At 46.2% G+C, this 144,179-nt stretch overlaps 1 protein-coding gene across 2 annotated transcripts; it reads left to right on the top strand.

Annotated features, from left to right (window-relative positions):
• The first annotated feature begins 13,020 nt into the window (after nucleotides 1-13,020).
• On the top strand, nucleotides 13,021-112,123 carry YTHDF2 (YTH N6-methyladenosine RNA binding protein F2). 2 transcript variants are annotated; one of them, XM_086957565.1, is made up of 6 exons: nucleotides 13,021-13,267; nucleotides 14,271-14,298; nucleotides 16,462-16,541; nucleotides 20,768-22,342; nucleotides 110,263-110,298; nucleotides 111,091-112,123. In XM_086957565.1, the coding sequence occupies exons 1-5, from the start codon at nucleotides 13,241-13,243 to the stop codon at nucleotides 110,275-110,277; spliced, it is 1,725 nt and encodes a 574-aa protein (XP_086813691.1). In that variant the 5' UTR covers nucleotides 13,021-13,240; the 3' UTR covers nucleotides 110,278-110,298; nucleotides 111,091-112,123. The 2 variants fall into 2 exon arrangements, with proteins under 2 accessions (XP_086813691.1, XP_086813690.1); XM_086957564.1 differs by lacking the exons at nucleotides 110,263-110,298; nucleotides 111,091-112,123 and having other exon boundaries at nucleotides 20,768-22,516.
• The last annotated feature ends 32,056 nt before the right edge of the window (nucleotides 112,124-144,179 follow it).

The raw sequence follows: 144,179 nt of genomic DNA on the forward strand, positions 1-144,179 counted from the left end.
TTTTGTTTGGCCACCCTGTGAGGGGTCCACTATGTTTGGTGAAGGAAGGATGGGAGTTACCTCTCAAAATGCCTAAGCTAGATGTTGTGGACTATGTACTTGGTCTCCGCTCCAGTGTGGGTGAGTATATGGAGGGAGCATCCAAAAACCTGGAGGCCAGTCAAGAATTACAGAAAGCTTCGCATGACCAAAAGGCTGTTCTGGTTGAGTTCCAGCCAGGGCAGAAGGTATGGGTGTTGGACCCAGTGGGTCCAGCAGCACTCCAGGACAAATGGACTGGACCCTACCCTATTGTTGAGAAAAAGGGAGAAGTCACCTATGTGGTTGACTTTGGAACCCCTAGGAGCCCCCACAGGGTGCTCCATGTAAATCGTTTGAAAGCATTTGTGGACAGGGAGGAAATGAGCTTGCTCATGGCCACAGATGGGGAACAGGAGGAAGAGAGTGACCCTCTCCCAGACCTGCTTTCCCAGAACCCTGATGATGGTTCAGTTGATGGAGTAGCCTTGGCAGGCAGCCTCACTGAGCAGCAACAGATGGATTGCAGACAGGTTTTTCAAGCCCACAGACACTTGTTTTTACTCACACCCAGACAAACTAACTGGTGCACCCATGAGGTGGACACTGGTGACAGTCTGCCTGTCAAGAATAAGATCTACAGGCAACCTGACCATGTCAGGGATTGTATAAAGGCTGAGGTGCAAAATATGTTGGAGCTTGGAGTGATTGAGCCATCAGAGAGCCCATGGGCTAGCCCAGTGGTCCTTGTTCCAAAACCTCATACCCAAGATGGAAAGAGAGAAATGAGGTTTTGTGTGGACTACAGAGGTCTCAATGCTGTCACTAGGACAGATGTACATCCCATTCCAAGAGCAGATGAGCTCATTGATACATTGGCTTCTGCCAAGTTTCTGAGCACATTTGATTTGACAGCTGGCTACTGGCAGATCAGACTAGCTGAAGAGTCAAAAGCCAAGACAGCATTCTCTACCCCTAGTGGACATTATCAGTGTGTGGTAATGCCCTTTGGTTTGAAGAATGCACCTGCCACCTTCCAACGGTTGGTGAATCAAGTCCTTTCTGGGTTGGATGACTTTTGTGCAGCATATCTAGGTGATATTGCTGTCTTTAGCTCCAACTGGGAGGATCACCTGATCCACCTGAAGAAGGTTCTGGAGGCTCTGCAAAAGGCAGGCCTGACTATCAAGGCTACCAAGTGCCAGATAGGGCAGAGCAAGGTTGTGTACCTGGGCCACCTAGTAGGTGGGGGTCAGGTTCAACCACTGGAGAGCAAGATCCAGACCATACAGAACTGGGCTCCTCCAACTACCCAGACACAAGTCAGAGCCTTCTTGGGCCTGACTGGGTATTACAGAAAATTTGTAAAGAACTATGGGTCCATTGTGACACCATTGAATGACTTGACATCCAAGAAGATACCCAAAAAGGTTAAGTGGACAGTTAGCTGTCAAAAGGCATTTGATGACCTGAAGAAGGCCATGTGCTCTGCACCTATCCTGAAGAGTCCTGACTACTCCAAACAGTTCATTGTACAGACAGATGCTTCTGAGTTAGGGGTGGGAGCTGCGCTTTCACAACTTAATCAAGATGGTCAAGACCAGCCCCTTGCTTTTATTAGCAGAAGGCTGACCCCTAGGGAGAAACGTTGGTCAGCTATTGAGAGGGAGGCCTTTGCTGTGGTTTGGGCCCTGAAGAAGTTGAGGCCATACTTATTTGGAAGTACTCACTTCCTAATTCAGACAGACCATAAGCCCCTCTTGTGGCTAAATCAGACGAAGGGTGAAAATCCCAAACTGCTCAGGTGGTCCATTTCCCTACAGGGGATGGACTTTACAGTGGAGCACCGCCCAGGGACTGACCATGGTAATCCAGGTACTTCCACTTAGAACATGAAGACTTATCTGGTCAAGGTTAAGTTTAATGTCCCTGCGTTTGGGGGGGGGGGGGTTGTGTAGGAGAGTAGGGGCTGCTATCCTATGGTCACCCCAAATTTTTGCTTTTTGCTTCACTGGTTTTCGACTTACTGAGGCTGTGGGCCTGCTAATCAGACCCCCAGCCTGCTGTTCTCTCTCTAAATTCGTAATACATGTGCTATAGGTACATACCACAATTGGAAATGGACTCCTTGTCAGGCCCGGTACCATGCACTACAGGTGCTCAGGGCATAGGAGCTACCAAGGCCTACCAGGGGCTGCAGCATAGCTTTTGCCACCCCTGGCTGGTTCTTAAATTGACACAACTGGCTGATCACTCAGCTGGGGCAAGTTGGTGTAATCACCTCTTGCTTAGATATAGTATACCTATATCTAAACCTATATCTGGACACATATAAACCTGTGAGCCACTCCTATGGAAGGCCTTATCAATCCTGGAGGCAGAGTGTGTGGTTTAATGTGAGATGGAGCTCTAGCATGAGCTGAGCCTGTCTGCAGCGGTTGGGAACAACTCCCAAAGCTGTTCTGGGATAATGCCATACCATATACTATTAAGTGCATTATAATCCTCGCGGTTATATAGCAACTTTGGTTTGGCTTTATCAAAACATGTCGTGTAAGGTGTCATACGATTTGGAATACTATCCCCTCGACAGTCCTGTTGGCGGGGATAGCATTCCACCCCTCTAGAGGGAGAAGACATGTTACTTTACTGAAACGCGGTTGATTTTTAAAAGACACAAAATGGATGCTTCTGCCACAGACACGAGTCTGACCTCCTGCTGCTGACCGAAACTCAGCAGAGGAGGCCTGGACAAAGGCTTTCCTGTCGCAGGGAGGTGTCACACCACCCCAGACAGGAGATAGTGGATTGTAGCAGGGAGGTTTGAAAGAAACCAGACACTGCCTGGGGAGCACAAGGCTGCCCCTTGCATAATCTGGCCAAACCGGTTCTGGGGCACACCGCCCCTGTCCCAGCGCGGCCTGGATCAAAGGAAAGGGGTGTACCCACCCCCTTCCTGGGTCCCACCCATAGGAGGGGACCTAGCAGGTAATCCAGCCCCCTAGATTGGTATAAGAATGGGAGCAGTGCCAACGCACTCAGATTATCCTGATGAAACATAAGAAACGAAACTCTGGACCCTTTGACATCCTACTCGACGTAGAAGACTGAAGAATCTCCCTTGTGGTCAAGGAACGACCACCCTGTGCAAACAGGCACCATCCAGTACCTCGACGTCTGCTTTGTTGCAGTTCCCGCCGGAACTCGAGCGACAGAGATTGACGAGATCAAGCTTGCCTGCCTTCTTACAGCCCGATCCACAGTCCCTGCAGAGCTGGGACCCGTGGAGGCGACCGGAAGCGTGGGGCACGCCATCTTGAAAAGGCAGCCCACGAGGGACCCTCGAAGCTTTATACCGGGGTTTGAGAAGCCCCAACCCTGAGCCACTTTTGCACCAAAGCCCACCCCTCTACACTCGACGAGTGCTGCGTGGGGCCCTTCTGCTTTTTTTGGCTCGACGCGTTGGCCCGGTCACTTGGCAGCTGGCTTGTGGCCACTGTGCCGGCGAAAACCTAAAATACGACTTGCAATTCTGGTTGCTCCAGACTTGCACCAGCTCCTCTGAAAAGGAGCACCCGCTCTGACCCTCCTGGTCCGAGTGAGAAGCAATCTTCCAGTCCTGCGTGGATTGCTCTTGCCAAGTGTTGTTTGCTCCGATCTTGAAGCCGACAGCGCCGACGGTGAGAGCCTGCGTGGGTCAGCTCGTGACCCGCTCCTGGACGTCGCAGATGCCCCAGAGCCCACGTGGCAGCGGAGAGAAGCTCCTCGACAACCACCTGATTGCGCCCGACATTGCCTGGTTCCGTCCTGGTTCCACCCTGGTCACTGCTGAGTGACCCAGACTCTGTCCCCTCTGCTTTCAGGTACTTTTCTACTCTGATCCACCCTTGGATCACACCGGACACTTCTCCTTCACATCGCCTGCAGCACCTTCAGCTTCAAGCACCAAGAACCTGCGTGACGAAACCCGACGCCACTTCGACCCTATGCATCCGCTTCCTGTGGGTGAGGTAACATTGCAACGCCGGTGTTCCCACACTGGTACACACCTCTAGGGTCTCTGTCTAAAGTAAAACAGCTCTCTAAAGTTTTGTCCATCTAGGTTCAGCGGAAGTATCCTTAAACTCTCTTTGTGTAACTTTTATGCACCATTGACTTTGCATTGGTGCATGCGTGTGCTTTAAGCGCTGCACCCGAATCCCGCGGGCTTTTCCCGTCTTCAGCATTGCTTGTCCCGACTGCTCCCAGCGATTCCCTAGGCCCTAGGCCTAACCACTGTTCGATTGGTATCTCTTATACCACTTTCTTAATATATGGTTTGAGTGGCCACCCGCCCTCATCCATAATTGTGCAACTTTGTATGTTATACTGTGCTTTTGATTTAACGCTTGTGCCCCTTTGCTCATAAAGAGTACTGGGGATTATTTTAGAAATAAACACATATATTTTTATAATATATACTTTGTGGTGTCCTTTCATTTGATATTACAGGATTGTGATTGGTAAAACAGCTCGCTTAACACGACCTCTTGAGTTAAGCCTTTAAGGCTGCTTAGTCCATGCTACCCCTTGGATAACTTGTCTAATAAGGTTGACGTACAACCAGACACCATAAGGGATTGTTTGGACTGATACAAGATGGTTCCAGAATTGGAAACATCATATATCAGGCCAACTTCTCACATTGTGGAATGTGTCAATGAATATAATTCCACTTTGATTTAAAAGATTAGATCAGACTCCTCTTTATGGAAAGTGTCGAAGCGGTCGCGTTTCGGCCTTCCAACCAATCTCGGCCTCCTCAGGACAGGGTGATAATAGAACCTACAAGAGTACATATAATGAACAAATGCATACCTTCTTACAGCAACCTGTCATACTCTCTGTGCCGCCATCATCCCAATTAAATGTTTGTCACCAGCAAAAAAGGAAGAAGTGAAACAGCAGCTCAAGTAGCCAAGGGAAAAGGAAACTAAAACAAAACGTAAGAAAAAAAGAGTCACAGACCCTCAACAACAACATGGTCTCTGCCCAAATATTGAAGTGAGTGTAGGTACAGCAGTGTACTACGACTATAAGAAAAGTGCACTCTAAAGAAATCAATCACGCACTAAAAATAGGACGTCCAGTGGCCACCGTGAAGCGAAATTGGGAAGGACTAACACCCGGCCTAAAAGTGCTTACAGGCATGCGGTGTGAATCAAGCAGGCTACCAAGTAGCCACTTGTGATCATCCGATCAGGCTAAACCCTTCGTGTAATCACATTAGAGAGGGGAATTCTAAGGAGGAGAACATATATAAAAAGGCTTAAAACATCTCCTATACATATGTCAAACAAGTCACACTCAAAAGGTAAACCACATCTCCGTTGTTTCCTACCTTCAAAATGGAGAAACAACGCCTCTATGTAGCACTGTCACAAGTAGCTCTTTGTGGGTAACAAATACCCCGGAATCAAAACTGCAAGAGATAACGACAAGAAAGGCAGGCGTCAGCTCCGACCTGCAAACAACGCAGAGGCTGATAATCTCCCCTTCGCAAGGGCCACAGGAATAAATCATCTGTGGAACACCTTCTCACCTTCAAAGAAATTCACCACAAGTCGCCCAGTCACTCCGCGGGGTCTTCATTCAACACGGCGGTTCACCAGAGTCCAAACGCTGTTACATCCTCCATAAAAAGCAACGTACCGCATCCCACGTGACGTGGACGTGCATGCGTCCAGCTCTAACAATTGAAAGCGGACTCACTGCACATAGTCAGGCTGGCCGTCTCCCCCTACTCTGTGAAGCGCCACAGAGCAAATACAGATCGCTCCATATTTTCCCTCAGCAATGCTTAGAAGTGATGCATCCACAACCCACTCACGAACACGAACCCTATTCCTTAATCAGCCAACCATAAAGAAAAACGCCAATTAAAACAAAGTGAAGGAACAAAAAGTAAATGAAACACAAACCCTAGAAGTGAAATCTAAAAAAGAAGAAGGATCAAAGTCCGGGTGATTTCGGGGGTTAAAACACGAATTCCTCTGTTTACCATCACCCTGATACAAATAGTTCTATCAATAACCAAACAGACAAAGAACACGTATTCTTTTACACTGGTGACAAAGAGGATCCGGAGTTCCAGGTGAGCACAGAGTTCGACATACAATCTAAAAACATGAATAACAGTGTACACAAGCCTCAGTCAAAAATTTGGGAGGACCAAGACCACTCAACAAATATATACATAGAACATTATGAGATCTGAAATACAGTAATATATTCTTAAAACCATACAACAACACTTATGGGGGAAAGAAAGAAATAGTCCAGCTGAAAGTACAATGTAGTACATATTTACATACAGTTTCCGACAACCAAAATGATATGGCTAGAGGTAACACCTCGCATTTTACGATCCTATAAGTGCCCATATTACATCACGGTCGTTCAAACCCACTCTTGCAGTTTAGTATTTTTCAATCATCCGTGCCTCTAATTTGTTAAGGGTCATTTGTAGAGTCACTTTACTCTGGGCTTTCACAACCAGTAGCACAGACCACCTGATATCATTTCATTGTGGTTAAATTCAGAATAGTGTTGCACCAACGGAGCTCCCTGTGTTTTGCACCTGATTCTTGACTGATGTTGAATAATTCGCATCTTAACGGTCTGAGATGTCTGTCCCATATATGCTTTATCACAAGGACATGTGATGCAATACACCACATTTTTGGTGTTGCAGTTCAAGAAACTTGTTTGAATGAGTCTCTTGCCGTTCAGCATCACAAATTTGGAATTCGTAGTATGTGTATAGACTACACAACCATTACATTTAAAATGTCCTACTACAGGCGGAAGACTTAGCATGCTTCTCAGGTTCCCTTTCTCTGGGCCAAGTTCTACCTTTCACTTGATGTTTTCCGTTTACCGTTTCATGCCATTAGCGAGACTCTTACATCAGCCACCCCCCCCCCCGTTTTTTCCTTTCAGATCCGCTTATCACGCCACTACAGGTAAACCAATTTACCACTACTAGGACGCAAATTTTCCCCTTCCTTGCTTTACCACTCCTGTGTGCATGTGTATCTACTGTCTCCCTCCTCTTTTCAAACATCATGTTTTAATTAGCCATTTTAACCGCTTATCATGTTTGTCAGCACTAAATGAATTACTGAAGTGCATCCAGTCGTACCACTTTGTTTCTTGCTAGTAACAGAGCATAACACTAGCATTAATATTGTCACGGTCCGGAAGAATAAGTAGCTTTTAATGTGTTTGCGCCGCCTGTATTTTGAGTCTTCTGACAACTGCCTGAACCGATTGTTTTTGCTCTATCCATAATATGTCCTACTTTACATTACAATTCTTGCTCACACTGTTGTTAGCATCAAGAAAGATTTAGAATATAGACGGTACCATTGTCTTCAATCTTGTACTTGGTCTTGCTGAGTTGTTCTTCATTTGCCTATTCGTATATTAGCAGGAAGCCAACAAGTTTTCAATTAAGCACTGTTTTTGTACGTTTGAAAATTGAGCTTTCCATTCCAAAAAACAATTTATGCATCTAGATGTTAATCCTTGTGATGATTTTGGTGACTTTTTCCTTTTTTCCATTCTTTCCACTCTATGCAATTGAGGGGTTGCATCTTGTCAGCAACCACCTCACTCCACCATCACAATATGGTTTCTTCTTGTGTTTGGCTTATCCACGCGTTAATAGGGTGTTATGTTTTTTCACCTTATGTATCTATAGGAACACTATGTACACTAGCTAAACTTTGTAAATTGTATTATGCATATACAGTCTGTTTCTGATTTCATGATATGATTTACAGCCCTGAAGAGTCACAGACATTGCCCTGTTGACGAAACACATGTCGGCTGGCATTGTTTGTTCATTCTGAAGAATACCATCTATATAAACAACCTGTTTATTGTACCACCGGTGTCAACCTGCTTTTATGTAATCTCGCTGTATCAATACTGTTTATTCCTAAACGTGTGTCCAGTATCTTTTGTGCTCTACACATATATGCCAAAAATAAATGCAGATATAGTCAGCATAACCAAACAGCATAGCACTGAACACTTCAAAATAAATCTGCACTGAAACATTCTGCCTTATGTAAGAGAATGGTCCTTAACCCTGGTGAGCGACTCCTCACCTGAAGACCCTCTCAACTCCCATGCTTTGCCATATCTACTCAAGCAGAATGTAGTACCCAGAAGAAACCCATGGTCCTTTCTACGGTGTCAAACTGACACTCTCATTTGAAGTCGACACAGGGTAAAACACCTCTGGTGAACTTGACTTCTCATGCAGAAGCAGGAAAATGTTCAAGCAGTAAGATATTTCAGTATGAATTTCGATGCTCAAAAGGGGTGAAACTGTAAAATCAACCGGTCACCTAACGAACATTTCCTCACATAGAATCGGAAAGGCACGCTAATGCAATCCTGTGCCATATATTCGCCAGAGCCCTCCTTCAAAGATGATGCTGCCCGTTCAGCGCAATGACGTGCTGCAGGACACGCACGGGTCAGCCATCCACCACAAGGTAATTCCACGTACCAATACAAAGATGGCGCCACCAGTTCAGTGCGATGACGTGAAGCAGGGAAAACGCACAGGTCAGCACTCCAGCGCCTAAGAATTCAATGCACCAATTCACGAGAAGCATACATAGAACCTGACAGTACCCTTAAGTGTGACATGCACAAGACAAGGCATGTCACACGTAGACCAATCCAGGGCCTGCGAAGATTGGTTGCAGGCTCACCAGCTCCCAGCCACGACTCGACGTCAGAGCTCACACCAGCCACACTCGAACACGCGGACAAAGTGAAAACCCCCTGATCGAGCCGAGACGTTGTGGTGAGATAATTGGAAAGTAACACGCGTACATAGTGCAAACCCCCTGATCGAGCCGAGACGTTGTGGTGAGATAATTGGAAAGTGAATTCAACTGAATGAATGAATGTATTTTATTTTTGCATAATTACTTAAAATCTTTGCAAAATTGCAGTACATTCAACTGCGCTTGGGCTGCAACGATGTATACACTTCAATAAAGTCCTGAGATTTGAGGAATTACCTTAAAACGTAATTGTCCATATAAGTGCATCGCTGCACAGGCTGCTAATGTCCCCTTGTCAGAACAGTTACTGCTAGATCTGGAGGCTCTCATCCTCATTTGTAAATAACAAGTACAAAAGCGCTGCTGATAACTTTAAATTCTACCAATGAAACACTGCCAGTCCAATACAATTAACACAGCAGTGAAGTCTTGTCTCAGGCTGCTGCCACTCCACTGTCTCCTTGAAATGGAAACTGTCTCTTGACATGTGCTGAATGTGAACCCTAGAAAGGTTGAAATTAAAATTCAGGCGGACAAGCACATGCCCTGCCGAAAGGCTGTCTGAATGAGACAGGACACTGGTGGGGCTGCAGGGAATTAAAATGCTTTGTGCTGTCTCTTGTCTTAAATTCCCAAAATGTTTCTTCAGTAAAGGTTCCTTTATAGTTACTCGGAGTTGATCCTCATGCATAGTTTCTGTAGAATATTTTCAAAATCGTCGCCAAAATATGTTATGATGAAAGTAGGAAATTCAGTAGCTGAGGTAAAGTTATAGATGAAGGTTTTATTGAAATTAGTTGTTAAGGTCTTGTAGTAAGTTCTGTAGTTGGCCCCACCAGGAGAGGCCTCCCTGCTGCTCAGCCCATACTCCAACTGACACTCCACACCACAGGCATCCTCACATTCCATTACATCACCATGCACACCAACATTCCACACACGACATTCACACTGGCTAAGAAGCAGGTGCAGAGAAACAGGAAAGATGTATAATACCATAATCCAGATACAACAATACGGCTGGTCACTGAGACGTAGTGCCTGAGGGTTCTCTTTCTAGGGGAGATTGTGGAAGAAACTCGAACCAATGCCAGCCTCAGGAGGGTCAAGGAGGCGTTGAAGGGACATCGGTGGAAGAACTTCCCGGACGACATTTTGGGGCTGACAGAGGATGAGTGAAAAGCCTTGATTAAACTGTGGAGATGTAGGGATGAGTTGAGCGAGAGTGAAGAAAGACTCATTCTCCGATGTCACAAATAGTCATCCTGTGTGGGCTGTGGGCATGTACCATGGAGCTGGCCCATCAGGGCCACCAAGGCAACGCGAAAACCAAGGCCCGTCTGAGGAGTAACGTATGGTTCCCAGGAATGGACCGGCATGTGGAAGACTGGATGCAGATCTGTCGATCTTGCTTCCTCACCAGTGGGGAATAGCTGGTGGTCCCAGTGATCACTGAACATCCCAGCACAACACACTGGGTGACTATAAGCATGGACTTTGGAAGTTTTCCTGACCACTGCTCCACGCTGGTATTCATGGGCAGCCACTTCAAGTTTCCTGTGCTGGAACTTGCCAGATTTACCTCATATGACTGCATGAAGCCAGCTTTGGACCAGGAGTTTGCATTACTGGGACTGTCCGATGATGTTAAGACAGACAAAAGACCCCCATTTCAAGGCCAAGACTACCTAGCCAACCTCAATATCTGAGGACTCTCAATAAAGTTTTCCAGATAGAAGTAGAAAAAGGAGAAGACCAGGAAGACTGCTTGCAACAATTTCTAAGGGCCTACTTCCAGACTCCACACTGCACAACAGGATGTGCCCCCAGTGACTTGATGATGAAGCATTCAAGACGTGATGTGCGGCCAGCAGGACCGTTATGGACACAGGCAGTTGTGGATGTGACGGCTACTCAAGAAAGGAGGCAATACAACAACGAAAAGGTCAGCCTCCATCGAATGGCTGTCGAGCTCAGTATCCAGGTGAGAGATAGAGTTATTATCAAAGTTCTGTGGAAAAAGGTAGGACCGATGACCTTTTTCAGAGTTGCCCGGCGTTAACCGCCTCTATACCCACTCAAGTTACCAAGCAAAGAGGCAGGCGCTGGAGACTGGAAGGCAGGAAACAGAAGTTTTATTCCGACGGAGCAGAACACATCAAATCAGACAACAGGGTATCTTCTCGAGGTGCTCTAACCGCATCTCTGAGGCCTGGCCTCTTATACACAGGTTTATGATCTTTATTGCATGTCGCACATTCTTGCAATGCTTTGAATTATGAAAGGACATCCTCGGAATCCCCGCTTCAGGCCCGTTCCCACACACATTTACAGTTGAAGTCCCCACCCCGGTCACAACAGGTGATGATTGTCGCACAGCTGGACATTCCGCTGATTCACGGAATGTATGTGGTTGATCGGATCTCATGGGGTGGGGGCTTTGATCATCTCGTGGATCCTTTGGTGGGAGAAGCTTCCTACTGTATAGGGGGCAATGAACAGTATCCGCAGGGCCAGGTGGCGGCCCGGGAACGAGTAAGACAAACGGGCACAGAGGAAAGGGGGTTTTATCAAAGGACCCGGGATCATGAAAGGAATGAAGGGAGGCGTCGCGTTGGGAACAGGATGGGGTTCCGAGGCAGAGTTGTGCTGAAGAGGGGTTTATGGCCCAAGGCATGTGAGAGCGGGGGCTGTCAGCGCGCGGGGGATGCCTGCAAGGTCAGGAGAGAGAGAGACGCGCTGGCTGTCGGCGATGGGCAGAGAGGCCATGGTATTTAAAATGGCTGCCACTTACGTGCACGAATGGGCTCGAAAAGGGGGCAAGATGGCGCCGATAATGTTGACACTGCAGTCTAGGTTTTAACAGTTCGCCACCCAGGGTGGAAGTATCGCACCCTGTTCGAACTAGACCTGGGAAGTCAAAGGCACAATGATAACTCCGGTGAAGGGAAATGCAGAGGTGTCCAGAAATGTTTCCTATTTCAAGAAAGTCTCCGACCAGGAGACAGGGGCCGCCGAGGAGCTGGAGTTAGAAGAGATGAATAAGTGTGTCCCGGAGGCTGATCTGGTGAACAGGAGCGAAGGTGCCCCCGCGGCTGGTGCGAGGAGTGACACTAGAAAAAGGACCCCGTCACCCGGAGAGAACAATGTGCAACCAACCCAGCGGCCAGAGGAAAACCCTTGAGGTCACCCATACCGACTAAGGGCCAACTCTCAACCCATCTAGAGACTGAGAAACTTAATGAGCACTTTACAGTTATACACTGTCTTGTGTAGTTCATTTGATCCTCTCTATAGGCTTGTCCAAGGCCAGAGCCTTCGTTAGGCCACAACTTAACAAAACACTTCTTCGAAATGCCAAACATTCCTCAACCACGTTCCAGCATACAGAATTTAGAACGTTAACAGGTCAAATTAAATAAACAGATTACGGTGAAACACACAGGAACTCTGCACAACATGGAGCAACTAATTTCCTCCCTACTTGTATTAAGAGTGAATGAAGTTTAAAGAGAAAGAAAGGTTACAAGTTAAAGGAGCATCATTTTTTATTTTTTAAACGTTAAAATCTACGATTAACTAGTGTTGGTACTTCACCTTTCAAAGGCAATCACAATGTAAGGCTATTGTACACACGTAGAAGTGGTATGATAAGAACCCGGTGCAGTCATTCTTAAGTACCGGGGACAACGAGGCCTAACCTGGAGGCCCAAGCCACAGGCCTCGGTGCTGTATCATTGGGCCTGCGGAGCACCCACCCATTGCACAATACAAAGAAAGAGTCTTTCTTCCTCTTCTGCACACGACTCTTTCTTCATTCCCTGTTATAAACGTACTTCCGCTAAGAAGGTACGCGATAGCGTCACGGCGTCTTGCCTCCCTTCAGATTTACGTGCGCGCACGCGGTTTTCTCCTTGGCGGGGGAGGTGTCACGCGCAGCTCTTCTCTGGCACGCGCAAAGTCGCAGAGACGACCGAGGCGCTGCGCGTACTAGCAACAGAATTCAATGAACATTTCTGTTTGTAAAATGTACCATGTCGAGACTAGTAAAGACATAAATCCACGATACACGTACAGCGTTTCGGAATGCCTGGCCCCAACATGTCCTCCAGAGTAGCCTATTCTTCTTGGGAATTAGGGGCGAGGCAAAGGAGGTAACACAATTGTGCACGAACTTACGTAGGGACGCACGCCCTTGCTGAAGGAAACGTGCGCGAGACCGTCGCTCGAGACGCACAGCTCCAGGGCGCGCGCACACCAAGAAGGAGCCAGAGGAGACGGAGCGCGAGGCGTCAGCAGCAGCGCGAGCTACAGTGAGAGCGCGAGGTCTTCTCCTTCCGCTGCCGACCCTCCTCAGCCGCCCTCCCGCCGCCATGTCCGCCAGCAGTCTACTGGAGCAGGTGAGGCCATTCAGCCGGCTTGCCGCCAGCACTGGCCGGGACAGGCCGCGCGCTTCTCTAGCGCGGGAGGGCCGCGGCTCGGGCGGAAGCGTGGGCCTTCACTGTCACAACCCTTACCCCTTCATAAGTCCATTTCTCCATTGTATACGCAGATCTCACACTTCGTGACTGCTTACAGGTTAGGTTGGTAAGGACCCCTCCGCACAGGCCTCAGTCACATTTCGGGTTCTCTTTCCTTCCTCAGTAGAGGCCCTAAATCCTCAAAGACTCAGCCTGGCTTCTTTCTGACTCACCGCAAAGGCCTGGTACTCAAACTCCTAGCCAAACGGCCCACGGATCTTTCCCTTCCCCTGTATTCTTTTCCTTTCCCAGGCATCGGATTTCTTTTTATTCTACCGCCTTGGTTTCCACCCGCCACTCTGCGTGCTTTCACTCCCCCCATTAAGAATGAATTCCTGCGTAGACCCCCAGTCTTTTTCTCACGAGCCATCTTGGCACTCACCCCTCTCTAGCATCCCTCTATCCCTTATTGACCTAAAGCCTAATTGCCTTCACTTTTTCGGTTGGGATTGCTATTTTGTTAGCATATGGTTTTGGTTTTATTTACTTTTTTGAATCCTCTAGTTTGCATAGGCTTCATTGATTTTTCTATGGCGCCCCCTTCCCAGTTTTCCCCGAGGACCTGGCATTCCAGTTCCACCAATCCGCAGTGTTTTACTTGTGCTTCTCGCTATGCACGTCATGCTGCTCAGCATAAATAATTTCAAGTGTTTCCATATCCGTAAAATAAAGGCATATTTCCGATACTCTGATTAGTACTACTTGACAGTCGTGGGTGGCTCCATGGTACCAGTTCTTTTTCAGCATTAGCACCCGCTTCCCTTAATGCTTAAGCTGCTCCCTAATTCACAATGCAGTCTTCATAGCTCTTGTAATGCACTTTCTCTTAACTATTTTTTTTCTTTCCCCGTTTCTAATGGAATTTGCTTCGGACATGACGCAGAGACCAAAAGGCAGCCAGGGAAACAAAGGTGAGAACCTCTACCGATTCCCGACCGTGGTCACTGGCAATTGATGCTTTATTATGTCACTTACGTTGATTGATTTTCACGTGAGGAGTTTTATCTTTGCAGATGTCAATTGTAACTTTAAGGGCGGCTTTCTAACATGAGTCTAATACTTTCCGAGGGATTTGTAGTATATTAAACTTGTGATGGCCGATTTCCCCGCGATGCTCTGTAGACCATACAGAAAGATGGATAGTCTGTTAATATAGAGCGTCTATCTTTGCACAGGAGAGACTTAACACATTATGCAGTTCTCTCCTGCGAGAAAGCCCTGCATCATGCTGTTATTACGAAGCGTTACTACAGTCTTCAGCGGTTTGCTGGTTGTTGATTTAACTGTTATATCTAGCTAATTCCACATATTGGCCGCGATACAATCAGTCTTTAACAGCCGGTAATAATTGCCATAAAGGAAGACATTGGTTTGAAGGGGTATATGGCAGCAAAATGTGTCTTTTATGCATGCTACAAACTGTTACTTATTTTAAAATGTTGCTTTTTTAATTGTATTCGTATCCCAGTTGCCCACGTTTTTGCTGGAGAAAGATCAAAGAAATGGCTACTATTGTCATATCGGTAATTAACTGAGTAGGACAGTAATTAGCAAATGTCTTTTTAGTGCTGTTGAACTTGGCTCTCAGAAAACTTGTCAGGTTTAGCCTCATGTCTGTCATCGGTTACTTTTGGCCCTGGCAAAAAAATAGGTCTGCTGTATTAATCTTTATTGCATTGAAGATTCTGTCATTCTACACATGGACTTCAGTTTGACTTCCTTGCTACTCTAAAGGCACTTTAAGCATAAAAAGCTGCAACTCGATATCTCCTCCCTGCCGTTTCGCAGTACCTGTGTGACTTCAGTCAGAAGGGACTACGACGTTCCAAAGTCTGGTTCCGAGGGTAAAAGCGGCTGATGAACGAACCATCATCCATCCCTTAACTGTTTGCAGCGATGGGGCACCTGAAACCATGTGCTTAACGGCAGGGCCACAGGTTGAATGTAGGGTTCGTCTTTAGCATATGCAATTTTCTAGGAAGTATTTGCCAAATTAACATTTAAAGCAACTAGTTGTGGCCATTTTGGCACCCAATCGATATATATTTTTTTCTGGGGCCACAGTCAGAAACCACTATGAGGAGGTCCTCGCGAATTGCATCAGGTTGACAATTCTGTTAAATAACTCCCCTGCCGTACTTGTTTTCAGAGCACATTTATTTATTCCACTTTTGTGCATTTTGTTGTGTTAATTTAGCTTATAATGCACATTAATCGCCCCCAGAGGGGTATTCAGGGCAGCAGAGACCAACAAGCGAGGCAGCATAAGTGTTGGAATAGCTGTTTTCTGCAAATGTGATCAGTGCTCTTGCGTATGTGAGTAGGAAGCTTATTCGAGTAGCCAGGGGCCAAATAGGAGAAGGCTCTGCCCCAAATACAAGTTTTCCTGATTCAGGGCACTGTAAGAAAATGGCTTGCCCATCGATCTTAAAGGGCTGGCTGGCAGGTAAGGGGTGAGTTTCTCCGCTAGGTATTTGGGTCCCTTGCAGTTTAGCGATATATGCACTATACAGCAGATCTTGAAAATGATTCTCCAGCTCACGGGAAGCCAATGGAGTGAGTGCAAATGGGGAGTAGAAGCTGATCCGGCATATTTTGGATAAGGCGGACAATTGTTTTGAACCACTTGAAGTTTATCAAGTAGACTCGTTTATGACGGCTAGGAGAGCATTACAATGGTCCAAGTGACTGATCACCAAAGCCTGGACTAAGGTTTTGCGCACTGAAAGTGGGAGTAGAGGAAAGACTGCGCAACACTCATTGTATGAAAGCAGGTGCCAAGAGAAGCCCCTTTATTTTCAAAACATTTCGGTTTTGACTACATTAGGTCAAGTTTAGTTTATTTCACCAACATCTTGATATGCCACACCACAACTCCTAAACTGCTCTGTAATCCAAACTATTTAATCTCTGCTTTTCCTCTGCTCTCACCACCTTCTTTCTAGTTTGGTTTCCTCTTTTGGGGGGAGGTGTCAACCTACTTATTTGTATTCACAATAATATTTTTTTCTTCTGTAGTACATATGTAGGCACACACTTAAATGTGCTTTAATGCTTCGATTTGTCCTTCCCAGTGCAAAACGGAGCAGTGCATCCCAAGGATTCTTTGAATGATGACGACTACGAGCCTTATTTGAACCCCCAAGCTAGACAGGTGAGCCAGACTTTTGAACTTATGATTGAATGCGATTGGTGATACTCTGGTTTCCTCAAGTTGACTGCACCACAAATTTGTTTTTGAATCTGAAAATTCTTGTATTACACTGGGTAACGCGCTTAATACATACACTACGTGTAGTCCGATTAAAAGTAAGGCTGTCAAAGTATTGCCTTGATGATGATTTTTGGGGTGTTTTCAGATAACTGGAAGCTAGAATTGTTAATATGAAATGTTTTGTTGCTGGTTATGGAAGATCCTTACAATTGCCTGGTCAGGTTGCAATGTTCCTGGGGTATTTCATCAGGTGACCGCCCCCTCCCACATGGAAACACCCATGAACTATAGTTCAGAATGCCTAAAATAAGCTTTCCTGTGAGCTTTGACCACATGCCTTACTTCTGTTATGCTGTCTCCTCCAACTCAGGAAGGACCATTAGGACCGTCAAGTGAATCTTCTCCGTTAGTATGTCATGCTGTGTTAGAACTTGAGTAATTTTTCTTAGTACTGCTTTGAAGATGTTTGCTTGCTTGTCTTCGGTTGGAAGATTAATGGGAATACCTGCACACTGTTGCATTTTCAGCACTTCTTTGCAATGTGTGGGGGTGTTCTAAGCTACAAAATAAAGTCCATGGTAAGTAAAACCTTAATCATAGGCTGGAGCAGCTATAATTTGTTGAACAAGTTCCTCTTTAGTTGTTCCCTTACAAAATTCGCAGAATTGGCTGCACTATCAAAGAACTGACACATTTAAGGCAAAGGCTAAATCTGCCAAAAGTGCCAGGTAATCGCTGACTAAATGATCTTGCGATGGGGAAGAAAAATGGGTTCAATCGGCTCCCTGAAAAAGGTGCAGGTGGCACATTTGTACATATTCTTCGCTGATTTTATTTTTTTAACCACCTTACCTATCTATCCACACAGTTATTGGCCTGGCACTTATGGCAAAGTGTGTTTAGAATTACTCAAAGCAACGAATTTCCGTTTTTATCCACATTTAAAAATAGTCAAGAAAATGTATTTGTAAACAGGGAGCCTCAATTATGAGCAGGAACACTTAGTTTCTGTGATGCATGAGTGTATTCTGCATAATTGTGAACTTGCTGCATTTGCCATAAAATATAACGTTTGTTGCATAATTTCCACCACCCCCCCCCCCCCTTCCAAATTGCCACACTGACCAGAACTTACTAAAGCGTGATACTGTGTAGTGATGGACCATTTATAAAAGTCAATTGATGGCCTTTCGGTTGCTTATTGCTATGATAAATTATAATAACGAGGCACCACTTTACCCAGACTGTGTTAATGGGTGTTGAAATTTCAAAATATTATTGTGACGTGTTGTCCTACATTATACCTCCATTGTCCCACAATTCACGAGGCTCTGTTTACGGAGAATAGTTCCATTGTAATACTAGTTGAACGGTAAACCGTATTTTAGCTATAGTAAAAAGGTGCAGCATTCTCTTTGGCAAATTGATAATGTCAAGTTTGATCTGTAGTTGATCTACTACCAACTGTTAATACTTAATGATTCACTCTAGTTTTCCATTTCCTGACCTTAAGGTCTTGTGTACAGGGCATACACGTAGTAGTGCCCAGCCTAGAATATTTAAACGCTGTCCCAAGCATGTTGCTCTTAGTCTGATCCATGTCGTTCTGTCCAGGCTTTCATCTCCTTTACCTATATTTTTGTTTGCAAACACTCCAGTAATACAAGTTTTGATTTTCTTGTCATGTTTGTCACACTTTTTTTTTCCTACTTCCATTACCACCTCTTTTTTAGATGGGTCACAAGCGAAACTGCTAATCTCAAGAACCATGTATGGAGTTAACAAGTAAAAAAGTAGTCATCACCAAAGATTATTAAACAATGAATGAAACCAGCAATTGAAATTCTCCCCTCTTCTCCATAAACCACCTTTGCATAACCTGCTTTTTATCCCGCAGTTTATTGTGGGGCTCCCGGTCCACATTATTTAGACATTACAATATGTCCCAAGTGAACTACTAGACTCTTTGCCTAATCTCTGTGCCAAGATCATTGGCATTCGTCTGGGTCCATATATTCTTGCCCCTCATAAGAACCATGCATTTTTTGTAAAATGAGTAGTTTTTCTACTTAAAGTATCTTTTTAGGCATTTTACAGTTTCATTTGGACTTTATCAGATTTTATTCATTTGGGCCAAAATGTCGAGCTAAAGGGCCCTCTTGTCTCCCCTCTGCTAACAGCAATGAAAGCAAAATTATTGCCTACAATACCATATGGGAGTGTTTTGCACCACGGGAAAAGCGCCACCCTCCTGGATAAAATACAAACTAAAGTCTACAAACGGGTCTTCTTGTTACCGAACAATTCTTCTCCAGCGCAAGTTAGGCTTGAATTCGGATTACAATCTCAATTTTTGCTAAAAAAATACGAGGCCATTAAATTCTGGTACAATGCCTGGAGGAACAAGGAGAATAAAACGAACGGTGCACTCTGGGAAGCGATCCAGATAAGCCCAAACTCGGAGTATTCAAAATACCTAAAGTTCTCACTAGAGGCAACTGAGCTAGGAACATTATGGGAAACAAAACTGCCAGTTCCTTCGTTTAGCCAGGTGGTTAAAAGGATTGCTAAGAAACACTCGCTCCTCACTGACAAAATAATTTTTAGTACCCGAACCCACGCTTGGATGATTATTAAATCGTATACAAGGCCTGCCCCAGCACTTTATTTAGACACGGCATTCTCGTTGACCCTCAAACTTGAATTTCTCCATTTAAGGCTGGGCATTTTGCCCACAAGACTAGACCAAACTAAATGGAGACCTCATTTATTATTCATTATCACAGCCCTAAAAGTTTGTTTTTAAATGCTGCAGAATCCTACATATTGTAATGGTTTTAATTAACCGAACAATAAAGAATTGACTTACTCATTTGGGCCAAAATGTAAGGATATGGTAAGGATGAGATCAGGGCACTATCTCCAATAGAATGCGAAAGTCTATTCTCTTTTCACAACACAAATTGTGGATTTCAGTTAAGGGGTGTGGGGGGTGATAAAGCAAGCAGTATAGAGTAAGCTAGGCTCAGACCTAATGGACTTGGATCATGCCAACTGGTCTGAAGAGAATTGTTCAGTTGGGAACCTGTTAAACTTGCTCGGGACTGGAGAGGGCAGGCCACAGAAAGGTAAGGAGAAGGGGCAGAGTTTTGATTAATGTGAAGAGTATGCCAGCAGCACAGGAACGAGAACTTTTGCTAAACTCAGAGTGCTTCAAGCACAGTCTGCATTCCACTGTGGACACACTTGTCATTGAACAACGTGTGGGGGGGGGGGATGGGAGGATCGTATAGGAAGAAGGAATGAAACAGTGTAAATTTGGAGAGGTAAAACAATGTTGTAGCCAAGTCCGTAGCATACCAATAGTTACATTTTGTTTTTGAAGAGGGGCAGAATTGTGAAAGATCTAAGGAATTGTCAGCTAATGTATGGTGGAACTTACGTGCTATCAAAAAGGCAATATTCCATATTGATGCCTACACAAGATTCTCCCCGCAATTGATTCAATTTGCTGAATGCGCCCTCTTCTGACTAGACTAATATGTATTTAATTTTTTTTTGTGAGGAGGCATTTTGTGCAGTTCTTGAAGCCTTTCCTTTATTGCTGGGTATAAATGTGTTCTATCAACTGCATAAAATGTCCCCATGCTTTAAGTCTAATATTTGTTGGTGTTAGTTTTTGAAACTAGATTTGCAGGTTGTTCCACAGCTTCGACGTTAACTTGCCCCATCTCCTCCACCTGCCTTCTGTACTTTGTTCTAGAGCATCTTGTGCTACTAGGAGCAGATCTGTTTGAAATGCATTTCAGGGCGATATATAAATTGTGTCCGAAGCGGTTTCAATCTATATAAAAACCAAAAATTATTTAATCATCCGAGCAGGGTAGTTTGAGTGAGGTGAAGACTTGTTTGAGTATATAAAGTGCTTGATAGCAAGTTTTAATTGTTAAAAAAAAATGTATTTGGTGGTTGGGGTGTCCACATTCTGGTTACGTTGTAGTTATCGTTGTCTTGGGCTGTTTTGACTCTAAAGCTACTTTTTGTTAAGCCAATAATTTGCAGCAAATTGGCATGGCAGGCACGAGTGACCCTAATGTCTTGTTACTGCTGTGTACTTCGAAGTGTAACTGTTTGATCTGGCTAAATTTTGTCTTTCTACCTTACAGAACAATGCATACACTGCCATGTCGGATTCCTATCTGCCAAGTTACTACAGCCCATCCATTGGCTTCTCCTATTCGCTGAGTGAAGCTGCTGCCTGGTCTACAGGTGGGGACCCACCAATGTCCTACTTAACTTCCTACGGACAGCTCAGCAACGGGGAGCCACATTTCCTCCCAGATGCCATGTTTGGACAGCCTGGAACCCTGAGCAATACTCCTTTCCTTGGCCAGCATGGCTTCAACTTTTTCCCCAGTGGAATTGACTTTTCGGCCTGGGGAACTAACAGCTCTCAGGGTCAATCCACTCAAAGTTCTGGGTATAGCAGCAACTATGCTTATGCACCTAGCTCCCTTGGTGGTGCCATGATTGACGGCCAGTCTGCATTTGCCAATGAGACTCTGAATAAGGCTCCTGGTATGAACACAATAGACCAGGGAATGGCTGCACTAAAATTGGGCAGCACAGATGTATCCAGCAACATCCCCAAAGGAGTTGGCTCAGCTGTGGGCAGTGGATCTATATCAAGTAATGTTGTTTCTAACAGCTTGCCTCCAGCTACCATTGCTCCTCCAAAACCAACCTCTTGGGCGGATATTGCTAGCAAACCTGCAAAACAGCAGCCCAAGTTGAAGACCAAGAATGGGATTGCAGGTTCAAATCTTCCACCCCCAATAAAGAACAATATGGATATTGGAACTTGGGATAACAAAGGGCCAGTGGCCAAGGCCCCTCCGCACACTTTAGTTCAGAACACTGGGCAGCAGCCTCACCAAATCTCTCCACAGCCGGTGGGACAGCAGATGAACAGCCAGCCAGTATCGCAAGTTTCTTTGGGCCAGCAGCAAAACTTGCCGCCTCCACCGCCACAGCCCACTCAATTGTCTGTGCAACAGCAAGCCCAACCTACTCGCTGGGTAGCTCCCAGGAACCGTGGAAATGCCTTCGGGCAGAATGGTGTGGACGGAAACGGGGCTGGCCTGTCGCAGGCCAATTCTGGCTCTGTTCCTTCAGAGCCTCATCCCATCCTGGAGAAGCTAAGGTCTATTAACAACTATAACCCCAAGGATTTTGACTGGAACCCTAAACATGGGCGTGTTTTTATCATCAAGAGTTATTCTGAGGACGATATACACCGCTCCATCAAATACAACATCTGGTGCAGCACAGAGCATGGTAACAAGAGACTGGATGCTGCCTACCGCTCCATGAATGCTAAGGGTCCTGTTTACTTGCTGTTCAGTGTCAATGGAAGCGGCCACTTCTGTGGGGTTGCGGAAATGAAATCTGCTGTGGACTACAACACGTGTGCTGGTGTGTGGTCCCAGGACAAGTGGAAGGGACGCTTCGACGTCAGGTGGATATTTGTGAAGGACGTTCCCAACAGCCAGCTGCGGCACATCCGCCTGGAGAACAACGAGAACAAACCGGTCACCAACTCCAGGGACACTCAGGAGGTGCCTCTGGAGAAGGCCAAGCAGGTGCTGAAAATCATTGCCAGTTACAAGCACACCACCTCCATCTTTGACGACTTCTCGCACTACGAGAAACGCCAAGAAGAGGAGGACACGGTCAAAAAGGTAACTCTCTGCCCCGACTCCATTCCTTTGTAAGGTGGTTGTCTCTGGGATTGCAGAGGACTATCCAGCATAGGCTGAGGGCACAGAAGGGATTTTGCGTTGGATTTCATGTTTATCCTTTAAACTTTTTCCTTTTAACCCCTCCCCTCAGGAAATATGAACCTAAAAGTGGTGTAATTACAAAAGTAAATGTTCAGGCACTTTGAGTGACCTTCCACTGCTATTGTGACCTCTGCGCCCGATGGGTGAGGTTAAGTGACTTTTCGACCGTCTGTGGTGGAAGTGGACCCAGGGCTCCCCCTTTCTGCAAATCTTTGTGTACGACCACTGCACCAGGTTATCGTCTGGAGTGAAGTTTGAATGTTCGTTTGGCTATTCTAAACACTTAAAGCCATGTAGTCACATCTTAGTTGGGCTTAAAAGGGGCATATTGCGCTCTATAATGCATGCTGGAGTACTCGTCAAATAAAGATTTTGTTCCGAGCAGTGGTTAATTTGTTACATGCACCCTTTGTTGTAAATTTACATACCCTAAGGACTGGGCTTCAAGTCCCCTGCATTTTTCCTCCTACGCTTTTGCTTTATATATATATATATATATATATATATATATATATATATATATATATATATATATACACACACATCACACACACATACTGCCCAGGACTCACTGGCGGTTTTGAAGGGGAACGTTTTAATTTTACTGGTAAAAATACAACTAATTCTGCATGCGTATCCTGTGGGTAATTAAAAAAAAACGTGGATGGTATGTTTCTAGAACAAATCATTTCACAAGAAAAGATCCAGAGTGGCCTGTGGCTAATTGACTTCTACAGTAGACTGAACAACTGAAATGCAAGTATGCTGATTGATCTAGTAAAGTTTTGCCTCTATTAGTAACTGTGCCCCGTGATCCACACACATCTGGCTTTTGATGCCCATTACTTAACTACCTAAGTAGTCATTCTGTCTTTAGCATAGGACGCATAAAAGTAGGAGTGACTCAAGGGGTGGTCCATTGGTGTCCGAGCCTCACCAGTTAACAAGATATTCACTTAAGACCATCTTACATAGAATGTACAAAATTAACTGTTTTACGTTTGTAACTCTGGTATAATATCTATCCAGCTGCCCTAGGGGCACACTTGAAACTCCCGCTTTCAGGAGCAGTTCGATCATGCGTGTAATTCTACTCTTCAGATTTTCTAAATAAAAAAACCTAGGCACAGGGTACTCTCCCAGGTGAGTCTTGCACTCTACAAATTCCCCTAACATGGCAAGTACCGTTTCGTTCCTTGTACCGCTTACAGCCGATTTACAAATTCGTTTTTATCCTTTGCTGTTTTGCAGATAAACTGCTCTGTTTCACCCAATGAAGGGGCTTTTCAAGGGCCTGATGGTAACAGCTAGTGGCATCTCCTAACATTCGGTAACCGCGCATGTTGTCAAACAGAACTTGTGATGTTGGCCATGTGGTTAACCTGGAACTTATTGTGCGTTGACATGCATTGCATTTCTGCCCTCTTGGTGGTGATGGCATACAAGCGGGTGATTATGGATTGTTGTGCCTGGCTATTTATTAAAGGACTGACGTAAAATGGGGAACGTCAAAACCTTGATTTTAAATGCCTAGTATTTAGGTGCCACTGTGTGATTTCTAAGATATCTCCCACAAATTGATGTTGCTGCAGCAGCAGGAAAACCTGACTTTAGGGTAAAGTTGCGTTACTGTAATCTCTGTTCCTGCAGGAATGCACATTTCTTTCGTGATGGGCAATACTTAGTTGTAGCCCATTACGAGCATCTATTTGTCTTCAGTCTCCTATACGTTTTTTTCAAATGAATTCTGGAGCTATATCTACTTGCTTTTGTGATAGCTGAACAGAAGTTTGACCCGCAGCTGATTTTTCTCAGGTGAACCCCGTATTTCATTAGGCTGATGGAGGCATGAGTTGGTCACCTTTGAGGCAAAGAAACCGCACTCTTGGGGGTGTTTTTTTTTTTTTAACTCAGTTTCCTATTCAGCGAAGCCATCCCTTGGAATGCTTTTCGGGTGGCAGTTTGGAGCTTGTGAGCTAAGTGGTATATAACCAGCTTTCCTAGGGGTGCCTAAAACTGGCACGTCCAAGCCCAGTCTTTTAAGTTGTCACCAAGTCGTCTGTTTTTTACATCGCTCTTTCCTCATTAGCAATCCTCTGTTCGTTGCCCCTCCATTTTCACTAGGTCCCACTTGTGCCAAATATCCAAATACGACCACTATATTTGAGTACGCTATTTTTTAGGGTTTTCACACATACATTTGAGTAACGGTCCCTTACGGGAAGGAATTCAGGTGTGTTCCCTACTGCATGTCATATTGTATTGCAGAATTTATAGCGCGCCATACTCTTGATGAGGCTGCAAAGCACGTTTGCATCTGACTCTTAGTTAAACCAATAGTTGTAAGGATTGCAGATGGTGTAGTTCCCTTGAGACAGCATTTCAGGTTTGAAGACTTGCTGCTTCAAACCTGAAATGTTTGTATAGGACGCTGTTCATGAGTCGTTGGGCAGGGTGTGAGGATAGTAATTTGAAAACTTACTTTCATTTTAGTTAGTTTCTTTCAATTAAGTGAATGGAGAGAAGCCAGGATTTTGGTGTACTAGATTTTTTTTATACTGCAATTGATCACATTCAGTAGACTTGCTGTCTAGACTTTGGATTTTAGTGGTTGGAAAATTATCATTATTTTACTTGCAGTGCAAAGGTCCTCTGACCTGCCTGGAATGTAAGGGCATTGTTAACTGATAGGTGCTCAATCTGTGTAGTGGTCCATTCTCCTGGATTGCTTGATTGGCGATGCATATTACTTTGAAGGAGATGTCTACAGGCTGCCTGTGTGAAACTGTTACACGAGGTGCTCAGAGGTTAGTGTTTGCACTCTGGCGAGAATGTGTGAGGCTCACCTGGACTTTCTTCAGCCTTTTGTTCTGGGCTTGAGAGACCTATCCTCATGTAGAACCTTAGTAATCCTGGCGGAGTTACTTCTTGCTGAGCTGGTGGACCTAGTTATGAGCAAACACAAGGGGATGACGTGTGGAGTGCTGAAACTTTTCAAACCCCACCCAAAATCAGATCTGGGTTGAATCAATCCTCATTCTTTAGATCAGTTCGCCAGCCCATACCCAGCCTTATGCAGATGTGTCTTGACCCAGGTCACAGGATGCTAGTTTCTAGTAAGACGTGGCTTGGAAGTTTGGACTGACTCTTCCCATGAGTAACCGGGTCAAGACTGATTTTTTTATGGTTGGGTCTAAACTGGGGTGGCAAAGTGAGCTAAAGAACGATGGATTCAACCCACTTCTGTGACTGGGGGTGTGTCTGAAAAGTTTCAGTGCTCCATCCATCTTGTTAGCTTTGTTAGGAACCTGGTTGGGTATACCCAGATGTGGGTCCCTTGCTCACTTTGCCACGGTATTCAAGCTAGCCTTACTGGTGGGCGGGGTGTTACTCCAAAACTGTTCCCAGGATGCTAGTTTCCTGTTTAGGGAAGACCTGGGTTGGGTGAAGAAAGGTGATCGGTTTGACTGTCTAAAGTTTCTGGACACACGCTGCTCCTCCTTTCCGACACTCGCTGACATTATCTAGAGCCCTGTTGCGCATTGCAGGAGCGTGGGGTTGTGGAAAATATTCTGATTTGGAATAGGTAAATTGTGCAATTCCACTGTCAGTTTGGCAGCAGGTGGAGGCTTGGCTTCTGGCATTCTTTGTGGCTGCTTAGGTTGGCAGGACTTATGCTTTTAACTGGTATACCCATTTCCTGTAAAAAAAATAAATTCCTCCCGAGGCGATGTTTGCATGCCCAGGCCCAAAAAAATGTTCTCATGAGACCGTAGTTGGGTAAACATTTCAGACAATAGTGTACAGAAGGAAAGAAACTTTGCATATCATATGTATTAAATGGGGGATTAAAAGGAGTCGAAGTAGTTGTGAATACATACTGTTGCGTTTCAGATACATGTCCTCAATCTACCAGCTAAATGTTCGTGCGCACGTCTGTACCAATGCAGCTTTTTACAACTTTGTTTCAGTGATGGTCTATAGTTCTTACCTTATGATCCCATTATGACATTTAAGAATTTTTTTTGTCATTAGAGTGAGCCCGGTTATTGGGCGGCAGGGAGTTCCAGTGGATGGGGACCTAGGAGGTAGTGACCACAACCTAGACACTGCTCTAGGTGGCTTGGTTGAAACAATGTTTTGGTGGCTGAGTACAGGTTCCTGATTGGGAGAGAGTATATAGTGTCATATTAACGCAGCTCTGCCGAGCATCATTGTCTAACATAGTCCTAGTCACTTGTGTCTTGAGCTTGAAGCGAATATTCTTGCACTATTGTGACGCCTTTACTGAAAGTACACGTTGTGGTAGGGAACGTTTTGCATCCACCCTCACCAAACAGTGTCTAACCAGGTACATACCCAGGCTGGCAGTTTTGTGGCCGGATCTGTATACCTTCATGAACCAGAAGTATATCCGAAGCGGAACTGATGCTCTTACTGGCGTAATTTGATACCTGTAACTAATTTAAACAAATTGTCATTTCAATGGACATTTTTTTCAGTATATGTCGAAAAAATGGAGTCCCTGCTTTTGCCGGTTTCAGAGGACTTGGGAAATTGTTTCGTGGCCAATCGCTGCAAAGTGGTGATTTACACTTTTATTTCAATATCTAATACCCTCCGGGTTTATGTTTTACTTTAGAAAAAGAAAAATCTGTGGGCCACCTTACGGCTGCTTAAGAATGCTCGCACTTCAAGTATTTCGAAACTTTAAAACAATGTGCTATTTAGACTTCCGGTGAGCGGAGTAAGCATTAAGCACCAACGGGTGTGCAATGATCTCCCTAGTCTCTCGGGTCCGCCACCCCATGAAGGCTGCCAGTGACTTGGTGCCTAAATGTTCAGGGCTTTCCGATCGGAGGATCGCTTTTGAAAGTTGTGGAGTATCTGTTAAATTGACCAACCAAAATTGTAATTTGACGTTTTTTAATTTGTTAAAGCTTCTGTTTTGCTGCTGCCTCTCTTGTAGTCTCGGCACATTCTGCTCGTTTTGCTACACGGCACTTGAATTTAAGGGCGATTACCCCATGTTTGTAGGTCATTAGTGATTCACAAAGCGCCGTCCTTCCCTTTCCTAATTCCGCTGTAGGCTTTCGGTTGTCCTGTTTTGCTGTAAGCCTTCCTGGCTCATTTTAGGTGTCAATGGGTGGGGAGCAAGCTGGGAGTAACCGCCCTGGGGTTTCTTCAAATGTTTACACCACACTTGCTAAACAGGTTTTTCAAGCTAGGTAAAATAAACGGTGCACTGTGAATAAATGTGCTCGTTGTTATGTACTCAGCGTGTTGGTGATGCAGCAGAGAAAGTGGCGTGAACAGTCTAGCTCTTCCGAGCTGCCTGGGTCAGGAAGTGGGTACTCCCTAGCTTGCGGATTTGAATTGATATACAAGTGTGTACGATAGATATCCTTCAAACCACTTTCCTAAACTGGCAAATTAATTTAGGAAATCTTTTGGGCAGTTAGAAAGTTAAGTTCTGTATACTTTTAATGCGTCTGCTGGTTGAGCATGATGTTACGGTCGTGTCTCCTATGCCTCTTCAAGTGTGATAGGAACAGCTTATTTCGCCCCTAACACTTTGTTTTGTCGATCTTCAGAAAATGCCTCTAAAATTAAGTCTGTGCACTTATGCTGCTATGTAACTAGTTGTTGTCATTAAATGAGTTTCTAGCAACATAATTGGATGGGGTGGTGCACTTGTAGACCCTAGCTGCAAAGCCTTCACGTGCTCCATCAGATTTTGATAAATTAGAACAGTTCTTTAGACTGGTGCTATAGAACAACCAGTATGCACGAACAATGCGGATTTAACTCTGTATTTATTGGACCTCGGTGACAGTGTGGGATAAAATGCTGCCATGAAGTCGTGGCTGGGTTTGTTTTTCCTTAACGTCTTGCTGTGTCTATCCTTTACTTGCTAGATGAACTGAAAGCATGCGGGACATATTCTACAGATAAAATGGAGCGGACCTTTCTATCTACAAAGAAAAACCATGCCAACTTCAATTGCACATGAAAATCAAAGGGGTGGGTGCCGCATGTTCCTGTGAAGGGCAAAAAGCAGTAGACCAGCACAAATTGAACATACAATAGAAAAGGCGTAAGCTTGCACCTTTTCTATTGTATGTTTAATTTGTGCTGGTCTACTGCTTTCTGCACTTTAGTGGGGCAAGGTACCTGCCCCACCCTCTTTGATTTTCATTGGATATTTATTTCAATAGAACTGCTTGTTCAGTTTGGTATCCTTGAGGTGGTGTGTAGTTGCTTCCCCGAGCAATGTGCAATTGAACTTGGCATTATTTTTCTTTGTAGATTGATAGGTCCGCTCAATTTAATCTGTATAATTTGCCCCCGTTTATTTGCAAGATCAAAGGGAGAAGCATGGGAAGTGAGTTTGAAACTTAATGTCAATTTTTTTTGTCCTATTTATTATGGGTCTTGTACACATTTTGAATCTACAGGCAAATACTTATTGCTGCCCAAAAATGAAACTGGAGTCTAAGCCAAGGCTCCCTGTTTTCTGCACTAGGAGTGCATGTTACTTTGCCATCCCAAATTAAGTATTAAATTACTTGTTCTGCTGTATTCTGAAGCTACAACCACCATTTGTGCCTCTCTTCCAGTTATGGGCACTAAATTGCACTGTATAACAATCTCAACTCTTCGCATGCAAGAACCTAAGTTTTTGAGCTTTCTGTGCGAGAACATTCACTCCACAATATGCTCTCCTTTATGGATACCTGGGTATGCCTCAACATTTTGTGTCCGAACAATTTCTCAGGTCAACAGTTTCTATGGAAGAGGCTCTGTGTTAATGCCGGCCCTGTGGCATTCTGCATGTGCTTTTTGTCTATGAAAAACATAGTAGATTTCAGATTCGCAAGACAACCCCTCCAAGTCTAACTACCCAGCCTCAATTAGTTGAATGCGTACTTTGTGCCAAAATGCATGTTGGCTCTGACTTGTACTATTTGTAGCGCTGCTCTCGAAGCATGTTTTCTGGTTAGATTTTTATTTTAGAATGCCCTGCATCGCTTGGTTCTTTGGTAGCCCTTGGTTTTTCTCGCTACTTGTCTGCCACTATCTCTATCCAGTCACTGAGATCATTGCGAGGTTAGTAATCTCGAACAAAGGCTAATATTTGAATGGTTGTATAGGTGCTGTACAAGAAACTTGTTCTTGGTGAAGTTAGCCTCGTGCTTTCAAAAGCATTTAATTGCCTGTTGAATTTACACTTCTCAGATGCAGATGACCATATGGTTTGCACCAGTGCTTGTGGAATCTTGACGGAACTTTTCAAAGCAGCGTTTTTTTTTAGTTATTATATCTTTGTGTAGCCTTTGGTGTTCTTTGCCTGCATCACCGTGCTCTGGATTCTGTGATACCTTTTTGTACCAAAATTACTATTTTTAGCTTGGTTATCTGGAAAAACAGACTAAGGCCTAGTTAGGATTTTTTTTCTATTATAAATCTCATGCACCTTTTTTTTTGTAGCATCTTTCATGGATCTCCACTTTAACATGGAAGGCACAAAGTGTTGATGCTTCTCTGTGAGGTGAGACCTCGACAAGGTGTTGTCAGTTTCTCCTGTATGATTACTTACTGTACCATCACAAATTGCTTTCAAGATGCTGCAGAATTGAGTCTTCTGGGTTGATTTTGTTTTCCTGATTCTTAAAGGTCTACAGTTAAGCAATGCAGAGGGGTTTTTAGTGGGTAACCCATGTTGTGATGTCCCATCACAATTGAGGTATAATCTTTCAGCAATCTTGCCATTGTTAGTACAAGGGCAAGGCTGCTCCTTGTGATCTTAGTAGTCGAGTCAAATACTTTCCTTGCGAATGAAGGAAATGGGGAGGTCAGTGTAAACACTGGCTGGCAGTGCTTCTTTCTAGCTGACTTCTCTAATTCTGAACCAATAACACTTTTCACTGTTCGTTAGTCATGTGAAGTTACCAAAGACTAAATGGCATATTTCAATGGACATAAAACCAGTTTTCATGCAGTGGAAAGGTAAACTGCTGACTCCATAGCCAAGGAACAACCAGCCCTGGCAAACCCAAAACTCCTCTTTATCTTGGCTGTGCAAGTAAAAAGGCATGCTAATGCATCGTTCATGTGTACCTACTGATTAATCCAATTTGTTACTGATAAAAAATCAGTTGTGCTAAGGCATATTTCTTAAAGTGGAGTGTCGGGGCAGCAACAAATGAATTGAAGATCAATTTGGGACAGCAGTGAATCAGTAAGTTAGGGAAGCAACGGAGTGGGCTGGGGAGGAAAAACGGCATACAAGGTAGGGAGAGCAACACAGATTTGAGTACTATAGGTGAGAGTTTGGGTGAAGCACAACTGAGCAGTATAGGGGAGGGAGCAATTCACAGGGGTGTGGTTGAGTATTTGAAGGAGGGGCAGAAAACACATGCCCTCATAGCGATTCACCAAAAATAAAAGTTCCCTAAAATTGAACAGGGGAGGGATACAAGACCTGAGTCTTCTGTTCCCTGGCCCCCTAAACTGCTCTTTCCATGGGTCTAAAGGGGTGGCTAATGCTTGCCTGGCACCCCTAGTGAGTGCCGACATGTCCATAGTGGGAGCAGAGTGGTCGTGATGAGGTAAGGATAGGAGCCCCTGCTACTGGCGAACCGCTTGGGGCTTCCCTCTCAGCACAAAGCATATCTGCGCCCCTCCTCTAGCACTCTGTTACCCCGTCGCTGGCTGACCGAGGCACTTTTGTCTTGTTTTCCGCCCCCAAAGCACTGATCGAGATTCTGCTATACAGTAGCACAATTTGTGCATGAGACTCAAAGCAGGAGTTTGCAGAGCGGTCCGTCCAGGTCGCAGAGAAAGGCATGTGTGGTCTCGTCTCTGTTCCTCTGCACATGCCCACTGCTATTACAGGTTTTGTGTGCCTTGGTGTGATGCCCGTGGCTCACCCATGGTATACTTTTGGTCCTAGCTCAATGGTGGTTTTTAGGTTTTGCCTGGCATCAGCGCATCTTTTTCGCGCAAGCGAAAACCTAATGACTATGGTAGGGGAGACAGCTACGGCCCCTGTCTTCCATTGGCTAGCTCCATAAATGGAGGCTAGCCATTGGAAGACGGGCCTGTCCGTCAATGCCGGACCAGATTCGGGGGCGTTCGTGAGAATTTTTGGCTTTTGGCTACGTCACGCTACGTCAGCCAAAAGCCGGGAACGCCCCGAATCTGGTCCGTCACTGCCGGCACCTGCCTGAAGAAGGAGCCTCGCTTACATGGCGTGGAGCGCTTTTGCTGACCTCTAAAGCCGGTGCCCACCCGGCATTGTCCCTTTGTTTCCCCGCCGCGGCCCCCGAAGCAGAGTTCCCCAGCCGAAGGAAGCAGCCGTCCGCCTCCAGCCAGGGCCGCGCTGGGATTGGCCCAGTCGGCCGAGCCTCCGCCGCGTCATCACTAGAGCTGCTTCCTCTGCTCTGACGCGGACACGGGCAGTCAGGTAAGTTTTCTTTTTAAAAAATGTACTTTTTAACCCCCCGCATCCCCAAGTCCCGCCCCCCCGTTCCCCCAAGTCCCGTTCCCCCCCCACCCCATCCCCCACGAGTCGTAAGGATCGGAATGACTTAGGATGATTTCTAGGTGCACGCGACAGCAGACGTTTGAATGCCAGGTTATGGTAACTATAACTTAATGAGACAGAGTTCAGCGGATGAGGACCTGCGAGTTTAAGAGGAAGTGAATACATCTGTGGAAGAGCATTATAATATGGAGTTTTGGCTTACGGAGAAGTAGAGCAATTTGACGAACGAGAGCCAGCGAATAGTGCAACAATAACATCTAGTGGTCAGACTGTATCTGTAGCTGAAGTACTGCGGGCAGTAGAACTAGGGTACTTACGGAGGAGAAAAGAATAATCACTCATTACTAGTCACTATATGTCGGTTTCTGTATATATATATATTGATGTCCTGGAAGGTGAAGACAATGGTGCAACAGTGAAAAAAGTATGTTTGTATGCAGTACGGATACCAGTGGCTAGTATATAAATATTAACTTAGGAAGGAGAAGACGGACACAGGCGTAGTAGAGAGTGAGTTGTCCCAGTGTAACACGGGCAGTGATCACAGAAGGGGGAGATACTGATGCAACAATGACATCATTGACCAGGCTTTATATGATTTTTAATATAATGCGATGTTTCTTTAAGATTTCTATGATGCTCCTTTTGGTATGTCCACAGCATGAGCTATGAAAGCAGCGTGGGCGGTCTTTGCATGCCCTCATGGTATTATTGTAGAGCGCTATATTTATCTTTGAATCTATGCTTGTCATGTTGGCATAGTGCAGTGTTTACTTTGAAATGTTCTCCACGTGCGCTTTGTGTGCAGTTAATTTGTTTCCTGTGACTGAAGCCAGTAAGCCGTTGGGATCTGAGGATTACTGGAACAAGCGACAATTGGTTAAATTAACTTCAGAACAGGTTGAGATTATGTCTAAAAGGAGAGATGGAGTCATGAGTGCTGATTGGGCACACTGGCTACAACCCTCTGTTTAAACCTCAGGTGAAAGAAATACTTGTTTAAATTCCACTCAGGGAAGCTCTTGTGTAAGTGAGTTTCTCCTGTGGGCGTCCACGTATGAGCTCGGTGGGTTCACGTGCCAGGAGAATGTCAAAGCAGTTTCAGGATTTAGTGCTTTCCTTAGCATTCACACGTGTCGTTTTAGTTTCTTGTTTTATTTCGGATCAAAAGGGAAAAGATGGTGTAATATAATGCGATGTTTGGCTGTGTGTGTGTGGGTCTCTGTGTGTGTGTGGGTCTCTGTGTGTGTGGGTCTCTGTGTGTGTGTGTGTGGGTCTCTGTGTGTGTGTGTGGGGCTCTGTGTGTGTGGGGCTCTGTGTGTGTGGGGCTCTGTGTGTGTGGGGCTCTGTGTGTGTGTGTGGGGCTCTGTGTGTGTGTGTGTGTGGGGCTCTGTGTGTGGGGCTCTGTGTGTGTGTGTGGGGCTCTGTGTGTGTGTGTGGGGCTCTGTGTGTGTGTGTGGGGCTCTGTGTGTGTGTGTGGGGCTCTGTGTGTGTGTGTGGGGCTCTGTGTGTGTGTGTGGGGCTCTGTGTGTGTGTGTGGGGCTCTGTGTGTGTGTGTGGGGCTCTGTGTGTGTGTGGGGGGCTCTGTGTGTGTGTGGGGGGCTCTGTGTGTGTGTGTGTGGGGGGCTCTGTGTGTGTGTGTGTGGGGGGCTCTGTGTGTGTGTGTGTGGGGGGCTCTGTGTGTGTGTGTGTGGGGGGCTCTGTGTGTGTGTGTGTGGGGGGCTCTGTGTGTGTGTGGGGGGCTCTGTGTGTGTGTGGGGGGCTCTGTGGGTGTTGGGGGGGCTCTGTGGGTGTTGGGGGGGCTCTCTGTGGGTGTTTGTGTGTGTCATTTGCGAGATAGCTAGTGGCATTGTAAATGACAATGCCATTTATTTATGTTAAAAAAAAAACAAATAATGTCAAGAGCAATGCCAATAGCTCTAACTTTAACAAAGGCAAAACCATTGCATTGTAAATGCTTGTTCTTTGCATCTTGTGGACATTTATGGCATAACCACCCTTGGTAGAATGCTGGGCATTGCATAATTGTGGTATTTCTTACCATTGTGTAGCATATGCGCAGTTACTGATGTCTGATGTGCTGCTATCGTTTTGCAAGATGTTTTGGCTGCATTTGGCACAGACTGTACATTTTTGGTGGACAGTGTGGAGGCTGCCAGCTTGGGTGGTACTGCCTTTCATTGGATTAGTTCCTACCTGGAGCATCTGCCGTCTGTCATCTGGGTTCCTTTGAGGTCACTGCTTCACAGTGGGATTGTGGGGTATCCCAAAACTCTTCCTTTTCACCCCACTTAGTTTGTTATATTAGACTCCTTATCCAGGCACTAGCAGGAAGGATTTGTAGAATATGTAATTGTGCTAACTATTCTCAATTACTATTCTGATTTGATGCTTCTATTTTTCAGGAAAACTTTCAATCCTATTTTATCTGGGAATGGATGGGGAGTAATTATTTCTCGATACAGAAAAATACAGTTGTGATATGGAATAATTAAGTCTAACTATGTAAGCCCTCTTAGTGGCCGTAAGAAATCAGCGCGGCTCACACTCCAGAAAGCACAAGCAAAAAGCCTGGGTGTAATGATGGCAAGCTTTCTTTGAAGTCGCAAATGGTTTTTGATACTTAGGGCAATTGAGATCTAGGTTCCTTAAGCAGGATGCCTTAATCACTGTTATGACCTAATGTCGCAACTCTACTATGCCACCTCTTTAAATTGCTCTGTTACATTTGTTCAGAATCGGGCAGCTAGACAAATCTTTCAACAGTCTAGAAGTTGTCAGGTTACTCCCTTGCTAAATGATCTCCATTGGCTCTTAATAGATCAAAGAATTAAATTAAAAGTCCGGTTTAGCATCATTAATGCTTTTCTCTGCAAGGACCCCATTTCCTGAAATCGAGCGACATTTGTTGGCGAGCTTGTGCTCTTCATCCTTCAACTTAATGCCCCTTCCAAAATCTAGCTGGAAACTGATGAAGCGCCACATGCTATTTAACCGATCTTTAGGTTCACGGGCAAAATAGAATTTTAAATCACTCACTGCGGGCTGCCCCGTGTTGGCAGTTTTAATTTACATTTCCCCGAGGCTGCTGGCCGAGTTGCGGGTCATAGCCACGGGTCCCGGGCTGCGTGCTTTGGTGGCGGCCATATTGGGTAGGGCTCCCCACTCCTGGCGCTCTAGTCTCCTCTACATAAACAGACGGCCATGACTCCGCAGCGGACGCGTTCAGCGGACGCGCCGCATTTGCGCCAGAGTCAAGCCCTTCTGGGCCTGTCTGCGGCCGGAAGGGGCGCGGGGCCGGTCTCCCTGATCCTCTCGCCCTCGTTGATAGTGATGGTATTAACAGGGAAAAATTTCGTTATACTAAAAATTAATAACTATCCCTTTGCCCCAAAATTACTGACAGTTGTTGCCGTACACTGTCAGTGGACTCGCCGTCGCTTCACTGCGAGACTTGCAATTTTACCACCCAACGGCGGAAGAGCGATGAGCTGGTGCCGACCAAAATAAAAATTACATTATTAAACTGCAGATCCATGAAAAAGCACAAACTAGAGATACATGATCTGTCGACAGAGGGGGACCTTGATGTGCTCTTCCTAACAGACATGGCTAGACGAAGCCTCGATGCCCGAAATTCTGGAAGCTATTCCCCCAGGTTACTGTCTGCTCAGAATTGATAAAGGGCAGAGAGGCGGGGGACTAGCATTAATCTATAAAAGTGATTTACAATGCAACTTGGAGAAGGCCACACTGCCCAACAGTGAGTGGCTTTTTTACGATAAAAGTAAGCCCTAAAAATATCAACGGGTTCCTCTTGTACCGTCCTCCAGGCAGGACCACACAGTTCTGTAACCAATTGACAGAACTGGTAACTCAGCCTGCACTCGGTATAAAAAATTTCTCATCTTGGGAGACCTTAACCTCCACTTCGAGGATATTAACTGCGGGGTGGCACAGGCTGTGGTTGAAGCACTGAAATCCCTGACGCTCAACTTACAATCAGTGTCCCCGTCGCATCAACTAGGTCACCTCCTGGACCCTGTATTCGCTAATTGGGAGGGTATTAAAGTTTCCACCCCGATCAGAATAACATGGTCTGATCATTTTATCATTCCCTTCGAGGTAGGTGCCCCACAGGAAATTAGGATGATCAAGCCCTGGCCCCAGAAACGTAGATTGGAAGAAGTTTAATCAGGAAACCTTCAAATCCGCCTTGCTCAAGGAACCTCCCCACCCCCGCAGTGACACTGCTGGAGGCGTGGGACGACTATGAAAAATGGATGTCCAGGGCGCTGGACACAGTAGCGCCATGGACACTCAATCCCCCTGCTAGAAAAAACAAAACTGCCCCATGGTTCTCTAAAGAGCTTAAGGAAGCCAAAGCCAAATGCAAAAACCGCGAACGAGGCTGGAGGAAAAATTACAATCCAGAATGTAAGCTAAACTATAAAATGGAGCTAAAAAAAATACCACAAACTCGTGAGCAGCCAAAGGCGCTCATTTTAGGGAACAAATAGAATTTGCTGATAACCCCACCAAAGAACTTTTTTCCATTTATAAAGAGCTTACGGTCCCCATCGGACTTAAGGCCCAAGACACCTACTCCAATGAGCTATGTGATGACATAGCAGATTACTTTGTAAACAAAGTGGATATAATACATGCCACTTTCACAGGCGGCATGGACCTGCAGATTAAACACACAGAAGTGGGAGATGACTCTGCCATCAAACCTCATCTGACTTGCTTTAAAGTACCTGATAGGCAAGACCTGCTTAAAATTGATAACAGCATTCAGTCCGGCTCCCCCAAATCTCTGTAAGGGAGTCCTAGAATGCATGATCGACCAGATTGGACACATGGTCACCCTATCCTTCCAAGAGTGCCATGTGCTTGACGCATGGAAAACGAGCCAAGTCATCCCTCTGGAAAAAAAACCCAACGTACATATCTCCCAGCTACAGAATCTCCGCCCCATTTCCCTTCCTTTCTGTGTGAAAGTTGTGGAGAAGGTGGTTAACAGCCACCTCATGAAATGCCTTGAGGAGGAATCCCTCCTCCATCCCACACAGTCAGGGTTCAGAGCAGGCCACTCGACTGAGTCAGCTGTTCGCTTCTCCACAGAATGTCTCAGACAGTGGATGAGGGGCAGACAGCAGCGTTGGTTTTATTAGATCTTAGTGCAGCTTTTGACACCGTGCTGCACACAACGCTGCTGTCTCTCCTCTCAGACATGGGAGTGGAGGGATCTGCTTATGAATGGATAAGATCTTTTCTAGAAAACAGGAGTTTTCAGATGCATTGTCCTCCATTCAAATCCTCCCCCCGCAAGCTGAGACATGGGGTTCCACAGGGCTCCAGTTTGAGCCCTACGTTCAATCTTTACATGGAACCCCTGGCTCACATTGTGGAAGCTTTCGGAGTGGATATTGTCACATATGCTGACGATACCCAACTGATTAAACTCACGCACAATCAGATGGAAGACGCCACCAACTTTTCCAACTGCATGCGATCTGTGGCAAGGTGGATGAACTGCCTGCGCCTGAACGGTGACAAAACAGAACTGCTGGTTATTGGCAAATCCCCCTCTGCCTGGTCACATGCTCTGGTCACATGCGTGGTGGCCCACTGAATTGGGCGCGATTCCCTCCCCGGCGGAATCCGTCAATTCTTGGAATCATGCTTGATGCGGAGCTTTCTTTTAAACAGGTCAGCAAAGTCACGGGAAGATGTTTTGATATACTCAAAACTCTTCGCAAAGTTCTTGACCTTCTCCCCATCAGCGCCAGGAAGACACTTATCCACACTCTAGTCACACCGCATCTGGAATACGGTAATGCCCTGCTCTTAGGCTTAAGCAAAAAAGGCATACACCAACTGCAGTGCGTTCAAAATGCTGCCACTCACCTGGTGCTCAACCTCCCGCGTAGAGCATCGGGAAAGACTGCATTATTTAAACTACACTGGCTCCCTATTCACGAACGCATTAAGTTTAAAGCGCTATGCTTTGCACACCGCATTGCCCAGGGAAAGGGCCCAGGGAAAGGGCCCAGGTTACTTGCGAAAACTTACCTTCCATCGCCCTACCCGGAACTTAAGATCTCCCGGAGTGATGTTGTTCAAACTTCCCTGCATTCGCAAGGCCAGGATGGGAGGTCGCTCCTTCAGGCTTTTAGCTAGTAAACACTGGAATAAACTTCCGCTTGACCTACGCATGGAACCCTCTGAAACTAGATTCAGACTGAGACTTAAAACCCATCTCTTCCCACGCAAATAAAGTTTCTTGTTCCTTTGACTTAGGCCACTCACTTCTGGACTTCTGTCTCTGGGAGCAGCAGCAATTTTAGCGCGGGGACACACTGTCTTGAGTGTAACCAGGCGCTCTAAAAATGGCTTTATTATTATTAGCAGTTGCAGTTCTGTAAAAGCCTCAATATTCTAGCTTCCTTGTCTCCTGTGAAACATTCTCTGACTGGGGTTTCAGTGAAATATTTAACTCGGCTATTAAGGCAAGCTTCTTAATTGCAGTAATATCCATGTTAAGTATACAGCACTACCTCCCAATTCTACTGTTGGTACTTAGAAACCTTATGGTCAAGGCACTGGAATAATTCAGCAGAGGGCGGCAAAATTATGCATCAGGGAAGGGCTAAACTGCTTCAGGGTTGAGTAAACTAGGGCAAAAAGCGGTGCAATGTGTTACGTTGTTGTAGTATTACATTGTTTTTTTCTTTTAAACCGGTTACTACTGGCTGGGCATTGATGCCACCTCATTAGTACCAGTTAGACATCCAAAATATAGCAATAAACAAAGGTGGCCATTCAACCTTTTCAAATGGCCTTCCACTGCATGTGGACATGTCACTGTTCTTAGTAACTTTTGAACCGGTTGAGCTAGAATTTATTTTGTTAATCTGCAATTTATGCAAAAGATGGATTATGTGACCTATAACTATGTGAAAATCACAGCAGAATTCCAGTGGCCCTGTTATGGTGCATGTGTGCTTAATACATTATACTTAATATAGCTTAGTCATGGTGGCCCTGACTGCAGAAGTTCCTGGTTTATTGCTGACATCCTTGTGATGTCTCCCTCGGGAATAATAATTATGCTGTCATGATGGTGATTCTTGATTTGTTTACATCCTTTGTGTTGATGCTCTTTGGTGTAATAACCATGGCATTATGCTCGCCCTTGTATGTAGTTTTTCCTGAACTTGATTGTTGGCTGCAGTGCAGTCAGGCTTGAACTAGAGGGGTCTGTGAAAGTGAATATACACATTCTAGTGTACATGCTTCTCCTAACCAGTCTTCAAAACCGGGGACCGATCAGTCGTAACCAATGCCCAGGTTTTGTAGAGTGTGCTGAAAAAGGTGAAACCTAGGAAAATATTAAAATGTCTTTTTGAATTTAGTGGAAGGGGCAGAGCAAGGAAGGTGGTACGTTCCAAGCTTTTTTGCCTACATTTATTTCCTGTAAGTTAAAGAACTATCTGTATTTGAGACAAATTGCTAGGTAATTTTGTGTAGGTGTTTAATTTAAACCTTGTTTGCGACTCAGTTAAATTGAGGGTGTGGTATTCATTGAGCTCAGTATGTTGAAACGTTCAATTGCGTATACATTTCAATTTAAGCTTAGCTTTCCGTTAGTAGCCTGTCGTTTTTCACTCTAGAAATAATCCAATTCTAATGTCTGAATTCGACAGTATTGGTTTCATTGAAGTTGATGTTTTGTTAGATATTTTTTATTGGCCTGTATATAATTGTATCCATTATTGGTTGCCTATTAGTTTGTGATGTCCTAAATTGGAACTATAATAGGTGCTGCCTTGGATACACTTCAGGCTTTGCTCCTCAGTTGATTTTAAGCATAAAAGGAATCTAGGCATTAATCTCTAGCCAGTTTTGAGTATTGACCTGATAAGTAGGTTTGCACCTGTTCAGAGTAAATTTGAACCATGCTACTTTGACTTATTGGACCACAGTATGAACTTTTTTTTTTTTTTTACTTTTTTTATTAGCAAATTTTTCCCATATTTTTCCATACATACAGGGCACGACAATAGCATTTACTTTACAAATATCTAATCATGTTGACAAAAAAAAGAAAAGAGGAAAAAAAGATGAAACGAGGAATACAGTGTTTTGTAAACTCAATACATAGCAAACAGTAATAACATTTTCTATCCGATTCCTTCTAGCCAAATAAATGTTTAAATCACATCTTCAATCCAAACTCTCTTCCTTCCACCGAGTAACAGGTCCCCAGATCTGCCTACCAGTTTTCCTACCCTTTTTCCCCTTTCTTGCATAGATCTCTATCTCCAAATTATAAATTGAAAGTAGTTTAGCCAGCCATTGGTGGTATGATGGTACTTTAGGGTCCAACCATGCCGATGCAATAGTAAGTCTTAATACTGCCATAGCCATAAACAAAAAATATTCCCATCTCTCACCTACTCTGAAGTTACTCTGTTGTTGGTCATCTCCTTCTTTTACCCCCAAAAGAATAATTGACGCTGTAAGAGTCACATCTATTCCTAAGCTTTGGAAAAAACCCTCAATACTTTTTATCAATGGCTGTAAATCAGGACATATTGCAAAAATATGTAGTAAATCTGCTTCGGAGTCCCCACATCTGAAACAATTAATTCCCGTTATGCCACCCCATTGAGCTATTTTTGCAGGCGTATGATATAAATGAAATGTTTTATAATGTTGTGCCTGTAAGGGCGCTGAGCATAACAATGTGCATCCCATTTCTAAGGAGATATCAAAAGTTTCCTCACTAATGTTCAAGCCATGTTTCCACTTACTTGCCCATTTCTCTATATCGTCCTCTCTTGAGGCCAGTAGTTCTGCATAAAACCTCTTAATGGTACAATCCTCCCCTGCTTGTATCACTTCCATAATTGCATTTTTATTAAATCCTAGCGGACCACCCTTCTTATTATGTAAAAAACTCCTGATTTGTAAATATTTGAAAATTGTCTTTTATCTAGTGCAAATTTAGTTTGTAGTTCAGAAAACTGGTAGACTCCCTGTTGTCCCAAGATGTCTCCCATCTTTCTAAGCCCTTTTCGTTCCCATTCTCCCAATATAGTCCCTGAAGTGATTTCCTCGGATAGATTCGGATTTCCTTTCAATCTTGTATAGGCATTATATCGCCCTAACCCAAACTTTTTTGTAAAAGCTTTCCATACAGTATATGCGGCAATGAGTGTCTTAAAACGTGTCCTTTTGTAGTAACTGGGTTCAGTGAACTTCAAAAAAACATTTTCCACTTCTGGTCCTAGTAACAAACCATATATTGCCAGTGAGCCTAACTCATTCCCTCCTTCATCTTCTCCCCCGCCCACCAGACCCACCATATTCTGAAAAACTGCTGCCCAATAATAAAACCTTATATCTGGCAGTGCCCAACCTCCCCTTTCCCTTGGGAACACCATGAACCTGAGAGCTCTCCTGGTTTTCCCCTTTGCCCATATAAACCTATTAATCATATTTTCTATTCTCTTAAACAAATTATTCTCAAATAATAAAGGGATTGCTCTGAAAAAGTACAAAAACTTTGGCAACACCAGCATTTTTATCACAGTCCGCCCCAAGATTGTTAAGTGCAAATTATCTATACTATCTAGGTCCTTTCGTACTTTATTTATTAAAGGATTTATATTTGTGTCTACTAAGCTATCTAACTCAGCCGATATGCTCACCCCCAAATATATTCCAGACTTAATTACTCGCCCATCTGTACAGGGGGTATGGTAGTTCTTAATAATCTGCGTCTTAGCAGTATTGAGTTTATAACCTGAAATTCTTCCAAACCTCAGGGCTTCCACTTCTACTTGGGGAATAGCCTCCGTTGGATCTGGTGTAATAACTGCAAGTTCATCGGCATATGCCAATATTTTACAATGGCCCATCCGAGTGAGTAATGGTTTTATTAAAGGACTCGCTTCTATTTTTCGGATTAAAGGGTCCATATACATTGCGAATAACAATGGGGAGCAAGGGCAACCCTGCCTTGTACCTCATTATCGCAAATTGAGTAGTGACCCCAGCATTCACCCTAACCGAAGCCACAGGTTTTACGTATAGCGCTTGCACTGCCTTAAGGAAGCCCTTTTTGAATCCTACCCTTTCCAATGTAAACCACAGATAGCCCCAGGAGACCCGATCGAATGCTTTTTCTGCATCTAATAACATAATTGCTATCGGATCCCCTGAGACTGCTGCGGCATCAAGCAATGTAATCACTTTGCGCGTGTGGTGGGTGGTACCTCTCCCTGGTATGAAACCATGTTGATTTTTGCTCACCACCCTATCTATTATCCTAGCATATCTTGTCGCTAATGCTTTGGAGAAGATTTTTGTATCCGTATTCATTAACGTGATAGGCCTATATGAGCCAGGTTCTTCTGGTGGTTTCCCTTTTTTTAAAATTATGACTATCTCGGCACCACCCCAAGTCTTAGGTATTGAGTCCCCACTTTGTGCTTTTAGCATTGTCAGAAGCATATCTATTTTTAAAATATTTTATAGAACTCTATTGGGATCGTGTCCGGGCCAGCTGCCTTTCCAGATGGGAGGTTTGCTATAGCATTTTTTTATTTCTTCCTCCACAAAAATCTCATCTAACCCATCTGCTTCCTCATCCGTGAATCTAGCTACCGGAATATCATGTAAATAGTCCCTGATTTTCCCGAGATCAGTCCTTATCGGCTCCTCATATAGCTCTTCATAAAAAGATCTAAAGACTTCCCTGATTTTCTCCGTCTCTGTATGTATCGTACCAGAGGAATCCTTAATCTCCCTTACACTACCTAATGCTTCCTGTTGTCTTGTACGGACTGCTAAAGTTCTTCCTTCTGTTTCACTAAGTTCGTGACATTTTTCTCTTTTGCTAGTACAAAGTTTTGCAGCTTTTCTAGCAATGTCGCCTTCGGCTTCACTTTTCACTTTTAACAGTTTCAAATATGCATTTTCTACAGGGATTCCACTCAGAATACATTCCTCTAACCCCTCCTCAGCCTTTAGTACTGTCTCGGCTGTTTCCGCATTCTTCCTTTGCTCCTGCTTTCTCCTATATAAACTAAAGCTTAAAGTCTCTCCCCGTACTCCCGACTTAAATGCATCCCAGACTACCCCCACCGAAGTGCTATCTCTATTATTCTCAAAGAATTCTTTAATCCATGACTTCATATGCTCCATGTATTTTTCTTCTGATAGCAATGCTCTTTCAAAGGTCCATTGTCTTATCTGTTTGGTGGTTCTTAACTTTCTCACCGTGAGAATTAGCGGGTTATGATCACTTAAAATTCGCGGAAGCCTATCCATCCTGGATTCTGTTAAAATTTCGTTTGAAACAAAAAAATAATCCAATCTCACGCATATTTTGTGTGGGGCAGAATAATATGTATAGCCCTTATTGCCTGGCATTTTTTTCCCCCATACATCATATAAAGCATTATTTATTGCTAATTCTTGTAGAGCATGACACATCCGCTTCTTTCTACCACAATAATTGCCAAGTGAGCCTAAACCCAAACCATCAGCCCCATTAATATTCAAATCTCCAGCCATTATAATTCTTGGAGCCCAAGTAGCCAATTCCACATCCAAATACTGAAAGATCTCCGGGTCATCCTCAGTCGATCCATATACACTTATTAACGTTGTCCACTCCCCATCAATCCTACATTCCACCATTGCCCATCTCCCCCATTGATCATGTGCCTTTTTTCTCACAAATATTTTTATCTCTAGTTAATATAGCAACTCCCCTTTTTTTTAACATGTTGATGTGAAGCTACCAAGACCTGAAAACCCAATTGCTTCAAAAGATACTCTTGTGCACTCAAAACATGTGTTTCCTGAATAAAAATAAAATCTACGTTCATTTGCCTCAATAACAGTGATACCTTGAGTCTTTTTTGGGCCTCATTTAGCCCGCATACATTCCATGTTACATATTTCGTTCCCATAAATAATTCTTTATGGTTCTATTATTTACCCAGCTACACTTATATTCATACTCAAGCTTTATCACTCTATGTCTTTTTATTTTTTTAATTATGCTTCTACTTTTTTGCAACCTGGTATCTCATCTTAAATCTTTTTATTGTCTCCTTTTCCTCTTGCTCCTGCCTTTACTTTCATTAACAACTATGACTGAACCTATGACTGAACCTATGATTAACTTTATGAGTGACGCTGCTGCTGCAAATGAAAACGCTTCATTTACCCTTGTACACAGGAGAAACGAGGGGATTAGCAAGGATAATATCATTACTACGCTTGCGGAAGGGTTACAGGACAGCTCCCAAGGAATTAACAGGGGGGCAGATAAGCAATATATTGATGGAAAAGTTGTTTCTCTCCCAGCAGTGACTGGCTCACCTAGTGCTGACTGCTTCTTTACTGGTAATGACGACGATAGGGAAGAGGTTGAATCTGAGGGGCCAGATGAGTTGACTCGTAATTTATCCTTTGATAAGGCAGACACTACTACGGAAAGTGAGTCAGATTCAGAGACCTCACAGACAGATACATCAGAACTAGAGTCCGAGCCAATTCAAGAACATAATACTATACTAAAACGAAACCTGGGGTCCAAGCTGAGTAAAAAAAAGGGAGCTAAAGGAAGGACATGTAGAAGAACAAAGAAAAGAGGGAGTGTAATACAATCCGGGGTGGCGAACAAACTGGATTGGGATCATGCACCCACTTTACAGATGCATCCTGAAGGCGCAGTTGGAGGTGTTGATCAACCAAATAGATCACAGCCCCAGACACACTTATGTCCACAGATACAGGAAAATAATAACGCGGCAAACTTTGGGCTCTTGTTCTCAACTTTAAAGCAGATCCAGGGAGAGGCTCGCCAGGAGAGTCAAAGAGCTGAGCAGGCAAACAAAAAGATACAAGGGTCTCTACGCAAGGTGGATAAACTGTATGCAGAAATGGCTGAGCGGCTTGCGGAAGTTGAGGAGAGGACAGACAAAGTTGAGGAGGAAGTGGTAAAGTTACAGGAGTTCAGGGATGATCAAGAAAAAACATCATCTGATGTCCTGTGGAAACTTGAAGACTTTGAGAACAGACAGACGGAATAATATAAGAATTTTGGGCGTTGATGAAGAGAAGGAAGGATCGGACATACGGGGGTTTGTTGTAGAATTGCTGAAGGGAGCATTTCCAGAGCTCGATAAGTGGGATTGGGACAAAGAGGTGCAGCGTGCACATAGGTTTCCCTTAACGCAAAAGAAATCTACAAACCAGAAAGCAAGAGCTATCTTAGTATATATTGGGAATTTCTTACTAAGAGGAAATAATTAAAGCAAAACCTATGACTAAGCGCTCACACAAGGACATAACATTCTTTACCCGCCTGGATTTTTGCCACACGACTGTGGAGAGAAGGTGGCGAATGAGGCAGCTAATAACGCCCTTTCAGAACATGGGTTGTGAAGTGTACTTAATGTTTCCATGCCGCCTCAAAGTTGGCCACAATGGCCAGTTTAGTTTTTTTTTTCAGAAGTAGTGGCACAGGAGTACCTGAATTACTTAAAAGAAATGAAAGCACCAAGAGAAGGAAAGACGCAAAATGAGAGTATTAGCCATTAGACAGAGAATGCTACACAGAAAAAGAAACAATAAAAATGTAAGAAGAATATAAGGGTGGAGCAGTACATGAAAATGTCATTAAGGATATAGATTGTACAAAATGACACTTCGGGAGGGTGGGAGCGGAGAGGTCCTCTGGGGAGAATCGGCTGTCAGATAGAGGTCATCACTGACCTCTTTGCCAGTAGGGAGGGTGGGGGGGAGGGGTGCAGTCTAGGGGTGGGGGAGGGTGGGGAGGGACAGGGCACGACAAGGCAAAAAAGGCAGAAAGGACCACAGTATGAACTTACAGGGTTTATATTCTATTTCTTGTCATTCTGACTTCTTGGGAAAAGTGTTTGGTAGCTTTAACCCCGGTTAGGGATTTTGCTTAATTCTTTCATCTAGTGGTTAGATGGACATGGCAGACTTGATTGCAGGGAAGAGGGGTACATGGAACTAGTAGTACATTCAATGGTGTGAACTGATTGAATTGACATTTTAAACCCATAGTTGTTTTTGTACTAATGTTGTGAAAGTGGGGTGGTTTAGTTAGGTGGGAAGTGGTTTTTGAAATGTTTGAATTTCTAATCTGAAAGTTACAACTACAGTAGGTAAGTCACATCTTTTTCTGGCTAGGGTTTTTCTTCATCCCTTGTAATGTCACCAAAGGGGTCTTCTCAGTCCTAACTGGACTAGCCAATGTGAGACTTAATGGCTCTGAAGGTGTCATAGGACAAAATAGCTATAGTGTCGCTACAGGTAATTAGCTTTCCCATTGCTTGAACAATTATGGTGTTAATGGGAAAAGTCAGGGTAGATCTAGGAGGGAAGCATCTATGCCATATTTTGAGGATATTGACAGTCCTTTTACACACACTAAGTAGACATGACATAATTAACAGAATCCGTTGGCCCCAAAATCTAAAATTATGGATACACCTGTGCTTGCCCACTAGCCCTGAAGTATATTTATTTTGAGATGGTGACACTCTTCTGGAGTTAGTGTTGGACATCTGAAATTGCTCTTACTTTGTACACTTAAAGCGAGCTGGTTTACCTGTACTTGCTTGTTAACAGAATGTCAAAAAAGAATGTGACGAGTTATTAATTTTGAGCTAATGCAAACTGGTTAACCCCTTAAACTTGATTGCTCACTGGATTCCTTTGAAGAGCTTTAATTTGTAATGGAGCCTGTTGCCCTGCCAACTTTTTTTTTAATGAGCAAGCTAGTTCAGTATTTCTTGAAGTTGGCATGGCGTTACGCCTCCTTGTAACTCTTGACCCTGTTTGTATTTCTCACATCTCTGTAGTTGGCCTGCAGTCCTTCAGCCCACCTACCGCTCCAGGTGTCAGCAGGTTTTACAAGTGCTGCTTACAGTTTAATAACTTTGCCTTTCACGCCTTTCTTGGTGGCACCTTAGATAGTCTTCAGGATCTTTCAGTTTGCTTTTAGACTATTGTATGATTGCTACTAAAGTTTCAGCTAAGCAGTAGGTCCTTCTGTACCTCAAAAGCTTGAGGGCCTTTCTTAATGTGGTAGCTAGTGCTGGACTTCGCCGTATATTTCGGGTATGCCGTAACCACCACACCATTGGTGCCATAAAGCCCTTGAATGGAAAGGCCTGGAGTGTAAAACCTATCCCAGTAATTCAATAGACTCACAATCACAGGGTGTGGGCCACACCCAGGGGAAGGGGCCGTCCCTGGACCCGGTGGGAACACTTAATGGAAAAGAATTTGTGAACCTTCTTGCCAGCACTGTCATTAACCAGTGTAAAAAAAATTCTCCATATTGGGTCCATCTGCTCTTTCTGGAAGCCCCACAAGGTGAACATTGTTGCGGCGGGGCCGCCTCTCTGAATCTGCAGGCGCTTCACAGCTTCCTGCAGTAATTTCACCTCAGACTCTACCTTTTGGGAAAATGGGCGCATAATAGTGATGGCAGATTCTGCGTCATTCACCCTTGAGGCTAGCTTCCATTGCTCCACCTGTAAGAGTGCTGAATAACTGATTTTATTGTTGCCCAAATCTATGACAGCCTTTCAGCCTTCTACGGTTGATAAAATGAGTGAGTTGCCACTGGGATTTGAACCTCTGACATGAGGTTGAACACAGGCCCCTACAGTGGACGCATTAGTCTACAAAGCCACTAGATCCAGGTTATGGTTCCTTGGGGCCTGTTTTTAGGTTTTGTCTAGACCATGCATGCACTGTCTCTTCGAGACATTTTCTTTCCTATTGGTGGGCTTGGAGCCCTCCCATTACTTACCATTGGTGGGTTTCAAAGCCACTCAATTGCTTGCTTCCTGCTAGTCGATTCTGCAGTCTGCACTTCCCTGTTGCATGTGACACGCCCCTAGAGCATGGACTTTTTTTTCTACAGAGCAGATTTCCTAGCCTGCTCTGTTTGGCTGTCCTGCTTGACTTCATCTCTCCTGCGAGTACTTGTAAACATGCCTTTAACCTGGTGCTTATCTTGTCTCATTTGCTGTGCATACAAAGACTGTCCAACGGCAAGCTATGTATTCTGATGGAACTTAGTTTTTACTTTTGTTTTGCTGACTTCAAAGTAAAAAGTTGTGACCATCCATCCTGCTGAGTACCCATGCGAGAGGACAGGCTATCGTTTCTAGCACACAATTGTGCTGATATTGGAGTACATCAAAATGACAACCATAGAAAAGGAGCACTTTCTTGTTGTTCTTAATTGTACTGGAAACAAATATCTAATACGATCAACCTATATGAATACACTTGATGTTTACACACATTAATTACCATTTGTGTGCAGTAAAACAGTCTGTGCAAATGTATTGGCCATTTTCAATTGGAAATGTATCGTCTAATGGCTATCTCACAAAGGCCACTCCCCACTACTACTGTCAACACTACACCACTCCACAACACTGCTCTACTCTGCCCTGCCACTCCACTATAAGACTCTTCAACATGGCTCACCACTTACTCCATTCTACCACACTCCTTTCCAATATACCCATACCCACTCTGCCCCACTCCAATCTACCATTCCAGTCTACCATTTTCTAATCTACCCAATGTACTGTACTTTAATGTATGCCACTCCACCCTATTCTACCCCCACTCTACTCCATTCTACCCCAGTCTTCCCAACTCTACCGAACCGTCTACCCATCTCTAATCTACGCCACTCAATCGACCCAGTCTACCCCACTCCAATCCACCAGTTTACTCCACTCTACATTACTCAAATTCACCCAAACTACTCCACAGTACTTCAATCTAGCCTGCTCTACTGTAAACTGCCATGTTCCACTCCAATCTGCCACTCTAATTTATCCCACTCCAATCTAACACACTCCAGTCTAAGCTCCTCCACCCAATGTTACTCCACTGTAATCTTCTCCACTAGTCTACCACACCCCGATCTTCAACCCAACTCCATTCCAACCTACCCTAATCAACTCCACTCTTCCCCAATCTACCAAATATACCTCACTCCACTCTAACGCACTTGTATCTACTGCAGTCCATCCAAATCTACCCCACTCCAATCTACCCAGATCCACTTGTTTTACCCCACTCTGCACCCTTGCAATCTACTCCAGTCAACCTCAATCGACCCCACCATACTGTAAACTACTACCCTAGTGTACTCCACGCTTTTCCAATCTACCCCACACAATGCCACTAATGTTTAGCCATGCTGAGCAGTAGCCGCACTGACGTACAATGTGGCTAAAACACATTGCCACCGCCAATAGCTCATAAGTGAGTCCACCGGCTTTGTCAATGCTTTAAGATAGTTAATGGATGCTGCTGTTCACGAGAGCTTGGAGCCAGACCAGATGCCTCCCAAGGTCTAATATGAAGACCTGCTACCTCGGATTGTTTCTGTGGAGGGCGCTGCGATTAATCAATCTGCTGAAAGTTGTGTACACCCATTTCGGTGAGCAGAGGAAGCCTTCAGTTTGTTTCTGCGTGCATGTTTAGTTACAGAAGTGTCTATTTATTGCTGCTTCCAAAGCAGGTATTCAGGTGTGCAAAAAGTTCTCTCAGCTTATCCACATAATCTTACTTGGATGTACAGTTAATTTTTTATCATTTTAACTTGTACACAGTTCTATACAATACCCCATGATTGGGGGAAATCGTGTACATTATTGAAAGTAACCTAATTCGAAGAACCATCCATTCTGGCTGAGAATGCGTTTACCAATCATAATGCATGCTACAATGTATTTGTTACAATAGGGAGAGAGAAAGGAATGAGAATTAGGAAGGAACCCCAGGCAGCGAATATATGAACATCATAATAGGCTTGTTGGTATCTGGAGCACATGTGCCCCATGGTGTCCGCAAAGTACACATTGTACAGTAACTTTGCCCTCTGATTCTGGCTGTTCTGCTGCAGTAAATAGTCATGTAGTGGTTGCCATATATTTTTGAGCTTGGCGGATACTGTAATGGAAGAATACATGTCGATGGTAGTGTCACAAAGGGAAAGCAGGCATGTCAAGCAGGTCGAGGGGTGACTGACACTGCAGCATCTGGGCCCCTATCCTGACTGGGAACGAAGAGGGAATACAAATAAAGGCCAAGCATCATCAGAGTTGGCAGAGACCGCAGATGGTAATGAAAGGAAGGAAAACTGCTGAAAGTTGAGAATACGCAGGCATATTTTAGCATGAGTTTCAGTATCGGGGAGATGCGGCCCCCTGTGTTTGGCCTGTTCAGTGGGGGAGTGGCAGGGAGGGTGGAGATCAGAGCGGATGGTGGCATGCAGATCTGGTGAAGAGTGCTCCGGCAACGTAACTGGCGTTCTTTTGGCGTATTGCTTTCAGAAAGCCTGGGCACCTGCAACGGTGTCAAATCTATGCCTTACCATTGATGTTGACCTGCAATTGGGCTGGGTAAGCCCTGCCGTACTTCACGCCCTGTTTTTCTAAACATGAATTTGGTTTCTGTATAATTGTGCGGTGCCACTAATGCAAAGTCAGTTTAGTTCCTTGGTACTGTACCTACCCAGTCTCACATGCTAACCGAAGAGCAGTGTCCAGGTACCACAATAGAAGGGCAATGATGGGACGAAGCAAGATACCAGGGGGCAGCTCCGGCCTCCGCAAGCGGTGGGCCTGCTCCAACATGAAGGTAGAAGTAAAATGTTCACTGCCAAAAAGGTCTATCAGTGGGCACTCCATAAACAGATCCACCTTACTGGTGTCTGACTCCACAACGTTCCGGTTATTGTGGCGTGAGGGCTCAAATTCTCATTTTTTTTTATAGCAAATTATTTGTGGAGGCTTTTGAATTTGTCCAGTCACACAGACTTCACCACTCCCTTCTCCAGGGTTGTTCGGTGTTCTGCACTGACTAGGTCGTCTGATGTCCATCTAGGCACTCGCTCATGCCATCCAGCCTGTTGGTCAGGGCATCGAACCGTGCGTCCATGTCTCAGGATCCCGAGCTTATCTCCGCCAGCAATGTGTCAGTACTGTTCAACCTATCTGGGTCAGGGGCCCCAGTAGACCCATGTGACAGTTCTCCCACGGTCTCGGATCTGTCCTGATCCCGGTTGCGTTTAAACTGTAGCTTTCTCTGTTTCGGGATGCCATGACACATTCTGTTAAAGTAAGAGGTTGGTGCGTAGGATCAAGAGGGGATATGCGAGTCCAACGCCCACATGTCAAGCAGCCTTCTGATGAAACACGACCCCACGCGATCTTTTCACCAAAGTTATGGCAGAGCAGTCTGTAAGGCCTAATAGGAGAGCGCTCCCCAGGTATTGATCACAAGGTTGGGGACTAGTCTGCAAACAATTGAGGTGAGGACAGCAAATGGGGGCACCTGCACCCCTGGACAGCAAATGGGGGCACCTGCACCCCTGTACAACTCAGCGGGCTATCTATTGACGTCTAGCCCATGACTGTAGCTCTGCAGCCTCCTCAGGGCACATAGTATTAAATACTGAAGACTGGGATTCAACTGTCGAGGGTACATCGCCCGCAAGCACCCAAAGCCACAGATGACAGTGAGCTGGCGGGGTGCCCAGCAGGGCTCGATTGCCCTAGCCTCCGGCTCACCCATTGCCCCAGTCAATTTGGGGCCTTCGAGATTCAGGCCGGGCACCACCTCACCTGTTGGGTTTTATTGCCTCTCTGTGCATACTGGTGCAAAAATTCAGCATATGCGTCCCGTTCCTTGTTGTAGAATGTGCTGCATCTCCGGTGGCTGTAGATGGGTGATTGCGGCCAATATACATTTTTAGCGGCTTCCCCTAGCTGGAGCTTCACATCTGAACGGTCCTCTTGGATGCTGGTGTGGCCACAACCCCCTTGCTTGGACTTGCGTTGATGCCTTTTCTCATTCATAATTATTCTGGCTATCTGTCTTGGTGGTCAGTGTTGTTAATGGATAGGTAAACGTTTTTCTGAGCAGACCTAAAGTTTTTCTTTGACCTTTACTCGCACACCCTAGCTTTAAATGCTGGTTGAATTGAGCAAGACTTATTAAACAGAGCAAATTGTGCCTTTGCCATGCAGCAATTAAAGTCTATAATCATTGATCAGTCCAATGTGTTCTGCTAGCTTAACAACAAGCTTGTAGTGATTTTGCAATGAATGGATCTTTAAGAGCAGAAACTGAATTCTGGGAAGCTAGGTCGCCGTTAGCTGTGCTTCACGTGATTTAGTCACAGTATGTTTCTGATCTGTGCACTCCCTTTATTTCTTGGCTCTCATGTTACTACATGGATCTCCCAGTGGTAGTAGGTTTCTCCTCCAAATCTCACATACCCAAGACCTGTCACTTTATTTTTTGTATTGGTAGCAGTTTGTCATAGTAACGCAATGTGTGCCCTTCCTTGGTTCCTGCTCGTTTTGGAAGGTATGATTACCCAAAGATTGTGGGTGTTGTGCAGCTTGTGCTTCTGCCTATCCAGGGTGACTTTAGTTAGCAAGGCTTTGTTCCATGCTGCAAGAGTGAGCTATAATTTGCATTATTGTTCCAGGCAACAGGCACAACTTTGCGCCTTGCTGCGCTCTGTAGGTTGTGCACAAACTGACCGCATTGATTTTCTGAGGCGCTTCTGAGCTACTTGAAACGCAAAGGAGCAAAATAGAATGGAGACTGCAATCTCTCATACAATGTTAAAGCTTGTGCCCCAGACTGGTCTGGTTACACATACCCTAATGCATTTCTGGTCCGAATCACTCCTGGTTTGCCCAACCTTCGGTCTGTGGCTACAACATGTACTACTGTCGTTAAGCTCTTTCCGTACAGTTACTTTTTGTGCCTTTCACATCTGACTATACGGCTGTTTTTTTGCCGACATCGGTCCCTGTGAGTTCCATGTATGAGTGCTGCAGGGTCGCCTATTAGAATTTTTGCAGCGTGAATCTTTCTGGATTCACTATGCTGTGCATTATTCCGCGATCTGGTGGTTGGGTCCGGATTCGTAGGTTTTTTTTTTTTTTTTTTGTAGCCCAGGTGGGCGTCGACGTCCCACCATTTGGTGCACCTTCGTGACGTCGGCACGCTTCCTGCGGAAGCTCCCACCCTTGGGCGCCATCTCCAGATTCTTTTTTCCGCCGTTGGGTCTGGATTGTCGCATGAAGCTCCGGAGAAGTTTCAGGAGAAAAGAAGGAAATACACAAGTTTTTGGAAGAAAAAGGACTGAGGAAGGTCGGAGAAGACCTCCTAGAACCAGAACGGAGAAGGAGGAAGAAAACATCGAGGTTTTCGACAGCCAAGGAGAAGGAGCGGGCAGGGGACCCCCTGACCGAGCACATGGACAACACTCCATTCAAGTTCTGCCGTAATTGCCACCACAAGTACGCGCAGAAGGACCAGCATCCAGTCTGCAACCTCTGCCTGCCGGTCGACCACTCCAGCGAGGATTGCAACGCCTGTTCGGTCTTCACTCCGAAGACTTTGAGAGTTCGAGAGAGACAGAGGGTGGCCCACCAGACGATGCAAGGGAAAGGGACCACGCCGACCCTTTACGACCTGGGTGCCTCCTCTGAGGAAGAGGAGAACATCGCCGAGGAACCAGATGACTTCACGGAAACCCAGACAGGGCCTAGAAAGCCTGAGGGAGAATCCCGAAAAACAGAGAGGCTAAGTCCTCGAAAGGAGCACCGGCGACGAAATTTTCGACGTCCGAAGTTGCATCCTCCGAAAAGCCGAGCGGATCCTTCGAAAAGGACTCCCGGATGGCAAAGACCAGCGAAAAGCATCGGTCGTCGAAGCAGGCCCTCGAGGGGACCCGCGAGCGAGAAGACGCTCAAAATGGCCTCCACGTCGAAGGCGCCGTCGAAGAGACCAGCCGAGAAGCTCGACGCCGAGCAGGCGGCAGAGATGGAGAAAAAGAGAAGAAGGCTCGAGGCCGAAATGGAGAGTATGCTCCAGAGGAAGAGAGACTTCGACGAGAAAATGAAGAACTACTCGATTCCCTCGAAGACCGCGACTGCCGCCTCGAGCACCGCAGCGCCAGCCAAAGAGGTAGAGTTGCAGGAGGACTTCGAGGCCGAAGAGCCGCCGAAAACTCCAAACCCCACAGATTAAGGGGAAGATGAGGATTTCTACCGCTCAGAGGGGGATTACCTCCGCGAGAGCTACTACTCAGAATGCTCGGCGTCGTTAGACGAAGAATGGCAGGATCTCGAGGCCGATAACCCCGAGGAACCTGTGGAAACGTATCCGTCAAGGCCTTCGCCGCCAGACGACATCGGGGCTTACTATGAAGTCGTCAAGAAGGCTGCAACAGTCTACAATGTAAAGTTGGAGGAGGAACAGACAAAGGCAGACTTCCTGCTGGAAACATTGCTCCCCTCACAGACAAAAAGCAGTTTCCTGCCCATCCTGAAGAGCGTCACGACACAAGGAGCTGAAGCCTTCAAGGAACCGGCTACATGCAGGTCGGTGACCCCGAGGACTGAGAAGAAATACAAGTTCTCCTCCGGGGACCCCCCTTATATCCAGGGCACCGTGGCAGCTGACTCTATTATCGCGGCAACTGCCAGGAGAAGGGCCAACGTGCCAACCACATCTGGTCCACCACCTGATAAGGAAAGCAGGAGGATGGACCTCACTGGAAGGAAAATAGAAAGGAATGCGGCCATGCATTGGAGGATGGCAAACTCCAACGCACTCCTGAATAGACACCAATACCAGCACTGGGATGAGATGAGCCAGTTGCTGAAACACATGCCTGAGGAGTACAGGCAGAGGGCAGCCCACCTCGTCGAGGGGGGAAAGGACATAGCAAACGCATGCCTGAAGACGGCCCTAGACGGGGCAGAAACTTCAAGCAGACTGATGGCCATAGGTATCACTGAGAGAAGGCAGGCCTGGCTCAGAATATCAGGCTTCAAGGCAGAAGTACAGAACAACATCCTGAACACCCCCTTCAATGATGAGACGCTGTTCGGAACAGCGGTTGATGACAAGCTGACCCAGCTGAAGAAAGACAATGAGACAGCCAAATCAATGGGAGCCCTACAATTCAGGGGGATGCGGAGAGGCACCCCCACGAGGAGACCAAATGGTAGAGGTGGAAACCAGCAATCACATTCGCATCAGTCGCACCACCATGGTCAACAAGGGGACAACCAATGGCAACAGGGTCAACAGGCAGAATTGGAGCTCCCAGAATAGGGGCCAGTCCTTTCGAGGGAGAGGAAACGGACGGGGCCAAAGACTGAGAGGTGGTGTTCAATCCCCCCAAAAATGACTCCACGAAGAGGGAGGCGCTCACCCACCCAAAGCCTCCGGGGGGAGAGCACCTACAGCTAAGGAGTGGCTCACACGGACACGGCTCAAGAGAACACACAACACCAGTAGGGGGAAGGTTGATTTTTCCTACACGAGTGGAGAAAAATAACCACAGACAAGTGGATACTAAACATTATGCAACACGGATACTGCATAGTTGGAAAGATACCCACCAAGCAGGAGGCCAAAGAGAAGGGCTCACAAGGGCAGAGAACTGCGCCTGCTACAGGAGGAAGCTCAAGAACTGCTCCTCAAAGAGGCCATAGAGCCAGTCCAGCAAAGAGAACGGAACAAGGGAGTGTACTCAAACTACTTCCTAGTACCAAAGGCGGACGAAAGCCTAAGACCCATCTTGGACCTACGCTTCCTGAACACCTACGTAAAAACTCAAAAGTTCAAGATGACTTCCCTGCAAGAGGTCATCCCACAAATAAGGCCCAGGGACTACTTGTCCACAATAGACCTAAAAGACTCATACCTGCACATCCCCATGAACAGGAAACACAAACACTTGTTAAGATTCAAGGTGAACAAAGACCACTATCAGTTCACGACCCTAGCTTTTGGGCTCAAGTCAGCACCAAGGGTCTTTACCAAATGCCTCGCGGCGGTGGCCGCACACCTGCGAAGGGAGGGTATACACGTGTACCCCTACCTGGACGACTGGCTCGTGAAAGCAAGCTCTTACGCGACGTGCAAAGCCCACGCAGAACGGGACACAAGAACGCTCACGAACCTGGGCTTCTCCATCCACTGGAGGAAGTGCTCCATGGACCCAGAACAAGTAAAAGTCTTCCTGGGAGCCCTGATCAACACTGTCGAATGCAGAGTGACACCCAGCGAGAAGAGAACACTCAGCCTGCTGAGGGAGAAACGTCACTACCAGAAAGGGCAAGTTCTGACAGTGAGGACGGTGAGCAAGATCTTGGGGATGATGGCGTCATGCACCCACCTGTTCCCCAATGTTCGCCTAAAGATGAGACCACTACAGGAGTGGCTGCAACAACAATGGTCACAAGCAGAAGGAAGTTGGGAAGATCTAGTGGTTGTTACGCACAATGTGCAGGAGGAGATGACATGGTGGACGAAGGAGAATATAACGATGGGGAAGCCTCTAACGCCACCGGACCCAACTGTGACCATCACCACAGACGCATCCCAGAAAGGATGGGGCGCACACATGAACAGGCTCAGAGTGAAGGGTCTGTGGAACCCAGGAGATGCGGTCAAGCACATCAACTACCTGGAACTGAAAACAGTGTTGCTGGCCCTCAAGGCCTTCCAAAAGCACCTTTACAACAGAAGGGTGTTGATACAGACAGACAACACCACAACGATGTTTTACATCAACAAGCAAGGGGGGACTCAGTCATTCCCTCTGTCGAGCTTGGCTCAAGAAATATGGAGATGGGCGATCCCACTCAGGATAGACCTGCTGGCCATACACCTGCCAGGGAAGGACAATGTGGAAGCGGATTGGCTCAGCAGGCAAGAATCGGTGTCCCACGAATGGGAACTGAACAACCAAGAGACAGAGAACCTGTTCAGGAGGTGGGGCACACCAACAATAGACCTGTTTGCAACACGCCGGAATGCAAAATGCCAACACTTTGCATCGAGGGAACAGGAACCAATGTCCCATGGGAATGCCCTATGGATAAGCTGGTCAAAGAAATTTGCCTACGCTTTTCCACCGACGCCACTGATCCCCAGAGTCCTGAACAAGTGCAGGTCGAGCAACATGACTCTCATCCTGGTGGCTCCCCAATGGGCGAGGCAGACTTGGTACTCCCAGATTATGGAGATGGCGCAGGGCAGAGCACACAAGTTCCCAAAAAGAAGAGACCTTCTCTCCATGGAAGGGGGACAAGTTCTACACCCAGAACCAGAAAGCCTCTGCCTGTCAGCGTGGCTCCTGAGGACTTAGAGTTTGCTCATCTAAAACTACCAGAGCACACTTTGGGTGCTGAGAGAAGCAAGGAGACCCAGTACACGGAAGTGCTATGGGGAGAAATGGAAGAGGTTCACGCAGTGGTGCCATAAGAAAAACCTAGAGAAGAAACTGACGAGAGAGTCTACAGTACTCAGATACCTCACGCACCTGATCAAAGCCAAACTAAGCTCGTCCTCGCTTAGGGTTCACCTGGCAGCGATTGTGGCATACACAAGGGGAGAAACGGGGAGAAGTTTCTTCACTTCCAGAGTAGTGAAAAGGTTCTTGGAAGGAGCAAAGAGAATAGCGCCACCCAAGAGGATGTCGCCGCCGGCATGGAACTTGAACGTGGTACTGACGGAACTCATGAAGCCGCCGTTTGAACCCATCCATAAAGCGGCACTACAAATACTGACAATGAAGACAGCCTTTCTAGTAGCGATAACATCGCTACGCAGAGTGAGCGAGCTACAGGCTTTAACGCTGCAAGAACCGTACATACAAATACACAGTGACCGGGTCGTGATGAGGACAGACCCGCATTTCATGCCCAAGGTAGTATCTAAATTCCACATGAACCAAAGTATCCAGATCCCTAGCTTCTTCCAGAAGCCCACATCAAATGCGGAGAGGGCGCTCCACACTCTGGATGCAAGGCGGGCAGTAATGCACTATATAGAAAGGACGAAAGAACACAGGAAGACAAAACAATTCTTTGTGTCCTTCGCAAGGAGTCTCCTGGGTAGACCAGTGACTAAGAACACCATAGCAAGATGGATTGCAAAAACAATACAGCTCTGCCACATGCAAGCGGGTGAGGAGCTCACGGAGGGGCCACGAGCCCACTCAACCAGGAAGAAAGGGGCAACAATCTCCTTCCTGGCAAACACGCCCATCCAAGACATATGCCTGGCGGCAACATGGGCTTCAGTGCACACTTTCACTAAACACTATTGCGTAGATGTGCAGATGAACAAGGAAGCACAAGTGGGCCAAAGAGTGCTTCAACATATCTTTAACAACCAACGCTCATCTTCCACCCAGCCGCCACATGAGTGACAAAACCGCTATGAAATCAATGCACAGCATAGTGAATCCAGAAAGATTCACGCTGCAAAACGAATAGTTTCTTACCTGTCGGTGTAGTTTTGCAGCTTGAAGATCTTTCTGGATTCACTAGCGAACCCACCCACCTCCGCCAGAAAGATGAGGCTGGAGAAGGTGGAAGGACATAGAGTAAGATGGGAACGCTTAAGACAAATATACGTGAAGTTTACGTTGAAGGAAAGTTTAATACACATAGCCATGGATTCACCACAAAGGAGGAAAGAAAAAAGAATCCGAAGATGGCGCCCAAGGGTGGGAGCTTCCGCAGGAAGCGTGCCGACGTCACGAAGGTGCACCAAATGGTGGGAAGTCGACGCCCACCTGGGCTACAAAAAAAAAAAAGACTACGAATACGGACCCAAACACCAGATCGCGGAATAATGCACAGCATAGTGAATCCAGAAAGATCTTAAAGCTGCAAAACTACACCGACAGGTAAACTATTCGTTCCCCCTCATCTGCTTTCCTTAACCGCATCGCTGCTGCGATTTTTGCGCTGTGCGGCAATTTTTAAATTACCGCGATACATGACGAGCTCAGCTCGTCATCAGCACACGCCACCCGTGGGTGATGACGAGCTGAGCTCGTCATCATAGACGGGTTTAAGTTCACCCTTATCTGCATTACCCTTGGAAGACACCACCTGTACAAATCTGCTTTGTTGCTGCGTATGTTTATCTATTTTTGCATGTTGACCTGCATAGATTAAAACGCATGTAGCATAATTTCTGTGCGGAGCAGCAAGATCGTAAGAATCTTCAGTACGGGTGTGCTGTGATAGTTGTTCAAAACCTAGGCCATCATTTCGAGTTCAATAACTGTCAGCCTTGCCCTTTCATAGGCTGGAGAAATTAAATGCCTTCCATGTGTGGTTACAGTAGGGGCTGTTGCAGCCCTTCTACATTAACTTTAGTGCTACTGGTTAGAATCCCTATATAGTTTTTAAATTTGAGCTCACTTTTACCGTAGTTGTACACTGTTCGAGAATATTTCACTGAAATAAACTTTTAAGTTAATGTGTCCATCTAGTAAGACATTTAAAATGACAGCCAAATACCTTGCAAAACATCAGACACATCTATCCGGTAACTCATAATCTGATGTCTGGGGATACTGTTCCACCTCTTGGTGAGCTCATAACATCATTATGGAATTATGACCCTTCATTCTACATGAAACGCAGATCGGAAAAGATCCCTGCTCTAAAAGTACATATTGCTTGTCTCCTTTCCTGAGAAATGAAATTTTCTTCAGCGGTAAGCATGCACCCACACCGTGATTTTAATGACTGGAGTATGGAGGAAGAAAAAATAAACCCTGACTCAACCACTAAGTGGATGTATAGTAAAAGAAGCAAGCAGTGGTGGCATAGAGTATTTTCTTAAGCATATTCTTCTCGAGAGCATGCAGGCAGTCTTTTCGTGAACTAGCTGCATGTAGCTTGTCTTGGATCCAATAATGGATTCTTAAATTGGGCCCTGTGGCAAGATTTTTTTTTAAGCCAGTCTTCAAACACAAATTCTTGTCTGAATGCATTCCAGAAGAGCTGGGCCTTGGAATAAAATGGCTGTCCAGAAAAAAGTGCTTAACTCTTGCACCAAGAAAATAAAGGCTATGATATGGTTTGCATTGAATGTTAGTCCATAGCCGAAAGGCGTGGGGATTATGGGCATAAAGTATAGGTGGGGATGGGGACATGGTAGCAGTGGAAAGAACTATTTCTGCCAAGACACACGTGGGTCAATTACTTTATTGCCTCTCACCTTGTGCTCTCTAGGCCAGTGTGCTTGCCTCATCCTACTGGTTGTCTGCTTCACTTTAGTAGTGCGTGCAGGCATGTCTATTCTGCAATGGTTTTTAAAAAACTTTACATCCTGGCAATTGGAGTTTGGAAATTGTCTGCCTCCTTTGCATGGAGGCAGTGATGGATCCGATTGCTAATTTGTGCTTGGTTTGTAGTCTCCAATAAACTTGATCCTGGTGAAGCTAGGGGAAACCTCTTTACCATGGGGACTATGTAGATGGGCAATTTTATCAGTGGATACGTTGAGGCATTAAAGTGGGGGAAAGGTTATATTTATGAAGGCAGGTCCTTGGAGTGCCACTTTATTTTAAACTAGCAGCCCGTCCCGACCTTGTCCGGGAGCAACAGGCAGCTTCCCCGCCCCCCGCCCGCCCCTACATTGTCCATTATGCCAGGCCCCCGCCCGGCCCATCCCCCGCCTTCCCCGACCCGAACCACTTCTCAATGGACTTGGGGACCCCTTACCTCCGCCGGCGGTCCTCCATCTAAAACCCCTGTGGCTACACGTCACTTTTTCCTCCTGTAATGCACAGTTTGTCTTTTCGCCGCCCGCCTGCCCCGACCCCCGCCTGCCCCTACATGAGTGCCCTTACCTCCGCCGGCGCTGCTCCCGCCTGTCCGCTCGCACCAACGCTCCTCCCCCTGCACCATGTCCGCTGCTCCTCCCCCGCGCCATGTCCGCCGCTCCTCGGACGCCGCTCCTCCCCGTGCTCCTAACGTGACCACGCACGTCGCGGCCAGCGCTACTTTTGAGGGACTACTTTTTTTTATCTAAAATTTTAAATAACGTTTTTTTTAAATTTATGGTGCCTATAACCATCTACACACCCTGCCGATTTCAACGGTGTATCGGGTGTGTAGATTGGCGCAGTGGTTCCCGAGTTTACCCGCCTCAAAGCCTGAAAGTTTCTGCTTTATTATAATAGTATAGATAGGCAGATAACTCTTGTGATACTCATGATCAGCCTGTTCTGATGACTTTGGCACTACCTCGACATTGTTTCATGTGCTTTGTTGAAAGGAGTGGGTGCTCAGCAGATTTATTTGCCACTTCATTTTGTGATTATTAAAAATTGCCCAGTTGAACTCCTCATGTAGACTCCACTTAACCTAGGAACTGAAATTGTGTAACTAGCCACACCCTGAATGGCAGGACCTGTGAGACAAAGCTGCAATAGCCTTAAGTGCCAACTTCACTGAATAAGGTGTTCATACCGCTTATACATGGTTATAAATTAAATGCCGATTCAGGGTTTGCAGTTTTTGTTTTATAAAGAGGTAAAGGGCCCAGCACGTTAGAAAGTTGGTCTGATGGTACGCAAAAAGTGTATGCATGTTAAACTTCTTTTTTGAGATGTGCACTTCACAACTGAGGAGTTTAATCCTAAATTGGGGTCTGTTTCACATTTATGAAGTGAGAATAAGGAAAGGCCTTTAAGTGACGTTGGGCTAATTTCTGAATTTTATTTGTTCCACTTATGTCAGAGGTACAGCTGTCTGCATACTTCTAGTGGAGACTAAGATTGTGTTCAAATGAGTTATATTTGGGTTTAACTGAGCTGATCCATCCAGAGTATTCCTTTAGGAGCGTTGTTGGCATAAATAGGGTTTAAAAGTAGCAGTGAGATTTTCTTTAACTGGAAGGGATTTTCTTAAATCTATTCTGGTGTGGTTAATTGTATGATTAGGCTCCTGCTTGTTTTTTTTTGGATGGTCTTGTACTGTTTGAAAATCTAGCAACTTGGGCTTTTGTTGAGCAGATTTGAACTCTGTGCACTTTTCCTTGGCCGCTCATAATTTTGCTTTTTTTTGTTTTGGGCCCCATTTACTGGCTAGACCAGTCTCTATCTACCGCTAGTCATGGCCTGACTGTTGGCTTTTTTGGCTTTCCACTAACTTATCACAGACCAAGAATCATGGAAGTTGCATATTTTCATCTCCATTTGATAGGAAATGGAGAGTGCCAAAGTGTGGCATAGTCCTGTGGTAATTGGGCAAAAGGCTTCTAAAAGAAAATTGTAGGAACAGTTTATCTGAAACTGTCGCCAAGCCTAAATGAATCACTGAAGTAGTCTTGGAAATGCTTTAGGTATGCCAGAATTCCTACCATACATTAATGCGATTGTTAAAGCAGAATGTGCTTAAATTACTTTAAATATGTTCTGGTGGATACTTAAAGCCACACGTTTTGAAGAATATACCTTTATCCTTGCCAAAGAAGGTCCATGATTCCTAACCAAGTGGCAGTGGAGAATCCCCGAGAATAAGTCGACTCTAGTTATTACTTGGCACCCAAGAAAGGCAGTGGGGTCAGTATTTTTGGGTTATCAGTTCTTGAACACTTTCCTTCAGACGGACCGATTTTAGGATGCACAGTCTGGCCAAAGTCTTCTTTACCCTAACTCGTGGAGATTGGATGGTGTCTTTAGACTAGATGTGCACTTAATTCTAATCGCCCTGCTGTCCCACTGGCGTTTCCTCTGGGAATGAGAAGAGATCATGTGCACCAGTAGGGAATCCTATGGTATCCCTTTTTGCTGCTGCCAAGAACAGTTGGATGTTGAGCTTTTTGCACTCCGCAGTTTCTGCCTTTGGACTCAGTGGGAGACTCATTTTAATCCCTGCAGGACCCTTCATCATTACGCTTTTCTACTTTAGCTGATGGTTCCTAATACTGAAGATTGTCAGAAGGAACTCTGCAGAGCTCATCCTATATGCCCATGACCGAGTCTGGTAGTTGAGTTGCTAAATCTGAACGTCTGCCCTCTGCTCATTCGGTCTCTTCAGAGAACATGCTGTTCCAATACCAGGATATGGTTCTGCACTTAATTGAATTTGACCGATATGTGAAAGTGGTAGGCCTGATTTTGGCCGCTTGCCTCCTGTTCACAGATTGTCTATTTCAACTACTGGGTGGAGTTGGACACGCTGGTCCATGCACCAGGCCACAATCAGCCTAATGCTACCCTTTCTGAAGACTTATTTTTTTCTGCATTTGACTTGACAAGGTGTTGATGTGGGCACTGTTAAAGGTTACTTGTCAGTATTGTAGGCCTTCCTCAGTTTGCCTGATCAGCCCTTCTCTGGCTTACTGACTTTTTCCCTCCTGCACCCTGTATTATGCTGCATTGGGCATTCATTTGATGGTGTTGTGCACACCTTTTGAACTCATGCAGATGTGTTTTAAGATCAGTGACCTGCAAGACTGTATTTCTCAGTGATAACTTGAGAATCCTGCATTCCTCAGCTGCAGGCCCTGCAAGACCAAACCCCTTATAAGGGTTCTGCTATATCTTCAAAAGGTGTGAAACCTACAGTTGTAAATATACATCTGAAGAATACATTACTCCCCTTCAGTAGTGATCTTTCTTGTGGATACTCTAAATGCACATTAATCAACCTCCCGCTCTGTGGAGTGGACTTAAGGCTCCTTGTTGGCTTCTGCATGCTATTCTGGTTCTCAGTCTGTAACCAGTGCTCTCAGCTTGAGGGCCTCAAATGCTTTCATTGACGTTGGCTTGCAGAGTGTCACTGCTATCTCCTCCAGATCAGAGGCAGGATAAGGCCGCTGTGGGGTTAGATGGTGCAGGGAGTAATTGCTGTTCAGATTCCTAGTCAAGTCTGTGGCCTAGGGGAATATAAAGGGTGAGACCTTTGCAGTTAGAGAATCCATCGGAAAGTGTTACTGAAGGTAACTTCCGGTCAAGCCTTGCAGTGTAATGTAAGGCTGAGTTTATGCATATACAACCTCTACTCTAGTCAAGCACATGGGGCTCAGTGGGATGCAAAGGTGGATATTAAGCAAAGGGGCAACATGTGAAAGGTTGAAGACTCAAGTAAAATTATTAAAGTAAATGCCGTCCATGTTTCTGCAGGTTAAAAAGTGTTCTGACATTAATGAGCATCCTCCTTGGTACAATTTAAGATGGACATCTAGGGTAAATCTTCAAAATGGAATGAGATTTCACATTTAATTAGTGGCTTCGGTATGTCTTCTGAAGCACCACTGTATACCGCAACAAATGCTAGGCCAGCCAATCTACCTTTAGCTTTGAGAGAACTAAAGGTCTATTTAAAGCCCTCTTATGAAAATATTGAGGGTAACCCTTCCCACTGCGAGTGGCGAGTCCCATGGGGTTCTTCCTCACCACGACCACCTATGTGTGCTAAGAGGCATGCCCAGCCTAAGTATGTGTTAGATTGACGTAATGCAATGAGTAGGATTGTTATAAAGGTCTAAATCCCCCAGAGTTTTGTTAATTATTCTTGTAAGAGGACCGCAATGAAAATTGTTATGTATGGCATCTACATTACCTGTCATATGAATAAAAACAATTGTCCAAATAGATTGATATGCATCTCTATGCTGTCTGCATTTTGACCAAGCCTTGTGGGGTCATAGGCATTGATCAGTCGTCTTTGTCCCTCCAATGGAGCATAGCCTCTTTGCTATCTGATTGGCTTCTATCCTCCCACGCTCACCTATGCGGACCATATTTTTTCCTTAAGAACTCCATGAGTTTGCATGTGTTGCCACTTTTGTGCTTCTCCAAATAACCCTTGCACTGTTGCGGTCAACCATGTGTTACTGAGGGCTCTTGCAGACTTCTTCCCGACACATGCGCTCCTCGCTTGCAGTCTGTTGTTTTCTTGATTGTGCTTCTACCCAACCTTCATGCAGCTCTGTGCTGGGTTTTTTTTTTTTTTTTTTACCTGTTAACCCCTCACACCCCTTTGTTGTGCCCCACGCCCTATGCCTTTTTAAAGTAATTTTTGGGTTGGGTGTCAATTCGTGGCTGGTCCCTCTGCCTGAAAGCGATTTGGTACTTTTTTTTGCAAAACGAGGTGGCCACGATAACTTTAACGATGGGGCTGCTTTAGATAAAGATTGGTAGAGGAGACCTTCGAATCTCTTGAGTCAAGGAGCAGACTCATTGTGACAGGTTTACTCTGCTTGTTGATATTTTACTCATTTCAAGGTATCCAGTGTGTTAAGCGGATTATGACCAAGCTAGTGAACCTAGGATTCTAAAGCAGTTTTCTTGCATGCTCTACTCTACTTTGGGTGATTTGCATGGCCTGTACCACACAGGCGACTTTCACTCACTTGTATGATATAGTAAATTATAATGTGGACAGATCAATTTATGGTGAGGGTTAAGTATGAAAATATATTATTGCAAAAGCAAGCTCCCACCCGACCTTTATTACTTTACCTTTGGCTGTCTGCAGCTCAAACTGGGGCATTTACAAAGTTGTCACAACACAGCAATTTCTTTTATTTCGTTCTTTATTGATAAACATTTTGTAGGTATATTTTTTTCCAAAATTCTTTGTTTACATATCAAACATTTCCACAATGCACAATTAATTTTAACAAAGCTTTACCTTTTATGAACCAGTCAGTTTTCATTCTTAATTGCATGTTCACTTGCTTGTACATAAAATTAAGCACTGGAATTCCAAGGATCCTTATTTTGGAGGCATTTAAACTATGGAGGTGATTTCGATGGCCCGTGAGTGGTCAAAGCAGATAATCTCTTCGCAACTATTGAAACGTACTTTGAAGATTGAAAGAAGACAGCAGACATAAAATACATTACCAACATTAAGGATATATTGACAGATATTCCAGGAATCCTCACTGATAGAGTTCAGGGAAGCAAGATACACACCTATCCACCCCAACGTAGTAACCTTGGGTTCTAATCAGGAGATGAGAAGCACCTAAAGACGATTAGGTTTGGAATTCCAGGTGACAGAAGCCATATTCCTACTGGCACTGAGCAGGTTGGAAGGCTGTCAATTTTTCTTCAGATTCCCCCCATTCTCCCCCCTCCCCCCACACTTTCATCACCCCTTATCGACACATTGTAAATTTATATCTAAGGCCCTGATGAAGATGGAGATTAATAAGATTGTCCATTGAAACGTGCGTCGGCCAGGAGTGTGACAACCCAGATTCCAACAGCACGAGGGTGGATGTTTCCATCCCTTAGTTTGTTCATCTATGTATGCGGTGCTGGTCTTGGAGGTAGTATGATGGTGAGAGTATGGAGTGTGATAGCTTTTTGAATGGGTTATGACTGTAGGGATGGTATTCGTTAAATTTCTGTGCTTAATTATTTTATGTAAAAGTGGACATGCAAATAACAATAAACTGACTGGTTCATAAAACAAGCATTTACAATGCAATGGTTTTGCCTTTGTTAAAGTTAGAGCTATTGGCATTGCTCTTGACATTATTTTTATTTGTTTTTTTTTTTAACATAAATAAATGGCATTGTCATTTACAATGCCAATAGCTTAATCTCTCGCAAATGCCACACACAAACACCCACACAGAGCCCCCCCCACACACTGCGAGCCCCACACACAATGTGTCCTGGGATAGTGCACTCCTCTCGGGGCACGACGGCGTCACGACAGCCCTTGTGCAATGTGTGCCCGCCCCACTGCACGCACATTTTTTCACTCAGGTGGCCACACGCACACAATACACACACTCACACTGATACTCAACACGTAGACACATATGCAGAGACTGAGAGACATGCCGACGGACGATCTGACACGCACAGGCACACTCACTCAGCCACAAAATGCGCAGACAGACGTACACACATGAAGAAACCTGCACAGATACGCGCACAAACACAGGCGCATACACATAGTACATACACACATGTATGTACACACAGAAGTATAGTAGTCCTTTATTGTTTTTACTTTGCGCAACTAATACGTGGGACCAGATGGGTTAGGCCGTCACATACGCACATTGGATTTCCTGCCAGCAAGCTTACCTGGTCACATGGGCGTGTGACCCAAAGCACCGTGGGAGGCAACACCACAACATCCGGAACAGCAGGGATGGGTGGTATGTACCCTTCACTGTTAGCAGTGAGGCCGAAAAAAATCACTAAGAGGTGCTGTAGAATAACTTCAGTAACACTTGACTCAGAACAAGTTGGAACACTTACAGAAGTAAATAATGTAACCACGGGAAGCTGCAGCTCTTCCTCACCCGGTCCCGCTTCTTGGGGCCTGGTGCTCTCATGGGCGGCGGCAGGGCTCCTCTTCGACCATGGAGCCTTGCCGGTGGGTGCAGCTGCTGCTCCTTGTCTGTACTGGGGGGGGGGGTGTGGGACTTCGCTGCAGCTCTTCCTCACCCGGTCCCGCTTCTTGGGGCCGGGTGCTCACGGGCGTCGGCGGGGCTCCTCTTCGACCATGGAGCCGTGCCGGTGGGTGCAGCTGCTTCTCCTTGTCCGCGCTGGGGGGGGCGGGACTTCCGGGTCGCTCCCTCAGCTTCCGGGTCGTCGCGGGCAGCACGGGTGCCCGTCTCAGCTACTGCAGGCGGGGAGTGAATTCACCGAGGGGTGGGCTCCCTCGAGGTGAAAATTAATACCGGCAAGGTCCCTGGGCGCCTGCCAGGGGACAATTTAATTACAAAAAAGCAAGGTGAGCACTCGCTAGGGCAGAAAAGCGCTATGAGCAGAAAGGCGGGTGCCGGCTCAATGCCGGACCAGATTCGGGAGCGTTCCCGAGAACAGGCTTTCGTCTGACGTCGCCAAAAATTCTCGGGAACGCCCCCGAATCTGGTCCTGCATTGACGGACAAACGTGTCTTCCAATGGCTAGCCTCCATTTATGGAGCTAGCCAATGGAAGACGGGGCGGATTCCAAGCCCCATATACTATACTCATTAGGTTTTTTCCTAGCACATGCGTACTTCGTACGCATTGGCTAGGGAAAACCTAAAAAGTAAAGCTTTGGTCACATTGATTGTGAAATTGTGGAAACGTGTTTTTTGATATGTATACAAAATTTTTGGGAAAAATATACCTACAAATTTTTGTTTAATAAAGAACGAAATAGTCAAATTGTGTTGAGACCACTTTTTGTCAATGCCCCAGTTTGTTGAGCTGTGGACAGCCAAAGGTAAAGTAATAAAGGTCGGTGGGAACTTGCTTTTGCAATAATATATGGTTCTTTCCCCATGCTCCCAGACCTAGTAAATAGGGGGTAGCCTTTTTCTGACATTGAAGGTTAAGTATGATGCACATCACAGGGGCTGGTTTGCACATGCATCCACAATTCTCTCGAGTGGTATCCACTTAACTGGATAGGTCATTTAAAGCGTCTGTACCTTGCACTTCAGTATGATTTTCTGTTAGGCTTGTGTATGAGCTTTGTGTAACTGAGTCTCTTTCAGTTTTGATTGACAGCTGGGTAGTTATTTTTAAGGGACATGGTAGGGAGCAGTTTGAGGTCTTAAGTGCTCCCATTGGTAGATCATAATTTTAGTCACCATCTCAGTTTTTCAAGGCAGCTTTTGGGCTTCCCCGATCAGTCTTTTTTTCCCCTTCCAGTGTACCTCTGCACAGAAAGTGTTAGTAGCCGGAGGTTGCGCCCCTGCATGCATATGAATGTGGGAAATATTGTAAAATGTATTCTGTACCTCTGACCCGGGTAAATCACGTTATTGAGGACGTAGATGTCATGGAATAAGCCATAAGCTGCAGCTGAAAGTACTGGGTGTGAGCTATGACTTGATGATTAGTTCATGTCTTAAACATTGTTGAAGAATGATGCTATTGTCTTACAGGACTAGGATGAGATAGGGTGTCAGGAGCTAATGTCAACGTAACCTAATGCTAGGGGTTAACAGTTCTACTGCTTTGTGGTGTGTATATATGTATATACATATAAACGTGTTTTCAGCTGTCAGACTAAAGATGCACTTCATTAGTGTGGTAAACTCTTTAGTCAAAAATTATGTGGAGTGGATGCTAATTTTCAAAGTTAAAACGGCTTTCTCCACAGTGGAGCCTAAAGGTTTATTAGCCAGGATCACAGATGTGGTTGCAATCTTGATTGCACAGTTACTGTGGAAATATTTGGCAGTCTCTCAAACTAGTGGTACAGACAGGTACTCAACTGCAGAACGTCACGTTCTAATCTGATGGTTTTGACCAGTTACAAATAAAAGTTTAGTGTGGCATATACGCTGCCACATAGTTTGCTTCCTCTATCCTTCAGAGTTTCTTGATTGATCATCTGAGATTGGGCCAATGTGGCTGAGTTGCCCAATACAAAATGACCACAAATGCCCATAAAAATAGAACCTGAGCATGGTTCTTGCCCTAGTTGTCCTCTAGCTAGGGCAGAGGGTCTCCAACCTTTTCTGTAGTAAAAGCTAGTCTTGTCCCAGGACAATTATCCTGAGCTACAAATATTTTTAGAGTTTTGATCTCCACAACATCAGGAAAGATTACATTAGTGTCTACCATATGCAAGATTGCCAGCAGTGATCACCTCAAAGCATCAGGCACAGTTCCCAGCATTAATGTAAAAAATGCTTTGTCAATTGGAATCCTTCTACGTGGGTAATATATAACAGCCTATGCCTCAATACACCTGGCACCATTTAATATTAAGTTCCCCCAAACACAATATTATTTGAGTTCCGAAAGTGCACACAATTTTGTCTAATACTTACATTTTGACAAGTATTTATTCAACTAAGCAATAGTTTCTAGTGTATTAGGCTGGGATGTACACCGGGGCGCTACTTGTTGGTAGCTGAAGCTACCAGTACCTCACAAGTTACTCATTGGCGAAAATTTCAGAACCAGAACTCCAACAAAGGGGTAATCAAAGTGGGAACAAATGATTGAGTTGTCCTCGAATGACGTGAATGATTCGTTTGTTTTGGACTTCAGGTCTTTGTTGAAAATAAAATTCCCTGGTAACTTTAAGCAAACATTTGTAGTAATCCAATGTTCTTGTTGCAGTATCAGACATAACACTTTTGTAGTTTGTGCGGTGCCCAATTAAGTCACTACCATTTTAAAGCCTGCATTTGAAATTGCATTTAACCAACTTGACAATGACTTCATTAGTTTTTATTAGCAAATTAACTATCTTTGGCCAAGATACTAGATTGTTATACCTTGCTGCCAGATGGAAATCGCTAGCAACGTCAAATAAGAATCCACCACTAAGGTATTTCAAACTATCATGTGTAGTCTTCCGGGAGACAGGTAGTTTAATTTATAGGACTTACTGGTACTAGTGTAAAATAAATATTACTAATCTGGACACATCCCTTGTAAATAGGTTCTCAGCTGGCTGCATATGGAGCTGTTCTACCAAGTGTGCAGGCTTTTTAGATTTTTGTTTGCACCATTGCTCTTGTGGACGCTTTTTTTGCCAAATATTCCTGGAGGTCCTTGTTGCATTGCCAAAGCTTTTTCTGTTCAGTCCTCCAAAATGTTTCCTTTAAAGTTGCTTATGCAGCCTTACCCAAGGACATTTAACATCTCAATATTTACCCAAGGACATTTAACATCTCAATATTCTAGACTTGAGCTAGAGCGTCCTAAAGCATTTACTTATTTCACCATTTTATTGGTCTAGGTCAATAGACTTCTTATATAATGTATTATCAGATTAAAATCTAGAACCAGATTCCAATAATCAAGTTAGAATGTTACATTTCAACATTAACCTAAAAAAGTTTTTGATCATTGAGCGTGGGAATTTTAGTGACTGGGTGGACAAGGAAGGCAGGCATGGTTCCAATGTTACAGAACTGAAACCTAGTTCTACTTGCTTGAGACTAACTATTAGTGGGAACAGAGTGGACCCACAAAATACGTTGTAGTCTTGATTCAATTTAAGAAATGAGCGAGCAAGGTCCAACTGACCACCGGGCCGTACTTTAATCCCCCAGCCAGGCAGGCTCCGATCAGTGCACCTTTTTGACTTTAGTGTCAAATCATGCTGTATGTGTCTGGGATTTGACATATAACACTTGGGGGTGCACTTTAATTTGTGGGAACAGGGTGCCAAACAAGTTCTTGTGCATTCACTATCTGGTTGCTGGAAAACCATGCTTTGCTCTACCAGACTTATTGCCGGTACAGTGACTGCCTAAAACTGGACATTAGTGTTACATATTGGAGGACGCTGCGATCTCCCTAGTATACTACTCACGCCCAAGTTTAGTGTGGCTAAAGACTCGCCCAGTCTTGAAAATGCTCAACATGGAAGAGTGGGCCCTAGGCACTTTTACTCCTTGGTTATGGCGTGCCCCGGAGTCGGTCCCACTTGCCATGTAGAACTATGGCCCCTCAGACACCTAGTTTAGAGCACTTCCGGATCTGAGGAAGATGAGTAAAGGACTAGACTTGCTATCTTGTACCCGGGGCAAAGAAGTGGACTCTGGGTCATAAGGCAAATCTGTTAAAGTTGCAGGGGTACAGCAAGCTACAAAAGGCCTTTTCATTCAGCTTCCAGCGGCAAATGGACCTAAACTAGACTTTGATGATTGGCCTTCCCCTTGGGTCCTGGGGGACTTAAGCAGCACATGCCTGTGTTGGATTGGCACTTGAAGGACTAAAGTCAGAAGGTAAATTCTTTGACCAGGGCAAACCTGGTTGGTGTATCTGACCCATGCTTCATCACGGTCAACTTCAAATTGCACCTGGGTCCTTGTTTACCTTGACCATTGGCACTTTATGCTTCTTCGCGCTCTTCCAATTTAAAACTTTAAACTTTCCGATCTCTGGTTCCCCTGATTAGATTTATCATTTTGTTTGTTTTACTTTATTGTTAGGCCTTGCTTGGGAAGCGCATTTGCTGTTTAATCGATGCATGCTGTATCTAGAATATGGGCTTAAACGCAGCCCCTTTTGAAATTCTCTTTATGTTGTCATTCCTGAATGCCTGCTTTTTTAAATTGGTTAATATGCTTACTAATACCGCCTTTTCAACTTTTGTAACCTTCCATGAGGGCTGCCTCTTACATGTGCTCTTACACAATGTTAATTTAGAATATCTGAAGAGCACGCTTTTCTTGTTGTTGGCCTGCCTCTGCTCGTGCGTGTTAGCTTTACTTTGCGCAGGCTGAAAGGGTCTTGGACGAATAGTTTACCAGTGCTTCTGCCACACGTTCTGCTCATGCTTCACACAAGCTTGCTTTTATTTTTTTTAACATTTTAGAGCTGCACAGTGGCGGATTTTTTCTAGGTTCCAGGGAGAGTTCTTTGAACATGGCTCTAGCGAGGCGCCTGTGCAATTGAACCGTGTTTGGTGCATAGAACTGACTTGTGCCACCCAGACTGGACTGTAGTTTTCAATACATTACCTTATTGAGGATGCTGTGTACTGTTTTAGTGAGAACAGCTCCTAGCAGTGTTTTAGGGAGAAACTGTAGTGCTTTAGGGAGGCTGTACGTCTGCATCACGCTTGACACTTATCTTTAAATATTTTGGAAATGCGCTCACCGGATTAAATCTGGGTTGCTTTGAACATGGCTCTAGTGAGTCGCCCATGCAGTTGAATAGTATTTGGTGCATAATACTAAAATCAGCCACCCAGAGTGTACTCCTAGCTTTGAAAAAGTCACTGCTCAGGGAAGTGACGCCTCCACTTCAAAGTACTATCCTTTAACTGGACAACTCCTGGTTAGAAGCCTCTACGTGTAAGGTCTGAGTTCTAACCTGTATTAAACTGATCTACGTCTTACTTTGTCTGGTCATAAGCCTAAACCTGCATTAAAGCCACAAACCAAATGTGAGGCATACACCTGGAATAATTTCTAGTTGGAGCGAAGGATTAATTTATAAATGACTTGGACTTTCGGTTTAAAGCACTACAAACTAAACAATATCATTTACAACACCAATAGCTCTAACTTTCACAAATGCAAGACCAATTGTATTGGAAATGCTTGTTCTAATTTGGTTTGGGATTTTTTTTAATTTTTACGCTTAATTAGTTTTAGTACTGCATAAATACTTTACACATTTCTGTTAAGCCTGCTTTCTCTTTGCTGCAGCTACCAAGGTTGAGCTCAGGTTTATCTAGTTCAGAGTTCACCCTGATAAGGATTGTGATTCTTTAGGGTGGATAGTCTCCCACCCCAATTCATTTTTTTTTTTTTTTTTTGCGGTATGGTAATGCAAGACTTGTAAAATTTGGAATTCATTTTGTAATTTGGCGCATTTTCCGTTTTGCTGTGGACAGGCCTTTCATTTTAGCTGCCAAAGTAAGTCATGATATCTCCAGTTTAATAGGAAAACATAATTTGAATAGAGGACCCCCTCATGCATGCTAGTCTTTAAGTGACCATCCTAACCTTAGTTTGAATGTAAAAGAAAATGTATGCATACCGAAGTGCTTTATAGACCGAATATGTCCCTGAAACGCAGTCTGGAGTGAACCCAAGAAAACTGTCTAGCTTGTATCTACTCCAATTTTCTTAGTGTTCTGGGCTGCTTTAAATCGTCCCATTGACTGTCCTTTCTATCATAAATGCAAGCACGTTTTTTTAGTCTTTTTGTGCGGGTCTACTTCATTATTAGGGCTCCCTATTTTCCGTTACTTATTTTTACAGAAATACAGACCGAAACACTTTTATTTTCTTATCTGTTTTTATTTTTAAATAGGAATAAAAACGGAAATTGGGTGAGTTTTGAGTGATTCTAAATGCACTGACATGATGGCCAGGCCAATAACCATGTGGATTGATGGGTAAGGGGGTTAAAAAAAGAATTTTAATAAAGCGGCTTAAACGGCAGTAGGCTGATACTGAAATGTGCATATTTTCATATAAGTGCATTTATTTATCTTCTCAGAGTGTTTATATTACTGAAACCTGTCGATTAGACTACGGCAACGCTCTATACTGCGGCATGCCCGCATACAACGTACGACTACAGCTGGTTCAGAACCAGGCCGCCCGTCTAGTCTACAACTTGGCCAAATCCCATCACGTCACCCCACTTCTAAAATCCCTGCACTGGCTCCCTATCCGTGAACGTTCCCAGTTCAAGATGGGTTGCATCACTTTTCAGGCTCAGTTAGGCTCCGCCCCTGCCTTAATCTCCTCTGAGATTAAAGCCTATGCCCCCGCAAGGGAACTGCACTCATCTTCCCAACACCTGCTGACCGTTCCCCGCTTTCGGCGTAAAGTGGGGAGGCTCAAAATTCTCCACACTCGCCCCCACCTTCTGGAATTCTCTCCCGGCCCACCTCAGATCCTCCACCCAATACTCTCACTTCCGAAAGGCACTAAAAACCTTTCTTTTTCTACAAGCTTTCCCACAATTCCTCCCTATGCCCCCGGACCTCCCCGTTCTGAGGCTCAGTAAACTACAGCGCCATGAAACCCAGAGGTGTACGCGCGCTTTAGAAATGATTTAAACTCACTCATTCAAGACTGACTACATATTTATATTGTGTAAATATAATAGTTTCATCTTTTTACTTTTTTCACAACCATAATATGGATTAATACAGAAAGTTGACAAAAAATAAATATGGATAAATACAGACGGAAATAAATATTTAAGATTGTGTATATGGTCTTGTGATAGAGTAACCGTGATAAAGATGTGGTTGTTGCTCTGTGACCCTCATTGGTTTCAATAATACTTGGGTCTGTTCACTTTACACTGCTTTCCCTTTGAGTTCTTTGATTAGCCAGCTCAAAGGAATTGATGGTTCCCTACTTCCATTCAGTATATGATAAAGCCATTTTAACAAACGTATGAAAATGATCGCATTGCTGTGGTATTTTTTTAAGTGTCCTATTCCACGCTGGGTCAGTTATTGGTGATGCTTGGTGATTATTTAATTGTAATCAAATTGAACCACGTGTTTAAGTATGTGTATTGCAAAGTGTAGACATATTCTGCATTTAGAAAGCTGCTAACCACATCTTGCCTGTGATTAACCCCAACAGGAAGTGGATGTCATGAGTGCATGTCGTGTAATTCAGTATCCTATCGCGCATCCGCCGGGGGAGGGAGTGCAGGAAGGGATGGAAAGATTAAGCAGCTCGGTGTCCCTCATAGGACGCTGCAGTTAACCTCTTCGCCGCTAATGACAAGGGTAACTCGTCATGGACTTTCCATTGATTTCAATGGAAAACAAACCAGCCTTCAAATAATGCCTTAGCAGCCAAGTGGCTTCTGGTGAAGCCTGCTGCTGACGGTTTTGGCCCAAAACCGGGCAGTGGCCACAATCCAAGCTTGCGCAATAATAGTACGGTGCAGCCTTATTTTCTTGTCCAGTATAAGGATTGTCTTCTCTCATTCGGACCACTTTGTAAATTCCCCTCCTACTTGGCCAGCTCTTGGCCAGTCTTGCTCTTCCGTTCCATGTTTTTTTTGCTGACTAGGTAGCACCAATGCCAAATCTCTAAATCTGCTTGTCACCAAGTTGGCCTTAGTTTTAGTGAAATGGCTCAAATGGCCTAACATCTGTGTTTGCATTGTATCCCAAGAAACACTGAAAAGAGCAACCCCAAACAATGTGAAGAGTTTGCATTTGCAACGGTGCACTGCGTATCTGGGAACATATGATTGATTCTCGTAGGCGTGGAGTATGCCTTTTGTAGGAGTGCTTCAATATTGTGGTCCACTCAGTGCTAGTAATTTGCACTCCCATAACTCACCCGTTTACACTATAGTTCAAGTGGGTCTGGCTCTGCGGTTCTCATGAGTGAGCCGTAAAGGAGTGTAATTGTTATGGACCTGTATTGCGGACTCATGTTCGGGAGATTCCTCTGTGCCATTTTCCAGCACCTCTGCATCGTTACCATCAAGGCGCCATGTAGCAAAAAATGTCCCTGCAGCAAATCTTAATCCTCACTGAGTTTTTGGATTTCCGTACTAGTGCCCCTGCAGATAAGACTGCTCACTACTGTAATACCTTTTTCATCACATTAGTGCAGTCCTTTCCAGTTTGCCTAGTGGCCAATATGTCCAATGTTATAGGTATTTCTTTAGTGCAAGGCAGGTGCGGGTGTGTTCTCTATTTGACATGTCCAGAAAAAAAAACAGCGTGTCTGGATTAAGATGCCATTATCTTTGACAAGTGACTTCTTCTGAAAGGGGTAAACCCTTGTGACAGAAGGGAGGGGGTGTTGCGACACCAGTATAGGGTGCGGCTGTGAAATGTTTGATCTGTATCCCCTGGTAGCACCTTTTGAATCATGAGTGCCAGTGGCTCTACTGCCAAAGCAAATACAGGGGAAAGGGGACCCTCCTGCCACTGTTCAAGGCTCCGGTACGATCAAGCCCTTTCTGACTCTAGCCAGAGGACTGGAGTATAATAGTTTGAGCCAACCCAAGAAGTCTGGGCCCAGCCCTCCCCCTAACATTGCTGCTTAGAAGTCCGACCAGAGGAAATTGAAGGGTTTTTCGATGTTTATGTAGAACACCATAGCTGAGTAACAGACCATCAATGGGTCATGGCTCCTTTATGACTCACCTTATGTTGGGCATGATATTGCGGTGAGTTTAATTCCATTTTGGTCTGGGTGAACAAGGTCACCCTATGGAACAGTCGGTTCAATAAGATTTTACTTGAGATTTTATATTCACAGCTCAGTATTGACCATGGCCGGTAGGATGCTGCATTCCTAGATTTATTGAATATCCCCAATTTGGGGGCCAGTACGCCCTTATATGCCAATACATTTCAAGTTCCGAACGCCTTCTCTCTGGCCAGTTCCTGAATGGCCACCTTTACCTCCTGCACTGTGCTTTTTGGAGCAGTTGCTGCCTACTGCGTGATCTTGGCAGGCATAGTCTAATTTTTGGCCATAGTTGACATCCCTGGCCGAAAAGTCGTCATGGTAGTTCTTGAAGGCTGCGTTTATCTCAGTTTGGTAATATATGGACTGACCCTGCTATTGGTGAATGTGCTGTATGTGTATAGTTCCTTATTCTCAACTGCCCAGCCAGGCCAGCAACCTCCCTATTTCTCGCGCTCGTCATGCACTTTTGTGATGTAGGCGTTCCTGTAATCCTATCCCCTTGCTTAGCCTGTCAACCAGTGACATCACTTTTTTTTTCTTCTGCTGCCAAGGGTTCCCAAGTCCAAACCCCCTCCAACCGCCCCCAATTACCTGCCTCTCACTGGTGTTTAGGAACTGATATTTTTAGTAATGTTTGCCTAACTGTTCTGACCCTGGCAGCAATGCATTACCCCTTCGGTCTTAAATGCCTCACTCCACTGCTTTGGAGGAATCTCTGCCTGTGTTAGTGTAGTAATTAGTCTTTTGCCTCCCCAGGGAAGTATTAAAAGCGACATTCTCAAAGCTAAATTAGGGTTCCTGGTTGCAAAAATCACTCTAGGCACCTCACTGTGCCATCTGAAGCAATGGACAATGGCCAGAGTAAGTCTTAGCCAAGTATTCAACTTGTTCAACCTCCCCCTGTATCAGGGGGCAACAGAGGAGTTTGTTCAGTCGGACTTGTAAGCCATGCAAACCTTAATAGAAATAATATTTCCCCCACCTCCCTGGGTTGTGAACCCGCCAGCTTTCCACCACGTCCCATTGTGTTCACTTTCCAAAGGACTTTGCCATCCTGCACGTCTTAGATGTATTAAGGGCATGGTGTGACTTGTCCAGTTACACAACCGTCCCACGATTAAAGCACTATACACATATGGAGGCTGGCTTGATGGTGAAGTCTTGTGGAAGAAAATCCAAAGATTTTAGAGTAGTCTCCTTGCCCACTAGATAGTGGCATGCTTAATCATTGGGACCTATCTCCACCCGTAGGATGGTACCATCAAGGAAGACTCAACCAGAATTGGAAGTTCTTACTTAAATCGTCACTGGATTATAAAGCAGATGTCCAGCAGAAAAGTGGTAAAAATCTCTTTGGGTATATCAAATGAGATGTCCTTTGTTTTATGGGTACCATAGAAAATGATAAACAATTTGTGATCGGAGTAGTTATGACTCAATCACCCTTCTGTACACCAACATGTTTCAGCCATCATTTAAAGCCAATTCGGGTCAGAGGCCTTCGTCACGGCGGTTAGTATCCCTGATCTGTCTACTCCATTGATCCATGCATAGATATGAGGCCTAAGGTTCTCACCTTGTAGTGGATTCCTATTGGTGGAAACCTAGTAACAGTAGTAGAGATGTTTACAGATTCAATCTTTTTCCAGGACCTTTAAGTGTCTATGTACATAGAAAGATATGCTGATAGCTTGTGCCGGTAGGTGACCCTGTCTTTTGTGGCCACTGAGGGGTATTGACCACCTCACTACATTAGACTAATAGCTGGTTAAAACTTTCTCCATTGTGTACATATGCTATAAATTGTATCACTGCAAGACATTAGCCCCTTGCATGCTGATGACGGCCCCCATCCGTCATGCACTACGGCGCTCGTGTGCTGATGACAGCTGGGGGCCGTCATAAACCCGCCCACTCGCGATTTTGCCACACAGGCGCAGAATCGCGGCCGCATGAAAGGGGTTGAAACCTTTACAGTTATGTACAAATGCTATAAAGTGAAGGTCTGCAAACCATTAAACGGAGAGTAAACGTGAACATGCACACTACATTGTTCAAAAAGCCATCAGGGTACAATAAGCTTCTTACCCTGATTGCAGGTGTTTTGGGGATCATTAGTATCTGATGGAAGGCACACTCCTTCAGTCACACACTTGTGTCAGAAGCATAACCTTGTTGGTGGTATTGGTCACATGGGGACTACTTGCCTTGTACATTGAAGTCATACCAATGTGTTTGTTATGGAAAAAATAGAAAAATAAGGCACCTCGTGGGCCACTGGTTGACGAGGGTTCACTGCCAGCTCAGGAGGGAAAGTGATCATTGAATCCTTTCCTGGTGTGTATACTAGTAAGACTGTATGCTCCATGGTTTGAGTTTAAAACATTTCTAGAGCGCGCGTACACCTGACGGTTTCATGGCGCTGTAGTTCACAACCTCAGGTGGCGGAGACCGGGGGGCGTAAAGAAGAATTAAGAGCCTGTAGGAAAAAGGTTTTTAATGCCTTTCGGAAAAGAGGGTATTGGGTGGAGGATCTGAGGTGGAGCGGGAGAGAATTCCAGAAGGTGGGGGCGAGTGTGGAGAATTTAGAGCCTCCCCATTTTTTTCGCCGAAAACTGGGAACAGTCAGCAGATGTTGAGAAGATGATCGCAGTTCCCTTGCGGGGGCATAGACTTTAATCTCTGAGATAAAGGCAGGGGCGGATCCTGACTGAGCCTGAAAAGTGATGCTACCCATTTTGAACTGGGAGCGTTCGCGAATAGGAAGCCAGTGCAAGGATTTTAGAAGCGGGGTGGCGTGGTGGGACTTGGCCAAGTTGTAGACTAGACTAGACGAGCGGCCTGGTTCTGAACCAGCTGTAGCAGTCTAACATATGTGGCCATACCGCAGTATAGAGCGTCGCCGTAGTCTAATCGAGAAATGACCATAGCCAGTACAATAAGTTTTAGAGCAGAGAAAGAGAAGAAGCGGGAGACCTTGCGGATAGTGCGGAGTGAGAGGAAGGAAGAGTACACCACTGAGCTCACATGGGAGTGCAGAGTGAGTTGATCATTAATCTTAAAACCAAGCGTTTTGACGGCGGGAGAGGGGGAAGGTGGGGGACCAAGGGAAGGGGGCCAGAAGAGGGGAGACCAGGGACTGGCACAACCACCTGTCAAAACCAGTTCGGTTTTGTCTGGGTTTAATTTCAGGTGGTTGTGGTTCATAAAGTCCCGGATGATCATAGTGGTTTGAAAGTTAGACATAGAGTCAGGGGATGAAGATAGGGAAAAAATGAGCTGGAGGTCATCCGCATAGTTATATACGGAGACCTCCATTTGTTGAAGGGCAAAGATGAGGGGGGCTATGTACAAATTAAAGAGTAGTGGGGAAAGGGAGGAACCCTGGGGGACCCCGCATGGAACCGTACATGGTTCAGCCGAGAAGTCGCCCAAACGCACCGCTTGGGTGCGGTCCCTTAGGAAGGCGGACAACCAGACCAGGGCCACACCGCCGACCCCGGCCGCCCCGACACGGGAGAGTAAGATGGAGTGGTCCACTGTGTCAAAGGCGGCGGAGAGGTCGACGAGGACCAGGGCCTGGGGAAGGTTGGTGTCCATGCCTTCTCTAAGGTTGTCAAGGACTGATAACGCCACAGACTCGATGGAGTGAGCGGGGCGAAATCCGGTTGTACTGGAAATCATTGGATGGCCAACTGGTGTACAATAACAAGCTTGTATAACTAGCTTGTTACAGGCCAACCGAGTTTTACCAGGTTGCTTCGTATCTTAAAGGCAGTGAAAGAATGCAGTAAAATCACCTTGTATTTCACTGCCCGCAAGTTGATTGTGTGTTAAAAGGTGACCGCATGCTGCACGAATGTTAGTGAAACGTTAAAAGAACACGGGGTTGTAGTAACACCCCGGTACTGCGCTTGCTTGTTAAAGGACCCACTGGGTTAGATGTGTATATATTAACAGTTATGGTGTCCGTTGTTTACATCCATGAAGATTGGCAGCATTAAATTGTTCCTTTTCAGGAAGATAGCCTTAAGATAACGGACGTACCCATATTGGGTCCAATGTGTGCGCTTAAGTACCCCAACTTCGACAAGGGGTCCGGCCTGCCTGCCTTTTGTTTGTTCCTACAACTCCCCGCCGAGACCCCCCTGCTTAACATTGGGACGTGTCAGCTGGTGCCTTTTTGGCAGATACGAATAATTTCTCAGCTGCGCAAGTAAAGACTACAAATCCCAGAATCCCAAGTGATGCAATGATTTGTAAAAATAATGCAAAGGTCTTTCAGAAGCCCACTGGTGACTTTGTGAGGGCAGCATGCAATGGGTTCATTGTTGAAAATAGCATGATCCCTGGGCAGTCTATATTACATGTCGACCAAGATGCTTCTTATATTCAAGCAGCTGCACAGACCTTGTGTCTGATAGGTCTTGGGTTTCTTGGCTGCATGTATTAGTGGTACACCTAATGTGTACACCCAGTATGTGACCTGATTAATTGATGCTATTTAGCTGCATACCTTGACCCCAGCTGCAGGAAACAGTCGTTCAGGCTTGTGGATGAGCGGAGCCTATAAATCAACCTTTGTTGATAATTGAACTGTTTATTTTCTGGTATCTGTGGTGGTAACTTGTCGATTACGAACCACAGTCTTTTTCGGAGTGTCCCAAGGTACAGTATTAATTCATTGATTGTGTTCCTGCATCTGACCGTGTTCCTATGCTCGTTGATTCTGGTATGAACCATTCTGGTGGTCATGCCAATGTATTTAAGGCCACATGGGCAGATCACCATGTAGACTACGTTGGTAGACTCCCAATTGGTATACTGCATCAAGGGCCATGGTTAGGCCGAATTCAACTTCCTTCACTGGCTTAGTCAATTGGCAAATGTTGCTGTGATTGCATGGGTAGTGGCCTACCATTATGTGTAGATTCCAGTGTGTCCGAATGGTAGGTCTGTTGGGAATGGTGCGGTCTTAGTCTGGTGTGCGCCAACAAATAGTGCTCCCCTTCCCAATTTGAATGTGAACATTGGTATCCAAACTCTGGAAGATCTTAACGTCTGGCCCCCTGAATCTCCCAAAAATCTTCTCTTCATGAGATTGGCATATGACGTGACACAGATGAGACTATTTTTAGAAGCTCTGTAGGAAGGATTCTCTGGTTAACTTTTCTAGCTCTATAGATGAGATTACTGGGGTAACTTTTGCCCTGTTTATTTTTTTGTCAAAGCCTGCTTAGTCACTCTCTTCAGTGCAATTTGTTTAGTCTAAGTGGCCCACCAGGAGATTGCCATTCAGTGACTTCGGGGTGGAAACTGTCGTACCATAAGTTTTAGTTTAGAGTTGGTGGGCTTTTAGTATACCTCGGCTTTTAGTTCATTCTCATGAGCCCATATCTTTAAGTCTAAGAATGAATGTTTTTGTCCTTCATGATTGTGAATCTCATATTAATCTCTAGAGTTTAGCCATTTGGCGAACAGATCCGCTTCTGGTTAATTTCCTTGCTAAATCAAAACGTCATCCTTATAACATTTACATGTTTTTATCTTTGCATTGTATGGGTTGCTGTTGTGGTAGATGTTTTTTACTTCAATTATGAACGTAGAGGCATGCCATGCTTGGGCAAATGAGCTACCCATAGACATCCTGTGTGTTTGCAAGAAATACTGGTCCTCCAATTGAAACTAATTTCCAGTAAGGGCCATCTGTGCAGTCTAGCACCAAGTCAATGGGTGTGATCGAATCCCATACAGTTTAAAAAAAAATTTTGGGGTGTAGCTTGGGCAGCACATGTGCTGCTCTGCAAAGAATGCTGTAGTCTTGTTTTGACGTGCTGCTCCGCCCATATTTTTCATTGGCTTGTCACTGTCCTTTGTAAACTCTGGCTCTTGGTCAATAGGCTTAGTAGTGCCTCCTTGTCTCATCTGTTAACCTTCCATAACTGACCCTTTTACTAGTGTTACTCAGTAGGCTTTTACAGCCTCTGAGCACTTTCGTTTACATTTTCTCCTGCCTGCTTTTGCAGGCAGGATATGCTCTCTCTTAATGCTTTTTTAATGGCGCGGCTAGCCAGTGGCGGCCGGTTCTTTTTTTTTTTTTTTTTTTTTTTTTTTTTTTGGTCACCTAACGCAGTTGCATGTTTTTTACTCTTTAATAGATTTTGTTTCCAAGCGCCCCATGCTGCGCTTGCACTTTTAGAGGCTACACCCTTTGCTTTAGATCATCTGCATCTAAAGAGGGCGCAGCAGCCCTTAAAATGAAAGCTGTTTGGGGTGCTTTTACCAAACAAGCATATGTTTAAGAAAAGATTTTTGGGTAAAATCGCCCCCATACTGCGCTTTCACTGGCGCCTCTTAACGTGCAAGCACGCCATGATGCGCTTGGGAACAAAAAATATTTGCAATGCAATAGGTCTGGCAGTTGCGAGAATTTAAGTATTGGCATTTACAATGGTTGTTTCAATAGTTTCAGGTACTCTGAGGGAGGCCTCTTGAGGAATGGTCCTATATAAAGCCCCAACATTCAGAGTTATGAATAAATTGGTGCTGGGATCAAACTGAATACTTTGATTTTGAGTAAGTCTTTGGTGTATTTGACTTATGAAGGCATGTGGGTTAGCAATGACCTGAGGAAATGGTCAGTGAACTTGGTGAGAGGCTCAGAATAGTCCAATCCCAGATAAGTGGTCTACGCAGGGGGAGGAGGGTGTGTACCTTTGAGTATTTTTGGGTAAAATGTGGCACGGAGGGGTAAGGGGGAGAAGAGGTTCTTTACTAAAGAGTCAAGCCTTTCTTTGGCGTGGGTGACCATGTATTGTACATCTTCCATGATATCTTTCGTGGGTGCTCTGTTATGCTGCTTGTAGTTTCTGCAGTCATGTAGAAGTTGGGCATTCTGCTCAGTGCGTTTCTTTAAGGATTACTGTAGCACCGCCTTTATCGTCTGGTTTTATGATAATGGTGTCTGGTTTGTCAATTTCTCCAACTCTACCTGTTTTATTCAGGTAACGGCAAGTCTGAGTGTTGAAGTCTCTTAAAGCATCTATCACAGGGAACTGCTTTCCTAAAAGCCAAAGCCTCAGGGGATCACACTCTTAGGTGGGTAGAAGTGTGATTTATTTCTGAGCCTTGTTTTTCTCTGCTTGTTGCAATGGGCTGATCGGAGTGGAATACACAGGTTTATACACGGTGGCGAAGAATTCAGCCAGTTCCTTCCTTAAATGGAAAATGTGGAGATTTGGGGGTGGGAACAAACCCTCGGCCCATCCTTCTTCAGTACCTGGATTTGTAGTTCCAAGATGATATGGCCTCTCAGGTTGACTTCCTTTTGAGATTTGCTCATCCCTAGTTGGGGGTTGGATCTTTTTCCTTTTGAAGGTTTGGTTTGCCATTACACTTCGTTCTCTTGTTTTGCGTCTGTCACAGTCTCTGCTTCTTATGTGGCCAGGTGTTGGTTGCTAAGGAGATCCAAATTGTGAAGGTGGAAAAGGTGGTTGAACACCCCCCCCCCCCTTCCCCCAAGAAAGGTTGTTGGTATTGGGTCTGTGGGGGAGGTAGGAACCGATCACTTCCTTTTTGTGTGCCATTGTCCCATCTCCCTGTTTTTAAGTGCTTGTCCATGGTCATTTGACGATTGATCAAACCCTGGCGTTTCAGGTCCAGAGCTGTCCGATATATCCAATGCTCTTGCTTTCTTATGTATATGGGAAGGTTCCATCAAAAAAATGCTTCAAGCTTCATTATCTTGGTTTGCGTTAGGAATGCCTTGATTTTGTTAGTCTCAGCCAGTTTCTTTTTTTAAATGGATGCTTAGTTAATTTTTTTAATTTCTTTATTGATTTCCAAACTTGCACAGCAGAACCATGTCTCAAATATTTAGTATACAGCGAGTGCCTCCAGCATAACAAGAAATCTCCTTCGTGCATGGTAGATACAGTTCAGTGGCCCAGACCGGGCAACAAACAGCCACATTCCAGCATAACCACATGTCCTTCAGGTGTATACATCATGGCACTATCCATTCCAGGGCATTCCCATTCTCGATAATGTCACTCGTCTTGTTCACTGCGTGCCAGCAAATATTCTCGCAAGGGAGCCCAAATGTCCCTAGGTCTTGAGGACCTCTGCAGTTAATCAGCATATAAGTAATTATTCATGGCAGTGTATCATGTCAGTGAGCCATTTGTCAGAACGTGGTCGCTGACACCCATCCCATATGAATTACACCTGCCTCTTGTCCAATAATAATGCAACCATCACAAAGCGATCCAATACACCTTTCAAACCCAGTATGCATCCCAGCAAGCATCTAGGGGCGTACAACTGAGCCGCCAGCAAGTCATGGTGTATAGGAGTTCAAAAACAAATTTTGGTGTACCAGCCTGCATTGCCAAGCAAGATGAAGGAAGTCCGCCCCTCCTGCCCACAACGTCTACAGCAGTCTGAATCCCTGAGCCTCATTCTGCGAAGTTTCATGGAAGTATGATCTAACTGATGTATGAACTTTAGGTGAATATTGCAGAGGTTACTATTTGAAGATAGCCTCCCGTCAAAATGCATATCTGCTCCCTGTCAAAATGCATATCTGCTCCCACATTTCTATCGTTCTGTGAGTCGAGGACCCTGTTTCACCGCTCCAAACTTTTATCCATCGGGCGCTCTTTGGTCCTGCACAACCCTATATAATCTAGTAAGCAGTTTTTTCTTAGATGCAGATACTATGACCATCTGTAGGTCCTTTGACACCACCGGTACTTCAGGGAAGCAAGTGTAATAATCGCGGACTGCCCTCCGCAATCTATAACGAGTATACTGAAAGGGGTGGGATTTGATATATAGTCCAAATCCGAACTCGCTACGTACCTCCTCTCCTTGTAGAGATCACCCTAAGTATTAACCTGCCTCTCAAAGTGACTAAATCTGACCGTGTTCCCCAGCCACCGAGAAAGCAGCATGCCCTTCAATACTGTGTTGGAGCGTATAAAGGCAATCTGTTCGTCCGCCTCCCAATCTCCTGCCACGCCGAGACCGTAACATCAATCGTGTTGATCTTCGATCTGGGCGTTTACCTATGGGTGTGTGATGATGATTTTCAATGGTACGTTGCCTGCGTCTCCTTCCTCCACCACCACATGGGCAATAAAACCATGCGGGTGAAACTAATAGGCATATTGAGCTTGCCCACATAGATGATACCCGAAAAAATCGGGCATTAAACCCACCCTTGTCAAAGGGCAAAGCCAGCATGGCCCAGCTGATCCTCGGGGGTTTCGCCCCCCCCACACCAAACAGCGATTGGGTCTGCATAGTTTAAAAAAAAGTTTGCTCAATTGGACAGACATTACAAAATAGATACAGGAACCTGGGGAGAATCACCATTTTAATCACTGCTATGTGATCCGTGACAAGTGGCGATGGGGCTCACACCTTGTGGGAGATTTATCCTTCAAAAGTGTAATAATTAGTGCTTGCTGCAAAGATGGCGGGAGGGAGCCCACATCGTGCGCCTCAGCATACATTGCCAGTAAATGTGGCATAAGGAGATCGGCGTATTTATAAAATTCTGCCGTCAACCCATCAGGTCCAGGGGCTTTGTTAGGCATCAGTATAACAAAAATGGAGTATCACCGTAGGAATCTGAGGAAGACTCTGAATGGGATATGTTTAGAACCAAAGGAGTAGTACCCTTTGTTAAAACCCTCACTCAACAACCTGGTTGGTGACATGCTTCATCATTGGGGTCCACCCTGATGAGTGTCACCAGGGTGTGCTGCAACACCTGAACTACAGTGGAGCTGTTTTTTTTTTGTTATTGGTGCAAAAAAAGAAAGGGTGATAAATTGTCCTGGTATAACTTAATTGAGAACTTTATTCGTAAGCAACTGGACAATATTAAAAATAGTGAAAAGATACTGGTAGGCGATTATGACCGTAAGTATATATGTGACTGGTCAATTGTTAGGCATCGCCATGATAGCCTCCTTGATATCTCTCATCGATGAGAAGGCTAAGATGTCCTATGCACATCAGAGAGCCAGGCACAGGCCGTATCAGCCAGATAATCATGCAATGAGCCTCATAAAAAGTGCGAAATTGGGCCAGGATATCAATACAGGAATAATGATCATTACTGTCCGCGTCCACAATGTGGTCGATCGGAGGGGCACTAGTAATGTCCCGCAGTCGACTGGCTAAGATCCTACCAGGCCGACCACCCTCGCCAAAGGATCTTGCTACATATCGTTTAGGAAGATATTTTATTTCTGCCGCCGCTAAGGAGTTGTACTCCTCCAGGTAATCCCTAATGTTTGTCAACGTCTCTGGGGAGGGTGAAACGCCATATTGAGATTCTAGCTCCCGTAGGCGGTCTTCCACTTGCTGCAGCTGACCCCTCAGGTCACGTAAAATACCCGCCGTCGTACTAATGCACTTCCCCCCCCCCCCCCCCCCCCCCCCCCTAATCGTGACCTTGAAGGCTTCTCACATGGTAGCAGGACTGTCAACCATAACATTGAATTCAAAGTATTGGACAATAGCCTTCCGGATAGACTCGACATAGACGGGGTCTAGGAGAGTCTGCTCGGAAACTCCAAGTAAATGGGCGATGCGTGTTAAGTGGAACAACAAGATGAAGCACAACAGAGTTGTGATCAGACGGGGTCCTCGGCAGAGTATAAACCTTCTTCTCCCACCCATTAGCCTCACCATTCAGTAACCAGTAGTCCAGGTGAGAATTTGTTGAAAGCTGGATTAATGTGTGCCCTCCATAACTCCTTCATAACTAAGGTGCCAGGCATCAACCAGACCCATCTTCTCCATAAACTCACGGATGCAGTGCGGCACCTTACCACTGGGGCACGCATGGTTAATAGATTTATCTAACTGCGGGTTGAGATGTGGATTAAGATACCTCCAACCAGGAGTGCTGTCTCTGGCCAAGTACGCAGCACCCGAAACAGACGCAAAAACTGTGCTGGATCATCAACCACAGGCCCATAGACATTCACAATGGTTATCAGCACCCTTTCCAATTTTCCATGCACAATCGCCCTTCATCCACACAGGTGTCAAGTGGCTGAAACGCAATCCCTCTCATGAACAAAATAAGAACGCCTCTCCCATAGTTAGAATAAGAGGCAAGCCGAAAGGACACCCACCTACGTGCCACAAAACCCTCTGTATGTTTGGTTAAATGGGTCTCCCGAAGGAGAGTAACATGAATACCATGCCTATCCAAGTGCGCCAGCATTTGCCTGGTCTTCTTGGGAGTATTTAGTCCACGAACATTCCAAGTGATACAATTATATTGCCCCCCCTGCCATGGACAAAACATTGATACAGGCCTGTGCATGCAACGAACTGCAAAAAAGGACATATGTCCACGTGTCCCAGACTGTTCAGTGATGACATTATCATGAAACCAAGCCAGCATGCATTAAGAAGCACTCCCCCACCCACTTTGGCAACCCCAATTCGCCAAAGGCTTGCACCACTCACCCCCCACGCCCAACAAGAGACACCGCACTTGGTGGGTCATACCCATCGGGAACTGTAGCGGCTACTCCCACTCCCAACTCTGGATGGGAGGGGGCCACCGAGCATGTAGTAAGAAGCCCACCCCAGAGACCAGTCCCATGAGGCAACACAAACCGTTCCAGGGAATATCAGTCAAGCAGGCAACATATCCCCCACCAACCAGCAAGATCCTGTCTGTGCTCTCACCCCTCCAGGTGTCAAGCATAGTATAGTACCAACATATGTGATGTACCAATTGTCGTAGCCAGGGGGAAGACAGCACCTGATCTGCACAAAGAAATGGGAAACTAAAGCAAAACAAGTTACAAAAGTGAGACCCCATATCGAATCAGTCATCTACATCAGACGTGTTAGGTGATTTACGTCTACGTTGCAGAGACCTGGCATAGTCAATCGCCTGCTTTGGATTTGCAAAGATTTTGCCCCTTCAAACTCTCAGATGCGCAGCCTCGCTGGGTAAAGCATGGCATAAGGGTTCAGCTTTTTGTAACCGATTCTTCACATTTTGGCACTCTTTCCGTGCCGCCTGCACCTGTGCGGTAAATTCCGGGTAAAAACAGTTATTCTGATCGGTAATCTTGCCCTCTTGCCTGGTGATGCGCAGAACAGTGTCCCGATCTCTGTAATTAAATAAACGGGCAATTATAGGTCATGGCAGATGAGCCGCCAGAGATCGGTGGGCGCGCTCGACGGCAAACATAGGGGATAGCTCGTCTGCACCACACACCTCCCGTAGCATCGTTTCCATGTAATCTTCAAGACACCCCACATTCGTGGACTCTGGCAGGCCCAAAACGCAGATGTTGCATCGCGATCGGGCCTCTATGTCCTCATTCTTTGCTTGAATAACCTCGAGGATCTTTGTAATGTCCGACGTTTTTGCCGTTACTTGCTGCAGTCAATCCTCGGTGTCCGAAATCCGCTGCTCAGCCTCCCCTATACGAGCTGCCTATCTATCTGCCATTCAGGGCTTCAATCTTCCCGTCTATCGCCTGCAGACTGGCCTGTATAGCAGACAGGGATTTTTCCAGCCTTGTGGGCCCCTGCGTAGCAGCATCTCGCTCAGTCATAGGCCACATTCTGAGGAGTCTTGCCGCCCTTCCGGAACTCAAATGTCAGTCACTGTTGTGACTTATCTGGTTTGCCCATCATGCAATCCCACAAAGGGGATCTACAATTATGCGCGACCAATGCTGCTCACGGCGTTGTTAGATCTATCGCACCAGGTCTCCCTCCAGTTCAGCCAGTAGCGCAGATAAACAGGCCCCTGTTGCACAATGTCTCTGATACACACTCCAGAAACTGGCACGAAATAAAACCCACCTTGAGAAACTAGGCAGGTAAAACAGCTCCCAGGTGCGCTAGCCAGATGATGGGGCGCACACCACACCGAAAATAGTCTGCCACAGATTGTGGGGCCCCTACAGCAGATACACCATACGGCCCTCCAGAGGGCGCCACAAAATGATGCCAGGCAGAGCACAACAAACAGGATCAGTATGATCCCAGGACTCCCAACACCTCGGACCTGCAATGCTGTGATGCCTGTCTCACACTCCCACAATGTCAATCTTGCAGGTTTGGTGATGCCTACATGCCAATGACGCTGACACTATGCCAGCAATCCACGAAGCAGAGGCCTCTCGGTCAGGCAGGACAGGATAAGGACGCTGCAGCCACACAGTCACGTCTCTGGTAAAGGTCTGTGCCCATAAAATATGAAATCCCAAGGGGGGGGGGGGGGGGAAGAGGATCGGGGGAGCGGCGCGATCAGCACAGGCCCCAACGACTCACCACGCGGAAACACCCACTGAGGCCCAGCGCGCGCTGCCTTGTCGCTGCCCAGTCCAGCAGCTGGTGCCGGCCGCTCACGTATTTCCGCGGCCTGATGCTCAAACACCCGCCCCCGCACAGCCCGTGTCCGCGCCCCTGCCTGGCTCCACTAAGCTGAGGCCTCAAGTAGTAGTCGGGCGCAGTCCACCTTCTCGGTGCAGCCAGGCAGTCTGATCCGCCGGCTGAGAGTGCGGGCAGCCAAGTAGCACTGCAATCCCTGTGCTCAGCGCAATACCGCCATTGCATGTCTCGGGCAGTCCGGGCCCTCCACCTCCCAGGCTCAGCTCTCAGATCCCTCAGTGCACACAGCACGAACAGATGCCGCGATGGTGCGGGACACACCCCCGCAAGACGATCCCCACTAGGAAACCAGTCGACACGCCCCGGAGAGGCAGGATTATGCAGGATTGTTGTTGGTTGCCCGCAGAGCAGCACTACAGCGCTGCCATCTTGCTGAAAGCCAAACCATGCCCCCAATGGATGCTTAGTTATGCTTTCAGACCGGTTTCACTGATTATCTACACTATCCGTAAGTCTTCTGGCTACTTGTATAATGTAGACTAGCTAATCCCTTGTGCATTTCCATACTATAAGGAACCAGCTTTCTGAATTCTGTCATTCAGAAAGATGCATAGTTATTTGGATATAATCTAGCTGTTCATGCCTATATTCTCAAATATTCAGTCATAATAGCCCAATGGAGTAGGGTTTTTACTTGCATTTGGTCAGATTGGGACACCCTATCATTAGAACCAACGCTGGTAAGCGTTGGATATATGTCTTAATATAAAAGGTGATGCTGATACAATTGAGATGACCTTCTCCAAGGATAATCCTTCGGCCATTGCCATATTTTTGAATCCTGACGAAAGGGTGACTTTTATAATGGCTGAGGTATCTAGGATTACGTGGGAATACCAATGCTCCTAGAGCTGTGGAGGCTCCGCTATACTTTGTTACAGAGCGAGAGGGTAGGGAACATAGTTGTATCCTCCCTAATACAACTTTATACACCTGAGCAATTAGGCTGGATTGATAGTTAGGTCCTGGGGAAAAAAAGTTTAAGATTTTAGACTGTACGCCTCAGCAACTAAATAATGGCATGCTTCATTTGGTCCTATCCTTACCCTGGTAGGATGGTACCACTAGGGCGGACTCTCAGAATTGGGAGTCTTATATAAATCGTTACTGGATTATAAAGCGGGATCCTTTATTTTATGGGCACCCTAGGCTGAAACAATTTGCGGGGTCTGAGTTGCAAGGACTCATTCGCCCCTTCTATACGCCAACCTGTTTCGGCCCACATTTAAAACCCATTCGGGTCTGAGTCCTTTGTCAGGCCAGTTAGTATCCCTGCCGGTCTACTTATTCGTACCGTGTACAGATGAGACCCAAGGCTCTCACCTTCTATTAGATTTCTATTTGAGGAAACAGGGTAACAATAGTAAAGGTGTTGGGAAAAGAATTATCCCTTAGACATCTCATAAGTGTCTATTTACATAGAGCGATATTCTGGTAGCTTGTGCCTGTAGGCGGCCCTGTTTTTTGCAGCCACCGACTGGCGTCATTCACCTTATACAGCAAACCAAAAGGTGGTTAAAACTTTCTCCATTGTGTATCCATGTTATAAAGTGAAGTACGGCAGACCATTAAAAAAAGACACATTCAAAAACCCATAAGAATTAAATCACACTACTTACCTTATTGCATATGGTTTGAGGATCATGTGCATCTGGTGGGAGGCACAGTTCTGTAGTCCTACACTTGTGACAAAAGTACCACATTGCTACTGTTATTGATCGGGGGGGGACTACATGCCTTATACATTGAATTCATACCAATGTGTGCTATGGAAAAGTAAGGGACCTCTTGGCCCATTTGTTTGGAGAGGGCTCACTCACTGCTGGCTCAGGCGGGAGAGATCATTGAGACCTTTCCTGGCTTGTATAATAGTAATATACTCAGCTCCTTGTTTTTTAGTTGAAATAACCATTAGATGAGCAGTTGGTTTATAGTAACACTGATAACAAGCTTGTTACAGCCCAACCGCGTTAAGTGTATGCATGAACACTAGGTTGCTGCCATCTCTTAAATGAGGTAGCGACCAAATGCAGTAAAAGCTAGGAGATTGTGTTTTAAAAGATTAACTCATGGCTCATGAATGTTAGTGAATTGCTAAAACAATGGTGTGTAGTAAGGCTTGTGTACTTGGCTTGTTAAAGGACGGACCAGGTTAGACTTAAATATAAACACTGTAGTCATGGTTTCCCCTTTTTAGGTCTCGCCTAGCTATCGCGTAAGCGATGCTCTGCGAGATATTAAGGGGCTTTTAAAAGTGCTCCCAAAGGCTGCAGGTAGATCGGGTACAGGGCATGTGCGCCAGGCCCGCACACCATTTGTCAGCCTGCTTGATCACTTTCGCAGCCGCTTTGATCCCAGTGATCCGCATGGCCACTGAGCATCAAAGCGCCGCAAAAGTGATCACAAACAAAACCCCATTTATTCATTTAAACATTTCCTCAATGGCCAGTAGACAGGCCAACGTACTGTTAGGCAACGCATATACTTGCAGTGATACCTTCTTGTTTCCTTCCCTCTGAACAGTGAGCTCCGCACAGCCCAGACTTTTAATAATGGGCGGCTGTGGGAACTTAATAGTAGCGACTTTGTTTAATATGAAACATCTGCCAGCATCTATTATGATTGATTATCCCACTCGGTCTGTCTCTGTTCTCTGGTGTTTTTGTCGCTCAGTGTCTCCACACTCCATATGCACCACTTGACTAGGACTATTGATGAACAGTACTCTGCGTACTTCTTACACTCAGTACTGCTGAGTAGCAGTCGGTCTTCCTAACTCTTGCGTCTTTGTCTGCTTCCCCATCAGCCTGCTCACCCATCCACCCACCTATCCCGCTCATCAATTATTCATCCACCCACCTTTCCTCTCAATCCATTCACCCATCTGTCCAACAAATTATTTTTTTCTCTCCCTGCCTTAATTCTTAATTGATCACGCACCCAGACTTTCCCTGCTTCTATTTCTGTGCCCCTTCGCCCTGACTCTTTCTTTCACTACTTTCCCCGGTCTCTAGATGTACCCTTTCTACTACCACCAAGTGGACTTCTACCTCGTTCATCTCGTTCCCCATTTTGTATGCCTGGTCTCTATTTTGGTACTATTACGTGTGCGCGTACGACGTGAGCTTGCGTGTTTTTCCTCAGTTGCTGTCTAATTTCTTCTGTGCCTATTTACTTTATTTTTCCTTCTGTTTTTTAGGTGCGTGTCATTGCCTCTTCAAATAGTAGTCGTAGGCATTTCTACACTATTCAACCACCTACATAAGCTCCTCCTCACTAAGTGCCCCACCAAACTTAGTCAACACTTATCTACCAACAAGCTCTTCCTGCTTTGCGCTTAACCTTACCCCCCTAACTTTAAGGGTACACGCTTACACATTCTTCACACTTACTGATAGTACGGATAAGAACAGAGGGTATACCTGTCATATTCATCTATCCAATATTTTTCTTACACATAATACTATTTAGCTAACTTCCTCGTAAGTAACCTTTTACCACTGCATGCTATTAACCATTTTCTTGCATTCTCATTACATTCCTTACAGCGCTACTTTCCCCGCCACACAAAGCTTAATATTTTATGCACATAGCCTAACACTCCACCACAGCACTTACACTTCAATAACCACATTTAAAAGGCCGTTCACAATGACCCACCACACTCCTTAATCAGCCCTCAAATTTCCCTTCAAGTTGTTCCTACTTTGCACTTCTGCGCTCCTCCCTGCTTTTAAAGCTTACAACACTTTACCAACCCCATAGAGCATAATTAAAATCTCCTAAACACTTCATGCTTCCCAGCATTCACCCCGTCCATACTCCTAGTTACCTCCAACAATACGCTTCCTGCCATCAGTCATTCTTCTACCTCCTTTATTCCTTAGCAAAATCATTATGAGCACATACAAACCTACAAAAGGTTACAACACAGAACATGCATAGTGTTTGTCCTTAATTGTAGATGAAAGGCAATATAAGACTGTTAGCCACATTCAATAAAATAACGTTTCCACTTCACAAATTATTGACTCACATAAAAAATCCCAGCTGTTACTATTACTAACATCGCTTTTATCTACCAATAAGCTACACCTCATTTGCAGCCAAAAATCCCAAATCTCCACTGCAAATTAACAAGCCCAAACCCTTTGCATACCGCAAATTACACATTGTTTAAAATACTTACTGTTTATTGCACTGCTTCACTAATAGTCCTCTAAAGCTCTCACCTACTCGCAACACACAATATATGCATACATAGTGTTGTACACGCAGATGATGTCCTCACACATTTAGCGTTCTCAACAAAACTTTACACACACAAAATGCACACGTACAGCTACCAGCGTATTAACACACATGTTCCTTACTCGCTCACATGCATTCTGTCATTCACCCACACAATACGCCTTCGCGGCCACTACTTTTCACATATTACCTTTTCCCGCTCCATACACCAACCATTTTTTTACATGCACAATCTCCAACAGCCCACATACACCCCCCTCACTAACAATAACTTGCCAAACTCTTAACCACCCTTCTAATCGACCAACAAGCTCTTCCTGCTTATCCTTTACTTCCTTCTCCCTACTCATTTACCTAAACGCTTCCCAATTTTCCCAAACTCTTACATGTACCATTTATTCTTATCCCTACTACCACATTTACTTGCACAGTAGTTCTCCTTACACACAAAGTTTTTTCAAAGTTCCTTCCTCGCCAGTTACCTTACCACTGCGTACTAAAATTTTTTTTCCAACTCTTAAAACACCTTACAACTATAGCTCACCCGCAACATAGATCTTAATATTATCTACTAATAGCCTACCACACAGCAACCACACTTGCCCTCCATTGTCCACATCTAACGGGCCGCTCACAAGCAATAACGCAACAATCTCCATAATGAGCCCTTCAATTTCTTACTAAGCTCTTCTTGAGTGCACCTCTCATGCCCCTCACCCTTCATAAAGCTTACACTACTTTGTCATCTTCCTACACTATAATTTATCTCTTAAACACTACATACGCTTTAACCATTCTCATCCTACATACTCCTAACCACTTCTACCAACAATACACTACGTGCCATCAGCCACTTTTACATCTTTTAGTTTTAGCACTCATTATAAACCTGTGCGATACAACATTTAAGTTAAAATAAGCACTACGCATGCTGTCTTATTTACTATAATTTACAATTAATTGCTAAACTTAGCCGCAGTAGATAAAATAACTACCTTCACACTTTAAAAACGTTCACATTGCTAACACAGTCCAAGCCACTGCTATAACCAACACTATACTTTAACACAGTTTTAACGCATTTGCATTCACCAACAAAAAAACTACATTGCAATTAACACGTACAACGCTTTTGCATGCTACAAGCCACATGCTTATTATAGTTTACAAAAACGTATTGTTTGTACTATTGAAAACTAGTCGCTTGAAGCTGCTCGGCTCCCCGCAACACGCGCATAATGTCTCCATGCATACAAACAAGGCTTTGTCAGGGCTCAATCAAAAAAAGGTACTAGTCCTGCAGGACTAGTACCTTAAATGTCCTCGACTGAACTTCAACCTACTTGACCTCCGTCTCTGAAAGCGGAGCAAATAGAGCAAATGTGACAAAATAACAAGATTTAAAGGCATCTTTATTGCTCATTAACTTTGAGCAATAAAAATGCCTTTAAATCTTGTTATCTTGTCGCATTTGTTCCCTTTTCAGACAGAGGACAAAAGTTGGTTTGTTTTCCTACTCGCCAGAAAGGGAGAGTAGGACCAAAAACAGCTCGACCTTGTTAAATTTAGCTCGACTATGCGAGAGGTCGAGTGGAATTATCGAGCCCTGCTTGTGCACGCGTACGGCTTAATCAGCAAAACTTCCAAAAACAGAAAATGTGCACATGTATGGCTGGCAGCATAATAGCACGCCTGTTTCTATTTCCCTAGCACGCACACAACACTGATACAACTTAAAGGACAAAAAACAATTCACGCATCTTGCAATACTTTTCATCCCAAAACATATGCACGTAAGAAAGTTTCTGCATATAATACTATGTTGACCGTCTCTTGTATATTGTTAAATACCACACTTGCCTTCCAATCTTTACGTTTGCATCTGCCAACAAAAAACTGCACTGCAGCTTAACACAAACACAAAGCTTTTGCATGCTGCAAGCCACACACTGAATCATTGTTTACAGTAACTTAGTACATTATACTATCACAGTACTAGTCCTCGAAGCTGCTTGGCTCCCCACAACACACGCATAATGTCTCCATGCGTACAAACACAGCGCTTGCACGCATATTTCATCTGCAGAACTGCAAAAAACAAATTTGCACGTGTACTTTTTTGCTAGCACACGTACAGCACCGTTAATACAACTTAAACACCAACAAATAGTGTCTTGCAATACTTCATATCTACAAACATACACGTCAACATGCAGCGTCTTCGCATAGAATGCTATATTTGATATTTCTTTGCCGTTGCTTAAGTTAGTGGGATCAATCAGGATGGATAATCTGGGAAGTTGAAATGAATTTGTGCCTAGAGCACTGTCAGCAATGCGAACACCCATAAATATTATGCACACCTTGAGCAGAGCAAGGCAGCGTATGTTGTGGTAGTGGCAGCTTCAAAATGTTACCCTACCTAGGACAGGAAAGTACTGCTACCAGCCTGGGTTCTTTAAGTAGCCTTAGCAGCATGCCATAGGTTGTTTTCCACTACCCTTGCACCAGTTACTAGCAATTATTTTATAAAGTTAATGTGGCAAGTTTGGTTGTTGCACACTGTAAAGATAACTATCTGTGTTGGTATTCCATAAAGATGCACCTAAACATAACACAGGGAAATGTGTACAATTGTAATGTCACCAGGAGTTATGTTGAAGTCAGACACTGGTCTTGAGTGATCGTGCAAATCATGGAACACAAAGACATAAAACACTCGGCATGATGCTCGCAATGCTTAAAAACAAAGGTGCGTAGACCCAGACGAGAGCCCACTTAATGAAAGATGAAATAAAATACATTTAAGAAATTTGGCGCTTATTTTATTTTTTACATTTTAGCAGTGCACTAGCAGCCGTTGGCATGGCTTTGCAATGGTCATGGTAACTGAAGGTGAATTTCCATTTGGATCACCTAGGCGTTAATTTTTTTTTTACTGTAATCAGAATTCCAATGGGCCTACTGCCAGATTACCAGGCCTGTCAGAATTAACAGATCACTCTTAATCACCATAGTGTGAAAGGCAGTCTTCCTGTATGTCAGCTGTCTGTAAAGGAAGCACAACCTGTTCCATGGCCCTCCTTAAACACATTCCAACCCCTCCATATTCCAACAAACCTTTGCAATGCAATAGGTCTCGCATTGCTGAATGTTTGAACTACTGGTGTTGCATTATTATTGGCAATGCCAATAGACTTTATTAATGTGAGACCTATTGCATTGCAAATGCTTGTTACATCAAGGAAGATTGACAGTGCTTTTTTTGGGAAGATGACTTGAAGATAACCGGGACGTAAACTGTCCGGGTTCAATATCTGCATGCTTCAGGGCCACACCTTACTTCGTCAAGGAGTCATGCCTGCCTCTTGTTCCTACCCACAAAGACCACCACCACCACCACCAAACAAACTGTCTGCGCGTGCAAGTCTTATCTGTGGAAGGAGGAGCCTGGTTGGCCGTGTGGTATTGAGACAGTGGCTGGTGTCCCTTTTGGCTGATGGTGATCAGTGCATCACTTGGGATTCTGGGATTTGTAGTCTTAGCTTGCACAGACGAGAAATAAATTAAAATTTGCAAAAAATATATGGCTTTCAGAAGCCCACTGGTAACTTTGTGAGGGCAAGTAGTGCCATAGGTTAAATATTACTGGGAATAGTTTGGTCCCTGGGTGGTCTCTATTGCATTTCGACTGGGATGTTTTTTTATTTTTATATATACGATCAGCTCCACTGACCCTATGTATTATGGGTCCTGGTGATCTTGGTTTCATGTATTAGTGGTTCACCTAGTGAGTAGGATTGTGGGGGTCAGGTTGGGCCAGTATGTGACCTGTGCAATGGATGACATTTAGCCATGTTTTTCCAGGGGCCAAGGAATGCTGGTAAGGCCCGTGGTTAAAATTCTGAGTTTATAAATCCACCTTGGTTTGTAATTGAACAGCTGATTTTCAGTTGCCTGTGGTCTCTTGTTGACTACAAATCACAAGGCTTTTTCGGAATGTCCCATGATAAGGTAATGCCGCTTCAATTTAGTTTTTTTCCTTCGCATCTGAAAGTGTTACTATGCTCTGATACAGTAAAAACCTTTCTGATGGTCATGCCAATGTACCGAAGACCACACTTTCAGATCATGTAGAATACATTGGTAGACTCCCAATTGGTAAGCTGCCTTAAGGGCCATGGTGGATTTGTTTCTAATTCATTCATTGGCTTGGCCATGGGTTGCTATGACTCCATGGGTAATGGCCTATCATTGGGGATAGGTTTTCAGTGTGTGTGAATGGTACGTTAGTTGGGAATGGGGGTCTTGGTCTGGCATCCTCTACAGCAGACATATGTTTTTTAGGTCTCGCGACCTATCGATGCGCGCAAGCGCATCGAGCGTAGCGAGAATTCATGTGGCGAAAACATCTTCAAACCAAAGGGCTTTCAGCCCCGCGGTTATCATGCAGTGCCCGTGTACATGCACGCGCATCGCATGCAAGCCCAGCCTCTCCCGCCCCCATCCGGCATCAGGCTTCTCCTCCCCTAGCAGCACTCCTCCCACACCAGCAACTCCCCCCTCCCACACCAGCACCTCCCCTCTCTCCACGCAATCACAGCCTCCCCCTCCCACACCAGCACCTCCCCCCTCCCACACCAGCACCTCCCCTCTCTTTCCACGCAATCACAGCCTCCCCCTCCCACACCAGCACCTCCCACACCAGCACCTCCCCTCTCTCTCCACGCAATCACAGCCTCCCCCTCCCACACCAGCACCTCCCCTCTCTCTCCACGCAATCACAGCCATGCCGCACTGCCGATCCTGGCCTTTTCCAGCTCTTCCCTCCCACTCTCCCGCCTCAACCCGACTTGTTCTTGTTTTAACTTACTCACAAAACACGTACTTGCGCCGGTAGCACTGTAACAGCATCTTGCTCAGACATATTTTAAAAAAAACCACTTTATAGCACAGCCGCATAATGTTCTGTACCGTTCACAACTATATCCAACAACATGGTGCAATAGCAGTAAAAATAAACATGTATTTCAATGTAATCTCCGGGAAGGCTAGATTATTTGTTTGTTAAAAATCACTACATAATCTATCCGTCTACCCCAATACGGCGCTCTATTTTTTATGTAAACTCAATTTCAGTGTACAAGCCAAAGAAAAACATAGCCACAACATCTCCAGCTGGAGGTAACACTCCAACACAGACAGCATCACAAACTGTAAGTAGCAAAACTACTTATCACAGTGCGCCAATTAATACTGGAGATTCATAACACAACTAAAAACACTCTCTCACACACACTATCTCACACACTCGCAGACACACTCACAAAGCATGTTCTCACAAACTGTATCGCAGTCAGCGCACAAAAAATGTACACACAAATCATAAACAACCACACACATTGCCTCATCCAAATCTTAAAAAGCTACCTACACTTTACACAACTACTCTAACAAACAAGGCAACACTAACAATAGGCAACGGCGTAATACCTCTACTTTACTCCCCCCAAAAAAGCTTTACTCACCTGCTCTTCCTTTCCGTAAATCCTCTCCACGAGAAAACCCCGCTCCAACATATTCCCCCTCCGCCGCCTCTACTCTTCACCGGGGCCCCCTCCTCGGACCCGGGACTTCGCCAATTTTCCCGCCACCGCAGGGCTTTCCGTTCAAAATGGCGCCCTATCGTAACCACGTTAGACGTCACGTACGCTTACGTCCACAACCCCCACTCACTTCCAGGCGGCATGTTAAAGTTTGAAGTTTAAGAAGAGGCAACATAGTTTTACAAGGGTACAAAATAGAACTTTGCATGCATTTTTCTTTTTTTAATAAATCGCTTGACAGGGGATCCCTGCTCACACACATTTGTGGCAGACGCCAAAGCGGGGGTACGGCTCGTGCCAGGATGGGCCAACTCGTGAACAGTGTTTAAAGACACAGAGGCAGAAATGAAACGGTGCTAAGCCAATCCACAGGTCCAAGGTCATACGAGAACACACTGGCTAGCTGGAGGCCACCCATTAGCGCCCTGGGTCTCAGTTTAACGCCAATGGGAATGTTCAGAAGCGTGGCCCAACCAGTTGAAGTACCAACAATCATTGTGTGTACTTGACTCCTAAAGCCCAGCACTGTCTCTTTAAAAGTGCCAAAAACATGTCAATCACTAACCACAGGGAAAGCACACCACCTACCTGGGCCTTGAGTAAGGCAGGGACAGGTTCACCCGGGAGACACGCCACATGGGCCAGGTTTATCACGGTGTCAAAGGCCGCGTTATCCAAGCCACTTGACAACACAAAATGCCTTCTTCCCATGTTGTGCAAACAAACCACTAGACTTTGCACACTTCATAACAATCTTTCTGCACTGAATGCGGAGGTTTGAAAACCAAGCACCCCCCTCCCCACCGAGGGCACATTCGGCCTCGAAGAACATTAGCAAAGGGTCTTGACAAAAGCAGTTAGCAGCCTGCTCTTTCCTAAGCCTCGGGCTACTCCTCCCCTCGCTCGCATTCCCAGGCTCTCCCGCCCCCATCCGGCATCAGGCACTCCTCCCACACCTCACGGACATCTGCTCATTTCTCCTCCCCCTCCCCAGCCAGCTTCCCCCAGGCCCCTGCTGCTTCACACCCTTCACACCCTGAAAACAAAGCACCCCCCTCCCCACCGAGGGCACATTCGGCCTCGAAGAACATTAGCAAAGGGTCTTGACAAAAGCAGTTCCTAAGCCTCGGGCTACAGCGACTACACGAACAGCAAAGCTGTTTACTTAAACATGCAGGAACGTTTGCACATAACAGAGCTGGTGCATATGATGTTGGCAGGCTGGGAAAATGTGGAGGGGCCACAGAGTGATTTCACAGAATCGCCCTGTGCGAAATGCAAGTTACGCATACCAGAGAAAGTGCAAGGGACGACCAGGGCTGCAAGCATGACCTGCCTGGCCCTAGCAACTCACGAGAAACCTCCTACCACACACTGAAACATGAGTTCTAAGTACTGTGTGCGAACGTGTGCCACCCTCCATGATGCGAACCCAACAACAAAAGAGCAAAACTGTTCAACAAGCACTGGCGTTGCCAATAGGTCTCGCAGTAGGAAAGTTGGAGCTATTGGTTTTCTAAATGACATTTTATATTTATATATCGTTATTGGCATTGTCAATAACAATATATAAATATAAAATGTTATTTACAAAACCAATAGCTCCAACTTTCCTACTGCGAGACCTATTGGCAACGCCAGTGCTTGTTTTTTCTGTCACCCTCCAAAAAGTACTAGCGTCCTGCTCAATTTTCCATGTCCTCACTCTGACAAAATCTTGGCACAATCAAGAACCCTGTAGCGAAAATGATAAACCCAATTCTCTGCAACGTTACTGTCCCTGGTCAGCGATGACTAGGTAACCTGTCCACACTAGCGATGGGGGGAGGGGGGAGACATGATTGCCTCATGTTCATGGAGGTCATGTAAATTTTGCAAGCAAGTGCTGTGTGGAAAAATCTGTAGTCCCAGACTACTTAAGTGGCCAGCAAGTTGCCGGCAGCCCCCACTCTCCTCTTTTGAACAGGATATCTTCCAATCTAGACCTCGCCAGTGTTCAAATAGAAGTATTTTGCCAGTGACGGCTTATAGAGGCTTGTAATATATAATCTTCAGTGTTGGAGGTTACTCCAGGTAGCATCTGATCAGTGTCGATCTCTTACACTCTGGTCCAGAGGTCGAGGCTTCACCAGAAGTGTGCACTCTAGCAGAGGAGCCGCTGTGGCTGCCACCGATTGCTCTTTCCTCAGCATGCCATTTTGTAGACTTCTGCCTCCCTGTGCTTCTGGTATGTACTGGTGGGTTAGGGAGACCCTTTATAGTGATCCAGGTCTCCAGCATCCTAGCGGTTAATCCAGTACCATGCCTCAGTGGAAATTGGTGAAAAATAATGCCCCCACTTAACCCTTACCTGTACAGTCAGGATGGCCGAAAATACCAAGACATTGCAGGCTTAGTTCTCATAAGTGCTTCTTCACAGCCACAAGCAACATACGCTAGTACTGGACTAGCAGGGTATAGTCTGGGTATGTAGACCTTTTTGCCTGATCTACTATAAAAGGTTCAGCCGAACTGGACTGCTGGAAAAGATAGTTCCTGTCTTGAAATATAGCAGTCTCGTCACCAAAGGCTATGGCATAACGCCAGGCCCTACGGTGTTGCACTGTCACTCCATATGCTTGTTTGAGAGCATAGAACTTAGACATCTAACTCCGCCTCATGCAGCCAGTCCTCAAAGGATGACACCTTTGAATTTCCTTCTGCCTTTTCATGTAGTTAAATGACCCTGGTGTTGTGCCTAGCACAGTCTTCTTTGTCATCTACTTTGCTTTCGAACAGTTGGAGATCCTCTGCCACAGCTGCAAGTTGTTTAAGATACTCTGGGACAATTCCCCACCACCACAGTTTCGAACTTTATCGCTTGCTCTGACATCTTCCTGTGATCATACCTTAGCAATCCCATGGCCACCAGTTAGTCTCCTAACTTACGGCTGCAAGATGTTGTCAAGTTAATCTGAAGCCACCTGCCCACCACCTGAAGCCGTTGTATTTCCCTCCACTAATGTGCCGTCAGCGTGATAGTCCTTGTTTTTGGATCCTCACCATTATCTGGAGCGCACATGTCTTATGAATGTCAATTAAAGAACTAATACACTACTACTTGTGTTCCAGTCTAAGTGCATCACAGGGTACTGTACCCCATGGCAAGTTTCAAGGCACCCCTTTTCATCACACTGCGCAGTGTTCCAAATCGATGAATACATTGTAGTTGGCTGAACATCCTCCCCTATGCGCATCAGGAAGGAAGAGGGTATGGAAGTCTGGCAACAGTGGTTGTACTCAAAAATGAGTTGGCGCAAATCAGAGTAAAAATCAATGGGTTTGGTCTTCCCTCGTAATGGCGGCCCTCCAAGCCATACAGGTTTTAATAGTTTTAAATAAGGTGCAAACACGACCCGAAAGGATCAGCACGTTACATAAGCACGAGTTGCATACTTTTTTTTAGGCATGGGGGAGATTAAGTTATTTACCCAGAATGACAGAATGTTGAGCATCGCTGCAGAAGCTTAAACCCAGTTCCCCAGCTTCAAAGCCGACCGCTCCAGCCATTGGCTACATCCTCTCCACAACAGTTGTCCCCTTAAAGTGAGGGCACTGTTGACATGAGAGTGGGTGGTGGCAGCTCCCATGCTGACCCGCTTTTCTTTGTGGTCATTCCCTTGCAATCTTTTAATATTTTAAAACACTTGCCGATTGAATTGTTATATTTATAAATGTTTGCACCTCTGCACATTTTAGACTCGCCTCTCGAGTCTGTGTACCTTTTGCTGCGGTCATCTAAAAACTCGATTTTAATCTTTTGGGGGGTGTTCTGACCTACCTGATATATTCTGTGAGGTGAGCCTTCCCTGCCCCGGTCCACCGCGGCTGTTGTGCAGTTTGTGTGGAGGGCGGGCGGCCATCTTGCTAGTAGTCCTCTCCCCGGCTGAACCTGTGGCAGCCGGCTAGCTGGGGGAGGGACGTGCTCCTATAAAAACACCATGCCCTTTCTGACGCGCAGCGGTCACGCGTGGCGGGCGCGACTTAGGTAAGCCAAAGGTCAGCCCGTCTGCACCCGTCCGTGCCTCTGCCGTGGCGGACGCAGGACACGCTGCCCCACAGTCTCAAACCGTCCACAATACTGCGATCTCCTATACTCGCGAGCAGCTGTGCTCTCTGCGTTCCTTGAGATGCCTTGGTGCAGGGGGGGGGGAGGAGAACTCTATTATGTTTAACCCCTGCTCGACCTGTGGCTTTTGCTGTGTTAAAACATTGATTGACCAATCTCCGCCTGCGAAGGCTTCCCACTCAATCTCGGCGGCTTTGGTTAATGCTCGTTCATTGAGCAAGCACGCTTCGGATATATATGAACTCCTCGCTGACGGCTTTCTCGACATTCTGTTTGTGACCGAAACCTGGCTTAATAATGCCAGTGCTCCGGATGTTGAGTTAGCCGCCCCCCGAGGTTACAAAATATATAGGAGATAGAGTTCTGGGAAGAGGGGGGGGTTTGGCAATCATCCTGAAAGACTCTTTGACCCTTCAAGTTGAGCCCTCAGAAGAATTAGGAGTTGGGGAAGTGATGAACTTTTCCCTGGTCCTCTCTCCTCATCTTACTTTGGGGGGTACGTTAATCTATCGGCCTCCAGGACCGGCAGTATCGTTTCTGGTAGCACTGCTTGAGTCTATGGTACTTCGAGCTCTGATTCCCGCATTTCTTATTGCTGGGTGATTTTAATATTCATGCTGAGGTAGCATATCTCCCGGAATGTAAAGCTCTGTGTGATTTCTTCGACCTGGCACATCTCTCCCAATGGGTCTCTTTACCTACGCACTCAGGGGGTCACACTTTGGATGTGATTTGTTCAAACTTTCCCCTCCAGGTGGAAGCCCCTCAAGTTTTGACGTGGTCGGATCATCAGCTGATCAGATTTGCGTGGTCAGCTCAGAAAACTACCACTAGGGGGGCCAAAACCGTTTGTGCCAAGAAAATTAACATAGAGACTTTGGGTGCCACCCTGAATGAGTGTAGGCCCGTGTTAGGCACTGATCTTGCCAAAGCGGTGTTGAACTTTAGAGAATGGGTGGTAGCGGGGGTGACTGCGTCATCTAAAGGTGGGAGCAGTGGTAGAGTTCGCTCCACCCCTTCTAAACCTTGGTTCTCCCCTGAGCTGCGCATTCATAAGCTGGCCTGTAAAAAGCTAGAACGGGCCTGGCGTCAAACCTATTGCCCCCTAGCTAAGGCTGCTTTACGGGGGGAGCAGAGAATCTACTATGCCGGCATTAAAACAGCGAAGGGCGAATATTTTGCCAACCGGATTGAAAGGGCTAACAATAGCAGTCGCGAGATCTTTGCGATTGTTAATAGTTTTCTTTCCCCCTGTGCTGAACAGCGGACGGTTCCAGCTTTAGGGGCATGGTGTGAGAGCTTGTCCGTGTTTATCGATCAAAAAATAGCTGCTATTCAGTCCAGTTTTAGCTCCAGCAACTTTTCGGATGGCATTCCCCACCTCTCCCCTCTATGGTGTTCATCTTCCAGGATGGTGGAGCTTTCTCCTCCCAAAGCTACTGACACGCTGGCTGTGATTAAATCCTTAAAAACAGGATCTCCATCTGAACCGTGTCCAGCGAGGGTGTTGGCATGTGTAGCTTAAGTGGTGTTGCAGGAAGTGACGCATATCGTCGACGTTGCATTTAAATCAGCCATAGTGCCTGCTGAGTGGAAACAGGCTAAGCTCCTGCCCTTGCTGAAAAAGGCTGGAGCTGACCCTGCTGTGCTGGCCAATTACCGGCCAATTTCTCTGCTCCGGCAAAAATTGGCGAGAAATTGGCTTTTCGGCAGCTTAACGAGTTTGTGGAATCTGGGGCTCTTCACCCGGCTCATCGGGGTTCCTTGCTGCTCACAGCACGGAGTCTGCTCTGGTGGAGATCTCTGAGGCGGTTAGGGAGTGTCTGGACTGTGGCGGCAGAGCGGCTTTAATTTTATTGGACCTATCTGCCGTGTTCAACACGGTGCCTCACCAACGCCTTCTCGCTTGGCTTGCTGATATTGGGGTCTCCGGCCTTGCCCTGGACTGGCTGAGCTCCTTTCTCTCGTCTAGATCCCAGCAGGTCTGGCTCCCTCATTTTTCATCCTTGGCTAAGCCTCTCACGACTGGGGTCCCTCAGGGTTCCACTTTGAGCCCTCTGCTTTTTAATGTTTATTTGACCCCCTGATAGAGCTAGCCGAACAACTGGGGGCCAAAATTATCGCCTATGCCGATGACACGCAGCTGTTGTTCACCTGGCCCAGCGCTGTCTTAGATACAGAGCGGATTCAGACCTGTCTATCCTCAGTTTTCAATTGGTTAGCTTCCGCACAATTGAAGTGCAATGAGGATAAGACTGAAATTCTGCTCTACGGTCAATTCCCCATTAACTTCAGAGAATCACTTTGGCCGGTTGGTTTCCCGATGCCCTGTTCAGTTAATGTCCTAGCTAAGAACTTGGGTGTCTGGTTTGGGGAAGACCCCCGGTTTGAGGGGCATATCAAGAAGCTGACTGGAGGCTGCTTCTGGACTCTTAAAGCACTTCGGAAGTTTTTCCCTTATCGTCCTGCCTCAGCAAGAGTCAGTAGGGAGAGCTCTAATTCTCTCGCGGCTCGACTATGCCAACGCTCTGCTGAGTGGCACCCCGGCTTACATGGTGAGGCGTCTCCAGGTGATCCAAAACGCGACCGCCAGACTGCTGGGTAATATTTCCAGCCGGGTTAGAGTAAGGAATCATCTGCAGAGTCTGCACTAGTTGCCAGTACCTCAAAGGATTACTTTTAAAATGTTGACACTGGCTCATAAAGCTATCAATGGGCAAGGACCCGCCTACTTGATAAAACGATTTAGTCGCTACTCTCCCAATCTATCCCTGCGCTCTGCCGCTCAACATCTGCTGCAGGTTCCTCGGTTCCGCCGTACCCGGCTGGGAGGGCAATCAGTGGCGGTTAAGGTTGAATCGGCCTGGAATGAGCTTCCTCTATCCCTGCGAGCTACCTTGAATTTTGGTTCTTTTAAAAAAGCGCTGAAAACCCATCTGTTTCGGCTGGCCTTCTAGCTTTCATTCTTTGTAGTGTTGGCTGTTTAATCTGTTTCTTCATCTTCGTGCCAGGATACTCCGGCAGTAATTGAGCGCGTTACAAAACAACATTACTTCATTCACCTCTGCGCAAGCACCCACTGATTTCTTCTGCGCCTTTTGTGTTTTCCCTATTGGTTGCCTATTAAACAGTTTCTTTTAAAGCTCTATCGATTACCAATTTTATATACACAAGCTCTATCTAGTCTGTGTTCGCAGTTGCATCCTTGCCTTGAATCCCAGCAGATTACATTAGTAGGAGATCTACAATGGTTGTTGGTCCTACCATGTCACTGGAATTTTTGGTTGTTAAGGATGTCCCTAAATACGAAGCCTACTCGGACTTAATAACCAAGCCAAATGATCGTAAACTGTATCATCAATTAAGAGTAGGCTCGTTACCCGTGCGGGGGCTTACGCACTCCTGGTCGACTGGTGGCAGCGATAAGTGTCCTTTCTGTGTAACAGCAGTAGAGAATATTGAACACTTTTTCTTCTGCTGCCCTATGTACTCGTTACCCAGAAAAGTATGGCTTTTACCAGTTTGCCGCTTATTAGATACTAGATCTGCTGTTGCAGCGACTAGGATTCTAAAAACTGATACTTCTGCCCCTATCACCATTGGTGTAGCAAAATTCGTGAGTTGGGCTTGGTCAATCCGCATTCGCAACATTGGTAAATAAAGTTCCCATTGTATACGTTTTTATGAGTTTTTAGTTGCAACTTAGTATTGCTCTTATGTAGTCAGGGGTCCTTTGTACATCATTGTCTAAATGTAATACTTTTTTTAACATGGTTTTAAAATGTAACGTATTTATTATCTTGTATGTAAAATCGTATGAACTGTTTTTTTATGTATTTTGTCTTTTATGATGCAAATCGAATAGTATTCATCAGCCCATTTGCGTACGATCTTATTTGTTTGGGATGCTATCAATTTTCGGTTTTGGTCTGTGCGTATCTTGAATGCTCTTCCTTAACGCCCAAGTTCTATTTCCTTCCTGTACCTTTTAAACATTGTCTCAGGCTCTTTCGGAAATGTCTGTCCTCTTGAAAAGGCAAAGTACCCACATTTCGTAACATTTGCAGATGTGACTGCTTCACAGATGGTATTTTTGGAGTTGCAAATACATCTCTTGTATTTTTGCATTTGTTCTCCCACACACATCTGAAATGGAAATGGAGTGGAAGATTGTAAATTTCTGGTGAATACCAAAGAATAAATGCAAACTGAATGCAAATTGGTGTCCATTTCAGTACTGCTTGATTGGTGAACTGCTCGCAGTTTCCAAGTGGTGCTCACATGCCACTTCTGCATATGGCTGCATATGGTAGTTTCCCTGACTGCTCCCGACTTTAACAAACTAGCAGTTCAGCTTACCTTGCTTTGTGTGTCCTAGTTTCTGTTAAAATTCCTATGTGCACATCCCTTCATTTGGTGTGCTTACTCATCTTTTGGGTTCTCGAATCCGAAAAATTGAACTAGAAATCCTATTTTTGTCAGTCATTAATTCAGTGTATCTAATGTATCCTGTGAGTGGGAAGACTTTTTTTTTAAGGTTATCATCTGATATTGTTAAAACTGTTCCAGTACTGAAATGTGCTGGAAAGAGTTCAGTGAGTTAATGGTTACTACAGATCTCTGCTCTAATCTACAAGCTAGAACGTTGAATCAAGTCCACAAACTGAGTACCATTAATATACGTAGGAAAAAAGCATGTCAGCAATTAGGTGTTTTGAAATGTTAATAAAGGTTCGATCCACTTTGCATATCCCAGTCTATTGGTTATTCCTGATGTGTTGGAAATTTAGTATTTTTTTCAGTTTTGGTTTGAGTTTTTTTATCTTCAACCTTGGCCCTACTCTGTTAGGTAACGGAATGACACAGCTATAAGATTTAGAACCATGTGAAGTAGCCCTCGTCGAACTCTACTGGTAACTGTACCATAATGCACGAAAATGCTCTTTGTGATCGAACAAATGATTTGTCCTACTTTACCATTGATTCACTGAAAAGTAAAAATGATCAATGGTAGCATGACTCAGTAATAAGTGCTGTGACTGTTTCCTTCTGGTGAGTTTTGAATCCGGCTTGTTTCAGCGTATGGTGCTTTAGTGTGTTTTATGCCAAATGCTATAACCAGCATAGTTTGGTTTCCATTGTTAATCAGTTTCGTGTTGACAACTAGTCTTCAACTTGGACACAAACAGCTGTAACTACACATTCAGATGTATTACATTTAGAAGTGACTTCAAAATCAGGTTTGAAATCCTTGCTTTCCCTGAAGTATGGTTGAGCTGAGGCCCTTTAGGTTCACCCGCTTTTTTGTTGCCTTTTTAGACCGCTAAAAGATTTCAGATTGCAGGTTTGACTTTCCTGGTTGAATTTCTGTTATGCTCTTGCCTACTTAGCTCTGTATTGCTACATTTATGCACCACTTCATACCCCACCAAGGGTGATAATATTTTAACAAAGCAATTGGAGCCCCTGCTTTGTTTTTATTTAATTCTCCATTCTATCACCTAGTAAATGACTTAATCTCGTTTTCCTTCCTCAGTGAGTTGAACAGTGTTCAACCAAATGGACATTAAGGGCCTTATTAAGAGTACGGCAGTCTTGGGAGCGCCGTACTCGCTATGGCAGTCTGCCAGCAGTGTATTGCGTGGCAGTGGGACTGCCACGGGACCACCTCCCTTGCTGGATGAAGGATCCCGCTGCAGTGGCGGTCTTCAAATGGCCTGAATATGCAGGCGGTGCCTAGCATTACGACCTGCATAACCACTGCCCTTTTCATGGTGGGAACCCCACCATGAAAAGCGTGGTGGAGAAGCAGGTTAGGGGGTCCTTGCAAGCCTCCCAGCCACATTTTTGCCTTGGGGTGTGGGGTATTGTACCCCCTGGAAACTGCACACATGTTCCTGCACGGTGTAGCATACACAACATGGTGCATGCCACAGCTTGGAGAAACGTGCTGCTGCAGCCACTTTCACATCGGCACTATGCTGTTATGGCGCTCCTATGAGCCTAGCGCAGCCAACCCTGTGAGACTGCCTCTGCACTGCCCACCCTTGATTAAACTCCTAATCTGACGGCAGGTCTCACTCTGGCGGTCTTCCAGTGGGACAATCACCATGGCGGTCCAATTGGAAGACCACCGAAGTCATAATAAGGCTATAAGTACATTTCAGTAGTGATGAATGGGGTTTTGGCCCATTCATTAAATGATTACCTGAATTGTTTTAACATTATGAAACTATTTGTTACAAAACTCGGGCTACTGTGGGCTTTTAACACTTTACACTAATTCTTTTTGTATTTTTCCCTTCTAGGTGTTAAAGAATTAGAGCGCTGAAAGAATCAGTTAGGTAAGTGGTGTATGTCTAATTTATACCAAAAATGAAGTTTGGTGCTCTTGGGGTGGTATGCAGGGTTTCCGGTCTAGCTGGTCTGCTCAAGTCCTTAGCATGAAAGACTAGCTTTAGCCTCTATTTACTACTTGCTTTACTAAAACGATAGTCAAGCCCAGTATGTAAAGTAATGTAAAAGGCGGTCCCTGCTGCTACCGTGCTTTATGATTGGACTCTTACCTAGGGCTTGTGTAAGTGAATGTGTAAAGCAGAGCCCATATTTTCTGTGTTTATAGTAGGCAGGATGTATGATTCGTGTGCTGTCTATGTAAATAAAAATCCTGCTGGCCCTTTCACTTGTAGAATGGTACTTTGCTAGGGTAGAGCGCTACAATTGCTTTAATTAACTTAATGGCTTTACCCGCTAAGACAGTTGAGCGTCACGTACAAGTCCTTTGAAAATAAATGACCAAATAGGAAGATGGGTTTAATAAAGATATTTGGTTGCCTAACATTCCTTTACAGTAATGTTCTGAACCGTCAACTCTCCTTGGTCTAACGTGCTTTGCTACACTTGTTTTCCTCTCAAAGTTCCCCGCAACCTGTGTGGAATTAGTTTTATTATTGCATTTGTTCTAGGATCTCATTTTATCTATATAATCTGTTCATTAAGCATTTGAGGCTGGTTGTGAGCTCTTTTTAGCAGTCTTGCTCTTATACACTTCTGTTGATGGTTTTGAATGTGGACTTGAATAAAGTTGCAGATGCTATATACTTAAGTGTCGATTTTATTTATTTTTTCTTCTGCAGAAGCGCTGAGGCAGTGTCCAAATGAAAAGAAAAAAAGAAACTGCTCGCTGCAGAGACTGCCTCTTCTTGACACCCGGGAAGCCTCAATGAATCGGTTACCCGCGGAAGAAATAGGACACGCTCTTCTTTCTGCTTAATTTCATGAACTGAAAGACCTTATTAAAAACTTGCAGTTAAAACAGAACTGAAAGACCTTATTAAACTCGCAGTTAAAACAGACTTTAAAACTTAAAAACACAAATCGAACTTTGCAAGAGACATTGGACTGAAAGGATAAAACTCGTCACGATAGAAAGGTGTTCACTTTTCGACTTTGGTTGTGATTTATGAACCATTGACAAGCTTACGTTCTGTGTCTTTTTACTGTTTTTTGGATTTTAATAGCCACATCTGGCAGATGCCTCATTTTGTTTTAACTCCTCCCCTCTCTTCTTCCCAACATTTCTTTCGACATTTGCACTTGGACCACAAGCATTGATTGATTTGGACAACTGCAATCAACGCTGAAATTCAAGACCGTTGTCAGAGGGGGAGGGGGGGGAATTTTTTTTAAACCCTCCCCCTCTAATCTCGAGTGGTGGAAGAAAAGCATGGTGACTTGGATGTGACCCGGCTGGGTTGGTTTCTGTGGCGTTTCAAGATTTTCTTTATTCTCCTAACCTTGTGTTTTGGTTCAGAAGTCTTCTCCCATCCTTTTAAATCCCTTCTGGCACTCCCTCTCCCTCAACAGCTCCCTTTTCCAGTGATTCCGTTGCTCCTTAGGTAGTCCTTTATGCCTTTTTTCTTTCTTTTCTAGTGCTGGTTACAAATTAAGTTTGGATTTCTTTTTTTGATTTGATGGCGAACAGCGGTAAAAAATGCAGCAAACTTTGTTTTGTTTACAAGGAAATGAAATTGAGAGGAAGGAAAAAATTGTAAAATGTGTATGAAACATTTATCTTCAGTTTCTTGTTAAGCCAATGAGGAAATGGGCGTGGCCTCTCCACCATTAATCACTTGTCCATAATAAACGTGATAAATCTGTTGAGCATCAGACTTGTTCAGATTTTGGTTTGTGCAGTGCCAGGCTGATTTGTGGGACACCAGATATGGCCTTTCTGTTTAAATTAGAAGTTAAAAGGTGATTTTAACCTGTTTGTCTTCTATACGTTGTATGAGTTATGCCATTTTTCTTCCTGTTCAGGTTGTGCCTCCTTAGAAGACAGCCATGTATGGATGACTAGGATTTTGCCCGTTAGGGGTAGGGATTTGCTGCCTTGGCTTCCCCAAAATTGTTTTGCTTGCACTTAAATGCCTCCGATATTTAAACACTTAACTAATGTCTTGCGTAACCTGTGCAAAAATGCCTCCTAAAGTAACCATTTATTTGTGCTGTTAATTTTGAAGGAGTTTGTGGAGTTCTTTGTTGGAATAGGAGTGTGCTGTAACAAAGCGGTGTTTTTTACTAGGTATATCATGGTAATTGTGGTTTAATGCATTGACTAGCCTATCTATATACTTGTGTTTGGGAAGCGCAGATCTACCTCAAACATCTGAGCTCCGCATGAATATCAAGGGTCGGAGGTAATGGGTGTTTAGTGATTGCAAGACCGTGTAAATTAACTAGAAATGACTCCTCTGTAAATTACATGGGGTTCTCTTGAAATGTTGGGTACAAATTAAGTGATTTGCCTGGAATCGCACATGTTTTATTCAAGTGCTGAAGCTGTGCTAAAGGAAAGTAGTTCAATTTTAAATATTAAGGCTGGGCGGTGGGCTCTGTAAGCAGTGTTTTCAGAGTTTGGCTCACAGCGATCTGCTTGGGGCATTTAGTTCATAAAAAAGCTCTGCTACGTCACATAGCAGAGCTTACTGCCACGTCACATAGCAGAGCTTACTGCCACGTCACATAGCAGAGCTTACTGCCCACCAAATTTAAAAAGTGCAATGTGGTACTCTCTTGCTCATGCATCTTTCCTGTGAATTTAAGTAGAACGACTATCAGTCTGAGCTGGTTGCAGACTGGAGCGGTCTCATGTCTCCCAAGTCTTGACTGAGTCATCACCAACTAACGCCTTCAGTCTTGTGAGATCACAAGTACTATGACAATGGCAGCAGTAGGCTGAAGACTGAGTATGTGCTCTACCCAGGGAAGACCAGATCAGGGAGCTGGCAGGGTATGGTGTCAAAACCCCATTGGGAGTGGCATGCAGCTCGGCTAGGAATTGCCTGTGGCAGTGATCTCGGATGGAGAGCACAGATGAGAGGCCGAGGCTAGAGGCATACACAACTTCCTGGGGACCAGTGGTTCGCAGTGTCGCCAAGGAGCTGCGCTGCACAGCACACCTCAGTGCGCACACATCCACCCTACTATCCGAGCACGCAATGTTGGGCAACTGTAGACCTGTTTGACCTGGACCAGATTCTCCACTGTTTAGGGATACTTCTCTGCTGGGGCCACATGCCCCAGCTCTCTCAAACACTGCATGCTCCTGGAACTCCACAGAACCTCGCATAGGTTTCCAGCAACTCCACAGAATTCTGCAGAAAAACTCAGAGCTACGCCCAGGCCTATTAAATATATCTTAAGTCCTAATGTTAGTGTAAACTGCTCTCTAAAGCCTAGTCTGTCAGAGGATTTTGCTTGCAAATCCCCTCTTCTGAACAGTGTTGCTTTCAGCCTACTTCACATCAGCCATGTGTAAGGCTCCCTGTCTGTTCCTCACTTCATAACCATTGGTCATTTCTCAGCTCATCCTTCAAGTGGTCTGCTCTTGCTACTTTTTTTGACTCTCCTGTCATTCTTGCATTACATATTTTTTGGGCCGCATTACTTCATCTTTTGGTAGGTCCCTTTTTCTGCTCTCCCTCTGCCTCAAAAACGATGGTAAAGACCAAAGCTCTTGTCAGTTCTAATGTTCCCTACCCCAACCTTCCTATACGCTCTATCATTGCAGATCAGTGCTCTTTAGCCTAATCACCTCACCTATCCACCCTGCTTTTTGGTGGTTTGTAACTTTTGATCTGTGTTCCAATTGGGTGTAGAGCTGCATTTTGCAACCACATAATACACCATCATGGCCCAACTGTTTTCAGCGGTATCTCTGGACTACATTAAGCCACAGCAGATGGTCCTATTGGGCTCACATTTTCCATTGCGAAGCGACATTCTAAATTGAAAACCCTGTTCTGCGACCATCTTGAAGGAGGTCTTGGGCAAAGTTAGATTTGTGATTGGATTATTTAGAAGGCTAGCTACGGCAGCTGTTGAAATTGTGAGACTTCATTCCTTTCTCATTGAGTACCAGGCCTTTGAAGTTAGGAGTGTGATACAGTGTTTAGGACCTTGCCTTCTGCTGCTCCAATGCTGTTTAGCAACAATGTATATTCCATTTAAGAATGCAATAGGCCATACACATTTCTTACTTAAGGAAGACTACAAATTAAAGATTGATGAACGCCAAGACTTCTAGCCGCATATCCCCCACTCAGGAGACCTTGACAGTTTGTCCAGGCTGAAGTTGTAAGTGCTGTTATCCTCCACTCTGAGTGTCTGGGCAGAAAGCTGCCTTTAAAAGGATATCCAATTAAAGCCTTTATCATTTTACTGCCTGGCGGATAGTACAGAATTGTACATAGTGGTGCTTTCTCATTTTGGTCAGTGCTGTTCATTTTACTTTACCTTTAAGGAGAACATGTTTTTCTATATTTGCATTTTGATTCTGTTCTGTGTTCATATGATGTACATTCCGCCATCTATTCTTGGGCCTGTAGACATTTTTAGGTCTCGCCTGTCGATGCGCATGCGCATCGAGCAAGGCGAGAGTATTGCGAGTTATCCACTCTTTATCTGCACTGCAAGGAATCGTGGCGATTCCTTGCAGTGCCCGTGACTTTTAAGGTCAATGCGCATTAAGCTTATGCGCATGCGCATTGACCTTAAAAGTCACGGGCGCGTGCATGTCCGTCTTTGTTTACCCGCTCCGCCCCCTTCCCGCCGTCTCGCATTTCCCCCTGCCGCATCAAAGGCTTTCACGGCCGGCCGGCCATGCTTTCAGTTTCACGACCGGCCGGCCGTGTCAATTACATTTCTCTCCCCGCTCCGCCCCCTGCTGCGGCCGTGTCGCACTTCTCCTCCCCCCCCTCCCCACAGCAATGCCCTCCGTCTTGTTTGTTGCAGTCTGTCTTCCTTTTGTCTCTCCCTATCCCTCTTACTTCACCTCATTCTCTCCCCTTCCCTCTGCCTCGCCATCTCTTCTTTCCCTCTCGTTTCATCTTATACTACTAACAGCCATTGACAATGTCCACAGTCCTGGCTTGTTATAGGTGTAATGTTACAAGTTATATTATATATCTGGATGCAGAAGCAGCAAAATATTAGTCAGGCGGCACACTGTGCTAATCACAGATTTTTAGCTCGTGTGTTTTTAATCCACGCCCTTAATTAGGCGGGCACGCCCCCTTGAGAGACACCCCCATTTGTCAACCCACTTAAAGCCCTGATAATCACAATTACAATTGCCGCACTATGCCATTTCTATGTGCAATGTACAGAGAGGCCAATGAATGGAGGAGCATGTGTTCAAAACTCCCTTCTATCTCACTGACAGGCACTGCGAGACGTCTGCCCTGCCTTTAGCCTGAACTCCGCGACTCCCAGTCCTAGCCCACAGGACTCGCACAGCCACATAAGAGCTGTTGTTTTCACACTGCTCGCTGTACATGAGCAATACTTTGCATGAAGAACTACACAAACAAAGCATCAGGAATAAAGCAAATGCTGTTAGGGAATGCAAGGGTAAATGAAACGCAAAATGTAACAACGTCGCTACACTCCGGCAGAGAGCTGTGTAAGTTTTTGGTGGCTGCGACTGTCGCCTGTGGTGAGGCACAAAGGGGCATTTACAGGTGGAGCACCGGCACCGCTAATGCCCCCCCCCCCCCCCCTCCTACAAACATGCCATTGCCTCTTAAAAAAATGCAGGTATCGGAGGAAGACTTTGAAATAGAGGTGAAATGTAAGTGTGTTCAGAATCAGCCATGGTCACCTCACTCGTTATCGCACTTTAATAATGCTGGAGTAGTTCTCTCCTAAATTATTTGTATGTTAATACTATTTGAGAGGAGTAGGCTGAAACCAGTGCGCAGCATGCCCCTCTCTGTGTGAAAGGTCGTTTTACCAGTGCGTTTCCAATAGATTTTTTTTCTCCACTTGTGAAATCAGGTGGGTTCAGCGAGTCCTTTGCAACTGCTCGTGCAAATTTTTACCCAGACTTTAGAACCGAGTTGTATAAACCATGTTGTCAAAATGTGCAACAGCCCCTGTCTTTGCAGTGGGCTCGGCCATTGAAGTTTAGCACGTACCATCCATGCTGGAAAGTAGGGGGATCCTGTCGAGTCCTGGGACCTGGGGTCCAGCCAACTCCGGGAAAGAAGCTGAATTTGTCCTGGTGTCATTCCCGACCCCGGGACATTCTCGGCCGCGCCGCACGTTGTCTGCATTCCTTTCGGCGCTGCAGCCTGCACACAGCACGAGGCGGCTTTATTACCTTTACTTCTAGCCGGGCCCAATACAAAGGCCTGATTTAAAGGGCCACAACCCTTCTTTTGTTCAGGTATCCTCTTGGCTGGGAACCATCTGGAGATTAGCACCTAGATGACAAGGCAATGGAAGGAAACAAAAGGCGCACAGTTTATCCCTTGACAAGTACTTTAAGGAAACTATGACTTGTAGGCATGTTTTTGACTTTGTTCAACCCCCTATGAAAGAGATGTGCATGCACTGCAAAAATGGAAGATTTATCTGTGTGTGCGAGTGATTACACAAATAATAATTTAGATGACACCTACAAAATGTATTTTTTATTTATTATTTTATAGTGCTACTCATCCTGGTGTAGAGTGTCAGAGTGCTTTAAATCACACACAGAGACACAATAAATCATATTTATTTTTAGGGTTTTATGTAGCGCAAACTTGACCCAAGGACAAGTATGTAAATCAGCGTACAGTAAATTTTACTTAGGACAATGAGTGTGTGTAGGAATACAATTTTGTCCATACCTGCATATTTTAAATGTTGAGTGAATGGGTGGGAAAAATGCAAAGTCAGGATATAAAACGTAACATAGTGAATAGGGTTGTCTGTACTAAGAAAACGTTATTACTTCCCAAAGGAACCCTTCTTTCTAATATTAGAATAACAGAGTGACGAAGTAACAAAATGATCTCGGTGTCAAAATAAGTAGCCCACTCACCTATCAACTTAATGTACAAATCTTTGGTCTGCAAGTTACTTGACATGCTTTGCAGCAGGCTCATTAACCCTCTCTGATACTTTGTCATAAATGTGACTGAACAAAACACGTAACTCTCCCAGAACCTCATTAACCACTAGAGTTATTTTGCTAATATTATAATACTATCAAAATTGCTGGACACACAAATATCTCTACTGCAGATGTCTTACCCCTGTAAGATATTTTAAAATTCTGCGTCTTTGTGATCAATTAAGTAGGCTAGAAGGGATTTGCTGTCACAATTTTTCTTGTTGCCAATTTCTTCGCAGAATATTTTTTTCGTAAATATATAAGTTGATTGTCAGACTCTGCCTTGCAAGCTCTGCCCCTCGTGACTGCGCCCCTTTCCTCTGCCACACCTTGACCCAAATGTATGGGTTCCCGGGTTGTTTATTAGGTCTCGCCTGTCGATGCGCATGCGCATCGAGCAAGGCGAGAGTATTGGCACTTATCCGCTCTTTATCCACACTGCAAGGAATCGTGGCGATTCCTTGCAGTGCACGAGAAATTTAAGCTCAATGCGCATGCGCATTGAGCTTAAATGCGCGTGCACATGCCCCCAGCCGCATACTCTCTCTCACAGCCTCCCCCAGCTCCGCCCCCTCACTACTTGATTGCACGGCTGCTAGGCCGTGCCTCCCCTACTCTCCTCCCCCCTCCTCCTCTCCTCCCCTGCCTGCCTGCCGCTAGGCCGTGCCTCCCCTACTCTCCTCCCCCCTCCTCCTCCTACTCTCCTCCCCTGCCTGCCTGCCGTGTCGCACCTCTCCGCCCCCTCCCCTGCCCGCCGTGTTACGGTGAAAGGCTTGTTTCCGTTTGTCTCTCTCCTTTCAGGTATTCCCTTCCTGTATTCTTTTTCCTCGAGCTTTACAATATTTCTCCCAAGTGCCCCCACCTTCTACCTTTGTCCCTCAATTTAAACATTTTCCTTGCCTCTCTCCTCCGTTCCCGGTTCCCACGCTGCCTGTCCCTGCCTGTCTTTGGGGTCTCCGTCTTCTTTGGTTGTCCCTCCCCTTCCCGCCGTGTCGCATTTCTCCTCCCCCCTCCACTGGTCCCCGCAGCCTCCTCGAGTGAAGCCCCTGCCTGCGCCAGCCCTGCCTGTGAGTACCGCGTGCCTGCAGCAGCTCTCCGAATTCGACTGCCTCCTGCAGGCGACCCCTCCCTTACATGTTACTGCTCCATGTCTCTGACCGCATCGTTTCTCTCCGCCTGTGACTGCTCCTGCCTGCGATTGTTCGTTGACTGTAACTGGTCTCCAGTTGTGTGTGTGCGCTCTGTAACTGCTGCACACATGAGCCTGCTCCTGCGATTGCTTCCTGTCCGACTGTTTCTTGTGTTTGTTTAACAGTTTATTCTGACCAATTGATTTACAGTTCACATTCGGGATTTCACACGGTTTGCGAAGTTAGCTGGAAACTAAGTATATGCTGGGGCTTTGTCAGGTACATGCAAACGAGAGCAAACTTACTCAAACACAACTCCAGACCTTCCTGAAGTAAAATCCTTGTCTGACTGGCGCAGAGTTAAAAGAGGCGAACGCGCTGTCGTCGTTTGCGTTCCAACTTAAATATATCGCGCCAAAAGATTAAAAGCAAAGAAGAGCTCACTCACGCGCACACGCAAATAGTTGTAACTTTTACAGCGCGTGCCTCTTGAATTTACGTAGCAAATCTCGCGTCATTGTTGATAAAAAAACACGTGCTCAATTATACTATATCCAATCCTGGCTGCCCCGCTACAGTATTTGCACTGAATTATTGCTCGCCCATGTCAGGCTTCGTTTAGCGCTTGCAAACGGATGTAGATTTAATATAATGTTACCCGTCTTCAGCCATGGTTCTTTCCTTCGCGTTTTGCCTCGTTGACTCTGCGAGAACCCCTTTAACTTCCACGGCTCAGAACCGGAACGCAGCAGCCAGGCGGATACCAAAAGCAAACGAAGCCATAATCGTTGTCGCCCCACCGTCGCTCTCTTCCACAGGTTTCCCATCTCTTCGGACATCCGCTTCCAGGAACATACAGTTTCCTCTTTTGGTCACCATATAGCAGTGGGAGTCTAATGCTAAGCCTGCCGCTGCGTTTGGGTTTGAAGTCGAGCAGGCTGTGATGTCCTCGCTTCCAGGCACTGTATCTGACCCTCGGGCGCTCTCTGCTAATAGCCAGTCAAGCCCCAGCACTGTCTGCTCTTATTTTTTTCGCACTCACCCTCACTCACCCTCACTCACCCTCACCCCCTCCCTCACCCTCCCTCACCCTCCCTCACCCTCCCTCACCCTCCCTCACCCTCACTCACCCTCACTCACCCTCACTCACCCTCACTCACCCTCAACCCCTCACCCTCAACCCCTCACCCTCAACCCCTCACCCTCACTCACCCTCACTCACCCTCAACCCCTCACCCTCACTCACCCTCACTCACCCTCAATCCCTCACTCACCCTCAACCCCTTACCCTCACTCACCCTCAATCCCTCACCCTCACTCACCCTCAATCCCTCACTCACCCTCAACCCCTCACCCTCACTCACCCTCAATCCCTCACCCACACTCACCCTCAATCCCTCACCCTCAATCCCTCACCCTCAATCCCTCACCCTCAATCCCTCACCCTCAATCCCTCACCCTCAATCCCTCACCCTCAATCCCTCACCCTCAATCCCTCACCCTCAATCACTCACCCTCACTCACCCTCACTCACCCTCACTCACCCTCAACCCCTCACTCACCCTCACTCTCACTCACCCTCACACCCTCACCCTCCACCCTCACTCACCCTCAACCCCTCACCCACCCTCAACCTCAACCCCTCACCCTCACTCACCCTCACTCACCCTCACCATCACTCACCCTCACTCATCCTCACCCACCCTCACCCACCCTCACTCACCCTCACCCACCCTCACCCTCACCCTCAACCCCTCACTCACCCTCACTCACCCTCACTCACCCTCACTCACCCTCACTCACCCTCACTCACCCTCCCTCACCCTCACTCATCCTCACCCTCACTCATCCTCACCCTCACTCACCCTCACCCTCACTCACCCTCACCCTCACCCACCCTCAACCCCTCACCCTCACTCACTCACCCTCAACCCCTCACCCTCACTCACCCTCAACCCCTCACCCTCACTCACCCTCACTCACTCACCCTCAACCCCTCACCCTCACTCACCCTCACTCACCCTCAACCCCTCACCCTCACTCACCCTCACTCACCCTCACTCACCCTCACTCACCCTCACTCACCCTCACTCACCCTCACTCACCCTCACTCACCCTCACTCACCCTCACTCACCCTCAACCCCTCACCCACCCTCAACCCCTCACCCTCACTCACCCTCAACCCCTCACCCTCACTCACCCTCAACCCCTCACCCTCACTCACCCTCAACCCCTCACCCTCACTCACCCTCAACCCCTCACCCACCCTCAATCCCTCACCCTCACTCACCCTCAATCCCTCACCCTCACTCACCCTCAATCCCTCACCCTCACTCACCCTCACCCTCAACCCCTCACCCTCACTCACCCTCAACCCCTCAGCATCACCCTCACTCACCCTCAACCCCTCACCTACCCTCACCCTCAACCCCTCACCCTCACCCTCACCCTCACTCACCCTCAACACCTCACTCGCCCTCACCCTCACTCACCCTCAACCCCTCAACCCCTCAACCCCTCAACCCCTCAACCCCTCACCCTCACTCACTCACCCTCACTCACTCACCCTCACTCACTCACCCTCACTCACTCACCCTCACTCACTCACCCTCACTCACTCACCCTCACTCACTCACCCTCACTCACTCACCCTCACTCACTCACCCTCACTCACCCTCACTCACCCTCACTCACCCTCACTCACCCTCACTCACCCTCACTCACCCTCACTCACCCTCACTCACCCTCACTCACCCTCACTCACCCTCACTCACCCTCACTCACCCTCACCCACCCACCCTCACCCACCCTCACTCACCCTCACCCTCACTCACCCTCACTCACCCTCACCCTCACCCTCACTCACCCTCACTCACCCTCACTCTCACTCACCCTCACTCTCACTCTCAACCCCTCAACCCCTCACCCTCACTCACCCTCAACCCCTCACCCTAACTCACACTCACCCTCACCCTCAACCCCTCACCCTAACTCACACTCACCCTCACTCACCCTCACTCACCCTCAACCCCTCACCCTCACACAGTGCAATAGGTCTCGGAGCATTTGAGTTAGAGCTTTTAGAAATGTTTATGGCTTTTTTTTTAGAAATGTTTATGGCTTTTTTTTTTAATTCTTTAGCATTGGCTACAGGAAACAAAAATGCTAAAGATTTACAAAAAAACCCATAAACAATTCTAAAAGCACTAACTCTAATGCTGCGAGACCTATTGCATTGCCAATGCTTGTTTTTGGGTGCAGTTGTTGACCAGTGGAGAAACCAGGCCTACATCCAAGCGTAAGCCACAATATCCCAGTACTTGGTTTCCATCTTCTGATCTTTTTTCCATCAGTGGATCATTGGATTAAGAGCCTGTGTTCTGAGTCAAAGGTTGTTTAGGAAATCAATGGAGTGTTAAGATTGTGAGACTGCATGTAGAGAATGACTCCAGTAAACTTCAAAGTGCAACCACGTCAAACATACAGGTTTTTCTGTTTGTTCTAGAATATGTAGTCTCCTCTCCTACACGGTTGAAAACAGAGTTCTCCAAAACGGTCCTGGAAGGCCAGATCCATGCCAGATTTTTTAAATAACGACATTTATCTAAATGGGGATATGCAAAAAATCTGGCATGGATCTGGCCCTCCAGGAATGGTTTGGAGAACCCGGTTCTAGAACGTGTGTGGGATTATGACTTCTGAATTTGATAACTGAAAGTGATGGAATGTTTTTTGGTATTGTTCAAATTGAGATTGCATATTTTATGGCCATCTTCCTGTGCCAATTTACAATCTGTGGCTTCCTAAGGATTAGAAGTGTGTAAAGCATGCAAAGTCTCTCCCAAGAACCGGAAAGGTGTGAGTTATAAGATTAGGCCCATGACTCCATATCCTAAGCAAAAGTATCCCTGAGACTTTGGTCTACAAGGCAATAAAATAAACCTAGGTAGAAGGATCTGATGCTGAACACAATGCATGAGATTTGCAAACATGAACTTGCCACCAAAAGTACCAAAGGACCCTGCACTGACTCCAAAAAAGCCCATAGTGCTGCATGGTCGCAGTGTGTCCAAGGCAAAATTTTGGAAACCAAAAATCTTTTATAAAATTTTTTTTTTTTTTAAACCGGGGTCTGAAAAGAGCCCGACAAGTCAACTCTTAGACGGCTAGGACTCCGTATCAAGTGAGTCAGGACACAGTTCCAGAACTAGCCTATGAGAACACCAGGGCAAAACAGAAAATATGGAAACCCGAAAGATTGTTTAGCGAGACCAGTATAGGACTAGTGGAGTCCCATCAAATTAATTGCGTGATCAATTTATCTCATCTGATCATCCATGAACAGGGATGATATGTCTCTTGATCACTGAGACTCACACCAGATGTACTGGTACCAACTGGGTCTGGCCCCCAATCACTATCGGACCATGAGAATAAACGAAATGTATGGGAATATAGTGCAGTGCAAGAAAGTGGTGAATAAAATAGGGTGAAAAGGCAAAAAATGAAGGTTTTTAATGAATGACTCTTCCCCTAATTAAAAACAAGAACAGTTGCAGGAAAAAGCAGTTTCAACAAATAGCTGCTGATGGGCCAACATGTTTCAGCCTAAGGGAATAACCAATCCCACGGCTTTCTTCAGAGCCTCTGTTCTACAAAGCTTGCTTCTTCGTATTGTGCCCAAAAAAATTTCAGAAGAAATAAACCAATATACAATCAAGGATATAAGTGAATAAATCCAATCTATTCTTATTTCTCCAGGTCAAACCATGGTGTATCTCACATCGTTTGCCCTGGGACTAGACCTCACCTCTCCTGGACCGAGCTCAGGAAGTAGGAGGCCCCGCTCTTTGTCAATGCCTCGAAACCGGTCCCGAGTCAAGGTTGAGGTGACATCGAAGCCCTCGGCAGTTGGTTCGGAACTGAAGATTATGGATGATGCTGGACTGAGAATGAGAGCAGACACTGGTAACAAACGTTTGCACTCTGGTTAGATTCCAAGAGGGAATTGGTATAGGAGGAAGGTAACGCTACAAAAGGAAGATGCTGTCTCCTTTAAAGGATGAATGAGGCGATAATCTACATTAAGCTGCATGTGCTTGACGTAGAGGAATCAACAGCATCTCTAAGCAAATATGGCAGCATTGTTGCAGAAACTTTCAAGACCGCTGTAAATGCAGCTGAAAGGAGGCCCGGTGATGAAACTACCCATAGACCCTCTTATAAAACCTGTGCCACAGGAGGATCAATAGAAAATTAAGGGCCACCTTGGCACTCCTCTTTTAAACTGAAAAGGAAAGGAGACTATGGCAGCAATTATGGAGCTGCATGTACAAACATGGTAAGAAGACTGGCAAAGTCCCTGACTAACGCAGCCACAGCACTCATTGAGGATGACAGGCACACTAAACGTGATGAGATGGCAAAAATCATAGCTGACTACTGGGACTTCCTCCACATGCTCACCAACAGCCCCCACACACGAAATTGGGCCTCTTCACTTTTTGCAAACTGAGCACCTCACGGTCTCCTGCTCGACAACCCACTCACTGCCAAGGAGCTAGCAGGTGTCCTCTCCCGCCTAGTGAAAATTCTGGCTTCAACTTTTACATGGACTTTCTCACCCCTCCCTTGCTAAAGCTTTGCAAGGTGCTAGAAGTGGGGCTAGCCCCTTGACCAAGCCTAGACTAGTCTTTAACAGGGTCATCCACAGACCAAACACTGCTGCCGACCCCACCCTGTGCTTGTCATACAGGCCCAGACCTTTGATCTACTGTGAAACCAAAATACTAGCTAACGTACTAGCGTTATGCCTGACGTGGGTCCCGCTCTAGTATATGCCAACCAAAGCGGCCCAGGACATATCTGCCTTTTACAGAACTGTCTGGCAAACGCCAGCCTTCTACCCTACCACTAGTGGTGATGTTTGAGAGCTATGAGAAATCCATCGAATGTGCCATGGGTCAACTTAGTTGTGGTTATGCAACACATTGGATTCGGACCACGCTTCTTGTCATGTGATTTTCCGGTACAGAGCTGTGGGCACTGGTCAGTTTCGTGGGGACCATACTGTGACGGTTTTGCCTGCAGCGGTGAACGAGTCAACGGTGCCCTGTCACCCCTAAGTGGTTGAATCCCTGGCGCGTACTCTTCGGACAGGTCCATTCACATAATTTCTCTTTAGTTGATTATTATAATGAGCAGCCTTTGATAGAGGGCTCACCTGTACAGACTGCCTTGCTGGAGAAGGAACCCACTTCATAGTGTCTCAACCCTTTCCTTCAGACCTCATACATTGCTGTGATCAATAACCGCATGTACCTACAGAGGGGACAGTTCGCAGAAAAAAAAGCGAAGGCTTGCTTTCTACTGGAAACACTATTTAATTTAGAGCAGCCAGTTTCTTATGCGCCCTAGTATCTTTGAAAATCTAGTACTTGGTCTAAGGCAGTCTCGCCTATACTGGAGAATTTCAAACCTTCAAGTCAAGACCATCCTATATTAATAAAGACCAATGTAATCGCAACTCCTTGATAGTATCTGCTGATGGGAGTGGGCTTAAGTGCCTCCATTCACAGGACACCCCCTCTGGACTGGGAGAGCAAAAGGTTTGAGGCAGTAGTAGAAATAGATTTATTGTATTAATCAAAAGATCACAAACCGTATCACAATTGGCATGAATGTCAAGTGGTGGTTAAAAAGTACTGAAAATATGTAAGCTAAAATCTGAAATTAAACTCTGGCAGTCTAACACTTTGTCAACTTCACCCAACATGTTTATAATAAGCCTTACAATTAAACAATTATCTTTGATTCCAAAACCGTATTTAACAGTCTCTACATTCAATCTTATTTTTGTTTCATTAAATATTGTCCGTAGATGCATTTTTCTTGAATATAAACGTTTGGGAAAGATGCATAAAATGTGCAAAACTGTTTCAGCAGTAATTCTGCGATGTTGACCTGGAGTTTTTCCTTTAAGCACTAGATTCAATTTCTCCTCCAATTGATAAATAGGAGTGTAGAACCGTCTGAATCTTAATTTCATTTTAATGTAGCCCAGCAGACTTAAACTAGAAATAGAAAAAAATCCCTTCAATGGCCATATACTTCAATTGTGTGCATGCATCAATACATATCAAAGACTAGTGACAGAAGGAAGGTAATACTAAACAGAAATCATTCAAAAAATTGTATTTATTATTTCTCTTTTTTGTAAATATAAATTCATATAAAAATCGTTATAAATCAAGTCATTCTATAGAATTGCTTGATTTATAACGATTTTTATATGAATTTATATTTACAAAAAAGAGAAATAATAAATACAATTTTTTGAATGATTTCTGTTTAGTATTACCATCCTTCTGTCACTAGTCTTTGATATGTATTGATGCATGCACACAATTGAAGTATATGGCCATTGAAGGGATTTTTTTCTATTTCTAGTTTCATTGTTCCTCCCCTCTGTCCCTTGGCCACATTCGCTCTTTGCTGGGCAACATGTACAATGGGACCCCCTCAGACTTAACCCTTGATATTCTTAGTTCTGTTAGGCGAGGGTTTCAGAAACAAAGTCCATGTGTTTATATTGTTTCTTGGCCAGGTTATTCTCCCTCCGTCTGCTGGTTAAAATGCCTCGAAGTAGTCTCTTCTGGGCCAGCCAGTTTAATTTTGCCAGGAACTCTAGATTGGATAATATATTTATAGGGCAGTTTTTGGAAATACAGCCTTCAAGTCAATGTCCTTGTATGTTTTCTTTAGTTCTTGATTAATTAAGGAATTTAAGGTTAACTTGCACAGTCACAGGAATAATTAAAACTGCTTCTGTAGTTAAGTGTTAGATTTTAGATTAAATTCCAACCTGATGGCACTGTGTATTGGCTGTGCGAAGATGCATTTTACAGAGACTAGCTATGACCTTGTTGCCCCAGTATTGGAACTTTCATAGATTCCCATGCTTTTGTATCATTCCCAGTCATCAGAATGTGAGTCTCGGTAACAAAATGACATAGTAGGTACAAAAGAAAAAGGCCTAGGCCTTATTTCCTTTTGTAGCTTATCCGCCTCTTTAGGCAAAAGAGACCAAACTAAGCATCAAGCAATCAATCAGCAGATTTGTATAGCGCGCTAGTCACCCGCTAGGGTCTCAAGGTGCTGGGGGAGTCGCTACTGCTCGAACAGCCAGGTCTTGAGTTGTTTCCTGAAGGAGAGATGGTGCTGGGTCAGCCGTAGGTGGTTGGGGAGGGAGTTCCAAGTCTTGGCTGCCAGGTAGAAGGATTTTCCGGCGGTGGTTCTGCGAATACGTGGTACGAGGGCGAGGCAGGCAGATCGGAGCTGGCGGGTGGGTTTGTAGAATGTGAGGCGGCTGTTGAGGTATTTGGGGCCCATGTCGTGGAGAGCCTTGTGTGCGTGGGTGAGGAGTCTGAACGTGATCCTCTTGCTGATGGGTAGCCAGTGCAGGTGTCTCAGATGGGCAGAGATGTGGCTGTGACGGGGAATGTCCAGGATGAGTCGTGCAGAAGCGTTCTGTATGTGCTGGAGTCTTCTCTGGAGTTTGGCTGTGGTTCCAGCGTAGAGGGTGTTCCCGTAGTCCAGTCGGCTGGTGACGAGGGCCTGGGTGACAGTTTTCCTGGTTTCGGTGGGGATCCACCTGAAGAGCTTTCGGAGCATGCGCAGGGTGTTGAAACAGGATGACGAGACAGCGTTGACTTGCTTGGTCATTGTGAGGGAGGAGTGCAGGATGAAACCCTGGTTGCGTGCGTGGTCAGTTGGCTTGGGGGGAGGTGCCGAGGGCCCCCAGGAGTCGTCCCAGGCAGAGGGGGATGGTACTAGGATGAGGACTTCCGTCTTGTCAGAGTTCAGTTTCAAACGGCTGAGCTTCATCCATTCCGCGACGTCTTTCATTCCTTCGAGGAGGCTTGTTCTGGCAGTGGCGGGATCGTTGGAGAGGGAAAGGATTAGCTGGGTGTCGTCGGCGTATGACATGTTTAGGTTGTGTTTGCGTGCGATGGCTGCAAGGGGGCTCATGTAGACGTTGAAGAGGGTGAGGCTGAGCGAGGCTCCTTGCGGCACGCTGCAGATGACTTTCTGTTGCTGCGGATCGGAAGGGGGGGAGGCGGACTCTCTGGGTTCTTCCGGCGAGGAACGAGATGATCCACTCCAGGGCCATCCCTTGGATTCCAGTGTTGCTGAGGCGCTGTATTAGTGTGCGGTGGCATACGGTGTCTAATGCTGCTGAGAGGTCCAGGAGGATGAGGGAAGGCGTTTCCCCTTTGTCGAGCAGGGACCTGATGTCGTTGGTGGCTGCTGTGAAGGCGGTCTCGGTCCTGTGGTTTGCTCGGAAGCTGGACTGCGAGGGGTCGAGGGATCCGTTTGACTCGAGGAAGGCGGAGAGTTGTTTGACGGTCTTCTCGATCACTTTGGCAGAAAAAGGGAGGAGCGAGATGGGGCGGAAGTTCTTGAGGTCCTTGGGGTCTGCGCTGGGTTTCTTCAGGAGGGCGCTGAGCTCTGCAGGTTTCCAGCTCTCCAGGAAGGTGGCTGATGCGAAGGAGTTGTTTATCCCGGAGTTGGGGTGCGATGATGGAGTCGGCTTTGTTGAAGATGTGGTTTGCGCAGGGGTCAGTTGGGGAGCCGGAGTGGATGGTGTGTTCATCATGCGGGTGGTGTCTTTGTTGCTGACCGGGGTCCAGGTGCACAGGGTGGTTGTGGGGGGCGCTGGTTCGGTGGTCGGGTGCATGGTCTGAGTGCCGAAGCGGTTTGTCTGCGATCTTGCGGTGGAAGAATGAGGCGAGTGAGTCGCAGAGGTCTTGTGAGGGTGTGATGTCGTTGTTGCAGGCGCTGGGGTTGGAGAACTCTTTAACAATGCTGAAGAGTTCCTTGCTGTTGGTGTTGTCCAGACGTTCTTTGAATGTTGTCCTTTTGGTGGTGCGGATCAGCTGGTGGTGTTTGCGGGTGGCGTTCTTGAGGGCTGTCATGTTTTCTGTTGTCTGGTCATGGTGCCAGACTTTCTCGAGCGTGCGGCAGGTTTTCTTGGAGTTTTTGAGGTTGTTGGTGAACCATGATAATTTCTTGCTGCAGAGTCTGATGGGATGGTTCTTCGGTGGTGCGAGGTCATCTGCGCAGTTGGTGAGCCACTGTGAGGTTGCGGGCTACTTCATTGGGGTCCCTCGTCTTGGTGGGAGGGTTCTGGCTGAGGGAGGTGGTGAGTTGGTCGTTGGTGATCTTGCTCCAGCGAGGAACCTATTGCGGGTGATGGGTCGTGGTTCTCCTGAAGTTGAAGTGGACGCAGCTGTGATCAGTCCAATGTAGTCCGGTGGATTGTCTGAAGGCGATGTGCTTGCTGGCTGAGAAGATGGGGGGGGTCTAGCGTGTGGCCGGCGTAGTGGGTGGGGGTGTTCACCAGTTGCTGGAGTCCGAGGTTGTCCAGCAGGGCGGTGGTGTTGCTGTTGTTATTCTCCAGGTGGAATTTGAGGTCTCCTAGGAGGATGTAGTCCGAGGAGGTAAGGGCGTGTTGGCTGACCAAGTCTGTGATGGCTTCACTGCATTGTGTGCGTGTTCCCGATGGTCTGTAGATGAGTGCCTGTGAGGGTGGTCTTGGGGTCGGTGTGTATCTGGAAGTGAAGGTGCTCAGCAGCGGTGAGGGTCGTCTAAGTTGGTCGTGATTCGGCTGGTGTTTCTGTGGACGATGGCGATGCCTCCTCTGGTTTGGTTGACGCGGTTTCTCCGGGTGATCTTGTAGCTATCCGGGATGGCTATGGCGATGTCGGGGGCTGAGGAGGCGTTCATCCAGGTTTCCGTGAGGAAGGCGACGACTGGTGATGTTGTGTCGAGGAGGTTCCAGAGTTCTACGGCGTGTCTTTGGACGGAGCGGGTGTTGAGCAGGATGCACTTGAGGTGAGTGTTGCTGGTACCTGGCTTGGCAGGAGCGGTGCCGGTTCGGCGGCAGGAGAATTTGCAGGCTTGGCAGGAGAAGGGTCCATGGGTGCGTTTCGGGATGGCTCGTTAGCAGGCGGGGTTCCAGCCGGCGTTGCGTGCGTGGAGGGTGGCGGTGTCGTAAGTCTGTCGTGTGGGCTGGCATCGACGTCCAGGGGTCCTGGCGCTGGGTGCGGTCCAGGCGCAGACGGGCTTGCCAGCGGTGCGCCCTCTGCTTGTCCTTGCAGCGGCTGCCATTTATTACACGCAGGTGATGGAGGGAGGCTTAGCTGGGAGGCGGGGGAACGAGGGCGACCAATGAGGAGCTGGGGGGTGGGGCCGCAGGGGAGCAGCAGTAGGAAATCGGGGGACGGCGGCAAGAAGCAGCGGCGAAATGGCAGATGGGCCGCCTGAAGAGCAGGAGAAACAGCAGGCAGGCTGTGGCGGAGCTGCAGGAGAAGGGGTGTGACCTACTAGAGGTCAAGGGTCAATCAGAAGAGCCTCACCCCATAGAACCCTCCTGAAGGAGCCTCAGATTTTCTACCTCCTTTGAGCTCTGCACAATATCTAATCTTCCTGATATTTTTGTTCAGGATTTCTCTACAGAATTGTTAGCTGTCCCTTCCAGGATGGCAGATAAGGAAAAAAGGGCCCTTTTCAAGCCATGTTCCACCTGTGGCAAGAAAAGATTATTTGTTGAGGATAAGCATAAAGGTTGCATCTACTGGCTCTATCCTGATCATAAGACTGCGGACTGCAAGATCTGCCGCACCTTTTCAACCAAGACCCTCTGGGATCGTGAGGGTATGCTTCTTACATGGCTCCAAAAGTTGAAGTCCAGAAAGGACACAGTCCCCAGTGACAGTGAGGACTCTTCATCAGTGTCATTGACTAGGTCAGTCTCCTTTTGTGGAGCGTCCTTCTAAGGCCTCAAAAAAGACCCCCAGAGTGAGACAAGATCCAGTTGAATCTCTTTACCATGGTGAAAAGGAGAGGGTAGGACCATCTATGCCTTTGGGTATGGAGACTGATCCAGCCTTCATAAAACCCTCTTCTCAGTCTTCTGGAAAGTCTGACAGAAGTTCCAAGTTGTCGACTAAGGCGTCGACTAAGGAATTGAAGCCTAAGCTTAAAATGATACCGTCGACTGGCTCGTCCACGGGACAATCTACGTCAACTGGATCGTCGACTAAGACTGAGTTGTGGACGGCAGTAATACCGGCATCGAAGGTGTCGACGACCGCGACGTCTACTAAGATGACGACCGCGACGTCTACTAAGATGACGACCGCGACGTCTACTAAGATGACGACCGCAACGTCTACTAAGATGACGACCGCAACGTCTACTAAGATGACGACCGCAACGTCTACTAAGATGACGACCGCAACGTCTACTAAGATGACGACCGCAACGTCTACTAAGATGACGACCGCGACGTCTACTAAGATGACGACCGCGACGTCTACTAAGATGACGACCGCGACGTCTACTAAGATGGCGACGACTAAGTGTTCGTCGACGGTGGTGAAGACGACTGTCCTCGTCAAGGGCTTCAGCTCTACTTTTAGAGGAGGATGATGAATCAGAGAATGACGATCAGGACTCATATGGCTATGCAATCAGTCCATCCCAGCTTCTGGTTAAATGCCAAGAGACTTATTCTGACAGAGTACAACCAGGAATGTGGTTATCATTCTGCCCAGCCACGTTAGCACTCAGGACAAGACATGGTGTCTGTACCATCATCTTTCTTGCAGGACCTTCACAACATGCTGCAGGATTAAAAGTCTAGACCTTCAAAACCTGCTGCTGTTCAGCTTGCGCAAGCCATGCCTGTCCCTGCGGCTCTAGCAATGGCTACTCCTGAATTGCCGGCCCAGGTGTCATCTCAGCCACACACTGGTTCCATTGGACACCCATGATGATTCCTCGGATGAGGATCAACATTTTGATGACTGGTCTGGTCAAGGTGTAGAATGGGAAGAATGTAATCCCAGACCCAGCATCTCCATGTCCGGATCCGGTGGACTCCCCGCCATTGGATATAAGGGGGGTTTCCTAAGCTAATGGAGAGCGGCTGGCAGATTCAAACTATCTGCCTTCTATTGCCACAGAGTTTCTTATGATTTTAAAGAACCATATAGGAAGACAAGATCTATCCCTATTGTCCAGCATCTTTGGGATGAAGGCCTTAAGGCAATGAAGAATCCAGCGACTGTGGTCCCTGTGCTACTGCGCCTTTGACAAAAAATACAAAGCGCCCGAAGATGGTCTGGTGTCTTTGCTTTGACAGGACACACAAGACCGGACTCTGTAATTTCACAAGCGGCACAAAGGAAGTCAGACAACCCCTCAGCTCCTTTGACAACTCCACCAGATATAGAGTGCAGGAGGTTAGACAACGCCCGGAAGTGATTCTCTTCAATGGCGAGTCTTCTAGTGCGGGCAGCAAATGCCTTGGCGATATTGGGGAGATAAGATCGTCAACTATGGTGTGATGTTTCGCCATACTGGGATTAACTTCCTCCAGAGTCAAAGGCAGAAGCTAAAAAGGTTTTGCAAGCAGTGAAGGCAACCTCAGAAGTCATAGACTGTGCCATGGACATTGCCACAACGGCTTTTCGTTCTTTGGCTGGGGCTGCAGTCCTTTGTCGCCAGGGATGGCTTAAGGCGACTTGGTTTACCTGAAATCCAGAATAAGATCCTGGATCTGCCTTTTGATGGAGAGGCATTATTTGGAAAATTGATAGATGACACTCTCCAAGATATTAATAAGGATACTGAGACTGCGAAGTCTCTGGGTACGCTTCAGTACCGTAAAGCTCCTTTTAGAGGTTCCAGAGGCAAAAGCACCATCTACAGAGGCTCTTACCAGCAGCAAAGGTACTAATCATATGGCTCCGGTTCGCAACAGTATTGCCAATCTGATCAGCAAAGGCAATGCCAGTCCTCGAATTTCTCAAGACCTAATAACCGAGGGAAGCTGGCTTTCCAAGGACGTGATGGTCCAACAGACAATAGCGGCCTCCTGGCTCTTCCTACTGTGCCCACCTCCGCAAGATCATCAGTAGGAGGCAGGGTGTCACAATACCTTCAGAATTGGTTTAGGATAACATCAGACCGATGCGTGCTAAACCTCATTCGAAAGGGCCATACATTTGAATTCACGCAAATCCCTCCATCCAAGCCCCCTACTGCCATTCCATCAAAACATCTGCGTCATCTGCGGCTCAAAGTTCATCAGATGCTCCTGAAGGGGGCTATAGAGCCGGTCCCCTCCTCCCAAAGAGAATTCTATTCCAGGTTATTCCTGGTAAGAAAGACTCTAGAGAAATGGTGCACCCCATTTTAGATCTCAGGGAGCTCAACACCTATCTCATCTCCCGGTCTTTCCGGATGGTCTCCAAGACATTCTACGTCTCATCAATCCAGGGGATTTCATGGCCACGCTCTATCTTGAAGATGCGTACTTTCATGTGCCGATTCACCCAGCACAATGAAGGTTTCTACAATTTACAGTAGCCAAGAGCCACTTTCAATTCAGGGTTTTACCCTTTGGTCTTCGCTCAGCCCTGAGAATCTTCACAAAGGGACTGGCACCAGTAGCAGCGTTTCTACGGAAGAATTACTTTCAGGTCTTCCCTTACCTGGACGATTGGTTGCTGAAAGCTCTGACCAGGGAGGCCGCCAGGGAAGCGCATGTACAAACCGGTTTCAGAATTTAGGTCTCACTTGAAACAAGTCATCTCTGGTCCCGTCCAGGACAGCACGCTTCCTGGGAGCCATCTTTAAATCTAATCTCAAAAAAGCTTTCCCAACTTTGCAGAGGCAGGAAAAACTGCAGAACATGGCGCTAGACTTATAAAAAAAAGGTGTCTTTCAGTACGCCGCTACAAATCTCTTCTGGGGGTAATTTCGTTATGCATTCCTCTAATTCCACACTGCAGATTGAGGATGCGTCTTCAGGAACAACTGGACATCCAATGGAAACTGATTCATGGGTCGTTCGACAAGGTGACCACCTCGGCAATGAAAAAAGCGGCCTTGTGGTGGACAAAGCAGGAAAACTTGTCCCAAGGTCAATCCTTCGTAAGTGATCTGTCTCCTCAGGTGGTGACGACTGATGCTTCGTTGGATGGTTGGGGAGCAGTAATGCAGGACCTGCATGTCAGTTGACATTGAAGTGGCGCCCACGGTTCTGAGGAGACTAATCTCTTGGAGCTCAGAGCAATCAAACTGGCTCTTCAAGCTTTTCTCCCTCGCCTAAGGTTCAAAGGTTCTCATGCGGACGGACAACACCACGGCCATGCATTACGTAAACAAGGAAGGGGGAACCAGGTCTCTCCCGTTGTCTCAGGAAGCTCAAGAAATCTTGGAATGGGCGATCTTTCATGGGATGTCACTGCAGGCAGAAACCTGCCATGGTTTTTAAATGAGACTGCCGACTGACTAAGCAGATTATCCTTGATCAGTCATGAATGGGAACTGAACCAGCGGGTTCTGGATGAGGTCTTCCAACAGTGGGGCAAACCTGCAAATAGATTTAATTGCCAAATAATGGCAATATGGTCCTCCGCTGGAATCTACAACACAATTAGTTCATGATTACACTACACTAATATATATATATGAATTTGCACTCTGCAAACAAGAAAGATGAATAAGAATACACTAATATTCAAGAAAGGAAGAAATGAGCTAGTAAAAGGGTGTGGAAAAAAAGCGTCCAATTCAAAATGAAACAATTAGTGTTTAAAAAGGACACATAAGCATACTGGTGAACTTAATCGTGCTAGACACCTAAGCGTGCTGGTGAAAGATAGAAACACGTAACCCATATCTACCAAGTGACCCGAATGTAATGTTATCGCTTAGCCTAACCGGACAAAAAAATCAATGTGAAACTGAGACAGAGTGGCAGCCCATAAGAGATAATCGGATTAACGTGTCAGTCTACACTGTCAAACATATGTTGGCTCTTACCCGTATTCCAAAAGAACAGTCGGGTAATATCAGAAAAATGCTCAAATTGGGCGTCTCCTATATTTTAAAAAAAGTAGTATTACATGAGTGATCAACCACCTCAATAAGCAAATTTCTCTAGATCCCACCAGAAACCCACTCCTCACCGTGAATTCAAGACTGTTTGCTTCAATCGGTCATCTCCGATATGGCGAACTGCACACGTTTTCGTAAAACGTTGAATACTTCTGCCAGAAAGACGTCTGTCTAAATCTCCAAAATTTAAGGAGTCTAGTGTTGCGCCTAAAATAGTTAATTAACTCGCTAAAATATCCCAAAAACAGACGCTTGACAGTGAATTCTCTTGCCGTGTCTTCCGCTCGGAACCCGAAAGTTAGATTTTTCCCCAAATCCCTAGCAATTTTAAAGAAATTGTTCACCTGCGCTAAACACTAACGTACTTTGCTTGTAAAAAAAACTTTATTCACAAGCAGACAATCTGCTAATACAAATTATGATCTGAAAGAAACAGGTTAGTATTAGATTCCTTACCATAGAATATCCCCAGGCGTCAGACAGGATCTGGAAATTTTTGCGTAGCAGTAACCTTGCGCGTCGTTAGGCGTCTTCTGCTGCTCCGCGTCTGTCGTCGGCGGTGCTGTGATGACGTCGTCTGAGTACTTAGACGCCGCCTCCGCGTGCTGACGTCAGTTCTTTTTTCTCAGATCCGGAAAAAGTGGTATTTTAGTCACTTTTTGACTAAAATGTTTTCAGATCTTTTTGATCATTCTTCGAGTCTTAGACTCCGATCGGTGCCGGTAGGGATGCCAGGTTTTAAACCTTGAGGACTGTGACCGGCTCATGTCTGTCACCGACCCTCACCGACGGTGCCTCCACTGTCTTGGCGTCTATCATTACGACAAGACCTGCTCTGACTGCATGGCCTTAACATCGAAAGCTAGGCTGGAGCGGTCCCGCTAGCGGCTCTAGCTCCGGCAGTCGGACCCGCGATGTGAGGTCCCGGTCCGGACGGAGGTAGAGGGACCGGTCGCGGGGGCGGAGCCATCATAGCTCCAGGAGTCAACATCACTCCTCGGGTTCGAAGTTGTCAGGTAAGCAGAAGAAGTTGAAGAGACTTAATCGCTCTTCTGGCTCCCCCTGATGCTCGCGAGATGCGGCCGGGGGTTCGGGTGACGCCGCCCATGCGGCCCCGTCTGAGTCGCGGGCGTCACGACCTGCCCCATACCCTCCGGTCCCTGGGCAGCAAGCGATGCCGGAGGAGATCAAGGGCTTCCTCATGGCCATGAGGTCCCTCACTCCGGCGGGCTCTGCGGCGTCTTCGGGCCCAGCGGACTAGTCTGGGCGCCCTAGCAGGTCGGGTGCTTCGGCCCAGACTCCGGCGGGTGCTTCGGCGCCGCAGGGCCCCACTGGATCCGGATCGTCGCTGGTCGACCTTACGACCTCACCAGCGCCTGTCCCGCAGGTGTCCCCTCCAGCGCCTTCCTCGGGTGGCGCCGTCCCAGATACCTCCGTCGACCCGGTTCCGGCGTTGGAGCGGCGACGCTGGGCACCGCTCTCGACGCCGCTTGGGGAGTTTTACTTCAATGAACCGGCCCCATCATTTGACAACCCTGATTATCAGGAGATGGGTGATGAGTATTGGAAGGGGTCTGAGGACTCTGACACGTGAGTCAGTCCCAGAAGGAATGGACAGGTGGACTTGGGGATGCCAGTGGTCTGGACACTTCGCCAGACACTGGTTTTTTCTCACCTCCTACCGTGGCTTCGGAGGAGGGGGCAACCTTCAGTGTGGTGTTGACGCTGGTGGCCAAGGCCTTGGGCCTTGAGCTCCCTGTCGCGGCCGTGAGGACTAACCTCCTCACTGAGGTCCTTAAACCGCAGTCCAGCTCTGCTGAGCTTCTGCTGCAGTTTGAGGCCTTGACTGACGTTCTTTTGGGCACTTGGTCCAGGCCCGCTACAGGCCAGCCTGTAGATAGGAATGTGTCCAGATGCCACCGCCGGGCGACCCTTGTTTCCTGTCCACCCACCCCACCCTGAGAGCCTGGTCATCCAGGCCTCGAACTCCCAGACCGCATTCCCGTCAGCGCCGCCTGATCGGGAATCCAAGAGATATGAGAATTACGAAAAGAAAATATTCTCCTCCCTTAGTCTGGGACTGCGGTCTTCCAACACCGCATGCCTCTTGGGCCGCTACACCCACTCCCTGTGGGACACTGTTGCGGACGTGTTGCCACAATGCCCGGCGGAAGTCGAGGCTAAACTCGCCCAAGCCCTTGCGGAGGGTCGAGATGCAGCACGTTTTTCCATCCGGTGTGGGCTGGATACCACCGACTCACTGGGCAGAGCGATGGCAACGAGGGTGGCGATTCGTCGCCAGGCCTGGTTGAGGTCCGACAACTTTTCAGGTGATGTCCAGAATACCCTCATGGACATGCAGTTTTAAAAAAATATATATATATTTTTGTCATTTCATAGAAGAAACATATAACTCCCCCCTAGTGGCATCAAAACAGCACATATGCACATTGACAGACTCATTAAGGCACGGCTGGATGGACAGCGGTCATTCTGAGTTACACAGGCTTCAATAACACTGTACAATATATTAAATCGCAGCCAGCAACTTGTGAGTATTCGGGCCAGCACCCACTCCCCACTACACCTCCCCCCTGGCTCCGGGGAGAACTCCGTCCTCCTCCTCAGTGCCAGAGTCCATCGGTGAGAATAGCTCTCCACTCGTCCCCTCTGACTCACTATGCGAGGTTTGATCCAGGACCCTAATATCAGCACATAGCATGTGCCATGCCAACAGATCCTCCTGCAGCCTCTCATCCCTCCTACATTGCTGCATATGTGCTTCCTCCGCCAGGGACCACTCCTGCACATCATTCAACCACCTGGGAATCTCTGGGGCCCTCTCACCCATCCAAGTTATAGCCACCCGACGCCTAGACAACACCAGCATCAACTGCATCAATTTATAAGCCAATTTCCTCTTCCTGGGTCTAGGTACTAAAGCCAACAAGCAGTATAGGGGCGTCGGCTGAATGCGAATCCCTGTAGTGGCAGTGATATGGTCCACCGCCCTCTCCCAAAAAGTCTGAACCATAGGACAGCCCCAGGACAAGTGCAGGAACCCTGCTTTCCCCGCCCCACATCTGGGGCAATCACCCCCCTCTATCCGGGGAGTAACACTGTAGCATGACCGGAGTGAGATAGGTGCGGTGCAAGAAATTAAAATGTATTAACTTAAAACGCACATTACATGAGACCTTCGTGAGGGACCCTATTCGCTTGCGTTGGTCCTGTTCAATTGGAGCCACCAAATCCACCGCCCACACCGGGGGGGTAGAGTCTCTACGCCTCGCCGCATGCAACAGTGAAATAAGACGACGCCCCTTGCAACAAGACAAAATAATATCCAGAGTGAGTCACCGGGGGAACCTCCGTATACCGGGTCCATAACGACCTCACCACATCTTGCAAATCCTGATAATGGAGGAACTGTCCTACGCAGGGCAAAAGTCTCCTGTGCCTGTTCATAAGACAGGAAGGTTTCGAAAGGATATAAGTCCGCCAGGATCTCACATCCCCCCTCCCGCCAGGGACACCATGGGCGCCAGGATCCAAAGCGGTAGATCCCTATGAAAGTGCGCCACTCTCCACGAAGCTGTGCCAGACGTTCGCCGTATGCCTCACGATGTAGGGCAGAGTCGCACTCTCACATGGACATGCTGTTGGATGACCGTCGCCTCTTTGGCGACCAGGCAGACCATGTGCTTGAGCGCTTTAGGACTCCAGGGCTACGGCCAAGTCCTTGGGCCTCTCGGCCCCGCGCCAGCAAATGGGTGCCTTTCGCTCCTTTCTTGGCCAAGGAAGGGGCGCTACACATGCTGCCAGCCACGCACCTCAGACTAACATCCAAAGCGGTGGCGGCCGTGGAAACTGCTGTGGAGGCGGTCGGGGACAACGGCGAGGCCAGTCCACACCTTCCCCTGCAGCGTCCGCCTCAAAACCTTCCTACTCCTTGCTTTCGGGCCCATGTGACGCCAGTGGGGGGGGGGAGGCAGGGTTCGCCATCACCACTCCCACTGGTGTACTGTCACATCTGACTGGTGGGTGCTGCAAATCGTCCGAAGGGGCTACTCCCTCCCCTTCGAGATGACCCCTCAAGCCATGCCACCGCAATACCACCGCGTATCAGGGGATCGTTTGCGGCTTCTGCAGGAGGAAGTTTCGGCCCTCTTGTCCAAGGGGGCCATCGAGGGCGTTCCTGGGCCAGAAGTAGGATGTGGTTGCTACTCCCACTACTTTCTGGTACCCAAGAAGGGCAAAGGGGGCCTACGGCTTCCTCCGGAAGGAGAAGTTCAAAATGCTGACACTGGCTCAGGTCTTAGCTGCCCTGAACCCTGGAGACTGGATGGTAGCATTGGACTTGCAGGACGCTTATTTCCACTTCCCCGTCCTGCCGGCCCACCGGCGCTACCTGCGGTTCACGGTAGGCCACGAGCACTTTCAGTTTACCATGCTCCCCTTCGGCCTTACCAGCGCCCCATGGGTGTTCACGAAAGTGATGGCGGTGGTCGCAGCTCATCTGCGCAGGTTAGGGGTTTCAGACTTCCCCCAACCTCGACGACTGGTTGTTGAAGGCGGGCTCGCCCCAGACAGTTGTCGGCCACCTCCAGGCGACGGTGTATCTCCTACACCTGCTGGGGTTCTCCATCAACGTGCCGAAGTCACACCTGTGTCCCTCTCAAAAGCTCCTTTTCATCGGAGCTGTTCTCAGCGCAGTTTCGGGTTTATCGCCCCGCGCAGCGGGTTCGGGATATTCAGGCTCTGATTCCGATCTTTCAGCCTTTATCCCGAGTCTCGGTCAGGTTGACGCTGCGTCTTCTGGGGCTGATGGCTTCCTGCATCCTTCTGGTGCATCACGCCCGTTGGCGGATGCGGGCTCTGCAGTGGGACCTGAAGTTTCAATGGGCCCAGCATCAGGGCAACCTGTCTGACCATGTCCTGATCTCGGAGGGCACTGCGAGACAGCTGCAGTGGTGGCTCACGGACCGCGATTGGGTCAACGGCAGATCCCTCTCCCTTCCCCAACAGGAGCACATAGTTGTGACGGACGTGTCCCTCCAGGGCTGGGGAGGCGGAGATCAGAGGCCTCTGGTCTCCGGCGGAGTCCTGGCTCCATATCAACCTGTTGGAGCTGCAGGCGATTTGTCTAGCACTGAAGGCATTCCTCCTGTCTGTCCTACCTAGCAGCTAAAACTTGGAACTCACTTCCCACTCACCTTCGCCTTACTCAGAACCACCTAGCATTCAGAAAGCAACTCAAAACGTGGATATTCGACAAGTAACTCCCCACCCTTCTACAAGCGCCTTGAGACCCTCTGGGTATGTAGCGCGCTATATAAATCATTTGACTTGACTAGTGCAAGTGTTCATGGACAACACCACCGCCATGTGGTACTGCAACAAACCGGGCTGGGTGGGGTCGTGGACCCTCTGCCAGGAGGCTCTGCGCCTCTGGCAATGGCTGGAACATCAGGGTGTGACTCTGATGGTTCAACACCTGGCAGGTTCTCTGAACGCCAGGCTGGACGAACTCAGCCGACGGTGCTCGATGGATCACGAATGGCGTCTGAACACTGACGTGGCGCAAGGCCTCTTTCAGCAGTGGGGAGAGCCTTGGTTAGATATATTCGCCACCGAAAAGAACGCGCAATGTCATCAGTTCTGCGCGTTGGAATTTCCAAGGCGGCACTCGCTCGGAGGCGCTTTTCATAGCGAGTGTAGCTGCGGTCTGTTGTACGCCTTTCCGCCTATACCACTTCTGCCCAGAGTGCTGAAGAAGATCAAGCGCGACCGGGCACAAGTCATCCTTGTGGCTCCGGACTGGGCACGAAGGTACTGGTATCCCAAGCTACTCAGTATGTCAGTCGATTCCCCCGATTCGTCTGCCTCTTCAGGAGGACCTTCTGTCGCAGCAGCAGGGGGACGGTCCTCCACCCGAACCTGTCCAGTCTCCACCTCCTTGCTTGGAGATTGAGCGGCAACAGTTAAGGCCATTTGACTTGCCTCCTGAAGTCTGTAACATTATTCTGGCAGCCAGGCGTCCCTCCACAAAGTCGGTATACGCCTGCAGGTGGAACAGATTTGTGACATGGTGCACAGCAAAGGCTGTGGATCCCCTCAATGCCCCTCTTTCTGAGGTTCTCCTCTTTCTTCTCTCTTGCCCAGCAGGGCTCTGCTCTGGGCACTGTCAAGGGCTATCTTTCAGCCTTTCTGAGGCTGCCTGACCAACCTTCTTTGTTCAAGTCCCCTATCGTTAATCGATTCCTGAAGGGCATCACTCATACGTTTCCTCCTGTTCCCTTCGTGATGCCTCAGTGGGACTTGAACCTGGTTCTTACTTTTCTGATGTGCGCTCCCTTTGAGCCACTTCACAACTGTCCTCTTTCTTTGAATACTGCCTTCCTGGTAGCCATCACCTTTGCCAGGAGAGTGAGTGAGCTCCAGGCTCTATCTTGTAAGCCTCCTTTCCTTTCAGTCCATCCGGACAAGGTTGCGTTACGGACAAGGCCCTCCTTCCTACCCAAGGTAGTCACGGCCTTCCACATTGGGCAATCCATCACGTTGCCCACCTTCTTTCCGCACCCCTCGAGAGAGAGAGAGAGAGAGAGAGAGAGAGAGAGAGAGAGAGAGAGAGAGAGAGAGAGGAGGAGAGGCTCCACCGTCTGGACCCAAAATGTGCTCTCATTTTATCTGAATCGCACACAACAGTTCCGGGTGGATGATCAACTCTTTGTTGGATACGCGGGCGCTAAGAAAGGGAAAGCGGTGCACAAGCGGACCATCTCCCGGTGGATTATCTTGTGCATCCAGGTGTGTTACTCCTTGGCTAAGAAGGAACCCCCTGTTGGGCTGAGGGCTCATTCCACTCGAGCCACGGCCACTACAACTGCCTTGGGCGGAGGTGTGCCCTTGCAGGACATTTGCCAGGTGGCTACGTGGGCCTCGCTACACACGTTTGCAAGACATTATTTCCTGGACAGTCCAGTCCGGAGGGACGGCTACTTTGGCCGTTCCGTCCTCCAGGACTTTCTGGTGTGATTATTGGTTCGCAGACCCACCACCACGGGGATGGTATTGCTGGGGTATCTATTCTAAGGTAAGGAATCTATCACTAACGTGTCTCTTTCAGATGCACAAGTTACTACTTGTGTAACGATATATCTATAAGAGACATTAGTTGGTGATAGATTCCTTACTGACCCACCCATCCTCCCCGTTCTGCGAACCGATATCTAGGGTTAAGGTCATCCCCTTTCAAGGCCCTAGGTTCATGGCACCAGTGTTAGTTTTTGGCATGGCTCTGTGCTTCTGGTGCGGAAAAGCTATGTCTAAGAACTGACGTCAGCACGCGGAGCGGCGTCTAAGTACTCCGACGTCATCACAGCGCCGATGACGGATGCGGAGCCGCAGACGACGCCTACCGATGCGCAAGGGTACTGCTACGCAAAAGTTTCCGGATCCAGTCTGACGCCTGGGGATATTCTAAGGTAAGGAATCTATCACTAACTAATGTCTCTTACAGATATATCGTTACACAAGTAGTAACTTGTGCCACAGCAAAGGCTGTGGATCCTCTCTCTGCCCCTCATTCTGAGGTTCTTCTCTTCCTTCTTTCTCTTGCCCAGCAGGGCTGTGGGCACTATCAAGTGCTTTCTGCCCTTTCAGCCTTTCTAAGGCTGCCTGATCAACCATCTTTTTTCAAGTCCCCTATAGTAACTCGTTTTCTGAAAGGCATCACACACACACACACACGTTTCCACCTGTTCCATTTGTGATGCCTTGGTGGGACTTGAACCTGGTTCTTACTTATCTGATGTGCGCTCCCTTTGAGCCACTTCACAACTATCCTATCCGCCTTCTTACTCTGAAGACTGTTTTCCTGGTTGCCATCACCTCTGCTAGGAGAGTGAGTGAGCTCCAGGCTCTTTCCTCTAAACCTCCTTTCTGTCCATCCGGACAAGGTTGTGTTGCGGACAAGACCCTCTTTCCTGCCCAAGGTTGTCACAGTCTTCCACATTGGGCAGTCTATCACCTTGCCCACCTTCTTTCCGCCTCCGCATCCCTCAAAGGAGGAAGAGCGGCTCCACCGTCTGGACCCAAAACGTGCGCTCTCATTCTATCTGGATCGCACACGCCAGCTCGGGGTGGATGACCAACTCTTTGTTGGTTACGTTGGCCCTAAGAAGGGACGGGCGGTACACAAGCGGACCATCTCTTGGTGGGTTGTCTTGTGTATCAAGGCTTGTTACTCCTTGGCAAGGAAGGAGCCTCCTGTTGGACTGAGGGCCCATTCCACTTGGGTCACGGCAGCTACCACTGCCCTGGGTGTCTCCTTGCAGGACATCTGTCAGGCAGCTACGTGGGCATCATTGCACACGTTTGCAAGACACTACTGCCTGGTCCGCCAAGTCCAGAGGGATGGCTTCTTTGGCTGTTTCGTCCTCCAGGACTTTCTGGTGTGATTATTGGTTCGCAGACCCACCACCGGGGTATCTATTCTAAGGTAAGGAATCTTATACTAACCTGTTTCTTTCAGATGAACAAGTTACTTACCTTCGGTAACAATATATCTGTAAGAAACAGTAGTTCGTATTAGATTCCTTACCGCCGCACCCATCCTCCCCGTTCTGCGAACCGAGATCTAGGGTTAAGGTCATCCCCTTTCAGGGCCCTAGTTTCAATGGCGCCAGTGTTGGTTTTTAACATGGCTCTGCGTTTCTGGCGCGGAAAATCTGTGTCTAAGAACTGATGTCAGCACGCGGAGGCGGCGTCTAAGTACTCAGATGGCATCATCACGACGACAGACGCGGAGCCGCAGACGACTCCTACCGACGCGCAAGGGTACTGCTACGCAAACATTTCCGTATCCAGTCTGGCGCCTGGGGATATTCTAAGGTAATGAATCTAATACTAACTACTGTTTCTTACAGATATATCGTTACCGAAGGTAAGTAACTTGTTCTTCTCGTACAAGAGTGCAACACCATAGCAGTGGTGAAAAGATTATATTCATACTAAACGGCATGTGTTAAAAGGGTAACTGTGCGTGATGTGTTGAAGGATGAAGTGTGAGCAATGTGCTCGATTGTGTATCGATGCTGATCGTCTACACGATATTGTGCAAAAAAAAAAACACTAATTAAAGGAATCGATGAAGGAAAATGAGAACGAAAAAAAGGGATTAATATATATGTTCGAGTTAGGAATATTAGATTGATGGAAAAAAATTTGAATAGAAGAAATATTCAATGGAAGAAAGCAGAGTGCAAATTCTTACAAGAAACATGCATGATGAGAACACCTGAACAGTTTATAAAAAACAAATCTCATAATGATCATTTAACCCCCCCTGGGGTAACTGTTCCCAATGTTTTGATCCAGTGGGTTTCCCTTCTGGCTAAACAGGTGTGAATGTCTGTCTGGACCTGTCCTTATCTCTTTTAGAACAGTAAACCGCAACTGTGGTATTGTATGAGATGTTTGTTCCCAATGTACTGCTAGTGGAGAAGTTGTGTTGTGGTTTCGGATTCTGCTCTTGTGTTCGATTATGCGGGTTTTTATCTTGGGACTTGTCCTCCCTACATAAACCAACCCACAGGAGCATTTGATCGCATAGATGACTGACTGTGTTGCAGGCTGATGTATGTCTCAGTTTAATTGGTTTGCCAGTGTGTG

This window comes from Lissotriton vulgaris, chromosome 2_1 (genome assembly GCF_964263255.1).
Source record: "Lissotriton vulgaris chromosome 2_1, aLisVul1.2, whole genome shotgun sequence".
NCBI lineage: Eukaryota > Metazoa > Chordata > Amphibia > Caudata > Salamandridae > Lissotriton > Lissotriton vulgaris.

Coding starts and splice junctions, on each gene's coding strand:
- YTHDF2 (XM_086957564.1), top strand. CDS start 13,241: ATGTCCGCCAGCAGTCTACTGGAGCAG. Junction 14,299..16,461: donor AGGCAGCCAGGGAAACAAAG/GTGAGAACCTCT, acceptor TGTCCTTCCCAG/TGCAAAACGGAGCAGTGCAT. Junction 16,542..20,767: donor TGAACCCCCAAGCTAGACAG/GTGAGCCAGACT, acceptor TCTACCTTACAG/AACAATGCATACACTGCCAT.